Source organism: Schistocerca gregaria, chromosome 3 (assembly GCF_023897955.1).
Source record: "Schistocerca gregaria isolate iqSchGreg1 chromosome 3, iqSchGreg1.2, whole genome shotgun sequence".
Lineage (NCBI taxonomy): Eukaryota > Metazoa > Arthropoda > Insecta > Orthoptera > Acrididae > Schistocerca > Schistocerca gregaria.
Genome location: NC_064922.1, coordinates 363,378,514 through 363,500,409, shown reverse-complemented (window position 1 = coordinate 363,500,409; position 121,896 = coordinate 363,378,514). Strand labels below are relative to the sequence as shown.

At 39.3% G+C, this 121,896-nt stretch overlaps 1 protein-coding gene across 2 annotated transcripts; it reads left to right on the top strand.

Annotated features, from left to right (window-relative positions):
• Positions 1 to 1,681: 1,681 nt before the first annotated feature.
• Positions 1,682 to 67,286, top strand: LOC126354092 (CCR4-NOT transcription complex subunit 9). 2 transcript variants are annotated; one of them, XM_050003477.1, is made up of 7 exons: positions 1,682 to 1,829; positions 3,133 to 3,257; positions 20,864 to 21,179; positions 21,282 to 21,377; positions 63,869 to 64,063; positions 64,247 to 64,338; positions 65,434 to 67,286. In XM_050003477.1, exons 1-7 carry the CDS (start codon positions 1,827 to 1,829, stop codon positions 65,618 to 65,620), a joined length of 1,014 nt encoding a protein of 337 aa, XP_049859434.1. In that variant the 5' UTR covers positions 1,682 to 1,826; the 3' UTR covers positions 65,621 to 67,286. The 2 variants fall into 2 exon arrangements, with proteins under 2 accessions (XP_049859434.1, XP_049859435.1); XM_050003478.1 differs by lacking the exon at positions 21,282 to 21,377 and having other exon boundaries at positions 1,697 to 1,829.
• The last annotated feature ends 54,610 nt before the right edge of the window (positions 67,287 to 121,896 follow it).

Genomic DNA, 121,896 nt, shown 5'->3' with positions numbered 1-121,896 from the left:
TAATTCTAGTCACTTTCATTATGTAATATGCTAGAAGTGGTTCGATTTTGAGTATCTGTTAGATTTATTTGCTGCTCAGCTTGGCCACTTTGCGTTTTGTTGTTTTTGCTGCAAATGTCTTCATGAGTTTCTCATTTTTGTTTTACTAGTGTTCGAGCAATTTCCTATGAAACACACTTTTCATTCAAGAGTTTTGTGTAATTATTAATACAAATATTTGAAAGCACTTTAATACATTTCTTGATTATTGTCTTTAAAGGAATGCCACATTTGCTTACATCACTGAGGTTACTAATGGCATTTTCACACAATTCAGTTCCTAAGGCAAGTACTGCATCGCTTTGATTATCAAGTTTGAGAAAATCTGATTCATGTGTACTGCTAATCAGAAATTAAAAAAATTATATATATTACAACGCAAGGAAATCATTATAGAAGAAAGACTCATCAGTACCCACGATTCAGTTGGTTGAAATAGGAAATGAGATCTTTAGTTTCACACTGCAATAAAATTTCATCCTCTGTCCGTAACATTTCTTCACAACCTGAACATTTTCCACCTTTTCGCAGCTTTTCAAGCACTGTTTTGCTGGTGTAGCTAGCAATACAAACCGAGACTTTCAAATCTTCATCCATCATGGGAACGTTTGCTAATTCGTCTAGAGCAGGTTCTAATTTATCTAAATTTTCATTCATTTGGTGTTTTATGCTGTAATTTGCTTTTGCTGCAAAATCATTTAATGTAAATTCACCATGTTCACTAGATCTGAGCTTTAGTAGACTTCTTACTTTGAGTTTCCTCTCAGATTCCAAGATTTGCTCGACTGAAACATTGCATGTGCAGACGCTTAGTCTTCTATAAGCTTGAAATTTTGCTTTCAAAGCATCAGGGTGTAATTTTGCTGTAAGAATGTAGAACCAGTTGTAAGTGTTAAAATGTATCTGCATAACTGAACTGTTGTTGCAAGTCTGTGAGAGAAAGCAGTAGTGTTTCATTGGTTGATTTTCAATGAGTAGTAGATGTCACGATAGTTTTCAAGTTTTCAAGAAACAGAAGTTCAGAGTCAGTAGGTCCAGTGGTTGGGCTAGAATTATCATCTGATGTGTATTTGCCTTTCGTGGGATGCTGTATATTAGAAGCTGTCCACTATTTAATGATTAATTTGAAAAACTGAATAGTGCCATCAGAAATCTCAATCCCCCGACTTTATTGTGCCTAGTTGGTCTGGTAGCAGTGGTAGAGCGCGGAGGGATACAAGACCTGGCTCCCTTCACTACCATAAATAACTGTTAAGAATAACAGATATTTAAATGTAACATTCACAGAAATCACTGATATCGGAAAATCGCAGTTTAGCCCGTCACTACTTGTAACGCTTACCTGAAATGGAATGAAATCTATTGGTTGTCCTGTGCGATTTATATTTCTGTGGCACACAAATGAGTAATATGAATTAAAAAATTGAACTGACGTGTATTTAATATTTTTGGTCATCGTTTTTCACCTATATCTGCTTAAACTACATAGAGAATTACATTTTATGCATGAAATATGTTGAAATCCCATTTTCAAGTGTGTTATTCGTAAAATTCTATGTCGCAAACTTCTATATCTGCCGATGTCGGCCCATCAACTTATGACACTTCTATAGGGTTTATGTACGCTATGAAGCTAGTATCTATGGTCGAAGCTATGAAGTGAACCAGGACACTTCACGTAGTAATATCTCTGACATTGTGATTTGTGTACCGGCTGAAAGTTCATGACATACGGTGATTTGTTTAGTGTAGGTGTAAAGCGTCTGTTGTGTGAAGCAGTTTCATAAATGGTATGTTTACCTCTAATTGACGAACTGCCTCAAGATTTCCTGTCCAATATTAAGATATTCGTATTTCATTTTGTGGTCCTGGTTTGGGTGTTTTTAAAGTATGCCTGTGTTCTCGTTTCTGTTACATTACGCACATCAAACACAGTTTTATCTAATAATAAACACTTGGTTCCTCTGTAATAAATTACGTCGGCGGTGGTGATAGGATGGTAAAGACGGAATACATCTAATACTGAAAAATTAGACGTCTATAGCGCGCAAGGTTACATATTAGCGGTAGTGCAATTTTAAATGAAACAGTGCACAGCGGCGTTTAGAAATTTCTATGAGATAGTAAAAGAGATAAGTTGAAGGACTTATATACAACTAAAGGTTCCGGTGGAATTCTTCATAGGTACAGACAACGTATTTATCATGGTTACGTATCCATGTCATATAGCTGCAGGAAACGTTTTCTTTTGAGACTCTGGTTTGGCATATTCCGGAAGGATATTAGTATACTTGTGTGAATTTTCTACATGTGCTGCATATAACTCTGCTTTGTAAAATAGTAACTGTTTTTACGTTGTGAGAAAGCTGCTCAGCTACGTGTTGGTTGTAACACTGTAACTCTTATGCGAGGTAAATGACTGAAAAATGAACTTTGCATTGGCTGAAACATTCTATTCCTTTATTGTGTGCAGTGATTGTTTTGTAGACCTCTGCTGCATTGTTCACTTGGTACCAGTATCAGCCTGACCTTAGGTAGTTTTCAAAAGTCACATCCCTTTGGTTCTCACCCTCAGTATTTTACTTAATCTACGTACACTCCTTCTGTGACTCAAGTGGTTTAACTCATAAGGTTCATCGTTTTGTGTTTTTAAATTGAATTACTGTTACCAGATGTGATTTGTTAGAAAGAGACTAACTTTTCAAAATTTGATCAATTTTTGTAGTGATATCGAGTAGAGCACAATGTGTTACAAAGTGTCTGATATCTACACAGTCTCATTTTCCGAATAAATATTGCTTTTCATTGACCTTGCAATATATTTTCGAAAGAGGTTTTCATTATTGTTTTATAAGTGTGTTCTCGTATACTGCTGAACAGATATGTAACACAAAACTTGAGATCAGAGACAGATTAGTGAAGATTGACATGTTCATTGTTTCTAATTGTGCTTACCCTACACTATAAAATAAGAGTTGTTTGTTGTTATGTATTAATGTATGTACCTGTCAGTTAAATTTATGTCATAGTGCACAATGCAACTCACTTTTTGTGATACTTCTGTAGGCCTAATTTTGTTTCTTTTAACTTCAGGTTCAGATGAGCTCACAGCAGAGTCCAGCTACACTTCAGAGTGGTGTTGACAGAGAGAAAATTTACCAATGGATTGTAGAGCTTTCAAATCCAGAACTGAGGGAAAATGCTCTATTGGAACTGAGGTACTTTATTTACAGATATTTAATTTGTAAATATGTTAATGCATCTGTATTATCATAGTCATATTTATTGTGAATAGGCCCTATTTATGTTTGGATGGCGTAATTTAGCATATATTTCAGTTTATAGAGGAACTGGGCTGATTATGTGTATTTTATCCATAATTCATTAATGACAATAAAAAATGAAGATGAGGTAATGCAGATGACTTAACTGTATGATTAAGAACATGTTGCTCCATGGAGGTTGCTGTGAACGAATGTGGTACAAATACTTCTAAAAGTTGTGGTGACTTGCAAATAGGCATGTTAATATTGTTGGATACAAGTGTTACCTAGTCATCCAAAGTATTTATATATTGTTTTGTACAGATGTGAACATTCTGCATGAAACATGAGTTTGATATGGACAAGCTATCAAATTGTGACTTAATCCTTTCTTTTGGCTTTGCCAGTTCCCCAGCACAAGAGTGAAATGGAAATATTGCGGAAGCCCATTTCAGTTGCTGCAGGTTATACAGAATGAAATGTAAAGGGGGTCATGTAACACAGCTGATGCTTTAATAATTAGTTCAGTATTACTGGTAGTATCGTTCCTCCCTTGACAAGACCAAGTCAGATTAGGAGGTACACAGTGCTTGATTTTTATTTATTTAATTAATTTTTTTTGTATGTTCCTAGTCAGTGTAGCCCAAGTGTTATGAAGTACATGCTACTCAGCAAATAGTAGTGACATTTTGATATGAAGTTCTGTGTCAATAAAACATACAGCCACTTCAGTGATAAAATTTTAAGATGACCACTGTTGAGTAACCTGTAAGCAAAGCAAAGTTCAGCAGCTTCATGAATGATGAGACCAGATGAGGTGGAAACTATCAGGTCAGAATTTCATTTTAAAGCCTAGTGTAGTGCTTAGTTAGATGATAGAAGCTACACAGTCATTGTGTAAGACTTTCTCACTGAAAAGCGTTATAGCTTAAATTTTTTAAATGATAGTTGAAGGGAGATCAAGGTGATGTGTGTGTAGTGTTCACAAATAAGAGATCACTTTATGCAGAGGTAGAAAGGAATATTGGTGCACAAAGAGTTGGTAATACTCCAAATTTGTAATGTACAGGCCAGAGTAGTTGCCAAATGATGTGCCACAGTTGTTAACCCCATCTGTCCATAATGAATAAGATTTGCCGCGGTTCTTGTTAAACAAAGGTATAGTCTGATTAAAAATTCTTGGTAGTTGGGACTTTGTGTTTTGAAGCTTGGTTTCTCCAGTAAGAGCATTTAGTGTCACATGTGAACTCTCTGCTTTTGCCTACGCACCACAAAAGCTAATTTGCAGTTTTCAAGCAGTGCCATGAGAAACATGCATTCTGCCATGAATGTCACATAACAAGTACAGGGTGTTTCGCAAGAGGATCAGTGAGGCGAGGAAGGCTTCAATCACCACTGGTGCTTTGGCTTGTTCCTCGGACACTAACAGGAGGCATATAAGATTTAGCTGCTCACAGAGGTACACAAACGCTTAACTGAAAACTTAAAAATGCTGGTAGTGCATAGACTGACCAATTCCCACATTGTTGCACAACTTTCGTACTTCGACTGACTTGCTGACTTTCCAAGATGGAGATTTTGATCGTGAAAGGTCCTTTTTTTCTCGGTATGTCAACGTGCTCTCAAAGAACAATGAACACGGGTGTTCTGAAAATCCTCATTAGGTACATCAAGAATATGAAACAGGAGTGTGTGATGGTGACTTATGGTGTGCAATTAGTGCAACACCAGGTGCTGGACCGATCTTTTACACCTAACAACTTCTTTGTGAACAATTTACTGCAACCATTTTCTCAGAGAATGACAATTAACAAAAAGAACTGTGGTGGTTGACTGCATTACAGTGTAAAAGCACACACCACCAATGCGTGTATGGCAGTATTATGAGATGTTTTTGATTGTAGGAACTTCCCTAGTAACACAGTACTGCGAGATGTTTCCGATGAAAAGAAATAACTGCATAATATTATCATACTTGCATTTGTGATGTGTCCCTTCTTACATTGTCCTCCATGAAATATCCATAGGTCTTTTGTTAACTGTTCATTCTCTAAAGAAATTGTTGCAAGATATTGTTAAGTTGTAGTTAGGTGCAAAAAGATCGATCCAGTAACTGATGTTACACTAACTGCACACAATGTCATTATCATATGACCCTGTTTCACTCTCTTGATGTAACTAATGAGGATTTTCAGAATGCCAGCATTCATTATTCTTAGACAGCATGTGTCCGAGAAATGGGTCAAAGTGTCACTGGCGATCAGATCCTGTCTCCACATTATTGGTTCTTTCTCAATGCCAGACACAACTCTCTCTAAACTTCTTTTCCTGATCTCCTTTGTCATTTTAGTGCAGAATGAGTATATTTTCGCATTAGGCCTCTAAACCTAATTTCCATCTTATTTCTTGATTGGACCTAATATTTTTTCTAGGATAGTTCTATCTTCTGCAAATCTCATGATGCTCTTTTTCACTTGGATAAAAGGACTGTTTCTGATCCATTGAGTATTTTTGGTTTTACAACTGTATAATTATGCCTTAATTTTACATTTTCAGAAAAACATTTTGTATTGAGTAGATTTTTCATTTTTGTTTAAACTCTTCATTTTTCCAGTCCTGATTTTAATTACTGCTTTTTCACTTTTTGTGTTTATATTTTCACTCAGATATTTAAAGTTTACAGTTTTCTTGGTGTTGCTGTACTTGATTTTTAAAATTCTTGGTTAGCTGCTTTCCATTGGTCATGTATTCTGTTTTCTTAAGATATTTATAGACCTGACTTGTTGGCTGTTTCTTTCATTGATCTACCAAACATTATGTCGTTATTAACTTTTTGTTTCTCCTCGTCTGTTTTCTATTCTCTTAACTTTTTCCATAACAGTTGTCACAAAGTGCCTTCTATGTGACTCCTGATAAAATTTGGAAGGGGCTAGTTGTTCCAAGAAATTTAACTTCAGGTACTTTGTTTGTAAGAGTTTGTGTAGTTATTTCCAGAGTTTCCATATCTACCGCAAACTCCTTCAGGGTTTTGAGGAGGGAGTCTCTGTCTCTTGTATCGTATGCCTTTTTAAAATCAGCAGATATTAGCATTATTTTTATTATTATTTGGTATTTTAAAACACTAGAGAATTTGTTTAAGTTTTAGAATTTGCACTGGACAGGATCTGTTTCTCCTAAATCCACCGAGATATTCTCCAGTTTGTTAAATCTTATTATAGATTTAATATGTGTAGAAGAGCTTTTTAGAAGATTTTTTATTTTAAGGGCAATAATGAAGTTCCTTTGTAATTATTGATATTTGTTTTGTCCCCTTTTCATGAAGTGGGACAGTTAATGTAAACTTTCCAATCCCTAGATCTTACGCAGCATTTCTTTCATAATTGTGATACCTAGCACTCCACCAGCTATAAGAATTGTTGCTGTGAGGCCATATTCGTGTTGGGACTTAGTTGGATTTTAATTGTTTGATATAACTTTTAATCATATCAATGTTGGGTGGTTTTGAATTTTTGTTTGGAATATTATCATTGCGTTCCATTTGCTTGGTCGGTTTTCCACAATTCAATAGCTTTTCAAAGCACATGGTCCAGCCACATTAATGTGACCATCTTTTTTCGGCACCAGTACACTGAAACTGCTCACAGACGGCTAGTTGCAGCATATAAAGTGTGTGGCACTTCAGTGTAACATCAATGAGCAATAACCACGTGCTGACTGCTGGTGGCAGCACTAGCAGTGGAGGGTATATAATGTGTGTCGGGGGACAAAGAAACCAGTTCAGTTGTTGTAATTCGGAAACACAGTGCTTTATCTGACATTTGAAAGTGCAGGATCATTGGCTTTTGGGCAAATCATGGAAGAATTTCTGAAATGGCTGTGTTTGTAAAATGTTTGTGTACCACTTTGGCTGAAGTATACTGTGCATGGCAAAATGACGCTATCCAAAACCAGCACCAGGCAACAGTGGTGCACTGTGAACCACATATGATGGGGCTGAATGACAGCTGTGGAGACATGTACAGGCAACTGTTGAACAACTGACAACCCAGATGAATCAAGGGGCTACCAACATTGTTTGCGTATGGGCCTCCACGCAGATGCCTGGTTCATGCACAAATGCTGACTGCTGTTCATTGGTGAAGAAGGCTGGACGTGGCATGACAATACCACAATTAGCCATCCACTGAGTGGTAACAGGTGGGCTTTTCAGGTGAATCACATTTTATGCCCAGACACCCTGCAACCATAATTGGAAGCCTCCAGGCTGGAGGAGGGAGTGATATGATCTGGGGAATGTTTTCGTGGCATTACCTGGGCCATCTCACCTGTACACGCAGTTGGTCTTTCCTCAGCATGATTGCATCTACCAGCAGAGTAACACAGCGTGTCACACAGCTTGTAGTGTAGGTGCATGGTTCAAAAAGCACCAGGAGTACTTTACCGAAGTCTCCCAGCCACCAAACTCCCTGAATTTAAACCCAGTCAAGAATCTGTGGGACCACCTTGATTGGGCTATTCACACCATGGATTCCCAAGTAAGAAATCTAGTGCAACTGTCCATAGCACTGGAGTCAAATGGCTCCAAATCCCTGTCAGTATCTTCCAGAACCTCACAGGCTCTCTTCTCGCACATTTTGCAGCAGTTTGTACTGCAAATGATAATTATGCTGGATTTCTGACAGTTACGTTAATGTGACTAGACATTGTATGCTTCATTGCTAGGTGTGTGTTTTCCAGTTTCTTTCCTAGACTATAATAATTGTGGAATGTATCTAGACATAGAGTTCTTGAATGTTTTGCAATGGGCTATTGTATTAAATTTTTGAAGTGTTCTTCTAAACTTTAAAGTTGGTACTATTCAAAGCAAACTAATAATTTCATCTGCTCGCTGCTTCTCAAGGTGATAGGTTTTCCAATTACTGCTTGTTTTTCAGCAACACCAGTTGTTCCAAACTTTCATTTTTGTGTAAGTTCTTCTTCACATTTATTACTCCACCAAATTTTCTTTCTTGGTTTATTCTCTGGTGCTATTTTGAATCAGTGTGTTTAATTGTATATGTAAAGTTGTTGGCATTAGTATTAAGATCCTTAAGCATCTTTTGAGTGTTGGATTCCTTTTCCTTTGAAGTTTTGTTATTCCCTTAGTTGTATTTGTTTGTGTCATAATTTTATGCTTTGCAATAAGTCTCCTCCTATTCCTCTCCTGAATCTAATATCCTTGATTTCATGAAAATTATATCTAGTGACGATGGCATGACAGATTTGAAACTCTCCCAAGCTGAGGTTTGGTTACGTCCCTGTTTTTGCAGGTGGGCCTGTTTTTTTTTTTTTTTTTTTTTTTTTTTTTTTTTTTTTCTTAAGTTAGTAGTCATGAATATAAGATCAACTGATTTGTGTATATCTATTGATCATGAGTCATCTGTGTTCTCTTATAAGGTGGATAGATCCCAATAATGTTTCAGAATGATTTCTCCTTACCACTTACACTATTGATGTCCCACCTCATGACTGTTATGTTGTTCTTGTGATCTTCCAACTGTGTGTTTTCCAGGTCTTTCCAGAAGCTTTCTACTTTGTTTCAGTTTTTCTTGTTGTCTTCATTTTTTGGTGCAAGGTGGTAAAAAGTTCTGAGATTTGAGTTAATGTAGTGAATATTATTTTCACTAATAGTGGTTACATTCCTACAGTTCTAAATAGAGAAACACCAGCAGACTTGGAAACATATGCACTTTCTTTTTTGAGAAATTGCTAATTGTGTTATGTTGTGCAGGGACTTTGATATTAAGTTTCTTACATTGCACAGAGAAGTAAGAATAAGAGTAACCATTTTCACCTTTTAGTTCTCTTTCTGTTGTGAATTTTCCCACAGCAATACAGGAAAGTGGAAGTACCATGGTGGGTAATGTTTGAATATGCAATTTTAATCTCTTGTTAGTGGATAGGTTCATAATGAAAGTTACCAGTGGGTTATAAGATGAGGAGAAACCACCAGGAGCGTTTGATGGTACCATTTGCAATAGACTCAGTCATATGGGTCAGAAAGGTTCATCTGCATGCATTCTCTCTCATGATATTTTTGTCTTGAAGTCTCCAATGTTTTATTTGCCTGCTTATCCAGCTCAGCACTGTAAGTGACTTCGTGTCAAACATGCAGTTCCTATCCAGTTTTTCTTTGTTGCAAGAATGTAATGGAGGCAGAACTTATAAATAGCGCATCACTTTTGTGTACTGTCTGGTATGGAGTTTTGTGAAGTACAATAAGTACAAACTATAAAACACTTCCTTAGTGGGGATGCAGTGAGAGTAAGAAGTAAGCTCCAGCTGAGTACATTGACTGAAACAGGAGTAATTCAATCAGAGAAAGTTGCTCCTTCCTCATGAAGTGTTGCCAATATACCTGTGTGTTATACCAAGCACCCATTAAAGTAGTGAATGCAAAGATAATTAATAATTAAATATTTCATGTATTCAAAATTGATAGTGCGTTATTGATGTACAGTAATATTTATTGATACAAATGACAATCAGTTAATGAAAATGATATGTTCACTGATGGCTACTAGAGTTCTACTGACTATAGTATTGTATTAACTACTAAGGGTGGTAGTGGCTGAATATGAAACATAGCAGTGGGAAGTATTTCACTTTGTACGGCTTCTGATTTAGGGAGCCGAGTTTGTAAGAAATAGTTCGCAAATAGTGTATTATCTAGTTATTGAGTCTTGCGTCAGTTTTGTGATGAAAGATAGTGGAATTCAGCGAATGAGTTCACTGTAGAAATTGGAGAAGTGAACTGTAGTTGAAAAATAGTTTCGTTTCTTGAACATATTGTATATTAGAGAAAAGGGTGATTGAATTTTATCTTAAAATTGTTTCTCTCTTTATTTTTAGAACTTATAAGGGAATTAAAAGTATGGCGATGTCCCATAAAACTTCTGTTTCTCCTCTATAGATGTCCATGACTAGCTTTTATACAGTTGGTGACATGAGTATTCTCTGGGTTAGACTGTGATCTAAGGTATAATTTTGTGCCTGGCATTTCACCTCCTACTGCAGGAAACATCCTTAGAGTAGATGTAGTTAATAGACTCATTATCACAGCTATTGGAAACTGCCAGACCATTCATTCAGAACCATACAATGGTCATTTTATGACGTCATCTGAGATTTGCCAAAGATCACAGAATTAAGCTGACTTGTGTTAGAAAGTTTTCATATTAGACAAGATGATGCACTTAGCTTTATTTAGCCTTGGGGCCCACAACTCTGATGTCAATCCTGCTTTTCTTAATTCTCATTGACTTCTCTGTACTCAGTCAGTATATAGTTATGAATAGACAGTTTGACAGATTTGGACAGCTGAAGAACTTAACACTGGAGGATCGACTAACTCCACGTCCATAAACTTTGAGGATTTCTTCTGCAATAGGAGATGAAGTGTTAGTCATAAAACGATATTTCACAAATATCGGGCTGAGGTTAGCAAGATAGGTCTGCCAATAAAAGTATGTATGGAAAGGTATCAAGCCATAGAGAGATACCACAGTGAAGGTACTGTGTGTCCTACCATTTGGTTTCTCAGAAACACCAGACTTCTGTTACTTACCCCAACCCTCTCCCTTTTAACTACTGGACTATTATTTCTGATTATCTTGTTCTTCTTAACTAGTGGGCCCTTCTCTGAATACCAGAAACGACCTTTTTTTGGTCTTTTCACCCATACCATACTCTTTTATCATTTCAATGACATAGCACTTATTTATTAGTGTATGTGTGTGTTCATTCTCTGTAAGTTTAACTTGGCTGTGGATATGACTTATGGGTTAAAAATATTCTATTATATTTCTCTCTATGATGCATTTCAACTTCTATGGCAACTTCCTTTTTTATCTGCTTCTGTCCACTGTTTTCAGAAAATTGCTGCCATTGGAAATTGATATTTAGGAGATACTTAGAACAGTGTGTCACAGGGTGATATTGTGTATAACATCTCAATTAATGTACTTTCTGTTATTTTACCTGCGCCTAAAGCTTGGGGCCAGTTTGTGAATAGTCCGTATGCAGCTTATTATAAATCCCTTTACTTGAATTTTGGTTTAGCGACAAAGTGAAGATCAGAACAAAAATTCAGAAGATCAGAACAAAAATTCAGATCATGATTTAAAAAGATATTTAATGTTTTCTGTTAGATAAGTATTTTGTAGATTGAGACATGATTTATGTATGAAAAATCCGCAGATTCACAATATAAAATTGCTTCTGGAGGATTTGGCATGAGCCTTGTGCCACCTCAGGATCTATATGTGACCAGTACTTGGTATGAGATGCACATCAACTCCACTAGAAGTCCATGTTGTTGCCATAATCTTATTTTGCACTGCTATCATTCTGAATTGTGACTGGTTGATATTTTCCAATGATCTTCACTTATGTGATTCTTTCCAGTCTGGTTCACTTGCAAGATAAGAAACTGCAAAGATTGTCAACTTAACAGTATTAAGATTATACTCTCAATTGCATACTTGATATTTCTGAATGCTGCCAGGTCATGTTCATTGTTTTATCAGATCACCCCAAAGCCTTCACATGGTTATACAGTACAGTCTTTGTATTGATGGAACTAAGAGTGCTCTTTTGCAGTCTGGTTGCAGCAGTGCAACAATCCACTCTGACCAGCTGCGGAGATGTTCACAGCAATTACAATTGCTTGGATTAAGACATAATGAGTTATTAAATAGAACAAAGTAGTCAGGGAATGTTTCTGGATTCTGCCACTTATTTACTAACTGAACAAAATTTTCAGAGCTCATCAGGAGGGTATGGGGCAAATATAACAGGCTGCCAGTGGCTTTGGAATGAGGAAGTGGCAGAGTGGTTATCACACCTGAAGACATTGAAGAAATGTTTTTTGTAGATTACCAGCAATATCAGCCTGGATAGAGCTTATTACTGCTACATGAGTTTCAATTGACTTAAAATGAAAACTAGAGTCGTCAAAACATTGACTATGTCAAAGTGTCTGTGGTGCAACTCGTGGAGAGTGAATAATTTTTTAGCTCTAATTTCATATAGATTTGTGAGATCATAGTTAGTTCATAGTTATACAAGCTACAGTCATTGAGGCCATCTTACATAAAAAAGTCAGAGATTCTAACCATAAATTGAGTACAGTGATGACAGACATCCTTGTATCAACCCTCTGTGAAGACTGATAAGAATCTCTTGTCTTCTGGGAGACAAAATGGTATGTCATCTGTCCCACATTTGCTGTTATCCCTTGTCATTGATCAGACACATGTGCACCAGACATCCACAACATGCCTTTGACTAAAAAGTTCATTTCAAGTCCACAACAGGCATTTAGTGTGGATGAAATTTTTTTTTTAGTCATTTTTGCTATAGATTTAGTACTTTCAGACTGTGTTCTGAAACATGGTATTGTAAGTGACTGCACTAAAGTTCTAGTGTACCCTAGCCTCATGTAATTTGTAAGTTTATATACAGTTTCATAGTGTAGGGTACTCTGAACCGTGAATATCCATTCCCTGTTTTCTTTTAGCAACAGAGTAAAAGATTAGTTCATGTCTCCACATGCATTCACCCAAATGCTCCTATCTCATCTTTGTGCCATCATAATGGATTTTCTTTATACAGTTCTGTAAAATGTAAACATGTTTAAGTAACGATTACCCTAACAAAGTCTGGCCTGAAAATAGTTTTTGTCTATTGTCATTACCATAATTTTTCTACCTTATTGGAGTGTGTAGGACACTATATACCTTATTCAATATTGGTAATTTGTCATTTGCAATTAAATGATGTTACTGTGAGTTTGGTTGGTACGTTAACACATCATTTCACCTCTGATTCTAATTTTGTTGTGTGAAAATATTTACTACATATTGCATTTACTTAAGAGTTAGTTTCAAGATACCAAGATACTCTTTGTCATCTGCGTTCTGTTGTGTTGATGTGCACACTCAAATATCATACATAATTTGTTGCACTTCACTTGCAAATAACACATTAACAAACACAATGTTAATGTTGTTGTGTGTGTGTGTGTGTGTGTGTGTGTGTGTGTGTGTGTGTGTGTGTGTGTGTGTGTGTGCGCGTGTGCGCGTGCGTGCATGTGTTTGTCTCTGTCATCTTTCCTGTACAGTTTTTTAATCTGTAAAATGGTGTGCTATTGCATTGTGTAGTGTCATTCACAATCTACTTCCCATTTACTGATGCCTTCTGTATGTGGAAGATTTCTTCTATTGTACTTGATAGTATAGGCTGTGTCTGGATATTTATATTTCTAAATTTCTCTTTGTTTTTGTTGGTTGATGCTTGTGTGCTGTTAAGTGTTAAGCAAATATGCTTATTTATTTATTTACAAGTCAAGTTCCATAGGACCAAATTGAGGAGCAAATCTCTGAGGTCATGGATCATGTCAGTACATGAAATTACAACATAAAAGTAATAACAGATAAAAATAAAATGTTTATGAACCCGAAAAAAGTCAGTTCATAAGTTTAAGTAAAACAGTTGACAATACAACAAGAATCAGCTTAATTTTTCAAGGAACTTTTAGATAGAATAGGATTGGGCCATGAGGAAAGAATTCAGTTTTGATTTGAAAGCACGTGGATTACTGCTAAGATTTTTTAATTTGAGCAGTAGCTTATTCAAAATGGATGCAGAAGTTTACTGCACACCTTTCTGTTCAAGAGTTAGGGAAGTCTGATCCAATTACAGGTTTGATTTCTGCCAAGTATTAACAGAGTGAAAGCTGCTTATTCTTGGGAATAAGCTAATACTGTTAGTAAGAAATGACAGTAAGGAATATATATTGAGAGGCCAATGTCAAAATACCCAGACTCATGGACGGAGGTTGGCAAGAGGTTCATGAACTTAAAGCACTTATTGCCCGAACTGGCAATATAATACCATACAACATAAGCCAATGAAAGTGAGCGAAGTAGACTAATTTTCATGTTGAACGATCACTCACTTCACGTATTGTTCAAATAGTAAAAATGGCAGCATTAAGTCTTTGAACAAGATACTGAACGTTGGCTTCCCCCGACAGTTTAGTATCTATCTGAACACTTAGATACTTGAACTGTTCAGTTTCACTAATCAATGCCCATTCTTTGAAATTAAAACATCAGGTTTTGTTGGATGGGAGCTGTTACTTTTTAGAGCTCCAAGTTATTCTGAATATCTGTTTTAAAGTTCCTGCAGGTTTCTCCTATGTATGCTGACTGGCAGGAGTTGCATGTAAGTTTGCACATATTTGATCTGTTGAATTTATCTGTAGGTGTTTCATGTGTTCTGAGTCTCTTCTGTGTGGCATTGTCTGTTCTGTATCCTATTTGAAGTCCTTGTTTCTTTAAAATGTTGCCTGTTCTGTGAATTATTTTACTGTAGTAAATGAGTGAGTGTGAGTGTGTGATTCTGTTCGTTTATGATGTGTTGTGTTTGTCATTAATCGGAAGGTTGCTTGGTTGTGTGTAAGTGGATGGTTTGATGGATTGTGAATGGTGGTGCTCATGTTGCAGGTTTCCTGAATGTTACAAAAATCGTGTGTATTTTTTATTTGTTGTATAGTGAGATACAATTGTATCAGTTTGTAACTTAATATTTTCTTTAAGTTGTTCATGAATATCTTTGCCAAGTGGCCAGTACTTCATTCTGGGTTCTATTGTGACAGTACCATATTATACCTGGCTGATGAACCATGTACACATATAAAACAGCAACACCATTAAACAGACACTTTACATGTAAAAATTCACATTAGAAACAGTCAAAACACTAAATTTTCCGTATGTCATCACACAGAGAATAAACAAAATATTTGATTTCACACTATCAGGGACCCTATAATTAGTCACACCACCCACTTGCACATAAGCAAGCAAGCTTCAGGTTAAAGCTCCACTAACAGAACACTCATAAACAAACAATTTACATACAAGCTAAATATAATAAAACAGATAATAGTGGAGAATGGTTGTGATATCTATATGATAGCGAAACCAAAAACTATGTAAACAGACGAGGAATGAACAGGCGACGTTCATGTAAGATCTTGCACAGTGATACTGAAGAATGGAACACACGGACAGTAGTCATTCACAAGACACAACAGAGCATGAAACCACACACATACTAATATACTATATAATAAAGTAGTCCACAGAATAGGCAACATTTTAAAGAATCTGTGACTTCAAGTGGGACACAGAAGAGACGACACAACAGGGAAGAGACTTGGAACACAGAAAAACCCACACATAAATTCAACAGCTAAAGCATACATCAACTGACATGCGACTCTTGCCAGTCAGCATACATCAGACAAACATGCAGGAGCTTTAAAATAAGATATTCAGAACAATTCTGAGCTCTTAAAAGTAACTGCTCCCATAGCATATTTGCTGACCACTTAAGAGCAAATAACTATCACTCAAGGAAAATTGTGCTCAAGAGCACAGGTGCGCGCATCCCCCCCCCCCCCCCCCCCCCACACACACACACACACACACACAACACACACACACTCTTCAGCAGCAGCAAATGATTTTGTAAGACTAACTGTAAGTAATCACAGAATATAGTGTGAAATAGTTTTGCATATTTGTAAACTTACGAAAGTAACTCATTGTAAAATCATTTAACTGCTGATTACAGGCTACCATTATTGAATTATGTACAGGAGATCCTCCATAACCCAATAATAACCCCTAATAAGTTAATTACAAGAAGCAGAGAAAAGCTGCTTTTTAGGCTTACTTTGGTTACAATAATTATTACTTAAAACATTTTATATTTTCTTGAACTGACTAAAGAATACTCACTGAGGCAGGAAGATGGTGAAACATGTTTGAGTTTATATGAAAAACTATTGTTTGTGTAACAGACAACATGATATTGAGTAAATATTGTCTGCAAGTAGTACTACTGGAAGAGCTGCAAAACCAAGTGATGAATAGTTCCCATGATACCCAGGTGGGAGATAAGTAGACGGTGTAGTACTGTTGCACATTGTAATGAAAATATCGGTTTTCATAATTTGTGTAACAGAGTTGTATAAAATCATGCATCATTCAACAAAATACTGCCTCCCCTTATGAATTTCCTGTGCTTGTCTGTTGCATTTCCATATCAGTCTTACGAATGTGTTATGATCTGATGTCTGAATGGTTTTGTGTCTGCCGACATACGTTTGTGGTTTTTTGTCATCACTCTTATGAGCCCGCATCTCGTGGTCGTGCGGTAGCGTTCTCGCTTCCCACGCCCGGGTTCCCGGGTTCGATTCCCGGCGGGGTCAGGGATTTTCTCTGCCTCGTGATGGCTGGGTGTTGTGTGATGTCTTTAGGTTAGTTAGGTTTAAGTAGTTCTAAGTTCTAGGGGACTGATGGCCATAGCTGTTAAGTCCCATAGTGCTCAGAGCCACTCTTATGACTGGTTTCATGAGGTCTGCTGCAGTTTCCTTTCCTGCGATACCTTGATATCAGTGCAGCACCTACACAAAATCATCTATTGTTTCATGTTTGTATTTTAATTATTGTCTTCACTTAAGAATTTTGCCCTCGGCAGCACCCTGTAGTACCAGAGATGTCTTAACACGCGTTTTATCTTCATATAACCTTTTAAAACTATTATCTTTACAACATATTCCATTCCTTGACAGTTTTGTGAGAAGCTCCTAATTTCTTGCAGTACCAATCTAATTACGTTTCAGCATTGTTCCTTGACACCATGTGTAAAGATCTTTGATTCTCTTATTTTATTGTTTTTCCACTGCCAATGATTCACTTCTGTTCATTGCAGTGCTCAAGATAAACATTTGTAGAGTTTGGTCTTCTGACTTTTAGTGTACATCTTTCTCCTCCTCTTGTGATTATTGATCAGTATATTCATGATTACTTACTGAAAATTTATTTTAAAACACAAGAAGCCTTTCTTCTCTCTCAATCCCTTTGCTGCTCCTTTGTTCTCCTGTAATTAGTAATACTATACTGTTGTCATATTGTATTGCAATCCCCAGAGCTATTAATTTCATGCCCTTTGAATTCACAATTCTTATTGAGTTCCCTCATTTATTCTTATTTTGTTATTTTCTACTTGTGACATTAGCATGTATGCCTGAATTATAGCTGTTAGCATTATTTTGATTGTGATTAGGTGTAGAATAATCCTGTTGCCAAACTGTTCAGAGTAACTCATCCTGTCATACATGTCCTCTCAAAGTGAATTATTCTTCTTTTACATCATTTTTTACTGCTGTTGATATTACCCTACATTTGTCTTCTTCACTTCAATCATCTCTACAACACCAGGTTTCAGCATTTACATTTATTTTTGAGATTTAATTGTTTCCATATCATATTAAACATCTTACTTCCCATGTTCTAATGTAAAGAATGTTAACCTTTCATTGGTAATTATATTTTTCGCATTATCACCCCCCTTTGCCTCCCCCCCCCCCACCCCCCACCCATCTTGGCAGTCCCCTCCTGGACATCCAAGTGGGAGACTAATCTAGAATCTTTTACCAATTGAAACATCATTATAACACTTTTCAGTTACAGTCCATATTTCCTGTGGATACTTGTCATCTTTAATGAAATAGTTTTTGAAGCCTTCTGAATCTCCTGTCATTGATCACTGGAGTTCCTTCTGTCTTTGAGCAGTTTCCCACCCAAAGATTGTGAGGGTTTTTGAACTCTAATCCCGTTCTCAGCCCTCTTTTGGCGAGGCCATTGGCAGACATGAAGTATAATTTTTTTTCATTTGAAATGTAACCAGTGGCTGGCATTAAACTTGAAAACTAATATTCTCTGGTTCAGTAGTCAAAGATGCTATTCTTGATCTTATTTTTCATTTGATGACTATTCCAAAAGCCTGCAGCTGGGTAGGTCATGTGCCTTGTGTGTGGTATCGAAAACAGAAATACGCTTCTTTCCTGGACTCTTTTTCCCAGTGAATAAAAGTTTTCCATTTGCATTTCACGCTTTCCTTTCATGCAGTCTTTTTTATTTATGACAGTTTTTAGTGTTATTCCTTGCTTCTACAACAATGTGGGAGGCTCCAGAAGTTCACTACAAATAATGTAATGAACATCAAGTAAATTTTTTTTGCCTGTGTGATACTTGTGGAGGCACAGTAATTAATTTGACCCCATAGATTAGCTTTCAACAGTGCACCCCTGAATATGAAGGGAGATACAAGAACTGAAAAAGGAGTGTTCCTTGTTGTGGCTCCTCGTGACATATTTCAGTCTCTTTTTTTTCTGCTATATAAACTACAGAATCAAGAAAGTTATTAACTTGATAATGTAATTGTACATTACTAAGGCATTGGAGATCAGGACACTAAAATTGTTGCATAACAGCTGCAGGACACACAGAATAAACTGCCTTCAAGTTTTAAACCGTTGTTACTTTGTGTAAAAGGTGAAGCTCATTTTTTGGAAAGGAATCATGTTATAGAGAATTTTGAGTATGTCTTTTTTTATTTTGTTTAAGGTATAACATATTTTCTGTTTGCGAAAGTTGGCAATTTATGTTGAACATGAGTGTCCTAATGAAAAATTGTATAAATGTGCTGCTAGGGTCCATGGTGGCTTAACCACAACTGGTTTCTTTCACAGTGAGAAACCCGGCATCCACATCGTCACAAGTGCCACGCACAGTAACTGTGCAACAGCAGCCACTTGTGGGTTTCTTTGCTACAGGTTTCCAAGTCTGATGATAGATTTAAGTGTCAGAGGCCAAAGCTAGAAGAGGTCTTGTAGGATCATCAGCTTACGTTTACTTCAAGCTACTTGAATTTTAATATGTTACATTAATTTACTGTTATCATGAGGAAAACTATACTGCCGGCCATATGTTGTCGCTAATGATGTAATAATACAGTAATGAGCTATTCCAGTCCCAGCACTTGTCACTCCTTGGTGGCACATAAAATAAATTTGCTGGGCCATGTGGGTGCATAAAGCTTATTAAAGCAGCCTTCTGCTCAGCAGAGGTTTCACTAATATTTCCAATGTACTGGTATTTTTCATAAATATGCACACAGTGTATTGTCCTGGCTGGAGGTCCTGATGCCAATATATCTCCTTCTCTAATTCTAAATGTTAATGATATTAGTGGTCACACGGTACTTCAATGGGCTACAGTGAATGTAACTCACACTTCTACTGAAAATATGGGCATCAACTGTAGCGCACTGGATTTTCAGTGATATTTACTATAAGCCAATGATTTTGCTTTGTATGATGATATTTTGGATATTGGTTAATTATGTAGTGCTGTGCGCTGCGAAAACACTCTTCAGAGGTCTAGAAAGATATTATCTACATGTTCACAAGGCAGTACTATTTGTAGGTTATCATGTATGGTGAAAAGCAATCAGTTTTAACATACATGGTGTTTCCTGAACATGTTAGTTCTTTAAAAGAGAACTCTTTTCCTTGAGAAATATCAGTCTGTCAGTGTTATGGATATTCACTTGGATCGCGTGTCATATAAACATTAGAAACATGGAACTGGAGTTAATGAACACACTATAGAATTGCCTTTAGTGTTCTTTTTTTCCTCTGTTGATATCTTGTCCTTTATCTGATTAATTATTTATGATGGGGAATGTGTATGCTCGTCATATAGTGATTTTTTTCTGTATAAATGACTGTTTCTGTCAAAAATTCATCTGTGGTTTAGAATAAATTGTTAAGGAGAAATCTCTTTCAATCTACAATTGAAAAAACTACGGCTGACTCAAGCATGTTATTTCAATGTTTAGACTGTCTAAGTGTTTTATGGTCACTTGTTTCACATCTCTATCTGCAGAATGGCAATGGCCAACAATTATCACTTGAGTAACAGTTTCAGAATATAGATTATGTGCATTGTGTATGTTGTGAGTAGAATCTGCCCTTTCATATTGGTTGTTATTCCATCCCATATTTTCCATTGTTTAATCTTGTAATGTAAATCTATCTTTCGGAGAATTTTGATTTAGTTTGGAGACAGTTTCGAGGAACATGTAAGTCATATTGGTTGCCCCAATATTTTTGGAGTACCCATTCTGTCTTAAGTTGGGCTATTCTCCTGCTAAGTAAGAACAGATAGACCCAAAACTTTGAGATGCAGTGATTGGCTTTGAGAAAGCTTACTGGTGCTATTAAGATTTTACTTTTGTGCAGATAACATTTTAAGTGTGTTGCTATCATTAAATCTGAAAAAACAAACGCACAAGCACATGCAGAGAGAGAGAGAGAGAGAGAGAGAGAGAGAGAGAGAGAGAGAGAGAGAGAGAGAGTGTCCAACGTTAAATTTTTGCTTTTGGTGCAACTTACATGCTATCATTTTGTTAATGGAGCATTTTTTCTTAGACTACATAATGCTAGCACAATTTATATTTTATTTTTTGTGTACTGTCTTGAGTTTATAGACCCACACTTCTGTTTAAGTCTTTGTAGTATTCTTTTCTTTAATTTTTCAGTATTGTCAAATTACTTCGTATATAAGAATGTCTTATGAGGGTACGTTGTTTTGTTACAGCAAAAAACGTGAAGTTGTACCAGATCTGGCTCCTATGCTTTGGCATTCATTTGGCACAATTGCTGCCCTTCTCCAGGAAATTGTGAATATCTATCCCGCAATTAACCCTGCATCACTTACAGCCCACCAGTCCAACAGGGTTTGCAATGCACTAGCCTTGCTGCAATGTGTTGCATCTCACCCAGAAACCCGCTCAGCATTCCTTTCAGCACATGTTCCTCTTTTCCTGTATCCGTTTTTACACACTGTGAGCAAGACGAGGCCATTTGAGTACTTACGTCTCACTTCACTTGGTGTCATTGGAGCTCTTGTCAAGGTATGTATGCATATGCATATTAAATTTTCAAATCTTACCTTGCAGAAATGTGAAGTGACTCATAGTGTATTACTGTCACTCTTAACAAATCCCATGCAATAGTCCGTTGCAGGAATTACCGAACAACACCATAAACAGTTCCACGCCGTCAACCTCAGTACGGGAGTCAGTCAGGAGGATTTCCGGAAAATGCAAAAGGTGCCCAAAAAGAGCTGCCCTCAAAAGCTTATGTCTCTTGGCTACAAGATGTACCAAAGATAATAGCAGCATGTTTTGCTGCTGTCAACAACTACACTAGCCAGGATCAAGCAGTTCAGAGGAGGATGTTCTTAAAGAGAAGTGCTAATGGGATGTTTGTTCAGACTGCTCTGAACAGTAAAACTTCCCCTTCTGCATTTAAGAAATGGAATCTCTTCTGTTTGCTGTTAGCAGTACTACACTGGGTTCAAATGGTATATTGCATGGCATATTGGGATCTTCATGTGAAATCCAAGGGAAGCTTCAGATCGTTTAAATGAAATTCTTGTATTCCCATCTTAGGGTGTCTAGGGTTCATCTGCACAATTCAACAGAAAAGATTGCACATCTTCACATAGTTAATAAAATGTTGTGCTCATCATTGTGGCAAATAAAAATTGAGCAACAAGTGATAACCTTGGCACCTTATTTGAGGTGTAGTTGAGCTAGCTGTAAAGGAACTACACCCAAGTATTCAATCATCTTCTTGGATATATGTATTTCACATGAACATTCATTAGTTTTAGTTTTCTGTACATATTAACATATTTGGAGGGAATAATTTCTGCAAGTACTTTCAAAGGGCTAATTGTGTACATTCTCTTTATGTTTGCTCATTTATGTGATATGACAGCTTGTTAATAGTTTGAGAGAGTCAGTTTTATGCTTATGCCTATCAATTCAGTGAAGATTATTGGGTGTTCGCTATGGCTCTGTGGTCACACGAGTGAGCACCCAATAGGCCTGGAATCAATTTTCAGTTAGTTTTGGGATTTTTATGTAATTTATTGGTTCTTTCACCTCTGACAAAGATTTATTTGTGTGAAACAAGCGAAGTTGCACAGATGTCCAGGACTTCACATTACACTACACATGCCTGTAGAACTGGCTGAGTAAGTCAGTTTAGAAGTTGAAGGAAGACAATGGCATACCACCTGTAATAGGATCATGCCCAATAAAGCATTGTGCTGTTTACACCAACCTTCACATGGTAAACAGCTTTAGAGACCACATAGGATACGGTGGCCGATGCACAGCGACCAATTTTTGTCCAAAAGTGCCAGGCGAGTTCATTCTTTTGTTCAGAAGGGGAGGCCGACAAGTGTTTGCCACCTTTCGGCCAGCAGGCAATAACAAAAGTGAGGCACATGCCCTGCAATCTTTCTCAAACAGTTTTACAGAAACTATTGGTATAATTATTTCATTTTTGCTGTACTTACAGCTTTGTGTGTCAGATTCCTTATGATGTGCCCATTATTTAATTAATGGTCATAGTTATTGTGATATTTATGTGGTAGTAAGACGCAGTGCAAAATTCAGAAAAGTTTACAATGAATTACTGTGATTTTACTTTTGGTGCTTATTACATAATATGTTGCTGCATATGAAATTTAGCTGACACATTGAATTTTTCTTTAGACTTTGGTAGAAGTGTTTGTCACCAATCCCGAGAAAACTGATCTGATGCAGCACACTCTATTATCACGCCATGCTAGCTATAAAGCGAGAGTGAAATATTCACAACATTTCTCATATTTCGTCGACAGTTTCAGATATTGAAATGCTATTTGGCAATTGATAGCACAAAGAGAGGGGGGGGGGGGGGGGGGGTATTTTGCCACATCGTCAGCTGTATTATTTCACTAACTACAGGCTTGTTTGATGAAAGGATTTAATTTTTAAGCTGGTGAAACAAGAAATGCTATGGGTTTTGGAACAGAAGTGAAGATGTTACATATTTTTTGTACTGAGGATGTGCTTTTTCATGACCTTTTGACCTTGCTTTTCCTTAGTTCCTCTCTTAACAAACTTAATAAACCACTGTTTCAGAATTCTGTTGAAATTGTTTACACAACATGTTTATGAAATGAGACTGCACAAAATGTGCTGTGTTCTGGCAAAAGAAGCAAATTTAACATGGCAACCAGAGAAATGGATAGGTTTTACTCAAAATTTGCCACTCATGACTTCTCTGAAAGTTACAAATGATTAACAAGCCAAGTTGAAATAAATTCCTGCATTTTCGGCCAAATGCTTTTTAGATACTAACCATAACAAAGGTGACATCTTTTTGGATGGTCACCAAGCAAGTGTGGGCATGGAGGGACTCCATTTAATATTTACAAAAGATGTGGATGTAGGCTTTAGTTTAGAATGGCACTTCTCCACTGCTCCACATTTCCGCTAAAATGCTTGCCCGTAACTCCCACTACTACTGCTCTCCCCACATGTGCCCTGCTGTCTGGGCATCTACCAGCCAAGGTTTCTACATGGACTCTATCTTTACTGATGCATTCAAATCAATATTTAAATCATCCAACTTGCTTGCTTGTCATTTATGAATTAAGGGTACATTATTGTTTTAGTTAATACTCTCAAAATATACAGTATTGAAAGATCAGAATGTATGTGAATGAGACAACTATCTATAAATCTGATATTAGATGTTACATACTCTCTGTGTAGTGGACTTGCTTAATGATATATTTTGTGCCAAGCTTGTGAAAGAAATCTTTTTGAAACAGTCTCTTTAGACCTGACACCACCCTTTCTCAGAAATGGTCATTTGTGATCACAGTGGTGTCCTTTGATCAGAAGTTTCAATTAGAAAGAAAATTTTAATTTTGTGAAAAGTTGAGTGAACTTATGGAATGATTGGTTTTGTGTGCCGGCACTAACATTTTAATCATGAACATTTCTTTATTTCTCATAGATCTTATATAACTGAAGTAAGGATTAAAATACTTCAGTACATTTGGTGATCTTACATCTTGTGCCACATACTGTTAAAAGATTGTCTGTATAACAGTCACTGAAATTGAACAATGTTCCCAGGTTAAATTTCTGCTAATATGCATTTAGAGAGAGAGATGTGGTTTATTTATTATTTCGCTTTTAAGTCATTCAAAAGAATTGATAGGCTGTCTGAAAGTGGCCAAATTTGCTGTCCCCTTATTCCCTTTTCTGGAAAAAATTGCTTTTGTGGTGGAAAAAAGTAGCTATTGTGGTATTGTCTAAAAATGAAAAATTGATCATTAGTAGTTCATGAAAGTGCATGAATTGTTACTTACTGTTAATAAAATCTTAATCTTAGTGCACATATTATGGCTGTAAAGACAATAGTACAACATAGTGTATAAAAAAAAATTGTATAGTTTGGCAGTTTCATGTGGTAGGTGGCACATCGTATTTGTTTTATGATTGTAGCAATTGACTAACATGCAAATTGTGTTAAGAAAGGCACATTTTAAAGGCAAGTTTTCGTTTGTAGAGAGAGATAGAAAGCACTTGGGTTTGGATTGCAATTATGCCCATTTGAGTTTCTCCTTAATGAGAATGTATGTGAATTTTGGTGATACCATTAATTTGCAGGTTCATATGTCAATGTCCATGCTGTCAGTACTAACAGTGTTGTGTATGAAAGTGCTCACATCATAGTTACATATGTTCAGTGCAAACCACCTGCTCTGTGACAGTACAACCACTGATAAGGTAATGAAGCACCAATATGCCGCAGTTTTAGGATGCTGTTGTTGTTTCACCATTTGCACAAGCTCAATAAGACAGTATTACTTAATCGTGTGCAACAGAACTTTGTGGCAGTTCAATGGTGATTCATATGCAGAAGGTACATCAACATTACTTACCCTTTATCATAGTCAGATGACCTTTACAGGTGAAATCAACTGATTAAGCCCACTCAGCATATGACCAGCAAGGTCACTGCTCATAAGATAACACATCATAGCAACACAGCTACTCTAATTCATTGTGTGTACTATTTTGCCACATGGGACTTAGATTTTTGTTCACAACTTTTGTTGCAAGATAATAAATATTGTTTAGAGTACATAGAAACCTTGAAGCACCTTGTGCAAGTCTGGGGTGGGGATTCAGATAACCAGTATCTGAGGATATGGTGCAAGGGTTTAATCATATAGAATGGGCAAAATGAAATTGGCCCGAATAATATTCACGAGATCAATGCATAATCAACTCTTAGTAATGAACAGGAGAACTGTCAATCACAGAAAATGCTGGAAACTATGACAGATCCAGGAATCGGTTGCTGTTACTTGCCTGTGCCATGTGGCATGCAAATCTTCTGCATTTTCTGCCCTCACCATTTCATTGTGTTTGGGTGACTGTAAGGAGCAAACATTTTCAATGACAAATTGAATGCAACACAAAATGGTGCTCATGGTAAAACAGCATATGTTCACTGTCAAGTGTAATTCCTGGGAAACACGCGGAACTGATTGCACAAGAGCTTGACTGGAACTGTTTTAGCAAAACTTCCAGCGAAGTCTGTAGTGCAAAAGTTAATGGCAAAATGATGTGAAACGGGCTCTGTAGCAAATTAAAACAAAATGGTGAACTATTCAAAAAGTCTGAACACTGGAAAATACGAGGGTGGTTTGAAAAGTTATCGGTACGGAAAAAAGTACTTAAATCACAGACTTTTTTTTTTTCTTCTTCAATATAGTATACTTGTAGATTAATGCACTTAGTCCAACGATGTTAGTGCCTTGATCCCATCTCAAAAATGAGTTTCCTCCACTTCTGCAAAATAGTTGTCAACTGTTGCTATCAGTTCTTCGTTTGAAGTGAATCTTCATGCACAATGAAAAATGTTCAGTTTTGGAAGAGATCAAAATCTAAACGGAGCCATATGAGGTGAACAAAAGGGTGTAGCCATAATTCATACCTTAGTTCGTGTAATTTTGTCCTGGCGACAGCACATGTAGGGTGCTCATTGTCTTGATGGAAGATGACTTTCTCCTTGCTAAACCTAGCCTTTCTTTGTGTACCTGTTGTTGCAATTTGTCCTGGAGGTTAGCATAGTATTATCCAGTAATTGTTTGCCAAGTGGGGAGATACTCTGCAAATAATCCCCTTTGCATCCCAGAACACTGTTGCCATGGCCTTTCCCACTGAAGGAATTGTCTTTGCTTTCTTTGGTGGTGGAGAATCAGTGTGTCCCCACTGGTTTGACTGTTGTTTTGTCTCTGGGGTATAGTAGTGCACCCGAGTTTCATCTGTGGTCACAGACTGGTGAAAAAAATTTTGTTCGTTTCTCCTAAAACTGGCAAAACATTGTTCTGATATGTCCATTCTAATGCATTTTTGATCCAGCGTCAAGAGTCGCAGCATCCATCTTGCAGATAATTTTTTCATTTCTAATTCTTAAGTTAAAATGTGCTATACCCTTTCAGATGATATCTGGCAAGCATGAGAAATTCCATGCACTTTCAATTGGTGATACTCCATGACCATTTTTACACTTTTGCAATGGTTTCTGGAGAAGTGACACATCTTGGCCGACCACTTATCTAAGCTGTCCTGACCAAATTTAAATTCAGTTGTCCACTTGGCAACAGTAGAATATGAAGGAGCAGAGTCCCCCAGTATATTCTGGAAATTGGCATGGATGTCCCTTGCTTTCATACCTTCCTTTACAAAGTACTTAATAACTGCTCAAATCTCGAAATTCCCCCCCCCCCCCCCTTTTCCATCTTCACAAATCACTAGGTGGGAACAACAACAAAGCCACATCTCTCTCCCAAGACCACTGACATGATATGTATTTACAGACAACAGTCCAATGAATATCATGCGAACAACTCATTGCACTAGCACTGACCTCTCGTTGTGATTGCGAGAACTTTTCAAACCACCCTTGTATTTCTAGATTGAAGGAAAACCTAGAACAAAATCTGGTGAAATGTCAACATCATTTATCTTTGTAGTAGTAAATTTAGAGATAATTTTGTCGAAAGATTTCCAAACAGGACCTGCATCTGTATCCTTACAGATTTTCTTTCTTGCCAAAATTAAAGCATACTGAGAAACTATCATGTTGAGTTTTGCCAGTGGTTTGAGTGAAGTGAAATCTGACTTTCGGATCCTCAGTTTTTCATTTCTTCAGATAAGACGTGACTCATTCTGTCATGGTATGTGAACTAATAGAAAATGTGCCATTATGCCATCAGAAAATACCTGTCAGTGCTTTGAAGAGTTGTTGCATAATTTAGAAATTGGCGTTTGGTGCTCAGTGTCTAGTGTCTACAGTGTAAGATGATTTTTTTCATCACATTGTTAATGCCTACCAGTATGTGTGGAAACAGTTCAATCCGTATGTCAATCAACTCATAGAAGATGAGATAGTTCTAGTGAGATGAAGCAACAAAACACTGCCTAGATAACCTAGTCAAGAGTGCATCACATGTTCAATGAAAAGAGGACAGTGAGCAGAGACAGTGCAATCTCAGGGCCACCTTGATTGCCTGATCTGTGTGATTTTGTCGTATACACCGAATTGAAGGATCAGGTGTACTCGAATAACCCTCACACGCTGGAAGAGAAACAGCAGAACATTGAAAAAGTGATTGCTGTTATTCCTCCCAGAGCTGCTATACACGTCTCAAATGTAGCACAGTGCTGCATCCACATCAGTGGTGGCCATTTCCAACATCTTTTGCGACAAGGATCAGTCAGGTGTCAGTGCTTGTTGTAAATGTTTTCAGGTCAGTTTTATTTTGCCCATTGTGTATATCGTGCATAAGGATCATGAAAGTAGTATTGGGATGTGTACTTAGGCATATAGATAGTAATTTTTTCCTCACTCTGTACGCAAATTGGAATAGGATTGGTCATTACTAATATTAGTATAACATACCTTCAGCCATGTTACATAATGTAGCTTTCAGAAGATTTATATATATGTAATGACTGCTTGTTGCCAGTGCTCAGCACCGTACGAATGACTTTGACTAACAATAGCAATATTTTTTTCCGTACACAAGCATGCACATCTTCACTTGTGGACAGTATTGCATTTTTTAGGTATTTGGTATTCAGTTTCAGCTTCTTCAGTTTTGACACAGAGTTTTTGAATGCTTCTCGTTCATGTGTAGTAACTGGTGTTTTGCTGTTTACACACCATTAATACAATCTCTGTTTCTGCAACTTCTTCCATATAGTTTTAATGGTTTCTAACTTCTTCAACCTGTGTTGCTTCCACTGTAATTTTAATGGTGTTAGACTTCTTGCTTCCTTTAAAAGTAATTATGAAATTCTGAAGGTTAAATATTATTTTTTGGATGGTGTTGAGGTTATGAGTAGGTCATTTCTTGGTAAAGTGATTTATTTCGACACTAATCTTTGAAATAATGTTTACATATTTTCTAAATTTTATTTTTAATATTTATGTTTATTTTTTATACCAGTGTGGCTATCTCATTAGATTTTGTACTTAATTTATTATTTTCAATTCCTTCTCGTGCATCTTCAGCCTCTGAAAGTGTTATTTTCTATATTTAAAATTGTTGTATTTCCTTGCTTCCAGTCATTTTGTGCTGCTACAATTCTGTTTTGATTAAGGTTCTGTATTAGTTCCTCATTCCACAACAAAGTCCTCTGCACTGCCACTCTTTGTTGAATTACAGAGTCTTGTTGCATTCTTGCCTTAAATGTTAAAAGATCAATTTACTTATCAGCCAAGAAGTAGTGCTTTTTTTCTTTTTTCTTTGTGGGTTACTCAGTTAAGTAATAAAAATAAATTTTTATGTGCCATTTATCTTCCAGCTTCAAGTCTTCATCTGTGTATAAATGGATCCAAAATTTGAAAATAAATTCTTGGCAGAAGTAGATACAAAAAACTTTGCTCCTCTGCTGTGAACACAGTAAGAAAACTGCTCTTACTACTGGGATACTGTGATAAAAAGTTTCCTCACTCCATATTTTACTGTTTCAGTTATGGGCTTAGTCTGCTGCTACATCACATAGATATGTGAAGTTGTTCATGAAGGACATGCACATCAATGCTACATCTTCCATTTGACTTTGTCAGAATCTTAAAACCCACATCCTTTAGAATTAAAGTTATGATAGACAAGAAGAATCTTTCACATCTAAACTATTCTCTGAAATCCTAGATGAAACTTTCAGATACTTCAGCGAGGAAACAGTGAAAGAACGTGTGGTAAATGAAGATTTTTGCATCACACACATTTGGCTGATCAGTCGTTAAGTTCCTCTCTAGTGCAGATAAACCAACATCACAGTGAATGGAAAATTTTATCAGAGAAAACTTGAAGGTAGATCTGAAAACTTACATACGGTAAGAGTAAAATAATATATAATCAGAAAAGTGAAGAAAAAATTGTTCAAACAAACAATACATTTATAGAACCAGTTGAATTTTTTATTTAGGACAGCTGAAGACAGTGAATGGATAGACAACAGAAGATATAAATAGATGAGTAAAAATTGTCTTGGGTACTTTTTGTAATTGTAAAGCCAGAAAACCTGAAAAGGAAAATGCAGACAATCGGTCTAGTTATAGAGTGGGTCCATGACGTGAAAGCAGAAGAAATTCCCCCCCCCCCCCCCCTCCACACGAGTGTAGATTCATATCAACAGCAGCAGAAAATGGTGTAAAGTAAGTATGATTTATTATTAATAAGAAGGCAGAGAATGAGTCACAGTGAACATTTCAGTGATTGGAATATATTTTCATCAGAACCAACAATAAATTAGTGTCAACAGTAGTTCAGGTACACTCAGGTACACATGTGGGGGGGGGAGATATGATGATAGCTATAGTTCTAGTTTCAAAACACTATAGAAAGAGAACCACTGCTCAGAAAGATGCCCAATTTGGACAACAAATTATTGACACTGGGATAAAAGTCTTTGAACAAAAAGAAATTTAACAAAAATTTCATTAGCAGCATTTGTAAACATCTTAACATAAATGGGGTTGCCTACAAATGACAAATGAATTGCAATACAACAGCTTTGATTTAAGTTGCCCATTGCACCATGCATGATGTTCAGTGCACATGGCTGCACAAGTTCAGCAGCCAACAGTTGTGACAATTGTTTAGGTAAGCCCATCCACCAAGGTGAGTTGTGCGATATTGGAAGAGAGACATTGGTTTTTAACTGTGCTGAATTGAAAAACCACGTAGTAGAAATCCGTCAGTTTTTAATGATCCTGAGGCCAAATACCACATATAAAGTAAAATGGCATCAAATTTTAATTGTCCTCATGCCCAAAACCACATAAAAAGCAGAGTGACATCTGTTTCTGTCGTGAGACTGGCGCGAGATACGTTCAGTATACTATTGTTACACAACAGTTCGGATTGTCTTGAGGAGGGGGGGGGGGGAGGGTCACGTTCAGAATGTGGTATGTGTTGTTTGCTTTCAACTCGGCTACATTCGTAGTTGAAGCACTGTACACATAATCTTTCAGATAATCCCACAGCAAGACATCACATGGATTAAGATCAGATGATCTAGATGGCCAGGCTGTAGGGAAATGGTGGCTGATATTTCTAGCAATGCTGAAATTCGTGTGCAGCAGCTGATTCACTGGGGCTGCGTAATGTGTGGAGGAGTGCCATCTTGCATAAAAATGGTCCTACCCTTGCATCCACACTGTTGAAAGGTTGCAATGACTGCACAAAAGACTCTCATAGTGTTTGCCGATGACTGTACAAGTAACAGAACCCCTTCTCAAAAAAAAAAAAAAAAAAAAAAAAAAAAAAGAAAGCCTAGCCCTACGATAAACAGTGCTGTCAACCCACACTAAACAGTCATCTTTGCAGGAAAAAGTGATACTGGCTGATGTACATGTGGATATTCTGTTGCCCATATTCTGCATGTCCACATGTCCTTGCAGATGGAAATGAGCCTCATCTGTCCTCAGAACATTCATTGGCCATTCATTATCCACTTCCATGCGAGCAAGAAATTACAAAGTGAATGTTCATCTTGCTGCCGGGGTAGCAGGAAGCAACTCCTGAACATGGGTGATTTTGTAGGGATAACAATGGGAGATGTTTCACAGGATTTTATGCACTATGCTCGTAGGTGTGTCCAACGTGCAGGCAGTTCCATGTGCTCTGTATGTTTGCACACCACCACTGGACCCCTCCTGCAATGCTGTGGCCACATCTTCGATAGACATTGGATCATCTGCTTTCCTCCCTCTGCCATATTGCACTTCAAAAGAACCTGTCTTTTCAAATTTTGTAGTCAGTTTCTCCAAGTGTTCAGAATTTCCGCAGGGCTAGTGGCGTGCAGTCACTGTTCTCGTGAAAGAACTTTACCAGCAGCGCATGAAACTTGATTGAGACAGTCATATTGGGCATCCCAAACTGAGGAAGACCCATGTGCCACATGTCTGTTGGTGTTCACATCCGGATGCTTACAGTGCCATCTATTGGTCATATCTTGGTCAAATTTTCTTTGGTCCATGACGTTTCACCCTGTGTCAATAATGTGCTGTTCAATTTTGACATCATTCTTGGCATTGGTTCTCTTTCTACAGTGTTTTGGAACTGGAACTTTAATTATAGACACCCTGTGTATGTGGATATCGTGGGTAATTTGAATGCTATGATATAGAAGTAAATAGAAGAAATAGTTCTGGAAGCATATGGGCTCACTAATAGCAATGAGAGGGGAGAAAGACTAATTGAGTTTTACAGTAAATTTCAGATAGTAAAAGTTAATGAATTGGTCAGAGATCAAGAGTTGGAGGTATACTTGGAAAAGTTAGTAACAGTCACACAAATGAGTTAAAAGGGTTTACTTGTCTTTGTGAGTAGTTGAATAAGGAAGTCTCCAACACTGCATGCGATATAACACAACAAAAGGCCCCCAATGGCTAGGTGCAAATATCATAGGAATACTTCACAGTACATAGCAAATGGAATTTACAACAACTGTCTGCTCGCTTCTAAGAGTTCACTAGACGAGGTCCCCTGCTTAAGTCAGCCCTGGACAATGATCTATAACCAAGTCGGCGAGAGCTATTCTTCCATCTTCCGAGTAGGCTTCTGTCCGTTGTTGTCCGGTCATTAGCAGATTGCACTCGGGCTGCAGATGGCCGAAGCGAAGTCAATATCTTCATACTCAACGCTCTCGTGGCACTGGTGGAATGCACTCAAGTGGTGAGTCTCTATGGTACTGGCACCAGCTCGCATCTTTGCGCCAGTGGTACTTTTGTGGTGCCTATGTCTTGTTCGGACGACACAGCACAGAATTGCTAGAAGTTCAAACCACTCCATGTTAATTGGCTCAGGCATGTCTAGTTTGCTGTCCCATTGTGTGTCCACATTCCGTTTCCGTACCTTTGCAGGAATTTATGAACACCTGATCATTTTAAAAAAAAGTTGTGAGTGATTGACAAGAATTTATTAACCTTTGTACATCATATGTATCACCATTGATATCTCCTTGATTTGTGTACGCCAGCACAGTATTTAAGATGTGCGCTGAGCATGAGGGAGTCTTTAACATTGGAGAAGTGCAGCTACACTGTTCGGGCCACTATCAGCAACAAACATGGTTCGCACAGTGTTGAAAAAAAGAACAACTGTGATATCTTTATCAGTTTATGTTCAGTATTTTCTTAATATTTTTTTAAAAATATCACTCTTGAAATATCTGGTGCACAATATACAATTCTCAAGTTTTCCTTCTTCACCATTAATGTAATGGGCAGTTATTGCCAAGTAATTTGTTTTGTGATATGAATCATCCTATACCCTCCTCCATATTGGAAACATTCTTCACCTCTAGAAACAGCTTCTCATAGATGATTTGTGGTTTCCTTCAAAATTCTTGAAGTGCTGGTTGGATTAAGTAGTAATTTCTTAGCACACTCTGCACTGTACTTGGCCCTCACATAAAAAACAAACTGCTCTGTCTTGAGAAATCGATCTCCATCCATCTGAAGATAAAATGTCTGCTGACAAGAAGACAAGCTTTTTGGTAAAACTATCTTAAAATTCAGTGGGACTTCAAGAACTTTTATGTTTTTATTAGTATTTAAGAAAGTAATTACACTACTTTGTCCAGCCTCACATGCATGTTTCAACAAATTTGAAGTCCCAGTTTTGCGTCAATTGTAAGAACACATTTTTCTACCCACAAAACAAACCACTACATCTTCGATTTTCTCATTGCCATCAAATACATAAGCAAATTTCTTCCAAATCAGTGATTTCAAATGGGCTTCTGGCAGTAATGTTATTTCACCTTACATGAAATGATGTCCGTGGTACTCATTTTGTTAATGCAACCTCGCTAATGTTTATTCGTACACATTTTTTACATGTTCACTCAGCCTGTACAAAGTGTTGACTGAAGGCAGCAGAAACTTGAAAGCTTGCACTTGTCTGGTAGCCAGTGGCCAGGGTTGTAATCCAGAATGAGTTTCAAGGATCGGGTGAAAGACAAAGTTGTGGCAATGTGTATAGTCATAGGTGCAGGTCCCTTGGGTGCAGCTGAAGTGACTGTTGCTAGAAGGTAAAGGTGGGATCAGACTTCTGCTTTACCTGGGCCCACAGATTTCAAGTTTTCAGCTAACATCACAACAGAAGAGCAGTAATAATTCAAGCAGTAACGACAGGTACCACAATTTGACAAACACTTATAACAAAATTTATACTGTTCTTTAAAACTACAAAACAGTTCTTGCTGTGGACATTTGCAGATAACCCATGGATAACGGCAACAGTGCACACTTTTATCCACAAAGTAACAATTACTGCAGATATCTGCATCTACACAGGCCTCTGGATATAAGATATAGGGCGTCGAGTATTTGGATCTCAATTTAGTCTGGAAAACTTCAGATCAGAGCGGCAGAAGACATAGATAACATTCCTTCGGGACTTTTAAAACCGTTGGGAAAAAAATGGCAACCAACAACTTTCCAAGTTGATTTGTGGAATCTATGTGACTGTAGATACAGTTCTGGAAATATGTCATCCCCACACTACAGTTGGTAGCAAGGGAAGATAAGTGCAAAAACTACCATACAATCAGCTGTACACTCTTGTGTGAAAGTTTCTGTATGAACGATATACAGAGGAATGAACAAGAAAATTGAAGGTATTTTTGATTTAGATTAATTTGGATATAGGAAATGCAAAGGCACCAGAGAGGCAGTTCTGACGTACTTGTTAATTGAAGCAAAACTTGACAAAAATGTAGACACATTCATAGGATTTGTGGATCTAGAAAAAGCATTTGATAATGTAAAATGGTGCAAAATGTTTGAAATTCTCAGGAAAATTGGTGTAAGCATCTGAAGCCAGGCGATATACAACACAGTGCATACAAAAACCAAAAGAGAACGGTGAGGGTGGAGGATAAAGAATGAACTCCAATTGAAAGGGTGTAAGGTAGGGACTCAGTTTTTTGTCCCTACTGTTCAATCTATAGATTGTAGTAGTAGTAATGGAAATAGAAGAAAGTTTCAGAAGTGGGATTGAAATACAGAGTGAAAGGATATCAGTGATAAGATTTGCTGATGTGATGTGATGTGAAAGTGAGGAAGAATTACAGAATCTACTGATTGGAATGACCTGTTTATATAATATGGATTTACATAAAACTAAGGAAAAAAGTGATAAGGTTGAGCAGAAATGAGATTAGTAATGAAATTAACCTCAATATTGGTTGACTATGAAGTAGATGAAGTGAAAGAATTCTGCTTTCTTGGAAACCAAATGATACGGCAGATGAAGCAAGGATGACATACAAAGGAGGCTATCAGAGGTGAAGAGGACTTCGTTGAACAAAAGAAGGTTACTATTTTAGTCATCATGATTAATTTGAGTAAAACAATTCTGGATGTGTAGTTGTGGAGCAAAGCACCATATGGATGTGAATTGTGTACTGTCAGAAAACAGAAAAAGAAGAGAATCAAAGTGTTTGGGATGTAAGTGTTACAGAAAATTGGTAAAAGGAGATTTTTCAGACTCAGTGAGGAAAGGAGCGTATGGAAAATGTTAACATGAAGAAGGGACAGAATGATAGAACAAGTGTTATGACATCAAGGAATAACCTCAAGATACTTCGGAGAACTGTAGAGGGTAAAAACTGTTGGGTGAGTTGCATCAAACATATGGTAGTGAAAGAAGATGAAGGAATGTTTACCAAAATATTGGTTGTTTATCATCACGATAATATAAGAGAAATAAGGGCTCGCATGGAAAAATTTTAAGTGCTCGTTTTTCCCGCGTGCCGTTCGAGAGTGGAACAGTAGAGAGACAGCATGAAGGTGGTTCATTGAACCCTGTGCCAGGCACTTGATTGTGATTAGCAGAGTAATCACATAGATGTAAATGTAGATGTGCCACCAAGGTGGCTTCCTGTTGTTTGTACTCCTTGCACATTGTGGCTCAGTGATGGTGTGGAGCCACCAAGTTGAAAGCTAATCACCATTGTCTCTATTGAAATTATATTTGTTCTTGGAGATTTCAACTATTCAGACTTTCCTTCTGTAAATTTTACATTTTTTGGGGTAGCACAAGTACAATATCGGAATGTATATTGTGGTTGCAGTACTACTGGTGTTGTGTCTCACAGATTTCACCCCTTGTTTTATACAAGTGTGGTGCCCATGCTTTTTAATCTGTTCTTTCAGTGTCCTCTTGATCTCACCTGTATGTTCTTTCCAGATTGCTTGGTGAATGGGGCAGCTACAGCTGTAGGAAACCTTTTGAATAATAAATAAATGCAACAGACAATGTGAGAAGATTTATTGGTCTATGGGTTCACTACTAGTTTTGTGACTGTAGAGTTAGATCCTGAAGTGCCAAACAGTTAACTTAAACAAGACACACAAACTTCTGTTGTCTTATGTAGGTTGAACAATACAGGGTGATCCAGAAGTGATGGTCAGTATTCAGGGATATGACAGGAATAATCATTCGAAACAAAGTAGTCAAGTAAACACAGGTTCTAAAATGTGTACATAAAGAGCTATGAGCAAATCTTTATCTTTCATATTATGAAACAAATCTCTTCTACTGCAAGTTCTTTGCTTTTCATATTTTGGGAAGTGATAGTATGGACCAAAACAAGAAGGAAAAAAAGTCCAGTAAACATGTGCTCTAAAAGGCATACCTTAAGACTTATGGGCATTTGTTCATTTTCTCTACTTTCAAACACAATTCTTCTAATGAACAAGTGCTCATAACTTTCAAGGTATCCATTTTACAGCACATGTTTACTGGACTTATTTTTCCTTATTTTGGTCCATACTACACCACTTCCCAAAATATGGAAAGCAAAGAGCTTGCAGTAGGAGAGATTTGTTACAGAGTATAACTTTCGAGTGTACTGTGACGTTGGACAAGCAATTTTGATAGTTTTTCTAAGAAAATTTGAAGTATCATCTGTTGGTTCCTCCATTGGAGACTTTTTAGAAACACCCTTTGAAATAAATCTCACTTTGTTTTTATCCTTATAAAAAGTCTTTCTGAATGGACTGTTTCATCATTCATCCCCTCCTTGAACTTCACCATTTGTTGATTGCAAATGGTGAGTGCCCTTGAAAATTGCATCTTACTTCTCATTTGTGACTTTTTTATCCGTATGCCGGCCCTCTGACATCTTTTGTAACCAGGTACTCCAGCCTTCCATGATAATGTAGTGCCCTTCGTCATAGTGCATTGCCATCCCACTAAAACAACAATGTTAGCTTTCTGCCTTCACAGCGTCCCACAATTTACAATTTCATGCTTAGTTAAAATTGAAGTATCTCGTGATCTACCACTCTGATCATGATGCTGTTTTCAGCAAACTTACTCTAATAAAATCCTTCATACATATACCTATGATCGCAAATGATATTGCTGTCCTTCATTATTTTCATTTATTAACTTCTTCACTAGGAGTGTGATGAGCGTACACAGTGCTATTTCTCAGATTCCCACAGTGTAAACCAGAGTGAGTCCTATATTTTCTACTGGCTGAAAAATTTAGTCTCAATACAATTTTTCGAAAGGATTTTATTTAGGCATTTACTCTACTAATTAATGGTAATCTTTGAGTGGGATGGAGGTTACTAATTACCTTTTTTTGACAATGTTAATATAATTTTGTTTTTAGGTCCTATCAATGAAAAAGCGATCATAGCTGTTGGCCATCAATGTTTCTTTTAAGAAATTCAGATTTGATTCCAAGCTGTAATTGTCACTGCTGTGGAAGGCACGTCAGGAAAGTTCGCTGAGCACTGCTATTTTTTGGGCTGGGTGGTGGTGCAAGTTGCTGTTTAAATACTATTTGAATCTGTAGACTTCCTTTACACTCTATTGTCTGAGAGTATTGTCAGGTCTTCTATAGATCAACACATCTAGGAATGAAAGATAGATTTCTCACTTTAGCTTCAAGATGATGATGATTTTGGGATTGTGTATACGAAAACATATTGATGGAGAATAGCATTGTTTGTATTTAGCTTCTAGCTGATTTTCAGCCCTTCGTACAAAATATTGAAATTGTTCATAGTAGACTGTTGCTTGACTTGGTTCTACTGTGTTGTTATAGGGATAATTGTTGCCAATCTTGCCACACTCCATTACATTCCTATTAGATCCATTCCACATCGGAGACCAAAGTTTGTAGCACTCAAATTAATTGTCGTTCTTCAGTTTCTTATTTTGGGTTTAAAAAAATCTATGGATGTACTGCTAGCTGTTGATGTGCGTAAAGGCATAATATTTTGATGATTGATTCTGTTGCTTTTATTACTGGAAGCACTGCTCCTGTTGCTGCTGTTTGTGGGAGTTCGTGATGATGGTGGCTGGATCAATCACCAAAATATTGTGCTATTTGCAGAATCAGAAGTATGCTTGTGGATTATTTTGTCCAGTCTTCTTCCCAGTGCAGACATATAACAGATGTTATCCACATTATCCCCTCCTGTTCCAAATTTTCTATAAAAATTCCAGCTTGGGGAAGTGAATAAGGGTGTGATTTTTGGTAGTGTTCAGCCAAGTGCAAGGACACCGAAAGTCTCCTGAAGAAGATCCCAGCAGAGCAGTCAGTGCATTGAATATTGAAACTGTTTGAAGAGGAATGTGATGTGGCCTAATCGCACAGAAGTTTTACCTTTATGACAACAACCATGAAAATCAGAAGATTAGTATGGTCCACCATTAGTGTTTATTTCCAGTTTTGATTAATAGATGAGGCATAAACTTCTAATTTTAAAACCATTCAGAATATGATGAGGCTCAGAGAACAGTGAATAGATGCAAATTGAGAATTACTTAGACAGACTGGAAAATGAATGAATAAGCAGCAGACAGGAGTGTAATTACGACTAATGTAAATGAAATGGAATCACTGACGAAAAAAAATAAGTATTCGGTCTTGAGTACTGACACATGTGACCATTGGTTCCATAAGTTTTAGTATTTCTTTCTGGATGTTTATAAAGTCAAGCCTGAGCATTCCTCACCGTAAGTGGTGGTGCAGTGTAGGATGCACAACGTTTTGTGATGCAAATGATATCAAAGCTACCTATTGAATGAATTTAGTGGTACAATCAGTGTATCCAGTCCAAACTTTTGAGAAAACTTTCCACAGAAGACCACTACCAGACTCCTTGAAGCTGTGTTGGGGAAAAAAATTCTTAGGTTCTTATTCAAACCAAGTGATAGGCTGAACAACTTATGGCTTGACAAGTATGACAATAGTATAGCCCAACAATCTGGCTTGATTTAAGCACAGTCAGCAGTATGTGCTGGATACATGTCAATATGCAGCACTTGAACGAGACTGGTCATGGCTTCACAGAAACTCTTAAAATTACAGCTGCAGGTGTTTTCTTAACATTAAAGTTTGCCTTTTTTTATGTATGCAACTACTCTTGATCTGGTGAGTTCGTATGAGTAGAAGCAGAGGATATTTTGAACATTTTATTCAAGTTAAGTATGTTGTGAACAATTGCTATGAACTGACAGCTCTAAATAGACAATATGCTCTTGTAAAATTTCACCAGACGACATAATAAAATACCTGTAGTATTTCTGATCATTTCTTTAACTGACACTCTTTGTGTGCCAGACAGATACCTGGAGATAGTCATTTGTTTCAGTACTGACAGTGACATCACAGTTGTATATCAGTATCTCATGTATATATTTTTTTTGCGAATGTAGTTGCGTGTTTATTAGTGGTTATGCTATTGAGTATAGTTTCTATTGCAGATAGTTGTTGTCGTCGTCGTCGTCGTCGTCTTCAGTCCTGAGACTGGTTTGATGCAGCTCTCCATGCTAATCTACACTGTGAAAGCTCCTTCATCTCCCAGTACCTATTGCAACATACATCCTTCTGAATCTGCTTAGTGTATTCATCTCTTGGTCTCCCTCTACGATTTTTACCCTCCACGCTGCGCTCTAATGCTAAATTAGTGATCCCTTGATGCCTCAGGACATGTCCCACCAACTGATCCCTTCATCTAGTCACGTTGTGCCACAAACTTCTTCTCCCCAATCCTATTCAATACCTCCTCATTAGTTACGTGATCTACCCACCTAATCTTAAACATTCTTCTGTAGCACCACATTTCGAAAGCTTCTATTCTCTTCTTGTCCAAACTATTTATTGTCCATGTTTCACTTCCATACATGGCTACACTCCATACAAATACTTTCAGAAATGATGTTAACAAATTTCTCTTCTTCAGAAACACTTTCCTTGCCATTGCTAGTCTACATTTTATAGCCTCTCTACTTCGACCATCATCAGTTAATTTGCTCCCCAAATAGCAACACTCCTATACTACTTGAAGTGTCTCATTTCCTAATATAATTCCCTCGGCATCACCTGACTTAATTCGACTACATTCCATTATTCTCGTTTTGCTTTTGTTGATGTTCATCTTATACCCTCCTTTCAAGACACTGTCCATTCCGTTCAACTGCTCTTCGAAGTGCTTTGCTGTCTCTGACAGAAGTACAATGTTATCGGCGAACCTCAAAGTTTTTATTTCTTCTCCCGAGGATTTTAATACCTACTCTGAACTTTTCTTTTGTTTCCTTTATTGCTTGCTCAATATACAGATTGAATAACATCGGGCAGACGCTACAACCCTGTCTCACACCCTTCCCAACCACTGCTTCCGTTTCATACCCCTCGACTCTTCGACTCTTATAACTGCCATCTGGTTTCTGTACAAATCGTAAATAGCCTTTCGCTCCCTATATTTTACCCCTGCCACCTTCAGGATTTGAAAGAGTATTCCAGTCAACATTGTCAAAAGCTTTCTCCAAGTCTACAAATGCTAGAAACGTAGGTTTGCCTTTTCTTAATCTTTCTTTTAAGGTAAGTCGTAAGGTCTGTATTGCCTCACGTGTTCCAACATTTCTACGGAGTCCAAACTGATCTTCCCCAAGGTCAGCTTCTACCAGTTTTTGCATTCATCTGTAAATATTTCGTGTTAGTATTTTGCAGCTGTTGTGACTTATGAATCTGATAGTTTGGTTGTTTTCGCATCTGTCAACACCTGCCTTCTTTGGGGTTGGAATTATTATATTCTTCTTGAAGTCTGAGGGTATTTCGCCTGTCTCGTACATCTTGCTCACCAGATGGTAGAGTTTTGTGAGGACTCGCTCTCCCAACGCCATCGGTAACTCTAATGGAATGTTGTCTACTCCCGGGGCCTTGTTTCGACTCAGGTCTTTCAGTGCTCTGTCAAACTCTTCACGCAGTATCGTATCTCCCATTTCATCTTCATCTACATCCTCTTACATTTCCATAATATTGTCCTCAAGTATATTGCCCTTGTACAGACCCTCTGTATACTCCTTCCACCTTTCTGCTTTCCCCTCTTTAGTTAGAGCTTCATTTAACAATCTTTAGCATTGTAAAGAGAAAAAAAAGTATGTGTCATTTTCGTGTTGTATGTTGGGAGGATGCACACACATACTTTTGGGTAACTACTAAACATGTTCATTAATATAGAACTGTATATACGCAGGGTGAGTAGTGAAATTATCGTATTTTACTTGGTGTAAGCATGTTGTGTGGCAGTCACCTACTCTGTACCATCTACATTGTCAGTAACGATTCTGGTGATTGCAGTGTTCAGTTGTGAAGAAGTCAGTGGAAAGAGTTCTCAGCTTTATTTCAAATGACTGGTTTATTTTTAAAAAATCACTTGTTATGTTATGTAATCCCTGTCTGTCATTGCACTTTTCTTTTCGGTTGCATCTCAACTGCTAATCTGGGAGGTCTTAAAATAGCTTCACTTTTGCTACCTTAGTCTTGTCAGTTGACTCCTATTTCCCAGCCACAAGTAATTAATTTAGATATGGAACTAGTTTGAAGTCAGAGGGTCCGTAATCTGGCAAGTAGGATTGATATACCACCAATTCATTGCGCAAATCCTTCTCTTTACCATTTAACAAAGAGTACCATCATGGACAGGTGAATTATCATCATGAAAGATAGTTCAATCCTTGTAGTCTCATGTTTTTCTATTCAGAAAACTAGCATAATGTCCTCCATTATACCTCAGCATTTCAATCAAGAAAAATAACCCATTATGTATGTGAGATAACACTGGTCGTAATCTATGCAGCAGTATTAAAATCCTAGTTGTTCACTGCTGAAGCATTCACAACAGAGTACCAGTGTTTTAAGCACTCCTGAAGATGAGTGAAACTCATGTAAAACTAGCTACAGAAAGCTGGTTAAAACCTGAAGAAGATAGCAGTGAGAGTTTAGGAGCAAATTTAACTGTATGTCGAAAGGATAGCCTGGTTGGAAATTAAGATGGTGTAGTTGTCGCACCAGAAAACACACTCAAATTCACAGACAGAAATTGAAGTAATGTGCACAATTGTGTGGGCGAGATTCAGTACCAGCAGTGGGCATAAAATGGTAACTTGAGCCTTCTGTTGACTTAGACCCGCCATCTAATGTATCCAAAGATGTTAGAGAAGATCTCTGTTCGCTTATAAGTTCCACAGTTATACTGCAATCATTATTGAAGACTTTTAAGCATCAAACAGTCGAATTGGAAAATTACAGTTTTGTTAGTGATGGGCGCAAGACATTTTGTGAACCATTAATAAATGCCTTCTCTGAAAACTATGTAGATTGATTGGAACCCCACTCATGGTGGAAATATGTTACATCTGTTGACAACAAATATACCTGACCCTGACCTCATTGACGATGTTCACATTGAAACTGGTGTCAGTGACAGTGAGGTAGCTCTAGCAACAATGATTAACTAAGTACAAACGATAACTAAAGCAAGTAGAAAGTTGCATGATTTCAGTAAATTAGATAAAAGAAGCAGTAGTGCCATATATCTATGAGGAACTTAAAACATTTAGCACAGGACAGGAGCACGCAGAGGAACTCTGGCTCAAGTTTAAAAGAATAGTTGATCAGGCAGTGGAGATACATATTTACTCACTAAAACAGTTCATCATAGGAGGGGGTCCTCCATTGTATAAAGTCTCTGTAAAGAAACTTACAAAGAAAGACTGACTACTGCATAATAGGCGTAAAAGCATAGGGCTACAGACAGAGAGATACTGAATGGAATGCATTTAACTGTCATGAGAGTAATGTGTGAAGGCTTTTTGCGATTTCTTTTGCAGAATATGACGGAATGATTTTTCACAGATCCAGATAGAGATTCTCGTCATATATGAATGCTGACAGTGGCAACAAAGTTAATGTCCAGTCACTCGAGAATGAAACAGGAACTGAAATCGATGTTAGCAAAGCAAAAGCAGGAATGTGTAACTTGGTTTTTCAAAGAGTCCTTTGCAAAGGAAAACGCGGGAGACTTCCCCCAATTTAATCTTCATTCAACTGAGAAGTTTAGTGAAATAAATTTGGTATCAGTGGTGTTCAGCAACAGCTGAAATCTTTAAAATTGAACAAAGCGCTAGGGGGAATGGAATCAGATTCTATACTGAATGTGCAGCTGCGTTAGCCCTTCTTTTAACTGTAATCCATAGTAGATCCTCTGAACAAAAAAACTTTGCCCAGTTTTGGAAAGAAGCACAGGTCACACCTATTTGCAAGAAGGGTAGTAGAAGTGATCCACAAAACTACTGTGCAATACTGATTTGTTGTAGAATCTTAGGACACATTCTGAGCTCAAACATAGTGAAATATCTCAGACGTCAATCATGTGAAACCCAGCTCTAAGCTTCCCCACGTGATGTACTGAAAGCTTTGGTTGAAGATAGGTAGACAGGGTATTTCTTGATTTCTGAAAGTCAGTTGAGTACCACATCTACACTTATTATTTAAAAAAATGTATGAGATCTCAAGCAAAATTTGTAATTTGATTGAGGATTTTTTCGTAGCAAGGACACAACATGTTGGATGGAGAGTCATCAATACATGTAGAAATAACTTTGGGTTTTCTGTAAGGAAGTGTGTCTGGAACTTCACTGTTCATGTCATACAGGGTCCAGCAAAAAGACTCCCTGTGTTTCAAAAGGTAGTTACTAACAAATTGTGAAAGATACAGAGAATAGACTTCTATTTGTGAACAAAACGTACTACACCATCTTACAGTAGCTGGTTTTAAAAATTACGTCCGGTAAGTGGCATCCTCCTTTGTTGATACATTAGCGAAGCCTTTCCCGGAAGATTCCGTAGTTATTCATGCCATTTCTGGTGGTATAGCAGTCACTGCCTGGGTGATTGCCTCCTTAAGAGCTTGTAGGAGTGTGGCACAGTGTTTTTACACTTCATCCTGTAACTGTCCCCAAAGAAAAAAAAAAATCACAACATAATAAATCGAGTAATCTTCGGGACCAGGCGATTTCTCCTCGTGAAGAGAGGGGCCATCCAGGAAACAACTATCTCAAAATTTCCAGAGAACCTTGAGAAATGTGAGCAGTGACTCCATCTTGTTAGAACCAAACTACTCCCTGTTCATGGTCCCCAACAAATGGATTTAACATAGGTCAAAGGAAGATGTTTATCATTGACAGTGGTCATTAATGTTACACCACGTTCTTTGAAAAAATGCGGATCCTACATCACTGGTGAATTTCCTGGTAGTTTTCAGCTGCCCAGTAGTGGAAGATTTGTTTGTTTAAATTACATGACAAGTGCCAGTGGGACTTTATCAGAAGAAATCAAAACAGCATCAGGGGGAATGTTTTAAAGAATTTCCTTCCACACAGGTCTGAAAGTTTCAGAATCTCTCTCACTTAATTCTTGAGTAACCAACATTTTGTGTGGGCATATGTGAAGATTTCTGTGAAGGATACTTCTTACACTCCTCTCAGCCTATTCCAGGACAGCTGCATGTTTAAGTGCTGAACGCTTTGGCGATTGCTGGATAGCCACTCTCACGTGCCACTTTTTCCGCCGTTGTTACAGCCCAAAGTCAGCCAATAGATTTTATTTTCAGTGCAGAAACTAATGCTCTAAAGATCAATACCCAAACTCGAATAGCTTTTTCTATTCAAGAACAAAATAAAGTTGGCAAAGGTCCAACCGAATGTGAAATGGTTACTAAGTAGTAATCGCAGAACCACATCACAAACTCCTCCACAACAAATGCGATGCTCATGCAGCAGTGCCATTGCACATGTGCACTGCTTTCGATAGATACCCGCTCCATGTTTGTATTCCCACCACAATTCACTGAGTGGCCTCTCGAAATATGGGAGGTTGTTTTGACAGACTCTGTACATTACTGACCTTTCAGACAATATTAATAGTAATATCAGACTTTTTGCAGATCATGCAGTTATCTGTAATGAAGTATTGTCTGAGAGAAGCTGTGTAAATGTCTAGTCAGATCTTAAGATTTCAAAGTGGTGCAAGGGTTAGCAATTAGGGTTAAATGTTCAGAAATTTAAAATTTTGCATTGCCAAAATAAATGGAAAAAAATGCCATGTTATGTGGTCATAATACCAGTGAGTCGCAATGGAATCTACCAGCTCTTACAAATATGTGGCTGTAATACTTCGTAGGGATATGAAATGGAACAATTACATAAGTTTAGTCATGGGTAAAGCAGTCGATAAAATTTGGTTTATCCGTAGAGTACTTCAGAAATGCAGTCACTCTACAAAGGAGATTGCGTACAAATCTTTCATGCAACCCATCCTAGAATACTACTCAAGTTTGTGTGACCCACGCGTAATAGGACTGACAGACATGTTAATCATAAACAAAGAAGGGCAGCACGAATGGTCACAGGTTTGTTCGACCTATGGGAGAGTATCACAGAGATGCTGAAAAAAGTGAACATGCAAACTCTTGAAGGTAGATGGAAACTGCCCAGAGCAAGTTTACTAACAAAATTAAGATCTGGCATTAAATGACAACTCTAGGAATGTACTAGAACCCCCTACATGAGGATCATGAGGACAAGATTAGATAGATTACAGCAGGCACATAGGCATTTAAACATTCATTCTTCCTGTGCTCTGTACATGAAGGGAACAGGGAATAAACCCTAATAACTGGTACAGTGGGATGTACCCTTCTGCCATACACAACAGAATGATTTGCAGAGTATAAACATAGGTGTAAATGGAAACTGACTCCACCTTTCTTGTGCAGTTTCCCAGGCCTCCACCACTACTTTGGTTGTCATTTCATTTTTGGCTGTCATTTTCACATTAGCATGTGGTCACTGTTGTATGGTTATAATGAAAGTGCAGTTACATTTGTCCAGTGTTGGCTGTAATTTTGTTATGGTTGTGAAACTTGATAGATATGCTAACGCGTTAATGCTGAATGGATTCATGATCGGGGGGGAAAAAAATATCTTCCAAGTTTAGCCACTTGGTGTAAATCCGGCACTGTATAGCATATCCTCGATGTCTCTGGTGCTCATGTTGAACAAATTGTGTAAGTGCCAGTTAATAATAAAATTTGTATTATGCATTTCTCACTTGTTTGACTGTTACTACTCTTGTGCTGATGATAATCTATTACGTGTGGAAACAGTTCTGTACATCTTTCTTTCATTTACAGTGCCAGATTTGCACCTGGTGGCCAAAATTGGAACTATACCCCCCCCCCCCCCCCAAGTGTAAATTAGCTCCACATAAATGCATTCAAATATGTACAAAGTTTCGCAGCCATTTGTTAATTACAACCCACTTTGGAACTCTTTAGAGTTGCTGTACTGTAATTATAACCACAAGGTATTAAAACAGTAGATATGCATCTTATTTAGAGCTTCCTTACAGTCAGTCCGTAAGTCAATCTTCCTGTAGATGTGCCAGTGGTGCAGATATTCCACACACCTTTAACACATTGACTGCAACAAAGGCAGTGGTGGCACAGCAGAGCTGCCTGGTGTGGCTAGCAGTGGCCAAATGGCAGTAACCTTGTAAATTACTGGGGATCATACAATGGCATATTGTGCAGTTTCTCTAGATTTTCATTTGCTGTTTGTTTTAGAATGTCCGTTGCATTTATCATCTGCAAGATGAGTTGTCATGTTTGAACCCCATTGGTTTATTGATGTAGAAAATTATGGAGTAGATGTTTCATAAACCTTCACCACCTTTGGATGAAATTCTGTTGTCTGTATACTGTCCAAAACTGAGATTTATGATGGCATGGGACCAGTATTCCTGTTTACTCATTTTGACATAACATATGCACCACAACTAATCTAAGAAGTTCATAAATAAACATTTCTACAAATAAGGGTGACACTATAATTACATTATTGTGCAGTATGTATAGATACAGTAATAGCAGAATTTAGTTGATAGCATTGCCATCTCTTTCCATGTCAGAGAACTTTGCACCTAGTAGTCATGTGATATTGACCGATCATTTCATTAATTTAAATTACCACAAATCTTGGTTTTCTGGTAGGTTTACAGTAATGGTATAATAAAAAGTCATTAATAAGAATGTGCTTAGAAGTATTGAAAAGCGGCTGATTAATTGTTTAATTTTATTTAATAGTGTTTTATTAAGTGGTCTGGTGACTGTATTTAACTGTTATGTTGACTGCTTTAATTGTGTGAAAATTATAGATGTGAAACTGCATGAAATTTTCTTCTTGTGGGACATTATGTGTGTGTCAGTCTTAGGTGCAGCTGCAAGATAAAAGTTTTGTCCAGGTATGTGGCAGATATAAAACTGTACTTTCCTATCATTGCACATTTATTGTGGCAGTACAGAAATCATTAAGCCTTATGAAAAAGTCTGTCATGTTTTGTTCTTAAAAAATAAGTTTATTCTGTCTATGACCATATAACACAGTTGTTAAAATCTGTTACCAATTTCAGTTGTCATAGCAACCATTTTTTCAGATCATATTATTGCCATGGGACTGTCCCAACAAATTATCACATAGTGCACGATTAAATAGACGTTATGTCAAAACTGTACTGCTCAGTTTTGGCATCTCATGTATGTGAACAAGCAATAATGTAATAGTATCTTGTTGTGACAGTAACAGAAGCTGAAGGCAGATGCCTAGACAACCAAAACTAATAATTCAGTGTAATAATTGTTTGATTTTGTCTGTTAAGTTAAACATTTTAAAATATTAAAAAAGGCAGGTAAGAAAAGTGTAATGAATATTTCTTTTTTTTTTTTTTTTTTTTTTTTTTTTTTTTTTTTACTTGTGTGCATGCAGATTTGTACCAAAGAGTATTATCAGATCCAGTGAAGTAATGTCAAGAAAGCTCACAAAATATGAAAGCGAAAAATGTTTCGAACACATATCTATATATACAAGAGGTACTTCTACTGTGCAAAACATGTATGTTGCAGTATACTACACTGACTGAAGTCATTAGACTGGCCATTTCTGCTGCAGATAACAAAGAAAAAGAGAAAGACAAATGTTTTTAAAGTAGCTGTAGGCTAGTAAAAATTTAGTAATATCTATTTTCTCCTCTATTTTTCACCCAAGATGTGTTGCCTATGATACCAAAAAACTTCTTGAAGCTGCCCAGACTACTGAATTGCTAAATGTTTGTAATTAAAAATAATTGTAAGATAATATGCATTATATCTATAAGGCACATCTCATTTACTTACATTGAACAAAGATATGTGTTAGGCATGGTTCTCACTGAGGTGATACAATATGTGATATGTGATGCAACCCGAGATATGATGCAGAAGCAGCCCACATTAGCAGAGTGCATAGAAACCTAGTAGAAGCCACTTACCTTGTTCATTCTGATACGTGTATCTGTCATGTCACCTTGCGCAATGCTGAGTGCTCATTCCTTCGCACAACTTAGTGTTCCACGAAGTGGAATCTATGTGGTCTCCTTTGTGGAATTTGTGGTACGTTGGGAGAGCTCGCGAGAAACCACAGCTGAAGTATGTTGGATATTTGTAGCACTGCATGGGTACGCCAAGTACTTCCTTTCGTTTTTCAATATTTTGACCTATAAATAGTAAGGTACAGCAACATCCTCTTTAGAAGAGCTCATGATTAGCAACTGAAACAAGAACATGATTCATACTGCCTTGTTCCTTGTCGTACAGTGAGTTGTGTTTGAAATCACATTGTGTATCACATCCCACTGGGAATGAGTGTTGCACCAATAAGCATTATGCCTTATGATCTATATAACAATAGCAATATATCATGTCACACATTGTGCAGTCTCTGTGAACTTGGTATGTACTGTATTGTGGTGGTTCTGTGGAATAGTGTTAGATTAGATAGAACTGTGTTATATCCAGGAAATAATTTTTGATACAGTTGTTTTGTTTACCTTACTATGTCTAGAGTTATTTAAATCCACACAAAAGTCATCAGTGTTGTTGTTGTGGTTGTGGTCTTCAGTCCTGAGACTGGTTTGATGCAGCTCTCCATGCTACTCTATCCTGTGCAAGCTTCATAATCTCCCAGTACCTACTGCAACCTACATCCTTCTGAATCTGCTTAGTGTATTCATCTCTTGGTCTCCCTCTACGATTTTTACCCTCCACGCTGCCCTCCAATACTAAATTGGTGATCACTCGATGTCTCAGAACATGTCCTACCAACCGATCCCTTCTTCTAGTCAAGTTGTGCCACAAGCCCCAGTTCTCCCCAATTCTATTCAATACCTCGTCATTAGTTATGTGATCAACCCATCTAATCTTCAGCATTCTTCTGCAGCACCACATTTTGAAAGCTTTTATTCCATTCTTGTCTAAGCTATTTAACATCCACGTTTCACTTCCACATATGGCTACACTCCATACAAGTACTTCGAGAAACGATTTCCTGACACTTAAATCAAGACTCGATGTTAACAAATTTCTCTTCTTTAGAAACACTTTCCTTGCCATTGCCAGTCTACATTTTATATCTTCTCTACTTCGACCATCATCAGTTACTTTGCTCCCTAAATAGCAACACTCCTTTAATACTTGAACTATCTCATTTCCTAATATAATTCCCTCAGCATCACCCAACTTAATTCGACTACATTCCATTATCGTTGTTTTGCTTTTGTAGATGTTCATCTTATACCCTCCTTTCAAGACACTGTCCATTTCGTTCAACTGCTCTTCCAAGTCCTTTGCTGTCTCTAAAAGAATTACAGTGTCATTGGCGAATCTCAAAGTTTTTATTTCTTAATACCTACTCCGAACTTTTCTTTTGTTTCCTGTATTACTTGCTCAATATACAGATTGAATAACATCGGGGAGAGACTACAACCCTGTCTCACTCCTTTCCCAACCACTGCTTCCCTATCATGCCCCTCGACTCTTATAACTGCCATCTGGTTTCTGTACAAATCGTAAATAGCCTTTCGCTCCCTGTATTTTACCCCTGCCACCTTCAGAATTTGAAAGAGAGTATTCCAGTCAGCATTCTCAAAAACTTTCTCCAAGTCTACATATGCTAGAAATGTAGGTTTGCCTTTCCTTAATCTTTCTTCTAAGATAAGTCGTAGGGTCAGTATTGCCTCACGTGTTCCAACATTTCTACGGAGTCCAAACTGATTTCCCCGAGGTCAGCTTCTACCAGTTTTTGCATTCGTCTGTAAATAATTCGCATTAGTATTTTGCAACTGTTGTGACTTATTAAACTGATAGTTTGGTAATTTTCACATCTGTCAATACCTGCTTTCTTTGGGGTTGGAATTATTATATTCTTCTTGAAGTCTGAGGGTATTTCTCCTGTCTCATACATCTTGCTCACCAGATGGTAGAGTTTTGTCACGACCGGCTCTCCCAAGGCTGTCAGTAGTTCTAATGGAATGTTGTCTACTCCAGGTCCTTGTTTCGACTCAGGTCTTTCAATGCTCTGTCAAACTCTTCACGCAAAATCATATCTCCTATTTCATCTTCATCTACATCCTCTTCCATTTCCATAATATTGTCCTCAAGTACATCGCCCTTATATAGGCCCTCTATATACTCCTTTCACCTTTCTGCTTTCCCTTCTTTGCTTAGAACTGGGTTTCCATCAAAGCTCTTTATATTCATACACGTGGTTCTCTTCTCTCCAAAGGTCTCTCTAATTTTCCTGTAGGCAGTATCTATCTTACTCCTAGTGAGATAAGCTTCTACATCCTTAAATTTGTTCTCTAGCCATCCCTGCTTAGCCATTTTGCACTTCCTGTCGATCTCCTTTTTGAGACGTTTGTATTCCTTTTTGCCTGCTTCATTTACTTCATTTTTATATTTTCTCCTTTCAGCAATTAAATTCAATATTTCTTTTCTTACCCAACGGTCTTTTTATCTATTTGATCCTCTGTTGCCTTCACTATTTCATCCCTCAAAGCTACCCATTCTTCTTCTACTGTAGTCATCAGTATTAAACTATAAAAATAACAAATGTATTTATTCATGATGTATACACCCCAGGATAACTGGGAAATCCTGGAAAAACCTGGGAACTTTATTATCCAGTAAAAAAATTGGAAAAACTTTAGATTTCCTTAGAATTCTGGGAATTTTTCATTGTTTTAGTTACGAGTTAAATTTGTGTAATTTTGATGGTACGAACTAATACATACTTAAGTTACATAGAGTATTACTTTGACCTGCCACTGCGGAATAATACTGTAGCAATAAAACATAAACAAGAGAAAAACACCAACATAAAACTTAAGTTGCAAGGAAAATGTGCCATTTACAACAACAAAACACAGTGCACACACAAATGTTTGCCAGTGGCAAAATTTGTCAAAGGCCTTAGGGCGAAGATTGGCAATGCTTCTTAACAAAAAACTTCTTTGGATGAGCATGGCATAAGAACTGTCAAAATTCCTAACAGGTCATGGGAAGATGTTGCGAATGGTGGTTTGAGAAGTATTACTTTAAAAGTAAATTTCCTTTCACACAAGATGAATTATGTTACATGTGAAAATATTTGGTAAGTCTCAAATCACAGTGTGTTTGACTTGCATTCAAAACTTAACACTTTGAGGACCAGCTACGTAGAAAAGTTTTGAGACTGGAAGACCAGACATCTATGCTATCATTTAAAATGTCACTGGCAAATAAATATACATTTTCGAGAATTTTCAGAAGCTTCCATTATCCTTTGCATAATCCATGAGCAGTTTGTAACAAATTTGCATTTGTGTTAGTTACTGTAGCAGATTTAGTAACTGACATATTGTGTTACATCTAGTTTTCCCTTAAAGAGGAGTATCCCTATGTATTATCTGCATTTATTGTGAATTAATTCTGTTTTTTAGTTTGCTGACAACAATAATTAACATAAAACTGCTTCAGGAAACTAGAAACTTTTGCCACAGGTTTTTGTGTTCCCTCAATAGACATCTCATTTTGTGTATTTTCTTCAATTCTTATAGGGAATTAGCAACTTTTTAGCTCAACAGACTAAAATATGATCAGCAGGCTTACTTCAAAGTTAATTTGTTCACTGCCTTGTAATACATTGCACTAGCCAAAATGCTGCTTCACTGTGAATGCTATTCTCAAACTTGGCATTAGTTGGTTAACATTTGTAAACAGCTAGAAATTGCCCTGACTATTGTCAGACAATTGGCAGCTGTTTTGACTCTGTGTGTTGGAGGAGCTCTGAGAGTAGTGTACCCGTGATACTTGTACCAAAGGTGCCTCAACTGCTTACCTGCTTTGTGGATCCTGTCTCCCCTGCAGAAAGTAAGGGATCTGTCACTACTCATCCACTTGTCTGCAGGTGGCGTGTCAATGGCAGACCTAGGCATCCTGTACCAGGTGGAGGCGACCAGGGAGGACTCGGTGTTCTACCAGTTCCCCTAACCAAAATGTTTGAGGTGCTGTCTTTCACTGAAACTGAACCATTGGGACTCACTTCATCTGTTCTGGGAAACCTGTTTTATGTGGTGTCAGGAGGAGGCACATACAAGAATGGTAGGGGTCTATCAATTGTTGGCAGTTCAAACGTACGGTGAATGGCGATACTCCTTACGGAAATGGCAGCAAGGGACAGGGAAGGAGACCAGGTGTACTCATTGTGTATGCCTGGGGGCCTCATTCAACATGAGGCTATTCTGGCAGCCCTTGAGGGAAGAGGCTGCAACAACTCCAGATTGTGGTGCACATTGAAACAAATGATGCCTGTTGTCTGAGCTCTGAGGTCATTCGTGAGTTATTCCAGCATCTGGTGGAGAAGGTTGAGAAAACCAGCCTTGCATGTGGAGTTTCAATGAAACTTTCAATTTGCAGCATTATATCAAGAACTGATTGTGGCCCTTTGGTTCTGAGTCAAGTGGAATGACTGAACCAGAGACTTCGAAGGTTCTGTGACAAGCTAGGTTGTGACTTTCTGGACTTGCACCATATGTTTGAGGACTGTAGGGTCCCTCTAAATAGGTCAGGTGTGTACTACACATCAGAGGCTGCTACTCAGTTAGTGGACTGTGTATGGGGTGCACACAAGGGTTTTTTAGATGAGGCGACTCTCCATTCAGTCCAGATAGTGATAGCTGTAGGAAACCCAGCAGTATCAGTGTAATGTAGGAAAAAATGTCCCCCCCCCCCCACACGCACACACACAGAGGTGAGAGTATTAAAATTCTAATGGTGAACTGTTGAAGCATTTGCAGCAAAGGGGCACAGTTTGAAGTGCTCATGAAAATCTGTGAAGCTCACATAATGCTAGGTACAGGAAGCTGGTTGGGACTTGAAATCATCAGTAGTGATATTTTTTGGGAAAGTTTAAGCCTATATCAAAAGGATAGGCAAATGGGAAATGGAGGTGATGTATTTGTCACAGTAGACAAGTAATTCAAATCCACTAAGACAGAAATTGAAGCTATGCGTGAGATTTTTTGGGCAATACTCAGTATTAGGGGTGGTAATAAAATGACTGGATCCTTCTACCTCCTGCCAGATGCATCTCCTGATCTAACTGGAAACTTCAGAGAAAACCTCGGTTCACTTGTAAGTAAGTTCCCCAATCAAACTGTAATCATCATTGGAGACGTTAATCGTCCAGCAATCGATTGGGAAAATTATAATTCTGTTAGTGGTAAGCATGAAAAGATACCCTGCAAAATTTTACTAAATGTCTTCCCTGAAAACTATGTAGAACACATACCAAGCAAGGTGGCTCAGTGATTAGCACACTGGATTCGCATTTGGGAGGACGACAGTTCAAACCCGTGTCCGGCCATCCTGATTTTGGTTTTCCATGATTTCTCTATGTTGCTTCAGGGGCAGGGCCAACATCCTTCCCCTTCCTTCCCTAATTACATGGGCTGATGACCTTGCTGTTTGATCCCCACCAAACAACCAACCAACCTAGGATGGATAGTTAGGAACCCCACTTATGATGGAAATATATTGGACCTAATGGCAACATATAGATCTGGCCTCATCGAGGATGTCCACATCGAAACAGTTATCAGTGAACATGATGTAGTTATGGCAGCAATGATTAGCAAAGTACAAAGGACAACTAAAACAAGCAGAAAGATATATATGTACATTAAACTGGATAAAAAATCAGTAGTGTCATATCTCATTGAACGTGAAGCTCCCAGCACAGGGCAGTAGCATGTAGAGCAACTCTGGCTCAAGTTTAAAAGAATATTTGACCATGCACTTCATAGATGTACCCAGTAAAACAGTTCATAGTGGAAGGGAACCCACATGGTATACAGTCACTGTAAAGAAACTTCTAAAGAAACAGAGACCACTGAATAACAGGTTTAAAATAAAGAGTAGTGCTATAGATAGATGCTGAATGAAACACGCGTTGCTGTTAAGAGGGCAGTGTGTCATACCTTCAGTGATCATCGTAGCAGAATATTCTCAAGTGATCTATCACAGAACCCTAAGAAATGTTGGTCCTACATAAAGACTGTTAGAGGCAGCAAAGCTACTGCCCAGTCCCTAGTGAATGAGATAGGAACTGAAATTGAGGATGAACTGAAATTGAGGATGGCAAAGCAGAAGCAGAAATGCTTAACTCTGTTTTCAAGTGTTCCTTTAAAATGGAAAACCCAGGCGAATTGGATCCCATTTAACTCTCATACCTCTGAAAAGATGAATGAAATAAGTACTAGCGTCAGTGGTGCTGAGAAACAGCTGAAATCATTAAAATTGAACAAAGCTTCAGGACCTGATGGAATCCCTGTCAGATTATATACTGAATTTGTGGCTGAGTTAGCCCGTCTTCTAACTATAAGGTATTGTAGATCCCCCCCCTCAAAATACTGTGGCCAGTTCTTGGAAAAAGGCCAGGTCACAACTGTCTACAAGAAAGGTAGTTGAAGTGATCCACAGATCTACTGTGCCATATCCTTGACATAAGTTTGTTGTAGGATTGTAGAACATATTCTGAACTCAAACATAATGAAGTATCTTGAACAGAATAACCTCTCAATGCCAACCAGCATGGATTTAGAAAACATCAATTATGTGAAACCCAACTTTGCTTTTCTCACATGAAATACTGAAAGCTTTGGATCATGGCAACCAGATAGGTGCAGTATTTCTTGATTTCCGAAAAGCATTTGACTTGGTAATGTGCTTACATTTATTGTTAAAAGTACAATCATATCGGGTGTCAAGTGAAATTTGTGACTGGATTGAGGACTTTTTGTTATGGAGGACACAGCAAGTTACCTTGGATGGAGTGTCATCAGATGTAGAAGTAACTTCAAGTATGCCCCAGGGAAGTGTTTTGGGACCCTTGCTGTTCTTGGTGTATATTAATGACCTTGAAGAAAGTATTACTAATAAAATCAGATTTTTTTTGCAGATGATGTAATTATCTATAATGAAGTACTATGTGATAGAAGATGTATAAATATCCAGCTAGATCTTGACAAGATTTCAATGTTGTGGTGCAGAGATTGGCAACTTGCCAGAAATTAAAAATTTTACACTTCACAAAGCAAAAAAAAAAACAACATAGTATCCTTTGACTGTAATATAAATGAGTCACAGTTGGAATATGCCAACTTGTACAAATACCTGGGTGTAACACTTAGTAGGGATATGAAATGGAATGATCACATAGGTCATATCGTGGGTAAAGCAGGCTGTTGACTTAAGTTTACTGGTAGATTACTGAGGAAGTGCAATCAGTCTACGAAGGAGATTGCTTACAAATTACTCGTGTGACCTTTTCTAGAATATTGCTCAAGTGTGTGTGATCCATACCAGATAGAATTAACAAGGGATATTGAATGTGTACAGAGAGAAGCAGCACGAATGGTTACAGGTGTGGTTGAGGTAACATGATGTGAGCTATGATTGGCTGAGAAAAGTGCATCACAACTCGATTTCAGTGCTTCCGAAACGAACGTATTTATACTTTGTTATTACAAAGATATGCAGTGTATATGTTGCTGTACACCAAAGATCTTTCCGAAACACGTTTTTTTTTTCTGGATAGTGTTTCCTAATGAGCAGGGAAGCTCCGCACCAGTGAATAAAACTTTTACCATTCAAAGGATTGATAAGTTTTAACATTCTGAGGGAAAATATACTGTCTCATAACGCAAAGTGTATTTTCACCTGGGAAGAAGTGTATTAAAAGCAGGAAATCCAGGATTTTTTTTTTCCTTGTCTTCGTACACACTCTGTTATTGTAAGACGTGGACTTCAAAATTTCATTAGTATTCTAAAGAAATTTCATAATTTGATGTGTCATATTGATATTCACATGGAATTTTCAGCGTAGTAAAACAGGATTTTGTTTCAAATTGTCTGAAGGAAATATTTAAAATATATGAAGTCCTAGAGCAACTTTCACCAATTTGTAGAGAGCCTCGTTTCCTGTCGTTGTCACTGACTGAAGTTTTTTTGTTATGTCTTTTGTTTTCATGTATGCACATCTGCTATACCTGACACACACTGCTTGTTCTTCATGGTCTGATATTTGCATATCCTTCCAATTTTACCTCTCCTCTGTATTTTCCTATTTGAATGTTAAATATCCTGAACACTTTACAAAATTTGCTTTTAATCTTCTGCTTAAAATTTCCAATATAAATTTTCAGAAATTTTCGTTGCAGTCTTTTCCCTGCATGTCTTCATTTTATTCATTCTGTCCTGTAATTTTCTTACATTCTTTCGTAACACATTTAAAATGCTCCACGATTTTTACGCTGTCAATGCCTCACTTCCATGCAAAAATGTGGACACAGTTTCTGCGAAACACTTCCTCAGTTCCATATCAGTGTGTGATACCAGTTAAGCTTTGTCTGTGAAAGATGTGTTTACTAGCATCTGTATTTCTGATGTCTCCCTCACTTTGGTTGTTTTGTGTAATATTACGGAAATGTGATGTCAAGTGACAATTTGTGCTAGACTGGGACTCAAATTCAGATTTCCTGCTTCCAACTAGCAGTTGCATTAGGTTGTCTGAGTACTTTTACTGGCCTGATTTAGAGTTTCAATATTTTTTCACTTGTGAGAACCTGTGGTTACATCAGTGATTGTGGAAGTTTCGGTCAAGTCAGGTTGACTAATTGTTGAGGCAACTTCTCATGCTAAGCAGGAAATCTCGTTTCCTGTCTTGGTCTGGCACAAATTGTCAGTTGTCACTATATATCTGAACTGTTTGCACTACATTGTTGCTGTGCATTTACTTCATTTCTCATATATTGTGTAATATTGTTTGCTAGGAGACAGAAGTCTTTAAATTCTACTGCTGTCTTGTTGAATTTGGATATTTAGCAAATTTGTCATCTCCTTTGTAGTACTTATTACCTTCAACTTGGTGTAAAATTTGAGTTAGATATAAACAAAGTACGGAATGGACAGTGTCGTGAAAGGAGGGTATAAGATGAGCATCAACAAAAGCAAAACAAGGATAATGGAATGTAGTTGAATTAAGTCAGGTGATGCTGAGGGAATTAGATTAGGAAATGAGACACTTAAAGTAGTAAAGGAGTTTTGCTATTTGGGGAGCAAAATAACTGATGATGGTCGAAGTAGAGAAGATATAAAATGTAGACTGGCAATGGCAAGGAAAGGGTTTCTGAAGGATAGAAATTTGTTAACACAGAGTATAGATTTAAGTGTCAGGAAGTAGTTTCTGAAAGTATTTGTATGGAGTGTAGCCATGTATGGAAGTGAAACATGGACAATAAATAGTTTAGACAAGAAGAGAATAGAAGCTTTCGAAATGTGGTGCTACAGAAGAATGCCGAAGATTAGATGGGTAGATCACATAACTAATGACAAGGTATACAATAGAATTGGGGAGAACAGGGGCTTGTAGCACAACTTGACTAGAAGAAGTGATCGGTTGGTAGGACATGTTCTGAGACATCGAGGGATCACCAATTGTGGAGGGAGACCAAGAGATGAATGCACTAAGCAGATTCAGAAGGATGTAGGTTGCAGTAGGTACAGGGAGATGAAGAAGCTTGCACAGGATAGAGTAACATGGAGAGCTGCATCAAACCAGTCTCAGGACTGAATACGAAAACAACAACAACAACATAAACAAAGTTATAATCTGTACTTTCTAGTGCACTCACCTCCCTGGCTCTGAATCTGTATAAGTTGGAAGACTTCAGGCTATTGGTGTTATAAATGTCTTGTTACTGTCAATCTCAGTGAGTAAATATGTAACACTTTCTGCGATAACACAGTAGTATCCACAGCTGAATGCCTTGTTTCATTTAACATTTGTACCTATCCGCGTTGTAATGAGTGGCAAATTAGTTTCTTGTCTTTCTCAGGCATTATTATTATTATTATTATTATTATTATTATTATTATTATTATCATCATTATTAAGGCATTTTGGGTTAGTAGTTTCGTTACTCACACTGAGGGGTAGAAACTCAAGAAAAACTGCAAAGGCATAGGTATTGTGGCTACTTTGTTGAAGGAAGGTGGAATCTGCACCTTGCATATAATTTCTCTCTTCATCACGGACGGTGTGTTGTATGGTACGTTCTCCTTGGCTACTTTAGAAACAACTCTATTAACACTCTAGAAATTGTTCTGAGACTGAAGATTTGCTGTTCATTCCATTCATCAGTTATTCAAATTCTTCATTATTTTCTGTTAAGAAAGTTCATTGTATTTGATTCTCTTATGTGTGTCTCTTCTTCTTGCATTTATACTATCAATATATTTTTTCTAAATTCTCATCTCTGCTTCTTCAACGTAAAAGTTTACGAATATTGTTGATATATTGCTCATTACTTCTTAACATGATTGTGTCTTGATTTTCTGCTTTTGTTACCACTTCTCCCCCTCTCCAAACCTGATTTTTGTGGATATAGTTTCAGCACATTGCCCCTTTATTTTCAAGATTTCTATCATTATAACCCAGAGATGTTATCTAACTCCACAAACATACCATAATTTGTAAGTTGATTGTGAGCACGATGGAGTTTACTAACTAGCAACTTATTGTAGCCATAATGTTCTCCACTGCAGTCTAGATTAAATGCAAAAAAATAACTGCACCTAAATTATAAGAACTGCCATTGCTCCTGTACTTTGCCCCTGTTCCATACATAGCTGAAAATATGGGTATTATAGTGAAATTTCATTGGACAACATGTGTAAATAACAGAACAATCATTGTTTTTATAAATAATTTTTTACCTATAAACTAAGCAGAGTACCATAACTATCTAGCGCACACGCACACACAGATTCCCAATGAAGTGGTAGAAACAATGATCCCCAAATGAGTGCTCATTTTGGTTGGTGAATTATTGTAGAATGAAATATCTGATCACTGGAATAACACAAGGGGTTAGTGGCCACAATACATTCAAGAACAGCCCCATCTACTGTTAATATCAGATTGCAACGGCTAAAATTCACAATCATTCAGAAGGAAGTTCATGATGGTAGACTTCTAAGCTCTGTGTCATCTAGTGTTCTCAAGTGTACGGGTGCGAACATTTAGAAAATGTTCATAAATCCTGTAACTGAGTCCAGTATCCACCTGGCTGGATGTGGCAAACAGCGTAAAAACCACATCCAGGCTTCCAGAACACAAGCTCTCATCGTTAATCCACAGGATGGATTCCATCTTAGGTCACGCTGGATCCTCGATCCAGAAGCAGTTTGCAAATGGGCAGTTTGGTAGGGTGCTGAAACTGCTTCACTGCCTATTTATATTTGAACTGCAGTTCTTTCATGTCCCTTTTAATCAAACATCTTTGTCATCCTTAGTTTCATATTTTGTATTTTTTCGTGTTTTGTATGTATTGTATGCTGCAATTGAAGCATCTAGTTTGTTTCCATTTCTCAAGAATTTGCTTGGTTTGTAAAAGCCATACAAGTTTATACCACATTTGCTTTTAAAGTACTTTCATTTTTTAGAAAGCAGTGTTGTTAATTTTATATCTTGCTTCAGTATGTTTCCAGTGTTTTCCTTCCTGTTGCACTTAACAGTGAAGTTGTGTAAGATGCCAATTTAGTTAGAGGGTAGTAGCTTATGATTTCATTAGTTTTGAAGATAAATACTGGTCTTGTAACTAGGTTATGGGTTCCCCATTTTCACATTGCAAACATCAGTTTTAGTAATTTGTATTTCCCATTTTTATTTTTATTTACAGCTCTGTAATTCCTAGAACATAGCAGTTTTTGAAGTATTCAATTAACCAATGTCCAGTTTCATCCAGGCCTTATCAGAATTGTGTTACACTGAAACTGATTTTAGTTTTAGTGTTTTTGCTGTGGAGGAAGCAACAGTAAAATTATGTTAGTCCTATTTGTAACGGATTCCACACAGGATTGAATCAATGCCGTCAACACATGAGAGATAATTCCCATCCACAAACTTAATTACTACAGAGAGATCCATTTGAGAAACAAGAGTGAATGATATGTAGCTGAGAGTAGGTGTACTAGAAGTTGATATTTACATGGGAAATCTTAATTCTTGCAAACTATAGATTTTGGAAGTACTATTAGCCAAGGAAATGAACTTAGGATGTGTCCAGGGTGACAAAACCATTGTGCTTTTTGCCTGAGAAACAGTTGGGGGGGGGGGGGGGGGGAGAACTCTGCAGTATTCATAATAGTGTAATGCCGTCACAGTCTCTATGCTAGTGTCCTGCATAGCATGACTTGTCTTTTCTGGTGCATTTTAAAACTGAATTCCATAGATGGAATAATTATTCCTAGAATTTCCTTGCCTGCATTGAAGTTCAGTTCTGTGTTACAAAAACTGTGAAACTTTTGCGAAGTTCATAATACTGCAGAAATTGCTGCCAAATAATACTGTTTTTCCTGTGTCAATAGAATATTTATGTATTTACTGTGCTACTAGAAAGCCCACTCTGCTCATCATCATTCTCTCATTGATGTAACTTGCACACACTTGATACAACCTCATCATTTTTCTTGTTACACTTTCCATCAGCACAGTCATTCTTTTCACGTCATTGTCAGTAAATTTAATGGTATTAACAGCACGCTTTCACAGCTGCTAGTGAAGATATTTTCTGCCGATGTTCCCTGCTTGGATTGCAAGACAACAGTGTGTACTGTCTTTCACTGGAGCTTGGCTACAGCTAACCACCTGAATGATTTAGTTTCTGTTACAGCCGAGTTTGCTTTCTGATGCTTTCTTAAGTAATACACAGTGGTTATAATTAAAGTACAGCTACTCGCAGAGGTCCAGTGTGAGCTGTAATTATCATATGACAGCAAAACTTGGTAGATATGCTAATGTGTTAATATGGAACCAATTTATGCTGGAAAACAAATTAGTTCCAGTTGCGGCTACCAGGTGCACATCTGGTGCTGCACACTGTTGTTACGATGATATGACATCTACACTGTCATTTGAAAAGCAATAATGTGAGTGAATAGGATGGTAATCGAGAAGAGAGACAGAATGCTGTCTTTTGTGAAGGGCATCAATTCCAGTGCTCTATTGAGAGACTGTTGTCAACTAAAAGATATGAGGAGGGGCCCACTGTCAGTAAATGTTTTAAAGAAGAAGATAATGAAATTTGAAAACACAGGTGAGCTTGGTGTGGCACCTAGAAGAGGAAGTCATCCCATGCCGGTGGAAGTTATTGACGAGGTTGTTATTGCTGTAACTAGCCATGGAACATGTGGCACAGGTAGTGGTAGTGCTTGTGCAGTGTCACAAGAATTGCCCATCCCATGAGCAACAGTATGGAAAATGTTGCACCCTGCCTTATACTGGTACCTGTAAAAAATTCAGAAGGTGTAGTAACTGAAACTTCATGATGCATAGCAATGCTCTGAATTTGCTCTTCGGCTTCTGGCACGGATTGAAGTTGATGACAAGTGGCTAAGCAATATTCTATAGGGTGACAAGGCACATTTTTACATTGCAGGGTGCAGCGAATACACAGGACTACTGAATTTGGGGTATTATTAAACACCATGTTGGGCACAACGAGCTATTGCAGTTTCTGTATGTGACTGTGTTATGTGGATTCTCATCCACCTGTATTCTCTATTCATTATTTGAAGAGAATACACACAGAGGGCATGTCAAGTGTAAAGTGGTGTCTGCATGTTAGCAAGACCTCCATGTACGGCATGTGAATCTTGCTTTGGAAGAGCATAACTGTGTGGAAACCCCAGTTTCCATGCAAGACAGGGCAGCCTCTTGTGTCACTTGCCCAGTAAAAGATCTGCTTAATAATGTGCCCTTGGATGAACCTGTTACCTCCAGAGGTTTTCCAGACACAAGGCCTGAAAGATCAACTGATCCGAGTCCATGTGACTTTTAGCTCTGGGGGAGATCTGAGGGAACATGTTTACCAAGGACACATTCAGTCTACCGAATCTGAAGGCCACTATAAGGAATCACATTCCTCTGATTCCAACAGAACTGCCGCAAGCAACTGTTGATCATATTGTTTAATGGATACAACACTTTGTTGATATCTCAAGTGCTCATATTGAACATGCTGTGTAAATAGCGGTCAGTAGTAAAATTAGCATTATGCCTTTCTCATGTGTTTGTCCTTTTCTACTCACATCCTGTTCAGAGTCCAATAAATATGAAAACATTTTTATACATCTTTCTTACATTCACAGTTCCAGATTTACACCTGGTGGCAAAAATAACTAATTTTTTCCCCAGCATTAATAGCATCTCTCTCTCTCTCTCTCTCTCTCTCTCTCTCTCTCTCTCTCTCTCTCTCTCTCTCTCTCTCTCTCTGTGTGTGTGTGTGTGTGTGTGTGTGTGTGTGTGTGTGTGTGTGTGTGTGTGTGTGTCCCCTTATAGTCAAATAACGTTAAATATGCCAAGAAATCCAGTTGCAACCTTGTAAAATGATTTAATTAGTGAAAGAACATAAAAGAAATTGTATTTAGATTGCTGGATTCAAAGACTTTTCTGAACATGTAAAGTTAATGGCAGCAGTGAATATTTGAACATATAAGTGGAGATTTATTCATGTATAATGAAATTTTCAGGAGTTAGCAAATTGTTATAGACATATATACAAATAGAAACTCAAATTGAGTCCTCAACAGAATCACAGCTGTCTTCCTTGGGTAATAAATGTGAAAGTGTGTCTGAATCAGTAGTGCAGGTATAGTAAATTGTAAGTACATAGGCTTGATATATATTTTCTTCAGCAGGGAGCAAATGAATTCTGAATTGCCACAGAAATAATGTATTCCAGTTTTTGGAAAGAGTTTGATGTCCTTAATAAGAAGGTTTGAATGAGGGTACCTTGAAGGGCAGAGAGAAACATAGAAGTAAAGGAATTAAACAAAAAGGCAAAGTGAAAGTATAAGGAACATACAGAATGTTACTGAGTCACTTAAAGAGTGTTGGTGCAGGTTGGATATCCTTCATTCTCATATGGAGCTGGAGTTACATTTGCACTTGTGACTACATTGCAACACTAGATTAATTAGACCAATGAAGGGTGATTGGAAAGAGATTAACTTCAAAATTTTGATCATTCATTTCAAATATAACTTATCAGCTAGTTTTCACACACATTGTGACAGTCACAGCTTCCTTGAAATAAGCACAATTTTCTGTGCTTATTATCTATAAGTTAGCTGTAAAATGCATCTGATAGCTGCCAGGCAGTGTGGAACATGTACTAGACAAATCAGTGCACAAAAAATTGTGCTGTACCAATCAGAATATTTCAATGTTCTTGTCATATAAGATTGTAAAATTTTTTGCGTAACTTTGCCATTCAATGTTATGTGTTGAAAGAATCTTGTGTGCTTAACATAAAATCTAGATCTTTAGACACAAAATGCAGATTATCATATTTTTATGGTGATATTTTCGCAGACTGATGAACAAGAGGTCATTACATTCCTTCTGACAACTGAGATAATCCCACTATGTCTGCGAATAATGGAAAGTGGATCAGAACTATCAAAGACTGTGGCTACCTTCATATTACAGAAGATACTTCTTGATGACAGTGGCCTCTCGTACATTTGTCAAACGTATGACAGGTTCTCACATGTTGCTATGATCCTTGTAAGTGTCTTAATAGCTGTATGCTGAGTTATATTTCACCTGACTCATTTAAATTAATCAGTTGTTACTGTTTTTGTAATAATTTCACCCACCAGAAATTCTGTTTGTGTAACATTGCTTATTGGTGTATTACATGTTGAATCTTAAATTTTCTATTTTATACCTGTGGAAATTATATTTTAGGGAAAAATGGTATTGTCTCTGGCAAAAGATCCTTCAGCAAGGCTGCTTAAACATGTTGTGAGATGCTACCTCCGCCTCTCTGACAACCCTAGGTAAGTTCTAAATAAGATAATGCTAGTGCCACTATTATACGTGTATTGCTTTGAAACATTAAAATTATTTTTAATTTTCTCATTATAAAGATTATAAGGTAATTTGTGCAGTCGTTTTACTTTCAATAAATGACTGTTAACTGTGAGGTGTGGAACGTGTTCAGTTGTCAGTAACTTAACCATGAGAAAATAGAGGTTCCCATTGAGGCAGATCAGCAGCTTAGTTGCCCAGTTATTTGAGTGTCCTAATTACTTGATCCAGTTGAAGACCATTAGTGCATTACTCCTTTCTTTGTTACAGTCAGTATAGGAACTGGAATCAGTTGCTGGCTGGTGTGGCCATGCGGTTCTAGGCGCTTCAGTCTGGAACCACGTGACCGCTACGGTCGCAGGTTCTAATCCTGCCTCGGGCATGGATGTGTGTGATGTCCTTAGGTTAGTTAGGTTTAAGTAGTTCTAAGTTCTAGGGGACTGATGATCACAGGTGTTAAGTCCCATAGTGCTCGAAGCCATTTGAACCATATTTTTTGAATCAGTTTTTATTATTGTGTAGAGATTGAGTACCTTAATGTCGACAGAACTCTGAGTTTTTTTTTTGTCATTCACTTCACTATTCCGGAAGTAAAGTTTGGAGTGAATTAGAGAAACAGTGATTTCTTCATTCAGGATGATCAAATGGACATTGGAAGCTCACTCCTAGTAAATAAGAGTAGAGTATTGTAACCATTACATGACAGTGTTGGGTGATGTGGGAGTAATGTAAAGACTTTTAAAGCCTTACGGAAGTTGTTGGTATCTATAGGAATGTCTGGATAGGAATGGAATAAATCAAAGATGACTTACAAAGGTGTTTAAATAATTCACAAAAAATGTAGCTTTAACTGCAGAAGTACAGTATTCATTGTTATGTCCTCTATTCTGAAAAAGTAATCGCAGTTTAAAATATGATGTAAAGTATATAAGTTGAATAGATGTGTGTTTCAAACTGCTGCATTCTGTTGTAGACCTTTTGTCTTTACTTTCAATATGGTTTTTCTAGGTGCTATTTTGAATGTACTGTGTTACAACTGTGCATTAATGTAAGCTGTGTTACAGGGCAAGAGAGGCACTACGACAATGTCTGCCTGATCAGTTGAGGGACACCACATTCTCAAATTGCCTACAGGATGACAAGTCAACAAAACACTGGTTGACACAACTGCTGAAAAATCTTGAAGCAGGACCTGTCACTATTGTTGGCGCAAATACTAATGTTGGTATATCACCCCTTGCCCCACAGTGAATTGAACTGTTTGTCTATGTTGTTGATATTTTGTTTTTGTCTGTAGCAGTTTATTCATGACACCACAGAGGGATAGACTGATTTTATTCACAGGTGTTTCCAATTTACTTAATCTTGCAAAGAAACTGGGTGACTAATTGAAGAAATTTCAATTTTCAATGGTGGCTAAGTCAGTACCTAAAATGCCCTTTATCTGGGATAATTTTATCTTTGTTGTATATATTATCTGAAATTGTATCAGAAATATTCTGTGAATTCAGAAATGGAAAAACTATGTGAGAGTTAGTTCTGGATATTGTTATGCAATATGATGCATGGAAAGTAGTTGAAGCGTATCTCTTTACGTAAAAGTAGTACGTGTTCATTATTAGAGAGGAGTACATGTAAACTTTTCATGGCATAACTTAAGTTATAAAAGAACAGTTAAATGATTTATGTGTAAAGTATGAGAATGTGCTTGACAAGTCATACATTTCTGGAATTGGCAGTCCTCATGTTGAGATGGCCTGGAACAAATAGTAGCTGTTGTTCACATGATACATTCAAATGTAAGACCACTGAAGTGATGACTATGGTGTGTACTGTGTTGTGTATTGTAAGGAAATATTTTATATGTAGAGTTTACTGCTCTGATATGCCTATAAAATAAATCAGTTTTAAGACTTAAAGAGTGTGCAGATAACTCAAATTTGAGTTAGCACTTAATTACTCTTCCATATTAATTATAACTTTTCAGTCATTTTCTTCATCTAATTTACTCTTGTCTTGATGTACATTGATTATTATGTTTTGTGGTAGAATGTCATTAATATTGACCTGAATGGTCACTTTTTGGGGCCTTGTATTATTTTTACATTTATCTTATTTATTTTGAAGCAGAGATAAATCTAATTTGTGTACATATAAGCCAAAGAAAGCTCGTTACTTTTCAGGAAAGAAATAATAATGTACAGTAGAGAATGATATAAAATATTAACATAATTAATGTTAATATTTAAAAATCAATATTTAAGACTGGTAAATGTCCTTCATTATTGATGAAGAGCAGACATGCAACTTTCTCATTCACAATATCATTATTTATCATCATTAACCCAGAATGAAATTGATTTGTAAATGGTATAGGCTAATTGTAAGTCTTTTTAAATATCTCATAATTAATGTAATTGCATTATTTTATTTTGCTCTGAGAAGTGTGTTTTACAGTTGTAGTTGCACAGAAAAACTTTTTAATGTTGAAGGAATTCACAAATTATCTGAGAATACTATATGTATTACTGTTAATATAGTTTTTTTATGATATTGATTTATATACCCTTGATGGAATTGTGTCCTGCTGGCAGGCTAAATTATGTAACTTCTGTCACACACTTCCTAAAGGTGAGAAAACTGCCCAAGAGAATATAGAAGAATGTACTGAGTACAACTTGCACTATACAAAGGCTACGAGGTAGCAACATCTGGAAAACTATTTGTAGTTCACTATTTTTATTTACTTTTGTTACTTTGTTCTTTTTGTTAATGCAGTCTGATACACAGTTTGTAACATCTTAAATTGTACCTGATCATTGGTGTTATATTTGTTTTATAACACTTGAAATTTATAGATTGTACAGCATATTTGTTAAAAAAAATGTTTCTGAAATAAATTTTCTTATAAAGTTGATGGTAGCTTGATACCTCTGAATAAAGGTATAATCCATTGCCTCAAAATTTTGTGCATGCTTACTACCAGTGGTATGCTTTTCTGTCACAAATATTGCAGTTCAATGTCTCGTCTGAATGTGGGCAAACATGGGATACTTTTCTTAGAAAAGGTGTAAAAATGAGTTAGTGGGGATCTTGATGTAATCACCTGGATTGTTAGTATATTACAATTCACTTAAAACAAAATGGGACCTTAAAAAAACTGTGTTGACCAGATAGATGGCTGTTGAGGCAAAGCAGCTGTGAGTGAGGAATCTGTTGAGTCACTTTCCACACTCAAAGGTTATTGTTGCCTGCAGAAGGCTTTGTTTGGATGAGTATTTACTTCCCTAACTTCTCATGGGACCAAAAATGCTCATGACTAAACCAAAAATCCTCCTGTTTGTTTGAACATCCAGAGAACTCTACAGGCTATTTATCCAGAGCAGTCTGCATTGGCTGCAAAAAATTTCACTTTCTTGTGTGTTGCCACTAAATGGGAGGAAGGAAAAGTTTCAACAAGATATCCCTCCTCCCCCTGTATGTACAAAATGCATTAGAAGTGATTACTACAAATTTGAAGCCCATGGATGGAATGCTTATAATAGAAACATTGATAGCTAAATAACCAGATCAGCTACTGTAATTAAGTTAACACTCAGTTGTCGTTGAATGACAATACACTTAATAACACTTATAGCCGCCTAGGCATGAAAACCTCATTGATATGCGTTCCACACTCCAGTGGGACATCATTGTATTAGTAATTTATGTGGAGGAATTAAAACAGATGGCACAAGAGAGACCCATGTGTTTGCTTCCAAGAGATATCTCTGAGAAACTAGATCCCCCGTCTTTAAGGGTTACAGTCGCCTTAGGAAGAATAATGAATTAGGAACAGGTGTGCAACTATAGAGAAGTGAAGTTTGTTTAATGAGAACATCACAGCCTTTCAGGCGCAAGGGCTAAAATCTTTCATAAATATGAGAGAGTAAAACGATACCCTGGAAACAAACAGTTTGCATACTCAATCAACTGTTTTATTAAACACCCCCATAACTGGGAACCTAATAGGAGTACTCAAGAAGAGGCAGGAGAAGCACAATTAATTTATGTTGTGCCAGTGAGACATGGTGCAGTGCATTCACTCTGTTCACCTTCAATGTCAACCAGGATCAGATTTTTGTCTCTACAAAGTGCTTGTTGAGGTGAGTAATTGAGAATAAAATTCCATCATAAGTCAAGTTTATAGCTGACTGTTCTATGTGGGAGTGGGATTCATCATTAACTGCAGAATGTGCTACACCTCAAGGCCACGACAAAATTTGTTATAGCAAGTTGCAGAATCTCAGTGTGACTTAAAAGTGAATCCTTCTTAAACCTTTTAACTTAATATGGGAAACTGGATGATTTCCTGACACATTCCCCTTAACTCTGGGAGGATTCAGATACACTCAAGTAGCTGTTGCATATAACAGTCTCTGTCTACCCTTAAGATTATTGCTGATTACAGCTTCCTGAAATACCATGGAGTTATTCCCAGAAAACACATTCCCTGTCCCTTCTTCTGGTCAGTATATCCCACACATTTCTTTCATAACTGATATTGTGGAGAACCTACTCATTTATTGTCTTATCAGTCCAATTAATTTTCAGTGGCATTCTGTAACACCACATACTAAATACTTCGAATATATTCTTTTCTAGCTTCCCCACAGTTCGTCACTCACTTTCATACGGACACAGTCTCAGAAAGTTCTCTCAAATTGAAGCCTTTGTTGGCAAGGAGTAGATGTCTTATGGCAAGCACAGCTCTCTTCACCTGTTGCAATCTGATGCTCATGTCCTATTTGCTTGAATCAGACTTGTGTTCTAGTGTGGGAGGAGGTTAAGCACAGGTGTTGAATCTAGATTCAGTGTTGCTCTTATTATACAGAATGTCATGTAAAATGATTTAGCAAATAGGTAGGTACAGGAACAAATGATTTTATTTTTTGCCAATTACAGTATTATATTTGTTGCCCAATGCAGGGTTATTTTCAGCCAGTTTTAGTTATCTTCGGATGTATTTCTTTTCAATTAAACTCTATTTTGGTCTTACCACACAGTTTTTTAAAAAAAATATGAACTCGTATCTATCAATTATATTACATTTCTTGATGTCCCACATTTCACTTGGTTCCAGTATTGAAAAAAAAAGACAAAAAACTGTACTTCAACACTTTTAAAACTAACCAATAAAAGGGTAAATAATTATGCATTCAAAGATTGTTGAAAGTTTTTTTAAAAGAAAGCATTCTCGTAATATCAAATTTCTATTCATAGACAATATGCTTGCTGTCAACACTTTAGTAGAGGGGTATCTCATTTATCTTTACCGCCCAGACATCACTTTTTATCCAGAAGCAAAATAAAAATAGTATCTAGAAAATGTTTAGTAACAGGAAGACATTAAACAACACGATTTCCTTTCTTGTAACTTTGTTCATTGCAAAGATATCAACAACAGTGCATCTTTCTTAAATAGCACTTTGTATCTTTTATTTGATAATTCGCTTCCTTTCTTCAAAATTTATATAAAAATTATCACAGTGTGCCATTTATATAAAAATAATTTAATGAAAAGTGAGAGAAAATACTCACTCTGCCTTGGCCAACTTCTTCAATTTTCAGTTGACTGTCTAGTCTTTCAGCAAGTGGATACCAGCTACAGATGACAGGACCCTAAGAACTGAGTTTAAAGAAAGTTTGAGTGTATTGTATTTTGACCATTTCCTTAGAGCTTCTAATCTTCCAGAACTAAAATTGGGGAACTCGGATATAATGAGTAAGTGGAGTATCCAGACATCACTGTAGACCAAAAGATTATGCGGCTGACATACCTGCATCCACCTCTGCACTGAAGCTGGTTAGCCTCCACTTCACATTAAACAGTAACTACTCATAGTCTGACAAGAATAAAAACTATATTCTGCACTCCAAACACCTGGATTTTATACTGTTGCTTGACTTTCCATGTAGTGACTTTCCCGTAATTGTCCATGAGCAATGAGGCCACATTTCAGAAATTTTGAAAAATATGTTTTATGCTAAGGGTAGAGTTAATCAGGGACTTGGCTTCTTAAAGGGTCCAGAATTAAAAAATTGACTATCTGTTCAAAAAAGAAGCCATTCCAAGTGTAAGTCACTATGGGATTGAGTGAAGTCATCAGGTGGCACAGTGCTTAAAACTGTCACTCCTGCCCCTCTACAAGTGTCAAGAATCTGAATTGTTTCTGCTCAAAGGATTTAGAACACATATTTCAACTCCTTGAATACCAATTGTATTTAAAAAATTAATGTATGCATATCTTAATTATAAAGAGAATGTTTCTGGCATTTCACATTTCGTTTTTCAAAGGGGGAGGGTTAGGACTTACTGGATTACTCATAAATACCTTCAGGGTTTCAGAAGACAATTGTGCAAAACGTACAAGACGCACTGAAAACACACACACATCAGTGAACAGAGCATCTTTCCAAGTTTGTAGCTTTCACTACAGGTGTTCAATATGGGCTTCATTTGTGATGTGTCAAGTGCAAGTTGTTTACATGATGTGTCCATGAAAGCTTGAAGGCAATTTGCTTTGTGAATCTGGTAATTGGGTTGCCTGCCTGCAGGTGCGAACTAATTTGATGTGACAAAATGGAGACAAGGGTTGACAATGAAATGTGAGGACAGCACAACCTAAACGTGCAATCTGTAGTTATAGGCATTCTGCTAACTGTTAGCAGGCTTCCCTTTACTGGTGGAACATTGACACATAGCAGTAATATGCAACAAATTACAGTTGGTTCTGTGATAACCTATTGTGGGACACACAAAAGGTCTGTTCAAAAACTTCCAGAACATTCGTAATTTTGCACCAATGGTGTGTTGGAGCAAAATGTGGTTGGCATCTGTGTACACCCCCATGCTTAATGTGCAGCTGGTGGAAGCTTCATTGTTGTATATTGTTCAGTGCAGTACTGAGTAGAACGTTGTGTCGCACAGTTTGCGAATATCGAGATGGCGGAGTTGGAGTAGAGGAGCAACAATCTTCATTGAATTTTGTATGAAACTCAAGAAAATGCTTACAGAGATACACCAAATGATGTAGGAAGCCTATAGTGATGAGTGCTTAAGCCATACTTGATGTTATGAATGGTTCACTCAGTTTAAAAACGGTCAGATGGAAGCTAAGGATGACCTTAGTTCAGGATGTCCCTCGACGTCTACCGATGATGCTGATGTCAGGAAAACAAAAAAAATAGTGTGTACCTATTGAAGACTGACTGTCCGAGAGATTGTAGAAAAATGTAATGTTTCAGTTGGATCATGCCATGAAATCCTGACACAGCCTCTTGGAATGCATCGAGTTGCTATCAAGTTCGTTCTATGGATCATGAGTCAAGACCAGAAAGATCTTTGCTTTGCAATCCTTGAAGAGCTTTTGGATTGAACAAATGAGAATGAGATGTTCCTTACTAGAATCATAACTTATGATGAGATGTAGGTCTACAGTTATGATGTCTTCATAATGGATTGGGAAAGGTTCTGTAAGACAAAAAAACTCATCAGGTCAGGTCAAATGTCAAAGCCATGCTGATAGTTTTCTTTGACTTTGAAGGATTAGTTCATCATGAATTTGTGTCACAGTCACAAACTGTTAATCGATGGTATTATCAGGATATGTTGCGAGGCCTGCTAGAAAATGTGAGAAGGAAATGGCCTGAAATGTGGTAAGATAATTCATGGCTCTTGCATAATGACAACGCACCTGCATATTCATCCCTTGGTGTGTGACTGTTGTGCAGAAACCAAAATGACTATGCTGCCTCATCTTCCATACTCTTTAGACCTGGTCCCTACAGACTTTTTTATTATTTCTGAAGTTGAAAACCCCATTGAAAGGATGAAGATCTGCAACAATAGATGAGATAAAATAAAATTTGCAGATGGAGCTTCATGCAGTCCAGCAAAGGGTGTACCAAGACTGCTTCCAGAAGCGGAAATGGCAATGGGAGTGGTGTATCAATCGTGGAGGAGGATACCAAGCACAATAAGAGAAAGATAAACATAGAAAAAATCTGAGGACAAACTTTCGGAATTTTGAATAGACCTAGTAAATCCTGGTAATATTCAATGGGCTAAAATATCTTTGTGTGATGAAGCTACTTTTAAAAAATAAAACAAACATACTTTAAACCCAGACTGTAGAGATTCTGTAGGTTGTGTTACTTTGTGGAGCCATCTGAATCTTCAGTGTTATCTCAGAATGCTCTGTTCTCGAACAGTGAATTCTGTGACAGCTTAACTACAGGTAATGTGATGCTCATCTTTCATATACGATCTGTGGTCTGATCTTTTAGTTCTTTTATGTAGCAGCAACTTATTCTTTATTTTTCTTGCACTGGAATGTCAGAAATGTGTGTTCCTCTCACAACCAGCCGTCAGTATTCTCCACCAGTGTGCAGCATAACCTAATATTCTAAAAAGAAACGCCTGATAGAGCATGTAAAGTAATCCAACACCAAGAGTGACGAAGCCTCTGGCTATTATACATGACATAGTTCTGGATGTGCTGTAGTTGTTGACTGAATGTAAACGTGGACTGACAGTTCTGAAAACCCTTCACGTCGGTAGATGTCAACTTGTCCAGGTTTTTTCATGCCTCTGCATATCACATTTGAGCTGCTTCTGGATTGATCTCAGCCACCTGCTTGACTCCATCTAGAATGCACATAGTGTACATTGTGTTTGTCTATTGTAATAGTATTTCCCTTAGTGTTTCTGGCTTTCAAACTATCTGTATCTTGGTTTTAACAGGAGACATGTTTGATATTTTATCCTTACTTCCTGTTTGACTGTGAGCTAAAGTTCACATTATAGTGAAAAGCATAGAGCTACTCACAATATTTAAATTAAGTATGCTACAACATAGCTTTGCAGCTTACTTTTGAAAACTGGTGATAATTCTCTGATAATTTTCAGTTTTACACAGAACTTCTTGCAAACAGAACCTGTACAGGCTTTTGTTAAGAACATATTTATAGAATAAAAATGCCCTTCAGTTGCTAGTAATTTTGTTAATTTATTCTGTGACTGATTTTGAAGCTTAAAGCTTCTTCTATAGGTGCCACCAAATAATTATGAAAACATGAATGTATGGTGGGCAGTCCAGTCAGTCATTGGGGATCACACCCACGTCAAACAAACATGAGAGTGTAAGACCAACAATCACAGAGACTGCCTGGACAGCATGACATGGATGTGTGTGTTGTGCTGACCAGGAGGGTGCTGCAGTTGCTGGTCCTACACTCCTATGCGTTTTCTTTATTTTATTTTATTTGCACATCAAGTCCCGTGGGACCAAATTGAGGAACAAATCGCCAAGGTCGTAGAACATTCAGTACATAAAATTACAACATAAAAGTAATAACAGATAAAAATAAAATCTGTATGAACCCAAAAAAAGTCATCCACAATACAACAAGAATCAGCTTAATTTTTCAAGGAACTTCTCGACAGAATAGGAGTGATCAATGAGGAAACGCTTCAGTTATGATCTGAAAGCATGTGGATTACTGCTAAGATTTTTGAATTTGAACAGCAGCTTATTGAAAATGGATGCAGCACTATACTACACACCTTTCTGCAAAAAAGTTAACGAAGTCCGAAAATGCAGGTTTGATTTCTGCCTCGTATTAACTGAGTGAAAGCCACTCGTTCCTATGAATAAGCTAATATTGTTAACAAGAAATGACAATAAGGAATATATATATTGAGAGGCCAATGTCAAAATATCCAGATTCATGAACAGGGATTGACGAGAGGTTCATGAACTTACATCACTTATTGCCCAAACCACCCATTTCTGAGCAAAAAATACCCTTTTACAATGGGAAGAGTTACCCAAAAATATACCATATGACGTAAGCAAATGAAAATAAGCAAAGTAGACTAATTTTCATGTCGAATGATCACTCACTTCAGATACTGTTTGAGTAGTGAAAATGTCAGCATTAAGTATTTGAACGAGATCCTGAACATGGGCTTTCCATGACAGTTTACCTTTTATCTGAACACCTAGAAATTTGAACTGTTCACTTTCACTAATCATATGCCCATTCTGTGAAATTAAAACGTCAGGTTTTGTTGAACTGTGTGTTAGAAACTGTAAAAACTGAGTCTTACTGTGATTTAGTATAAGTTTATTTTCGACAAGCCATGAACGCATATCATAAACTGCACTATTTGAAACTGGGCCAATGTTGCACACAACATGCTTTACTACCACCTAGAGTCATCAGCAAACAAAAATATTTTAGAATTGCCCATAATACTAGAGGGCATATCATTTATACAAATGAGAAGCAGGAGTGGACCCAACACTGATCCCTGGGGCACCCTCCACTTGACTGTACCCCTCCCAGACCCCGCATCACAGCCATTTTCAACATTGTGAAAGTAAGAGGTGAACCAATTGTGAGCTACTTCCTGTATTCTGTAATGGTGCAACTTCTGGAGCAATATTCTGTGATCAACATAATCAAATGCCTTAGTTAAATCAAAAAATATGCCTAGCATTTGAACCCTTTGTTTAACCTATCCAGTACCTCAGAGAGAAAAGAGAATATAGCATTTTCAGTTGTTAATCGACTTGTAAAGCTGAATTGTACATATGATAACAAATCATGTCATATAAAATGATCAATTATCCTTACATACACAGCCTTTTCAATAACTTTAGCAAATAATGAAGACATAGAAATAGGTCTAAAACTGTCTACATTATACTTTTCTCCCTTTTTATAGAGTGGCTTGATGTGGATGTTATCCCCAATGACTGACTGATCCAACTGCCACACACTCATGTTTTAATAATTATTTTGTGGCACCTGAAGACGCAACTTTAAGCTTTGAAACTGGTCATGGAATAAATTAAGAAAATTACTAGCAACTACAGCAGATTTTTATTCCATAAATACGTTCCTTAATTGCGGATGTTCACCTGATCAAATATATTGTATTAAGAAAGTGTTATCTTAAGTGGATTTTGTATCGAGTGTTCTGAGAGTGAATGCTACAATGCAGTTTCATTGAGGTTGTATTATTAATCAGAAATTCCAAAAAGGCCTATATGCACAGGAAAGGCAGAGCCAGAATTCAGAGGTGCTTGAACAATATCTGAATGATGTTCACTGAACTCGGAGATTGTCTAGCTGTTTTGTTCTGGACTAAGAATGTTGTCTGAGTTGCACAGTTGCCACAAAATGTGTCATAGGAAATACCATAATAGACAGGAAACAAGCTTTCATTTTTCAATGTCAGTGACAACAGAGATACTTATATTCAATTTCTGCATAAGATTTTGAATTGGATACAGAAAGTCTGTCTATTTTCATCCTAAGAATTAAAAACATTCAACTTTATTGATAATTTGAGTAGGCCATGATGAAAACATTCCATTTTTATGAGAGTCTCATGTCAAAAACTGTGTACACTTTGTTTGCTGTGAAGTATTAACCATGATCTGCTGTTATCCACTAACCTATTATCTGAATCATTTACATTACATTCTGTGTACTTAACATGAACACTTCTGTCAACTGCGCCACAATAAATCCATTAGTATCAAACATAGGCCTTAATTTGAGTGAGTGTTTTCAGATAATCTATGTCTGGATTACAGCATCGTTTAAAAGTGGATCATGAGCTGTGGGAAAAATGAAAGAGACAAGAATTGAAACATGTGAGATATGGTGTTACAGAAATGTGCTAAAAATTAACTGGACTTACAAGGCAGGAAATGATGTGGTTTTCTGCAGAATCAGCAATGAAAGAACATTAGAAGGGACCAGTCAGGACATATGATTATTACTTCCATGGTACTTCAGAGAGGGTAAAAAGTACAGTACAAGACAGAGACTGGAATATATAGAGCAAATCAGTCAAGAGAATGCTAGCTAAGAAAGGAGCTATTTTTGAGCTCCCCCCAAGTCCACAATAATCCAACTTAGACAAAATTTTTCCCTGGTCCACACAACCGTTTTTCCCCCCTCTTATAATCAAAAAAGATACCTCCTTCCATTGTTCACTTAGCTCTGGAGGCACCTGCTGATACTCTCTTCCTTAATCCAAACTGCCTGTCTGCCAAATTACATTAAATGTGGTGAATATTAAGGGGTATGACAGGAATGATCATTCAAAACAAAAAAGTCAAGTAAACATGGGCTCCAAAATGCATACCTTAAAAGCTATGAGCAATTCTTGATCTTTGATGCTGTGAAACAAATCTAGTCTACTGCAAGCTCCTCGCTTTCCATATTTTGGGAAGTGGTGGTATGGAGCAAAACAAGAAAAAATGCCCAGTAAACCTTAAGAGTTATGAGTACTTGTTCATTCGAAGAGTTGTTTCAAAATAGTGGAGATGAACATATGCTTATAACTTTTAAGATATGCTTTTTAGAGCACATGTTCACTGGAAATTTTTTCTTGTTGTGGTGCATAGTACCACTTCCCAAAATATGGAAAGCAAAGAGCTTGCAGTAGAAGAGTTCTGTTTCACAGTGTTGAATATCATGAATTGCTCATAGCTCATTAGGTATGCATTTTAGAGCCCATGTTTACTTGACATTTTTGTTTAGAATGATCATTCCTGTCATATCTCTGAATATTCAGCGTCACTTCTGCAACATCCTGTATATTGCTTTCTCAAAGATATTTGAAAACACTGTTGGCTAGGAAATTGATCTACAATTTTCAATATTATCCCTTTTTCCCATTTTTTCCCATTCTGGTTTTTCTAATGACCATTTTAATATGTATGGAAACAGAGGAGACTTAACATATTGATCATCAGCCTACCACTTAATTATCATATCTTAGACAGGTAGCTAAGCAATTCTCCTAATCTTGATGATGAATTTAAAGTGGGATGGACATTGTAGAGGCTGTCTGACCTTAAGATCTTGTACAGGTAGTCTTGTGAGAAAGAAAAACCACAGTTAGGTCACAACAACATAGTTGTTGGTCCATCTTTAGCTTCTTATGCCAGTCTATTACTAAGATGAGTTGTCAAAAGAGTAAAGAAATAAATACAATCATCAAAAATTACAGTGGTAGTTGATGTGAGCACTCACTCAAATATCCATCCACACATTCACAACTTGCACACACATGGCCCATTTTCTCCAGGCCCTGAGGTGTCACCCCAGGAGGTGAGTGAGTGAGTGTTTGTGAGAGAGCAATTATGCTTTTCAGTGTGACTCCTATATGTGGTGAGTAGCAATCTATCCTGGGCATAGTGTTAGTATTTGTGACCAGATTTTCTGTTCTTTGACACTACAGTTTTGCATTTTGTGATGTGCATTGTTTTATATACCAAGAATTCAAAGCAAGTTCTTTGCTCCACTTTGAAATCCTACCAAATTCTGACTAAATATTTGTGCAGCCTGCTTTCACACAGTATTTTGTTCGAGATAATGACATTATCTGCAAAAAGTCTGAGGTTATTATTAATATTGTCTGCCAGCTCATTAATATACAACATTAGCAGCAAGAGTACCAATAAACTTTCCTGGTGCACTCCTGTAACATGTTGATTACTTAGTGATGGATGTTTCACCATCAAGCCAGGCACGGCACACAGCGATAGCTGACCACCTGGCAGTCAACATGTCAATTACTTCATTTATCAATGGATCTCCACCCAAGATTTGTTTTTGCTTTTGGGATGTGCCCATACAGCCATCTCAGAAATGGAATGTCGGTTTTGACAATATAAATGTGAGGATAGTATAACACCCCGTCCCAGGGCAGAGAAAATCTCTGACCCGGTTGGGAATCAAACCTGGGCCACTTCGGTTAGCAATGCACTGTGCTGACCATGCAACTGCTGAAGTGGATGGCAATATAAGATAACATGCTGCATCCTCCAAACTGAGAATTCCTCTATCCAGTATAAAATTTCGTTTTAATCTCGATATGGTGATATCTTTGTTAATAAAAATAAATTTTTAATGTAATTACCTAGATCCACAGCTTTCAATATGTTCATGAGAAAAGCATGAGCTGAGATTTGCATGATCAATGTTTTCAAAGTACATGCTGGTTGGCATAGAGTAGGTCATTCTGTTTGAAATATATCATTATGTTTGAGCTCAGAATAAGTTTTATGATTCTCCAACTGATGGATGTCAGTGATGTGGAATGATAATTTAGATCACTTCCACTAACTTCTTGTGATACCTGTGGTTTCCACTGGACATAGTGTTTAGTTCATGGGATCTACAGCATATTACGATTAAATGAGAGGCTATCTCAACCACATATTCTGCATAGAATATAACACAGATTTCATTAAGCCCTGAGGCTTCATTACTATTATTTCAATTTTAGCTACTACTTAATGAGCGACGGTGCTTGTTAAATGATTCATCATGTCAACTTGAAGGTCTTCTTACAGCTCTTATCAGCTTTCAATACAAATTATGCCCTTTCTCAAAAATTAGCTAACACAAAACTCAACAACATTTGTAACTGCGTTAATTTCTCATAGCTATGTTTACTTTTCAGTAAATAAGACTGTATATATTAACCAATGAATAATATGAGAAGGAAAGCTGCTACTCACCATATAGCGGAGATGCTGAGTCGCAGATAGGCACAATAAAAAGACTCTCACAACTATAGCTTTCGGCCATTAAGGCAACTTTTCTCCTCATAATATTGTGACATTCCATCCTCAGTTTTCCATTGTTTAATCATGAATATTTTTTCTTCATACATTCACAGTCTTAACTTGATTTATTAACTTTGATTACTTATATAAATACAGCATGTGTAATGGACTGTATATCTTCTGTCGACAGTGGCAAACAGAGAAATAACTAAACTTTAACTGAACACACAGCATGATACAATATTATAATTTAATTTTTTCTTATTGTTACAATTACAGACACTGCAAAGTTCATCTAATCTATTTGAATATGGTAAGTATAGAGGTCCTTGGTACTGAATAGCAGGATCTTCTAGCATTGACTGTCTTTTAGGTTGTGTGATAATGGCTGACTCAATGTATATAACTTTTACTGGGAAGAAGTTGCTGCTAGAATGTTGTATCACTCATGTGCTCTACATGAAACAAAAAGTAAAGAGTCATCAATTACTGGTCGCAAATAATGGAACACACAAAATCTTAATTTTGTGCATGTTACAGCACCTTAATATGTAAACTGGTATGTATTACTTCGTCTTCTTTGCTGTGTTCATTCAAGTGGGAACAACAGTGGTGTGAAAGTCTGACTACAGGCAATAGAATAGATGAGTATTCTGCTATACGGATGACATTCTACTATTCCCCACTTCAGTAGAACAGCAACTTGAACAGCTGTACAACTTTTCCACTCCCTTCAATAAAAGGGTGTGCCACTTCAGATGCATGTCAGCTTCTATTGTGCCAGACAGAATTTGATTTTATGTAGCAAAAGGTAAGCTGTGACCTTACATACCAGAACATCACCATGAGGGGTTGGTTTGGGTTGTTTGGGGAAGGAGACCAGACAGCGAGGTCACCGGTCCATCTCTATGAGATTTTCAATGCATTGCATAACCTAGCCCATCCAGAAATCTGAGCCAAGTTAGCCTTTTACAAAGCAGTGTGACCCAGAGCACAAAATAACTGTCACACATGGACAAGTGCGTACCTGATACGCCAGCATAACAGATCACTAGGCATGTCCTTATGCTGATCACTCACCTTCTAATGCCATCAGCAAGGATCTTGCATATACATGTGGTCACCATTCTCCTTGGGTCAATGCTATTTACTCACAAGCATTGATTGTTTTGCCAGGTGGCCAGAAGTCTCCACAATCCCTGCCAAATCTACTGAATGGGTTGGGAATGTTAGGGCATTTATGGTTCTCCAGGTCTGGTGTGCCACAAAACATAGTCAGAGACTGTGAGAGGCAATATGAAAGCTAATGAACTTTTCCACGAACTTTACTACTGTGCAGCTACAATCACCTCTGCACCACAAGCTACAATACCCCCAACAGGATGGTAGACTGGTTGCACCATATTCTCAAAACTGCCCTAATACATAGCCACTCATCATGGTCTGAGGTACTGCCTCTGGTCGTACTTGGATTGAGAAAGACTGAAGGAAGACATACAGTGCTCTCCTGCACAATTGTTGTACAGTAAGCAGCTGCATGTTCTAGAAGAAATAATCATGTGCACTTCTTTACAGCAGGCAGTGCCTGATATATATGCACAGTTCACACAATATTGCAATGGAATGAGAAACATCCAGACTAGCAACCTTCTCAGAAATGGCCACTGGGGGGTGTTTGCACAAAGATCTGCAGGAAACTTCAGACATGTGGCTCAGGGATGATGCAGTGCCACCACTGTACTCTGGACCCTACAGTGTAATCTCAAAAGGAAAAATTATTTTAAAATTGAAAGGAATGATAAACGGGAGACAGTTTCAATATGATGGTGCATTCAATACTCAGTGCAGAACATCATACTCCAACATTGAGGCTGACACTTCTACAGACAGTTTTGCCCAGCTCTTGGCACTAATGGAGGATGCCAAAGTGACACCTACAGAACAGGTGCTGCCCATACCTGCACCAAACAGCTTCATGAGAATTGGGAGACAAGCCCAGTGCCAGTTCCCACTGTGTTTAAAAAGAAGGGGAGGTGCTCATGTGGCTTCATCAGTGATCGACTTCAGTGATATTGGGCACAATGAGTGAGCAAGCTAATTGTTAACTATAATGAACAGTCTATAATGCTTGGGGGTCAGGTGTTAGATTGTATGGTAGTTGAGACCAGGATGTCTTGGATTACCATCCTAGGATGTGGGTGAACTGTAGCTTGGTGAGTGGCTGCCTGTCTGAAGCATGCTAGACATTAGTGAAAAATGTTAAAGAAACAAACATTTATTGTTCAACAACACACAGATGATGTGATGGTACCCCAGATTGCCTGTGGCAGGAAGATAGAAGCACTGTATGCGCTACCAGGGATATGCCAATGCAAGTACGTTGTCTGCGTGAACACTGCTTTGATGATAGGAGTGGCATAAGGCTCCTGAAGAGGCAAGATAGCTGCAGGCATCAGTTATTCTGCCAGTGGCATCCAACGCCATGCAAGCAGTGTCAAAATTATCATGTTTGACATTGCTGGACGTGCCCTCATATGCGAGAGGTGAGAACACATAACCCGCTCAGGAACATTCTCGAACATGATCATTTTGGTGGTCTAAGTGTTATGCTGTGGGGCAGCATGATTTTGTATGAACATATTTATCTCCAAATCTTTGATCATGGTGCACTTAACTCAGCATTATTGTGATACCATACTCCTTCCCCATGAGTGTCTTTTAAGGGGTGTATTCAGTGCTAACATCATTTTTATGCATGACCTTATTGATCAGCACTGGCAGAGGAGCTCTTGGAATGAGAGGATATTCAGCAAATGGACTGGCCTGTCCTTTCACCTGACTTAAATCCTATCAAGCCTATGTGGGATGCATTGTGAAGGTCCACATACACCGATGACCATCTAACAGTGTCAACCACGTTGATGGAGGAATGAAATGCCCTACCACAAGAACTCCACACCAGTCTTGTTGCCAACATGGATGCACACTGCAGAGCAAGCACTGCTGTCTGTGATGATCACATATCCTATTGAGAACCTTGTACTGTCCAAGGGGCCATTGTGTAGAGACTTAAGTGTAATTATTGTCTTTGAATAAAAGTGTCATTTATATTTGTCTGGTTGGGTATTTCTTTCAGTCACCTTCTTTACTGTACTGCAGTTGTTCTTTTTGTGTACTTGTACCATCTGTGTTTCACTGAGATATGTTATTTGGCAGTGACACATCAAGTGAAAGATACTTTGATTCTTAAGTTTTGCTCACCAGTGTATTATGTCAAGGCAAAAACACTCCTCTCTCTTTCAAAAAATCCACCTCGGATTTTGCTCAAGGTGTCTCTGGAAACTTATTTCCATACATACACAACTTGACAATTATACACAGTGCTCTTCATTTTTCCCTTACTCTGGCCTAGCTTGACTCAGGTGGTTCATCAGTTATGCTCTTAATCCTAAATCAGTGCTTTCTCCATTCTGTCCACACAACTCATATCCCCAAGAAACATATATTCTCCTAGTCATTACTTACATACTAGGTAAATCATGTTTTCACCACACAGTTCACAACACTGTATAATTCACAATTTTACTCACTCCTCCTCACTTATCAGGTAGTCTGCTGTTTTAATAGTCCGGGATACCACAATGGTTAGCTCCTGGACTCGCATTTGGGAGGGTGATGGTTCAGACTTGCATCTGGCTATCCTGAGTTAGGTTCCCCATGATTTTCCTAAATTGCATAAGGCAAATGGTCCCTTTGAACAGGCACAGTCACTTCCCTTCTCCATCTTTCCTTAATCCAAGCTTGTGCTCTGTCTCCTCCTGTAACGCCCAGTTACCTAATAATAATAAAAAAAAAAAAATAAAAAATAAAAATAAAATAAAAAAACTTGCTTATTATCCAGTTATCTGGTACCTGATGCACCAGCAGTTTGGGCTGATGTACAGGTTTGCACTTATGGTAGATGTATATTACACAAAATGCAATCAAAACCAATACAGCAATAGAAACTGTTACACTTACACTCATAATATCGTGACATCACTTCTCGTGATATTGCTGTATGTGTTGAAAGCAGTTATTCCAGTTACAGTAGCCAAGAGATGGAACGTCACACTCGCTTTGGCCCAGATCATACCACTGATTAATATTTTGATATCCTGCAATTCAATCATCATCTTGCTCTTCAACTTTCATTGCGCATAACAATTTACCATCAACACTTCCAGACAAAAAAGAGCAAACCTAGCGCACAACCCCATTCTAAAAACTATGGTGCCCTTACCTTTGACATTCAGCTGCTGAGTTGATTACCTGATGTAAGCGCTGTCTCAACTTCTTGTATGAAATTCATAACCCTGATATTTTCCTTGTACTTCTGCTAACACTTTCCATTTTTCTGCTGTGTTACACAACCCCACAAATGTTGCCTGCAATATTTGTACCTCATTTCTCACTTCCCACATATTATAGGTTAGACTTAATGTCCACTAATAACTAGTTAGTATGATATCTGTTTTTATTTAAAATAAAACTCACGTTTCAAGTGGCTGGTTTTGTAACATGCCCAATACTTCTTCCCTAAAGATGTTTCGAATCACCGGAATTGTGACATCATGGATGCTCCTGGAGAAAAACCACTTCATCATCCCAAAAACATTTAATAAACTGCATTGTATCATTTTACAAAAGTGATCTATGCAGATAAGCACTTTGTGTACACTGTCCCACATTTCCTGTTGCTCAGGTGCTCTTGTATCTGCTTTTTTCAGCTTGTGCACACATTGAATAATATTTTTGCAAATTTCTTTACTAAGCCCCATTTTACTCAAGTTTTTTGTGATGAGAGACCAACACTGCTGTGTACTTTAGAGTTATACACTCACGTGACTTACAGGAGATATACATCCAAAATGTTTTCATGGTTGTCTACATAAAATCTCAACATTTTGACAATCTTATAATGAACACTTTCTGTTCTTTCATCATATTGAGCATGGAAAGTTCTGTTCTTTCATTAGTTTGAGTGTAGAAAGAAGTAGTAATAAGCTTCCAAAAATTGCCAAACTTTAACAGCTAATTGTTCACCATGGCCTGAGCCTCCGCACTTGCTTGCAATCTGTGACTGCAGTCACTGTGTTATTTTGCAGCAATATAAGTGAAGAATGTTGGTAAGATGAATATTTGTAAACTCTACTGTGTTTAGTCAAAAGAAGCAGATTATAACATGGCACAAGAGAAGTTACATATTCTCAAAATTCTTGCATGCTTCATGACATGTCTCCTCAACTGCCTTCTTTGTATGGCCGACAACTCAATGCTAATCCTGCTGTGCAACATTTGCAATGGCTTCTTTCATCAACTTTTCTTCAACCTCACCAAGAGTAAATTTCTTGCCACTTACTTTTCACCTAGGCTTATATATTTTCAGTTGGATGTAAATGAGCATGATACAGAGGAAGCTTGATTAAACTAGGCCCTTTAGCTTTAGACATTTCATCGACTGGGTAGTGTGGAATTTCTGGCTTGTACAAAAGTTTCAGTAGCTCTGCCTTACACAAGCCAGGTTGAGATTTATCCAGTGAACATTTCTTTGTACCCAGAGCAAAATATCCCCGTTCCTCTGTGCATTATTGGAGCTTTATCCATCAAAATGGAGTGGTATGATGCGTTTTACATTATTATTGTTGAATTTGGAGGCATATTTTTCACCAGAACATTATCTTCACTGCTGGTGAACATGTTCTTGGACAACCAATTTCTTTGTGACTCTCATGAATAGACATTTGTTCTAACTCAGCACATTCTCAATATGTCCACCATTTCATTTGCTAACTTCCTTCAAACAAACACTGATGTTAGTGATTACCCTATTGTACATGTTTTCCGTAATTTTACTACAAGCTTGAAGAATAAGTCTTCTGAGCTCCATTAAGTCGCATGGACTTTTCGGGAAAATTTTTTCCTTTAATGTACCCCCAAAGAAAAAAGTCACATGGATTGAGGTCTGGACTATTGGGGGGCCAATTTTGTCTGTCACTGAAGCGACCTGGAAACCTGAGTGAAATGATCCACATGTCAAAATGCTCATGTAAAAACTCCAACACAGTGTTTGCAATATGTAGCCTTGCTCCATCTTTCATGAACCACTGTGTGTTGAAGGCAAGGCAATAGCAAGAAGCTGTGGAATGAAGCTATTGTGAAGTATGCTCTAATAACGCTTGCTGTTCACAGTTTTTTCAAAGAAAAAGGGTCCAATAAGTCCGTGACTGGAAATTGCTGGCCACACTGTAATCCTCGGAGCATAATGTGTCGCTCATGAAGCACTTGTGGGTTTTCAGTGGCCCAAAAGCGGGCATTTTGTTTGTTAACCACACTGTCTAAATGAAAATGCCGCTTGTCTGAAAACCAAATCTTGCTCAGAGTTTCTTCCCTATCCTCCACCCACTGAGCAAACAGTAATCTCTGCTGCTTGTGTTCTTCAGTGAGCTTATGTGCACAGGTCATCTTGTATGGGTACATATGGAGGTCTTTTTTAAGAATGCATTGAATGGAGCATGTGGATATTCCCAGTTGCACTGCTGCCTTTCTACACGATTTCTCGGGACTTCTCTGTACAGAAACTCGTACAGCTTCAATATTCTCTGGCGAACACACAGGCTTAGGCCGATGTCGCTTCACTCCCAGTACTGTTCCCTCCTGTACAAATTTATCTTGCAACCTGTGGGTGGTCTTCTTGCAAGGGACCCATCATGTATTAAACCGTTGTAGAAAACGCCTCTGAGTCACAACAAGGTTTTCGTTTCATGAAAAAGTAATACAACTGCCGATCATTGCTGTGTCGTCAGTCTTCTATTGTCAGCCATTGCTGCTTACTAGTCTCCTAGCGGCAGTATCGTGAATTACACTTCATTTCGTAGCTCATTTGTTTTTCCAAGCTCTGCTGGTAAGGCTGTAGAGATCTCAGCAGTATATCTAATGTGCGTCGTAAATTGTGAAAGAAACAATTGGTAATAAATTTCGTTCGACACCCTGTATTTTGCAGTAGCATAACCACAAATGAAAAAAAAATTAAAATGACATATGTAATGAATCTTTTTCAAACTTAATTTTGACTGCAGTTGTCAGAAACATAACTCTTAGTCAGTGACTAAAAATAGGACAGAAACAAAAGAGCACAGAATTTGATTCAAATCTTGTTAACTCAGTTATGTTTAATAATATGACAGTTACTTATTTAAACTGTCAAAACATGAGTTGAATCAGAGAGCTTGTACCTTATCCGAATACACATAAAGTTTGACACAAAGACATGATTGATTTGGCTATTAAAAACATAAATTCTGTTGCAGACAAAAGGAAAAAACTACAGGGTAAAGCAAATGCAAAGAAATTATATATTGGCCAAAATCTTCTCATTGAAGCTCATCCATTGTCACATAAGAAGAAACACTGGCGTCACAAATTCTTTTTGATTTACAATGGACCTTACAGAATCCAATGTATACCACATGATAATTGTGTTGAAGTTGAAACTCTGTGTACTAGGAAGAGTAAAGGATTACACCACATTTCACATGTAAAACTGTTTCTTGAGATATAATCTGCTTTTTAACTTAGTCTTTGCCATAAAATTTTTGACTTCACGTTACTAGTATGCTTTGTAACACTTAGAAACTGTTAACATGCAACAATGTTTTGAAGTCAACTATACAGGCAAGAACCTAGGGAAATTATTTAGACAGTAATTACGAATGCCTTTTTTTAGTGAACAGACGACACAGTGTTATTGTGTGTACATTCTCCCTTGTTCGTTGCACGATTACGTAACGACTATAAGGCCTACCTACTTAGAACATATACCGGTACTGCTAATGAGATTTTAATGCAACATTTTGGTTTATTTGAAAATACATTCTGGATTTAAAGTACTTCCTGAGAGATACCAGATGACACAGTGGTTAGTTTATTTGACAGCTACACGATTATATCACGACGCTACTAATGAGTGACACAATTTATATTATTGCTTTTGCGCTGTATCTGTTTCATATCTGCACAGTTTTTCTGAATTCTTCTGGAAAGTAAAACATGTTTTAGTAGTAACTTTGTGGTATAGCTACAATGAGACAGCCTCTTCCGTAGCACAACAGTACATTACAGTACTTTCTCCATCATGGCAGTAATCGTAATAACTACAACATCTATACGCAAAGCATTTCACTTTTGTTTATGACAAGGTAAGTACATTGATTTCTGCAGAACTTTGCTTATGGAGGATGATAACTACGACACTTCCACAGAATTATCTTACAGCAAGACGCACAGTGTAGCGCTACAGGACACGCATTTGAGTGATTAATTTTTGTACTTAAAACATTTATTTTTAAAGATTTTTGAATTACAAAGATATAAAGAAAGTTTTCCTTGGCACATTTCATTCCATTGCTGTAATCTGTAACATTTGAGGGTATAATTACATCTATCCTCAGGGGGTACACACCTACTTTGTGCACTAAGTCTGGGGCAAGCGCTAGGAGCCCTAGCTAATATGGTATTTGCTTATACAACTTTACACATTGGTACCATATTTCTCTAACACAGAATTACACAGCTATCTGATCTTTTATCTGAGAGAGACAAACATTTTTTTTTACTACGTCAGTAACACATGTTTATGCAATTACACAGTTGGATAACTTCACACTTATGAAATTGTATTTTGTCTGTGCTTTGTGAACTGTTCATATTTTCCGTAACCACTGTGATACTATGAGAGCTTTGAATGATGTATTTGGTATGGGATCATGATTTTTAAAGTACGTTTGAGGTAGATGACACTACTGTAATGAGCAGAGAATTTTTTGTAGGTTTTGAAATTATTGCAGAAAGCTATGACATTTTTGAGATTTGATTGAGGTGTTATGATGTTATTATTATGACGGCGATATTTATTATGCTGTTGAGATATGTTTATGATCAATAAGCTGATGCTACATGAGTAATTTGATTATGCTAATTATTTATTATGATGAAATATTGAAGAAGTGTTGATGAATACATATATATGCAATAAGGTAAGGAATAATGAGTAGTGACTCTGATTTGTGAAAAAGGATGTTGGAAACAAAGAATCGTACTTTAAGAGTTATAAAACGTGTGTACGTGCGTGAATGTATCACAACACTGCTATTCATGAGATTTCGTTTCTACACATTTCTACTGTAATTCTTTGACCTGTGAAATTTTATTAGTATCAAACTGTCACTGTAGCGGAGACCACTGTCGTAAATGTCTCGGTGAGGAAGGCAAGTGACCTTGAAGTAATGTGTTGTGGGCGCCCAGCAGCCCCAGTGGCCTGGAGAAAAAGCTATTAGGTGGGGGAAAAAAAGAGGCCATTACGTCACTACTGACATTCCTTTGTAGAAAGCATCGCAAATACGACACACTCAAACTTGAAAACATATGATTACAGTTTGGAGTTTGTACTTTCTGATATTTACTGAAATGCCCAATGAAATGAAGAGAAACATTTTTTGACTAATGTCTTTCTAGTTGAAAGATATTTTACTGCCTTAGGAGATGCCATATGGATAGTGAATGACATTTCATGCCTTGGTTTATGTATATATTTTCCTATTTTGTTTAATATCTAGTTTCTAGTTGCACTGCAGCATAGGTTAAAATAAAAATTAATTGATGTACCAATATCACTATTTTATGCCTACAGATCCATTAAATAATAATTTCATGATCCACTTTCTTAAAAAAGGGAGCACAAATAGACATTTCCCTTCCCAGGTTGCATACATATTTTTTTCAACAATTTGGTTACTTGTTTTGTAGAGTAAGTTTTTGTGATGCATCACTCTAGCGTTAAGATCTGACATAGGTGTTAGACATTTCCTATCTTTACTGTAATTTTTTTCTGCTTGAGCTTTATCACGTTTAGGTATAAGTAATTGCATTTGCTGCTGCCATTTTCCAGGCATAGTTCTACTGAATATTACATTGTGTTAAGCCAGTTTTACTACTGATTTATTTTTCTTATTGCTGCACATTGGCTCATATTAGTTGTAATGTTGTATTTTTTTCGTTAATTTAGATATTCTGATGCTTGCTTTGCCAATTTGCATTTTTTTGTCATTGCTGTTTGTGTTAATTGTTTTGTGCTGCTGCATTGCCTCGTCCCTTAGTATATATATCTGAGCTCAGTAGATTTAAGTTAGCTTAAGATGGGGTAGGCTATATAAGAGAGTGAGTTGTGATGAATTGGAAGAAATGCATCGAGAAGTTATATGAAAAAGATTTGGGCCAAAATGAGTATTGTACAATGAGAAATAATTATTTTGAAAGAGGATATGAAAAAAAACAGTAGGGTTTAGGGACAACAGGTGTAGATGGAACTTTTTGGGAATAATGATGAACGAAGGGAGATCTCTAAGAAGTAAAGAAAGTTTTGTTTGCAAATCAAATACTGTAAATACTGCAGTAACACAAACCCTGTCCTTTCCTTTTGGTTATTCCGCTATGTGTTTGTGTACCCTTGTGTATTTGTGTTCGCCCTGTCTGTAAGTGTTTATCTGATAAGAGTTATGTTGTAGAATTTATCTAATAATATGTTATTTACTTTGTAAAGATGTTTAGACATCATTTATTCTGTTCTGTTTTAACGCTCATCATGTGTGAACTTAATCTTTCAAAAGCTCTTCTCACTTTTTAAATTTTATTTACTAATGTCAAAATTCCTGTAACACTGATGTATATGTTTATTTCTATTCTTTTGTGAAGCCTGTATTACTACAAATGTTATCTGTACTATTATCTTCTTTAATGATGTATTCTGTATCTTTATAATTGTATTCTTATGCCATAAATTTGTAATTGTATAGACATCAGTTCTTCAAATTAAGTTTTTTTCGCTGCACCAATTTCTGTTGGTCATAGTGCATGCACAATATGTGAGAAAAAAAGGACTGTTAGTGTTTGCACGTGTGTTGATAATTCGGCAAGGGACTGGTTAACAGCATTCCTGGTTTTAAGGACATTTCAAAAATTTTATTTGTGATTGCACAAGTGGTGGTTCAAGGGCTTGCTATATTATTCACAAGACTCTTCGATGGTGATTGTGCACCCGCACAGTCACAATGGATGGCTGCTAGCTATCTCTACAAGGACTGCAGTGGGTCTGCACCTTTGATAGCCCACCAATGCCATAATCTCAACCAGGACTACAGTGGGTCTACTCTGTGATGACCTACCTACCAATATTCTTCAAAACTTCGACTGACTCTGGTGTGGGCTTGCTGTGTTGTGACCCATTACCTGTCTGAATGTCAAGAGTTAGTACTGTCTTTCTGTTGGAAGGACAACACTACTTCTTCAAGACTCATGGAAATCCACTACTTCCGTGTGCATTTTCTTTTACTGCTCAGACTTTGAAAAAAGAAAAAAAATCTGCAATTACTACTGTGATGAATGATCAGGACTGTCTTTATGGACTGTTGGACTGTGAGAAAATTTTAGCTTTTGACCAAAATTGTATCGATAAATTTGTGCATTTGATATATTTGTTAGCGTTAATATAATTTTTTTTAACAAATATGCATTGGCCAATGCCCAAAAGAATTTATAAATTTTTTTATGGGGAAATATAAGTAGTCTGTTTTGATTTTTATGTTGGTAATGCCATGTAGCGCTCTGTATGAAAATCACTGACTGTGCTGTGTGCAGTCTGTGGCTGGTTTGCATTGTTGGAATATTTGCTATTTTAGTGTTGGGCAGTTGGATGTGAACAGTGTGTGGTGTTGCGCAGTTGGAGGGCAGTATTGGCGCTCACTGTATTGCAATAGTTCCGAGTAACGAAGATTTTTGTGAGGTAAGTGATTCATGAAAGTTATAAGTTGTTGTTAGTCAGGGCCATTCTTTTGTAGGGATTACTGAAAGTCAGATTTGGTTGCGCTAAAAATATTGTGTGTCAGTTTAGTGATGATCAGAATAAGTAAAGAGAGAAATGTCTGAGTACGTTCAGTTTTGCTCATCTGCTTGAAAATCAAATAACGTAAGAGGTTTATCAGCACAGTCATTTATAATTTTTCGAAGGGGACGTTTCGTATTAAGTTAGTTATGTCATTTATCACGTTCTTCCTTGCTGCCTCCACAAGGAGCGAAGATATCAGCAATATAAAGCCTCCAGCATACCACCTTAGCGGTCCCCTCCAAGTACTCCTTAAAAAACTCATACTCGAAATGAGACATAAAAATATTCGGTAAAACGCAAGCTGGTGAGGGGGCGTGGGCAGCCTTTGAACACGCAGCGAAATGACACAGTGGATAGCACAATGGACTCAGGTGCACAATGGACTCTGGTTCAGGAAGACAAAAATTCAAATCCGTGTTCGACCGTCCAGAAATAAGAAACTTCCTGGCAGATTAAAACTGTATGCCTTAGGTTAGTTAGGTTTAAGTAGTTCTAAGTTCTAGGGGACTGATGACCATAGATGTTAAGTCTCGTAGTGCTCAGAGCCATTTGAACCAAAACTGTGTGCCGGACCGAGACTCGAACTCGGGACCTTTGCCTTTCGCGGGCAAGTGCTCTACGAACTCTTTTTTGTTTTTAATCTCATTTTATTCGCTTTTGTTCGTTGTATCTGCTCGATGAGGACGTAGTAAGTCATCCGATGAAGTTCGTTGATGATCGATTAACTCAGTTTTTTTTTATTGCAGAGGGTACGTAACCCTCTGACCGAACACGCTGAGTTATCGTGCCGGCATACCATCTGAGCCACCCAAGCACGACTCACGCTCCGTCCTCACAGCTGTACTTCTGCCAGTACCTCGTCTCCTACCTTCCAAACTTAACAGAAGCTCTCCTGCGAACACAGCTTTAATCTGCCAGGAAGTTTCATATCAGCGCACACTCCGCTGCAGAGTGAATATCTCAGTCCAGAATTAAGTTTCTCATGATTTCAATAAAGAGCTCCTGGCACATGCCAGGGTATTTTTTTTGAAAAGGCATGGCCGATTTGCTTCCCTAACATTAAAAGTGATTAACACAGAATAATGAAGGCACACTTTATTGTTTTCAAATTACAATTCCATAATTAGCTACATTGGAAATGTAGCCCATTAGCTGACAGGCTCAGATCTTTGATTTACGGATTGGGGCAGCCTTCTTTACATGAAGAGCAGTGATTAAGTTTTAATCATCACCGCGAGGAAATGATGTTAAATAAGAAATTTTCTCTATATTTCAAGGTTAAGCACGGTGACGTGACCAAGTGGCACTGCACCAGTTTTCATCCACTGACAGGTTCAAATGGCTCTAAGCACTATGGGACTTAACTGCTGAGGTCATCATTCCCCTAGAACTTAGAACTACTTAAACCTAACGACGTCACACACATCCACGCCCGAGGCAGGATTCGAACCTGCGACTGTAGCGGTCGCGCGGTTCCAGACTGTAGCGCCTAGAACCGCTCGGCCACCCCGGCCGGCTCCAATGACAGGAATTCACGTTACCGCTCGGTTTCTCGGCGGTCAGTTATGATCCAGGCTCCACACCGGTTATTGGAATTCTGTCAGCCATCCTAGAGTCTATGGAGGAAGAGGAGGAGATTAATGTTTAACGCTCCGTCGACAGAATCCTAAGGAAATGCAATCCGAAAACAAAGGAACTAGGTTACAGTACGCTTGTTCGCATACTGCTTGATACTGCTCAGCAGTGTGGGATCCGTGCCAGATAGGGTTGAAGGAAGAGATAGAGAAGATCCAACGGAGAGCAGCGCGCTTCGTTACAGGATAATTTAGTAATCGCGAAAGCGTTACGGAAATGATAGACAAACTCCAATGGAAGACTCTGCAGGAGAGACGCTCAGTAGCTCGGTAGGGCTTTTGTTGAAGTTTCGAGAACATACCTTCACCGAAGAGTCAAGCAGTATATTGCTCTCTCCTACGTATATCTCGCGAAGAGACCATGACGATAAAATCAGAGAGATTAGAGCCCACACAGAAGCATACCGACAATCCTTCTTTCCACGAACAATACGAGAGTGGAATAGAAGGGAGAACCGATAGACGTACTCAGGGCACCCACCGCCACACACCGTCAGGTGGCTTGCGGAGTATGGATGTAGATGTAGATGTAGACAATGAGGTCAACGGAGCACAAGCTCGGATTAGGGAAGGATGGGGGAAAAAAATCTGCCGTGTCCTTTCAAAGGAACCACCCCGGCATTTGCCCGTACCGATATAGGGAAATTACGGAAAACTTATATCTGGATGGCTGGACGCGTGTTTGAACCGTCGTCCTCCCGAATTCGAGTCCAGTGTGCTAACCACTGCGCCAACTAGCTCGGTTTCAGTTGACTATATGTCTATGACTCAATGTCTACCGCAGCTGTTGCTCATGCTGCAGTGTCGTCTCGTTCTCGTCAAGTGCACCGTACAACAAAGGACTTCCGTCAGTCACGCTCTAGAGCGCCGCTTTGCTGGACCTGCCTGTTGACTGCCCAGAGAGCTTAGACCATCATGGGACTGTATCGCTCACTGCTTCACAGGAACTGCATCTTGACTGTCCACGAGCTCACAGCCTCAGAGGACCATGTCGCTACTCCTAATGTTTAAAGTCCCGTCTACGCCGAGGTCATTAGCCTCATAGGACCAAGTTATCTTACTGCTCATTAGTTTAATACCCACGAAACACCGCCTCTTGGGGCTGGGCTGTTACTCTTCTTCGTCACCACTACTTTCGTGGGCTTTGTCATTGTGAGAACGTTCTGGGCAACATCAACGACTGACAGTTCAGTTTGTAATCGAGTGGACATTTATCCACAGAAACGGTGTTGAGTTCTGCGTATTTACCACTTCAACATCAAATTCACTTAATTTCAGAGCGCACTGCGTCAACGTGCTTGAGAGATCCTTTTGTCCTAATAGCCACTTCTGCGCAGTGTGGTCTGTCACAACCTTAATACGCAAGCAGTCGTTACTACTACGTCTGTACTTCAATTCTGGCTGGTGGCACCACTCGGTAATAAACAGAAGAAAACCATCGATTCTTTGGGATATAATATAACCTTTTGTGTCACATATGAAACTTATTTCTTGTGGCATGATACGTCTCGAAACCGATTAACTCATTTACATCAAGAATGGCAATTTTAGAGTCTTGCCTCCTCCTTCCTGAATAAATTTCTGTGGGCGCTCAATGTTGGTGGAGGCCTTGATTGCACAAGTGTGCATTTTAGCTGTTCGGAAAATGTTCTATATCGAAAATCATCTCGTTGTCGTTCTGGAAATGCCTGCCCTATCTTTCTTGATCCTAAGAAAGAGGAACAAGTTGCTGGGTGCCACATCAGGAGAATATGGTGGCGAGACAAAAGTTGTTAACGCAAAGAAGTTGCATGTGTCACTGCGTCCTTTCCTTAATGAGCTGCCTTGACCACTTCATGGAGCAGAAACAAACCCAGAGCAGTTTCTCATTACGCTTCGTTTTCACAGCCTCCTAACGGAATTTAGATATTATGCTCTTGTGAAGGTTTGCCACTTACTATCAAAATCTGTTAGCACCGGACCAGTGATGTTTGGATCTTAGCCTTTTTCAGCAATACAGAGTCCAAATATTTCCCCTGCTGCTCCATACTCTCTATGTCGTGCTTAGGCAGCTAAGAAAGTCATCTGGATTGGCCTGACACAGTTGAAACATTTTCACTGCACTCTCATTCCACTAAGCTTTTTAAGTGGGTGTAAGCAGTTGTAGAACAATGGAACGGTGCCTTCGTCATATTCAAAACGTCGTGTAAGATCTTGAAAACTGATTCATGACGTATTTCCACTTTTCTCACTATCATCTCGTCTGTGACACTCCAGCGTTTGTGTACTGTGACCTCCACTTCTCATGCGATTCCCGGTGATTTGGCAGGGAGATGGTCTTTGTCATTCACATTCGTCTGATCGTAATCGAAGAACCTGCGGTACATAATCACTATTTCATGTGAGACTGCATTGTTTGCGTGTCCTTCTGAAAAACCAGCATCATTATTGCAACATTGTTCCCCTTAAAATGAAGAAATACTCCATTTTATCAAGGGACTGGGCCATTTTGTTTTACGATATTGTGGCATAGGGATTTCATTGTGTAGCAGGACTGGGGACATGCCCGAAAGAACAAACATCGTATAACAATAGATATGTGCCTGACGGCAAATAATAATGTCTTCAGTGTGGATGCACACTACGTCTGACCTCTTTCTGGAATCAGGTGAAACGGAGAGTAGTGAGGGTAATGGACGGTGGACTCCACGTTTATGGTCTGTGACAAGTTGAAAATGTGGGCTGGATGGGAGACATGCTCGGATAGGCGAAGCGCTTAAGGCAACTGTTTACGTAAAGCAGGAAATCTAGATTCAATAACCGGCCCGCCACAAATTTTCACTTGTCGCCTTTCGATATATTTCAATACCCGATTGTGAATGAGCTCTGAGTCCTCTTACGCCATGTGAATATATTGCTGCTGAATCAAAAATGGTGTCACCGTAGATATGATAATGATAGTTTAGGTGTACATGCCGACGTCGCAAGCCGAAGATGAAAAGATGCAGAAAGTATTTGAGGTTATTGAACGGGTAATTCAGTAAGTTAAGGGAGATAAAAATCCAGTAGTTATGGAGGGTTGAAACGCGGTTGTAGGGAAGGAATAAAAGAAAGGGCTGCAGGAGAATATGGGCTTGGTAGTAGCGATGAGAGAGGAGAGAGACTAATTGAGTTCTGCAATAAATTTCAGCTAGTGACAACGAATACTCCAGTCAAGAATCTCAAGAGGAGGTAGTATACTTGGAAAATGCACGAAGATACAGTTAGATACATCATGGTCGAGCAGAGATTCCTGAGCTGTGCGCCATTGAGTTAGTAGACTCACCTGTCTGGCGCCACTGGCTCAGATATAGTATCGGCCCCATTGCCAATATCTATGAGGACGAGTTGAAGTCATTGTGTTGTGTCCTTAGAAGGTCTTTGCTTGCCGATATATTTACGGGTTTCGCTGGCCCGAGAGGGAGGCACGAAGTTTGAGGATTGGCGGTAGCGTCGCGACAAGAGGCGGTCACGAGGTCCCAGCGGCAGAAGCGACGAGCTGCGCAAGGAGGGCATGTCCAGAGCGAAGATACCGGAGTACTTCACCGGGGTCAGCATCGACTACAAGCAGCAGGTCGACATCCCGTCCGTTGGTTGGCAACATTCGTGTCGAACGACCGCTCGTGGCCTGGCTGCCCTCTTCTACCTGGCTTTCATCGGTACCACCCAGTAACTGCAGTGATGCACCGTGAATCCATGGAGCTGCTTGCTGACGAAAGGGAGTAACATTCTGTAATCCTCGTAGGGATGTCATTGTCTGCCTGCCCTCAGTATTATTTTCTGGTTTGTACCCGACCCTAAGAGTTTTACTTGGTCGGCCCTTTGGTCGTAAATAAAGGCGATTTTATTGTACTAAGACACTACATGTTGTCTGAAAATTTGTCCCTCTATTGTATTGCCTTACATTTCTGGTTTGTACCCGATCACTAAAGTTCTAATTAATCAGATCTTGGTCGTAAATGCAGCCGGAACAATTGTACTAATGCATAGGTTGCCGCTAAACAAAAGAAGGACCTTGTGGTTAATTTTGTTGTTAACCAGTTCAATTTTCTGATTTAGTTACATTTCTCGGTCATTAGTTATAATCTGAACAACCTTTTGTGCTAAGCTGTTCGTTTTCGTGTTTGAAAGCCGAAGTCATTATTGATGTATTTTAGCTGGATTTTGTGTTTCCGTCGAGAGAGTTTTCTTGTAATAAGTGTTCACAAGTAACATTTTAAGAAGTTCCATCAGAGCGGTCTTAATAACTGAAAATCAGTTTAACCTTGAAAATGAAACTTCCTGGCAGAATAAAACTGTGTGCTGGACCGAGACTCGAATTCGGGACCTTTGCCTTTCGCGGGTAAGTGCTCCACCAACTTTTTCTTTTTTTTCGGTGTTCGTCGTTGCGTTTGGTCTTGGCGGACGTCACATGACAACCGTTCAAGTCGATCGTTGATTCCTTTACTCAGTTTTTTTTTTATTACAGAGGGCCACCGCCTCTCTGACCGAACGCGCTGAGCTACCGTGCCGGCTCCAACTGAGCTACCCATGCACGACTCACGCCCCGTCCTCACAGCTTTACTTCTGCAGTACCTCGTCTCCTACCTTCCAAACTTTACAGAAGTTCTCCTGCAAACCGTGCCGTACTGGCACTCCTGAAACAAAGGATATTGCGGAGACATGGCTTAGCCACAGCCTGGGGGATGTTTCCAGAATGAGATTTTCACTCTGCAGCGCACTGTGCGCTGATATGTAACTTCCTTGAAGATTAAAATTGTGTGCCGGACCCCCAGACTGTGGCTAAGTCATGTCTCCGCAATGTCCTTTCTTTCAGGAGTGCTAGTTCTGCACGGTTCGCAGGAGAGCTTCTGTAAATTTTGGAAGGTAGGAGACGGGTTACTGGCAGAAGTAAAGCTGTGAGGACGGGGCGTGAGTCGTGCTTGGGTAGCTCAGTTGGTAGAGCACTTGCCCGCGAAAGGCAAAGGTCCCGAATTCGAGTCTCGGTCCGGCACACAGTTTTAATCTGCCAAGAAGTTTCATATCAGCGCACATTCCACTGCAGAGTGAAAATATCATTCTGGTAACCTTGTAAATATTAACAGACAACTGTCACCAGGGCTTTAGTCATTTGTCAGAAGGGACGGGTTGGGGTCCAGTAGCACCTTGGTTGCCGATTGAAATTAAGAGGTTAGTTGCTTTGGAGTTGGCCTTGTCATTGTCATATTGTTTGCTAAACTGTTTAACCTTTAAGCCCAGGTGCACATCTTAGCCCCGAACCTTTCGAACTTATAGCTTTCAAATTAAAGTAATTTCTTTTGAGTGACTGAATCAATCTTGTGATCAATGGTGCTTATATAGTTTTCATGTGTTGCAGTCGGGCCAACGGTCTTGCCGCAGTGGTAACACCGGTTACCACAGATCACCGAAGTTAAGCGCTGTCGGGCTGGGCTAGCACTTGGATGGGTGACCGTCCGGTCTGCCGAGAGCTGTTGGCAAGCGGGGTGCACTCAGCCCTTGTGAGGCAAACTGAGTAGCTACTTGATTGAGTAGTAGCGTCTCCGGTCTGGGAAACTGACATACGGCCGGAAGAGCGGTGTGCTGACCACATGTCCCTCCATATCCACATCCTGTGACGCCTGTGGGCTGAGGATGACACGGCGGCTGGTCGGTACCGTTGGAACTTCATGGCCTGTTCGGGAAGAGGGAGAGAGAGAGAGAGAGAGAGAGAGAGAGAGAAGGGCAGTTAATAAGACACACTGTATGCAGCGCGTTAGTAAACACCGCTGTATTACCCGCTAACTGGCAGGCTGCAGGTCTGGCCGTCTTGTAATTATTGTCATATTGTTTGCTGCCTTGTAATACAGCACTTCAGATTTTTTTTGAAAAGATTAAAAGCTTATTCAACTTTAGGTTTGAGGCCAAAAGAATTTTGTAACTTTGTTCATTTTGTTAAAGATTGCAATGATACGTTGTACTTACTGAAATTAAGGAAAACGCGGAAGGGAGGACCCACCAATATGACTTCCTTTTCACACAAACTGTTTATTTAACAATAAAATGGCTTCAAATGGCTCTGAGCACTGTGGGACTTAACTTCTGAGGTCATCAGTCCCCTAGAACTTAGAACTACTTAAACCTAACTAACTCAAGGACATCACACACATCCATGCCCGAGGCAGGATTCGAACCTGCGACTGTAGAGGTCGCGGTGTTCCAGACTGTAGCGTCTAGAACCGCATGGCCACACCAGCCAGCAACTGATTCCAGTTCCTATACTGACTGTAACAAAGAAAGCAGTAATGCTCGGCCACTTTGGCCAGCATTTAACAATATATAAACTATATTTTACAGATAATCGAAGCATTTAACCACAATATTTCTTTAGTTCAATTGTTCCGGCTGTATTTACGACCAAGATCTGATTAATTAGAACGTTAATGATCTGGTAGAAACCTGAAAGGAAAGGCAATATAATAGCGGGATAAATTTTCAAAAGATAACTAACGTCTTAATACAATACTAATGCCTATATTTACGACCAAAGATCAGCCCGAGTAAAACTCTGAGGGTTGGGTACAAACCCGAAAATAACGAGTGCATGTACACAATGACACAAATCACCACGAGGATTACAGAATGTTACTCCCTTTTATCAGCAAGCAGTTCCATGGATTCACGGTGCGTCGCTGCCGCCACTGAGTGGTACCGATGAAAGCCAGGTAGAAGAGGGCAGCCAGGCCACGAGCGGTCGTCCGACACGGATGTTGCCAACCAACCGACGGGATGTCGACCTGCTGCTTGTAGTCGATGATGACCCCGGTGAAGTACTCCGGTATCTTCGCTCTGGACATGTCCTCCTTGCGCAGCTCGCTGCTTCTACCGCTTGGACCTCGTGACCACCTCTTGTCGCGACGCTACCGCCAATCCTCAAACTTCGTGCCTCCCTCTCGGGCCAGCGAAACCCGTAAATATATCGGCAAGCAAAGACCTTCTAAGGACACAACACAATGACTTCAACTCGTCCTCATAGATATTGGCAATGGGGCCGCAGAGGGGATAGTCGATACTATATCTGAGCCAGTGGCGCCAGACAGGTGAGTCTACTAACTCAATGGCGCACAGCTCAGGAATCTCTGCTCGACCATGATGTATCTAACTGTATCTTCGTGCATTTTCCAAGTATACTACCTCCTCTTGTGATTCTTGACTGAAGTATTCGTTGTCACTAGCTGAAATTTATTGCAGAAAATTAGTCTCTCTCCTCTCTCATCCCTACTACCAAGCCCATATTCTCCTGCAGCCCTCTCTTTTATTCCTTCCCTACAACCGCGTTCCAACCCTCCATAACTACTGGATTTTTATCTCCCTTAACTTACTGAATTACCCGTTCAATAACCTCACATACTTTCTGCATCTCTTCGACATGTACACCTAAACTGTCATTATTATAGCTATGGTGACACCATTTTTGATTCAGCAGCAATATATTCACATGGCGTAAGAGGACTCAGAGCTCATTCACAATCGGGTATTGAAATATATCGAAAGGCGACAAGTGAAAATACTCGCAATTTCACCAGATTCCAGAAGGAGTTCAGACGCCAGACAGTCTACTAACTCAATGGCGCCACGGCCCAATTCCGAAATCAGATACTGGACTGTATAGCGTGCTCAGGATCGGATATAGCCTCTGATCAGAATTTAGTAATGATGAAAGTAGGCTGAAGTCTAAGAGAACAGTTCGGAAAAATCAGTACGCAAAGAAGTCGGATGCGGAAGCACTAAGGAATGAAGTGACATGTTTAAAGTTCTATGAGGCTATAGACACTGAGATAATGAATAGCTCGGCAGGGAGTTCTATGGAAGAGGAAGCGACAGCACTAAAAAGGGACAGTCACAGAAGATGGTAATAAAAACATAGGTATGGGGAAGGTAACTGTGACGAATCTCTGGGTAACAGAGGAAATACTTCAACTGATTGACGAAAGAAGCAAGTACAGAAATGTTCAGGGAAGGACACTATTACAGCAATAAACCTCAGATAGGATTGAAATAAATGGGAAATGCAGGACAGCACGGCGAAATGGACGCAGCGAAGACGTGAAGAGACAGAAAAAGAAATGATCGTTGTAAGAACTTACTGAGCGTATAGAAAAGTCAAAACAACCTTCGGTCAAATTAAAAGCGGGTTCGTAACTGTGGTGTCACCTCCAGACACCACACTTGCTAGGTGGTAGCCTTTAAATCGGCCGCGGTCCGTTAGTATACGTCGGACCGGTGTGTCTCCACTATCAGTGATTGCAGACCGAGCGCCGCCACTCTGCAGGTCTAGAGGGACTCCCTAGCACTCGCCCCAGCTGTACAGCCGGCTTTGCTAGCTATGGTTCACCGACTACATACGCTCTCATTTGCAGAGACGACAGTTTAGCATATCCTTCAGCTACGTCATTTGCTAGCAAGGCGCCATTTTCTTCAAGAATGTATTCGGAACAGATAATATTGTGAATCATGTACGGTCAAGAGCGACGTTCACCATTAATGGATTAAAGTTAAGTATCAAACTAATTACGTCCGCTTTCTGAATTCTAATTCCTTGTCATGTTCCAGGTCTCACGTCAGTATAGTTCTTTACTCCTCACGCCAGCCTGCGTGAGCTAAAACGCGTGCATTTCGGCCTCCTCTAGTAACACGGTGTTGGCTCTTCTGTCAACACTACAGTAATATTAAAAGTTAAATGAGAATTCGACCGTTACAAGCAAAGGAGAGGGCGTAAAGGCGGAGTATATTGAAGGCCTTTTTGATGGGGGAGAATTTGACTGATGACCTGATAGATGGTGGTGGTTAGTGTTTAACGTCCCGTCGACAACGAGGTCATTAGAGACGGAGCGCAAGCTCGGGTTAGGGAAGGATTGGGAAGGAAATCGGCCGTGCCCTTTCAAAGGAACCATCCCGGCATTTGCCTGAAACGATTTAGGGAAATCACGGAAAACCTAAATCAGGATGGCCGGAGACGGGATTGAACCGTCGTCCTCCCGAATGCGAGTTCAGTGTGCTAACCACTGCGCCACCTCGCTCGGTGACCTGATAGAAGAAGAAATGACAGTCGATATGGAAGGCAGAAGAGCCAACACCGTGTTACTAATGGAGGCCGAAATGCACGCGTTTTAGCTCACGCAGGCTGGCGTGAGGATGGAAGAACTATACTGACGTGAGGTCTGGAACATGACAAGGAATTAGAATTGAGGAAGAGGACGTAATTAGTTTGATACTTAACTTTAATCCATTAATGATGAACGTCGCTGTTGACGGTACATGATTCACAATATCAATATCAATAGTAACTGAATATGGCGCCTTGCTAGGTCGTAGCAAATGACGTAGCTGAAGGCTATGCTAAACTGTCGTCTCTGCAAATGAGAGTGTATGTAGCCAGTGAACCATCGCTAGCAAAGTCGGCAGTACAACTGGGCGAGTGCTAGGAAGTCTCTCTAGACCTGCCGTGTGCGGCGCTCGGTCTGAAATCACTGATAGTGGCGACACGCGGGTCCGATGTTTACTAACGGACCGCGGCCGATTTAAAGGCTACCACCTAGCAAGTGTGCTGTCTGGCGGTGACACCACAATTGGTGTTAGAGGTTAAAAAGAACTTTGGAAGACTTGAGATCAAGTAATGCAGGAGGAATGGATATCATATCATCAGAATTGACAGAAACATGGGAGGAAATGGTAACCAAACGATTATTCAAGTTGATGTGTAAATCTATGAGACTGGCGACGTACCATCAGGCTTTTCGAAAAATATCGTGCTTGCAATTAGGAAGTAGGAAGGATAGGTAAATAAAAAAACTTCCTCACAATCAACTTAACACCTCATGCAAACAAGTTTATGACAAGCATAATATAATATAAGGAACAGAATGGAGTATGTGTTAGAAGACGATCACTTTGGGTTTAGGAAAGATAAAGGCACAAGAGAGACAGTTCTAACGTATGGTTTGATAACGGAAGCAAGGATTCAGAAAAATCAAGACAGCTCATAGCGTTTGGCGACCTAGAAAAAGCGTTAGACAGTGTAAAATGGTGCAAGATGTTCGAAATTCTGAGAAAGGTTAAGCTTAGAGAAAGACGGGTAATACACAATATGTACAAGAACCAAGAGGGAACAGTAAGAACGAAGTATGCTCGGATTAAAAAGGGTGTAAGATAGCGACGCATTCTTTCGTCCCTACTGCTCACTCTCTGCATAGAAGAAGCAATGACGGAAATAAAAGAAAGATTCAAGAATTGGATTAAATGTCAGAGTGAAAGGATATCACTGATAAGACAATGCTATCCTCAGTAAAGGCGAAGAAGAATTACGGGATCTGCTGAGTGAAAAAACACTCTCTTGAGTTCAGAAGATGGATAGTGAGTAAGCCAGGGGTATCAGAAATGAGAATATCGAGAAGCTTAACATCGAAATTCTTAATCACGAAGTAGACGAAGTTAAGGAATTCTGATTCCTTGGAAGCAAAATAACCCATGGAGAACGAAGCAAGGAGGGGGAAAAAAAACCTGACTAGTACAGACAAAGAGGGCGTTTCTAGCCAGCAGGTCCCGCTAAAGCGAATTCTGATGCTAGTCAGTTAAAATTTCAATATCTACCGGCCAAGGGGTCGGATTACGATGCGGTTTGATGTAGTCAGTCTATAGATTTACACTCCTGGAAATGGAGAAAAGAACACATTGACACCGGTGTGTCAGACCCACCTACTTGCTCCAGACACTGCGAGAGGGCTGTACAAGCAATGATCACACGCACGGCACAGCGGACACACCAGGAACCGCGGTGTTGGCCGTCGAATGGCGCTAGCTGCGCAGCATTTGTGCACCGTCGCCGTCAGTGTCAGCCAGTTTGCTGTGGCATATGGAGCTCCATCGCAGTTTTTAACACTGGTAGCATACCGCGACAGCGTGGACGTGAACCGTATGTGCAGCTGACGGACTTTGAGCGAGGGCGTATAGTGGGCATGCGGGAGGCCGGGTGGATGTACCGCCGAATTGCTCAACACGTGGGGCGTGAGGTCTCCACAGTACATCGATGTTGTCGCCAGTGGTCGGCGGAAGGTGCACGTGCCCGTCGACCTGGGACCGGACCGCAGCGACGCACGGATGCACGCCAAGACCGTAGGATTCTACGCAGTGCCGTAGGGGACCGCACCGCCACTTCCCAGCAAATTAGGGACACTGTTGCTCCTGGGGTATCGGCGAGGACCATTCGCAACCGCCTCCATGAAGCTGGGCTACGGTCCCGCGCACCGTTAGGCCGTCTTCCGCTCCCGCCCCAACATCGTGCAGCCCGCCTCCAGTGGTGTCGCGACAGGCTTGAATGGAGGGACGAATGGAGACGTGTCGTCTTCAGCGATGAGAGTCGCTTCTGCCTTGGTGCCAATGATGGTCGTATGCGTGTTTGGCGCCGTGCAGGTGAGCGCCATAATCAGGACTGTATACGACCGAGGCACACAGGGCCAACACCCGGCATCATGGTGTGGGGAGCGATCTCCTACACTGGCCGTACACCTCTGGTGATCGTCGAGGGGACACTGAATAGTGCACGGTACATCCAAACCGTCATCGAACCCATCGTTCTACCATTCCTAGACCGGCAAGGGAACTTGCTGTTCAACAGGACAATGCACGTCCGCATGTATCCCGTGGCACCCAACGTGCTCTAGAAGGTGTAAGTCAACTACCCTGGCCAGCAATATCTCCGGATCTGTCCCCCATTGAGCATGTTTGGGACTGGATGAAGCGTCGTCTCACGCGGTCTGCACGTCCAGCACAAACGCTGGTCCAACTGAGGCGCCAGGTGGAAATGGCATGGCAAGCCGTTCCAGAGGACTACATCCAGCATCTCTACGATCGTCTCCATGGGAGAATAGCAGCCTGCATTGCTGCGAAAGGTGGATATACACTGTACTAGTGCCGACATTGTGCATGCTCTGTTGCCTGTGTCTATGTGCCTGTGGTTCTGTCAGTGTGATCATGTGATGTATCTGACCCCAGGAATGTGTCAATTAAGTTTCCCCTTCCTGGGACAATGAATTCACGGTGTTCTTATTTCAATTTCCAGGAGTGTAGATGTGGATAAGGGGAGGGCAGGGGGAGGAGGAATTAAACATAATACTATTACTTACCAGAAAGCATAGATTCCTTACAACGAAATTCTCGGAAAACATTCTTGACAACTTTCAAATTTACGTCGATGGATTTGTGGTTCACCATGTACAATGTAACAATATGTGATACGTATTTCTGCATCTTAGTGACTAACATTAACGAAAGAAAGAGAAGCGGATGTGCCGTTACTAGCACAGAATGAGAGAGACTTACGTGTGGCGTTTTGTGATTTGTGTGGCAGGAGGGCTGCCCTGCCCCGCTCGCCTTGTTTGCCGATGCAGCGAACAACTGAATAGAGGGATCTGGTCCTGATGACATTTTTGATGGATATAGATTCCGCTGCCGGGAACAGCCAGGAGAGGGAGGGAGGCGAGGATGGAGGGATGTTCCATCGAATACCTTCGATTTGTTTTGCGGAACGTAAGAGCGGGGAGCTCGCAGTATCGTCTGTGGCTGTTTGTCCTGTGCAACAGCACGGAATGCTGCAGCAACTGTAGTCGCATTAAATTCTGATACATCTTCAGATGATGTGCAAGGAGGTTGATGACTTGTGTTTTTTAATACGCTCGTAGAACAATGTTTTTCAAAATTACCGTACGGAGACTGAATGGTTCGAATGAATCTAGTTCGAAGTATATATAGAAACACAGTACAGGCAAAACGTGATTAGTAATAACTCTGCAGGCATTTTTGACCGTTGTCAGTGATAACAAAATTCTCTGGACGATCACTCCGTGTCACATTACTCTTCAGACTCTTCTTCAAAACTCGCCGTTTCGACCTCTCTGTTGGGTTTACTTCCGGAGTCATCTCGTCTTCTGCGTCTCCAGCTGGCTGAACTCTGTAGGAAAGCTGTACCACGTTCACTTACAAAAGGATATTTTTCCACAAGCGGAGCTTGTTGTGACCAGACGAGACTTCTTTCGTCTGACCATAACCGAGTTCTTTGATTGCTCAGTGATGTGACACATGAAATATTAGTTCACTTCATTACATTAATGAATAAAAGATTTACTTAACATTGCTGTACTAAAATACGCAAAAGTTCAATAGAAACTTTAACTGTTACTGTCCTACATGATGATGTTGAGTCCTGTAGCTGAGGTCTCGAACTGGGCACTATATTGACCTCAGCGTGAGGGCGCTGCTATACTGAGAAGGAGGTGTGGTGTCCTGCAGTGTCTTTCATTGGCTGGCGCTTCTTAAGTTTTGTTGGACTACCTGGCGACGGTACGAATTTTAACGTATTTGTATTTTCAGCACACTTCCTCTCGTAGCATGTAGGTTGTTGCACACAGTGGCCCCACTCCGCAAAGAACTCTCCGGAAAACAGCCAGCTAATCTGTTTCCTGGTAAAAGAAGCCTCTATTTTGTCAAATTATTTAAGTGGTGCTCCGATATGCCAATAATGTCAGAGTCAACATCTATAAGCAGTTCACTAACTTTATCCCTAATACCTCTTCTATTTTGATGAAATGTGCTAATTCCATCTCTACTTAGATACCTGACCTCTTCTGAAGGTGATTCCTTTTTTAGAGGCACTTCCTTTAAACAGGGATACCTGTCAGCTGACTTCAATCTAAAAAATCTGCAGCTCGAACGCAAACTAGTACCAATTATGACTGTGTAATATACCTTCATTACCCCTGACGAGTCAGTAACCCTGTTGACAGAGAAGCGATACATGTCTGCATACCTCCAAGGCGTTGTCTGCCGGACTTCGGCCGCCAGCGAGTGTCAAATCGCAGCCGATAGATGGTGGGGCAAGCGCAATCAGAGGTCCTCCGCCCTGCAGATCTACTTCCCTCTTCTGAGCCATGTGCACGAGTTTTTTTCTTTTTCCTTATTGTTCTTTCATCCCTTCCTCCTCCCGTGTGTGTGTGTGTGGGGGGGGGGGAGGGGGGTTGGGGGAGGGTTGGCTGAGAGCGTTACAAACGACCTGCTCTTCAGGCAGTAGAATTTGTCTCAATCTTAGAGGCTAAAGAAAGGAAACACACGTACTATGAATTTAAAATTATTTTAAATGGTGATGTTAATGGGAGAAAATAAGTAGTATAGTATAAAAACAGTGATAAAAATGTGGATAGGTAGAACAGTTAAAAACACTTCAGAAATATCCGAAGAACACTTAACATTTGAAAACACACTTGGAAAGCTCTGAATACGAGAGAAGATACACTGACCATTAAAACAGGCCACTGTACACTTTCACTAAAACTGGAAGGGACATGCCCTGGGATGGCAGATTGAAGATGAAAATGACGGTGGGTGTGGTGGGAGATAGACTAGCGTTATTGATGTGGACTGGTAAAAGGTGGTGACGAGACAATGGAAGAGGTGTGGTGTAAGGACAGGATGAGGAGGGAGCCTTTGTGGGGAGGGGGTGTGGATGGAGTAAATTGGATTCGGAATTCGTAGGACGAGTGTACGTCAAGGCGCGTTTTGTTGTCTGGGAGAGGGTTGATGTTTCTTTGGGAGATGACTTGAAGTGTGTGCAGATGGAGAGGGGTGGTGGGTGCTCGAAGGTATATCCAGAAGTATACCTCGACACACTGGCTATTTATAGTGGCGCAGCTCCACTCATCGGCAGTTCTGTGCCGACGCTCTGGGCCAACTCATGTGCTGGCTAGCACTAGCCCTTCAGTCAGAGCTTGATTGGAACCACCTGAGAGGGACTTCGGACCTTCCCAACGCCGCCATTCAGAGGTACCTTCAGCCAGCTGGTGCTGAGTACACTCTCCTTTCTTCCGGTGGAAAACTTCTTTGGATTATTCTTTACGTCCCTTTACCTTCATTAACTTTGCTGGTTTTTAGGCAAACGCCTCATAGATTTGTGTGAGACTGGAATTAAGTTTATAAGAAGAAGTTTTTTTGTTTAGCTAATATCCTGTTGTGTTCTAGTAAGCCTTTCTCTTGTTGATTTGGAACATGTTGTTTCTTAGGCCTATGTGAGATAAGGCATCACGTGTAAGCTTCTCTATGTATGGAGCTACTACTGTCACCAAATTTAAGCCTCTGACACCACTTATTTTGGCCTCTATGATTGTCAGGATGGCGTGGTGCAGATTGTGGCGGTGAGAGTCCTAAGACACTAGCAAGTCATTGTAATAGAATACAGATTTATTAATATTGGACACATAGTTGTGTTATTTCATGTTTGCTAATTGCTAAGCGAACAGAAGGGTGCAAGCCAAGCCAATATGCGCTAATGCCTACGCACTTTGCAGTCTTAGCTGCTATAGTGATGGGGCTGCACATCTAGTTGACAGCTACATCACCGAAGGTTTCTGAACAGAAACACTGCAGCGAGGCTGGCAGTTTACCAGGGCGCTCTCGTTGAAATCGAAGATACTGCTCCTGAAAGGCACCCTACAGCTCTGTACCGTGGGAGTTTTGGCAGCCCATCGGGCGTTATCAGCTAGGCGTCCAGGGGACCTGGTGGTACGAGGTATCCAAGGCGTCTCTTTAGTGAAGGTGAAGACGAGGCGACATCAGCCTGTGGTATCCAAGTTCATCAGGCCAAGCTTGCTGTTACATTGTAGATCGAAGTCCTCTAGGTGGACAGCAGATAGAGCATGACAGCTCTTACATTGGGCCTAGTTAGCTGAAAACTAAGTTGGATTTTGGAAGTCAAACTATTTGTATCAGTCGGTCTATGTCAATGACGTTGTCATGAGCGTGAATGACCGAACGTGGCCTAATCTTCTAAATGCGTCACTGCTCTGCATCATGTTACTGCGACTCAACTATTCTCTTCAAGCTTCTAGTATGGTTATTTCTGTAGCTTGGCAATTCAGCTCTGTTGGTGTGTGGCAGTTAACTAGGTTTTGTGCCCATGCTGCATTAAGTACCAGCTGTTGTTGCTTGTTGTCATTCCAGAGTAGGTACTGGGTCCAATTCCGGCACTGGGGGTGGCCAGGGAAAACCCTAAACAATTTTTAAGCCTGCCCGGAATATCACACACGCTTGGCTCCTAGTTCGCATGTGAAACCAGCCTTTCTAGAGCCAATAACTAACTCAGGAGCAATGGAATTAGATTAGGTATACTAGCAGCTTGTAGGACCAACTTGGACCCAGCCCCTCCTCCCCCTTTTACTGTGTGCTGTGTGCCATCCTATCGCCTGCCTTATGTGAATTACAGAAACCATGGAAAATCCAAATCTGGATAGCCCATTGAATACTGGTACTTGCAATGTACGTCAGTGTATATATTCCCGACATACTGCTGCTCGGAGCAGCGACCAACGCACTCTTGAGTGCGAGGTCGCAAAGTGGCCAATGACGTTAACGGCATTCGACACCCGACGTTTTGTCTACTGTGCAACCACAATATTGGCTGCTAAAAGCGACATGGGGCGGGACTGGAGATATCCAATGGGGAGCACAGCATGAGGTTACGGAGCGTAGTTGAACTGCTTAGTCGAGGAGTAACTCACAACAGCGCTACAATGCTTGTGGTGTTGATACAAAGCAGAGCAATGGCAACTATACACAAAGCAAACATTGCATTATATCCATAACAACAGTTGCCGAAGTTGACATTTCGTCAGAAAGCAACCCAATAAATGTCGAAAAGTGAGGAAGGAAGTGACAGATGAAATATTAAAGTTTCTGCAAGGTGCGTCAGAGGAATGTGTGGTGTGGTACACTACTGGCCATTAAAATTACTACACCACGAAGATGACGTGCTACAGACGCGAAATTTAATCGACAGGAAGAAGACGCTGTGATATGCAAACGATTAGCTTTTCAGAGCATTCACACAAGGTTGGCGCCAGTGGCGACACCTACAACGTGCTGACATGAGGAAAGTTTCCAATCGATTTCTCATACACAAACAACAGTTCACCGGCGTTGCCTGGTGAAACGTTGTTGTGATGTTTCGTTTAAGGAGGAGAAATGCGTAGCATCACGTTTCCGACTTTGATAAAGGTCGGATTGTAGCCTATCGCAATGATCCATTGACTGTTAGAAGAATATGGAATCGGTGGGTTCAGGAGGGTAATACTGAACGCCGTGCTGGATCCCAACGGCCTCGTATCACTAGCAGTCGAGATGACAGGCATCTTATTCGCATGGCTGTAACGGATGGTGCAGCCACGTCTCGATCCCTGAGTCAACAGAAGGGGACGTTTGCAAGATTACAACCATCTGCACGAACAGTTCGACGATGTTTGCAGCAGCATGGACTATCAGCTCGGAGACCATGGCTGCGGTTACCCTTGATGCTGCATCACAGACAGGTTCGCCTGCGATGGTGTACTCAACGACGAACCTGGGTGCACGAATGGCAAAACGTCATTTTTTTCGGATGAATCCAGTTTCTGTTTACTGCATCATAATGGTCGCATCCGTGTTTGGCGACATCGCGGTGAACGCACATTGGATGCGTGTGTTCGTCATCACCTTACTGGCGTATCACCCGGGGTGATGGTATGGGGTGCCATTGGTTACACGTCTCGGTCACCTCTTGTTCGCATTGACGGAACTTTGACCAGTGGACGCTACATTTCAGATGTGTTACGACCCGTGGCTCTACCCTTCATTCGATCCCTGCGAAACCTTACATTTCAGCAGGATAATGCACGACCGCATGTTGCAGGTCCTGTACGGGTCTTTCTGGAGACAGAACATGTTCGACTGCTGCCCTGGCCAGCACATTTTCCAGATCTCTCATCAATTGAAAACGTCTGGTCAATGGTGGCCAAGCAACTGGCTCGTCACTACTCTTGATGAACTGTGGTATCGTGTTGAAGCTGCATGGGCAGCCATCCAAGCTCTGTTTGACTCAATTCCCAGGCGTATCAAGGCCGTTATTACGGCCAGTGGTGGTTTTTCTGGGTTTTGATTTCTCAGGATCTATGCACCCAAATTGCGTGAAAATGTAATCACTTGTCACTTCTAGTATAATATATTTGTCCAATGAATACCCATTTATCATCTGCATTTCTCTTTGGTGTAGCAATTTCAATGGCCAGAAGTGTATATGCTCGACTGCGTGAACAATGTATATGACGATACATTATTAACAAGTGAAAGTGATACTGAAACAGGTGTCGAGTCATGCAGTTCATCATCTTTGTCGGACAGGGAGTCTCAAATCCCGACTCTAGTGAAACGTAATAAAGGACAATCGTTGTCCAAGGAGCGGGTACTAAACATAATTACATGGAAGATCATTCGCAGCATCGTAAAAAAAAATTATGAACAGATTTCGAATAAATCTACAGCAATATGACCGTGTTATACACAAGAAAAACTACGAATATTAAAGGGAAGACAAGGCGCACTTGTTACAGAGACTGGCGCTAGCGCGTTTCGCGTATGCTCAAAACAGTTTACAGTATGTGCATTATAGTGCCCTGCTTCGTTATGCACATCAAACTGCGCGCAATATACATTGCAGGAAAGCAGTGCAGGCTGCATATCTTCAAACAGTGCTACAGAATTGGAAGACGTAAGAAGACAAAATTTTAAGCAAAGTTACAATTTGACGACGTACAGCGATCTGCAGAATCGGTCCGATAATTTGTATGTAAAATAAACGAACTTTTCCCATCGTTCAGCAAGGAATTTGTTTCAACTCCGACCAATTCGGATTTGAAGAAGAAATGCGTATGAAATGAACCCTGGGAATCTGAAATACCAAAAGAGTTGTATAACGATCAAGTAACGTCAATGCCTTAACACATTCGTATACAATTATGCTCACTGTTAATCTGGATGGTAAATTAGTTGGAAAGTTATTTATTGTGTTGCGAGGCTCAAAAAATGGCTCTCAGCACTATGCGACTTAACTTCTGAGGTCATCAGTCACCTAGAACTTAGAACTAATTAAACCTAACTAACCTAAGGACATCACACACATCCATGCCCGAGGGAGGATTCGAACCTGCGACCGTAGCGGTCGCTCGGTTCCAGACTGCAGCGCCTAGAACCGTACGGCCACTCAGGCCGACAGTTGCGAGGCGTTGGAGGCGCTGTGCCCCCTACAAGTTTTTCTTGTGTGCGTGGTCTTGCAAGGGTAGTAGGGAATATTTATGTCACAGTAATCAATAGTGGGAAAATGGGCGTAAGAGAACTACCGTTGTGGTATGAACACAGATTTTGGCCCACCGTTGGTCAAAATAGCCCATTCAAACAATTCTTCCTGAATTAATAATTGCAAGAAGTTATTTAGAATTTTTTCAGTCTCTGCGAAGCGAGCAGCGGTGATCGTTGACTGGCAACAACTGGCAGCCATTACCCGGCGTATTTAAGTTTACTTTTTTGTATAACATATCACCACAGCCGGAACAGAAGGAATCATTTCAAGTTTTTCAATTAACTAAAGTAGTGCAAAGCTTCACTAATTTTATTTCGTCAAAAAATGCATACTTTCAAAGGTGCGATTTATTCTAGGTCAGTGAACTTAGTCTGCATTACATTTCGCCGGAAGCATTTGAAATAATATGTAGGAAGCCTGGCGCTCATTTGAAACATAATTTATTATTTATCTTTGGCCCCCTGCAAATATATATATATATATATATATATATATATATATATATATATATATATATATATATATATATATATAATCTCTTTGTTGTGTTTCGCTTAATAATAATGATAATTAATAGCCACAGAAAGGAAGGGAATATATATGAGGTAACTTAAGAGGCGAAAGCTGGTCGAATAAGAGAACTTCCCGTTAAATACTGCCGCTAACACAAATATTCTTCTAAAATTTGAAATATTGCGGTTTTTCACCATATTTATGGCTTGGCACTGGTAACTAAACGGCCCTATAGCGTGGTTAGACAATGCTTTCCCTCTTTTGACTGGGTCACAGAATCGGAAAATGTAGCTTAAATTTATTGATTGCCGTTCACTTGTGAGATATTTTTATTGTTTTTGTCTTACAAGAAGAGATGAAATAGATGAAAAAATTAAAAAAAAAATTGCTTAAGAGCCTCTCTTTTTGGCCTAGCTTTGGTGCTGTGTGCATATTGCCTCTTTTCAATAACCAACAATGCTTACATAATGTGACTGGACACCCTTTGTCGTCTTGTACATCAGTGAAAAAACATAGTGAAAGCACTCACCTTGCCCAAGTCTTACATCACCACAATGTGACAGGAAGAAGTACAGATGTTATTGCAAGACTGCAAGTGGCATGTAGCACTGCAGTTGTTCATACGACGCAACTGATCGTCCACAAGTCTTTGACATGTTCTTTTCCAAGTGTCCCAGAAAACCACATGGAAATTTTTTAAAAGTATTGCCATGCTCTTTCCTCTTGTTATTCAGTACTTACTCACACTCAATCTCTACAAAAAGTTCTCTTATCTGTGGACCTATAAACACATCTGTCCTCACTTTTTCGAAATAAGTGAACGCAGAACTATTTACATCCAAGACTTTTGCAAAGTTGCTGACAAGGCAAAACATTATATTTTTAAATCAATCACAGATCCGTGATTGTTTTGTCTCCATTATTTTAAAAGGAGAACATTATGTATGGTCCGCAACTGATAAACATTTTTTGTGGAAACAGCAGTTTCACAACTACACTGTATTGGTTTTATTTATTTATGTTTCTTTCTGACCGACCGTTCTCGAGCGTTCATTCTTGTAATCAGCCAAGCTGATGAATCCAGGTTCCGGCTTGGCTATTTGGCTTATTACAAGAATGAGTGCTAGAGACTGGAGCTGCGGCTATGAAACTGGTCACAGAGGAATATGTACACAGGATGCCCATTAACTCCTGTTATCATGTAAGAGAATCATAGCATGGAAACTATTAGGGACAGGGCATCGTGGTTTATTGTAAAACAGATCTCAGAGTTTTCTTCTGTTACGCTAGGATTTCAGGGTATACCCCACTCGTCGCTTGTGGAACATCAAGGCGATACTCGAGTTCTGCCCACGTGCGGCTCTACATTGCTTCATCAACAGCTCTGATTGCTTCATTGACCCGTGCACAACGGGTAGTATTGTCATTGACTGGAGACGTGTAGATTTAACTCCACAAAAAGAAGTCTGTTGGCATGACATCAGGAGAGCTCGGAGACCATGCGATGGGACCATCACGAACCATCCACCTTTCACGAACTGTTTTGTAAGGTGGGCATGTCATTCTGGTTTTGTCAGTCATCGATGTGCTTATGAGAGAGAGAGAGAGAGAGAGACAGAGACAGACAGACAGCAGACAGAGAGAGAGAGAGAGAGAGAGAGAGAGAGAGAGAGAGAGAAAGCTATGTTACCGTTAAACGATCTTTAGTCTTGTTTTGGCACAGTCTCTGGCTCTGCACAATCTGATACATTTTGATTGAATTGTGGTGGATGATGGACGTATTTAATACCGTTGTGTTTAATTGCGCATCTGTTAAAGAAAGAGCGATTTATTGTAAAGAACAGCAAGGATGAATATGATGTATACATGGTGTTTCAAAAGTGATGCTCAATAATACAGACCAAAAGGGACTAAAAAGCTCCGCTAAACATGGGTCCGCAAATAAACCGTTGTCGAGTCACAACACATTTTCTGTTGTGGTACTTCAGTGTCTAGAAGCATATGGCATCCCTAAACGTTAAAGTAGGTGTTCTAAATATTGTCCATGCATCTGAATGCAACATTGAACTCGCCTCTGAAAAGAATTGCGAATCCTCTCAGACAGTGCTGGGGAATTCTGTAAATGCTGGAAGGCTATTTCAGTCCGTAAGCGTAGCATCTCGAGAGAGTAGACCAGGCTTTTGACATAACCCCACATACAGAAATCCACGGGATAAAAATCTGGAGACCTTGGAGGCCATGATAGAGGCCCTCCTCTACCTATCCAAGGTTGATCATACGTCTGAGTTAGAAGCCGGTGCACTCTTAAATGAAAATACACTCCTGGAAATTGAAATAAGAACACCGTGAATTCATTGTCCAAGGAAGGGGAAACTTTATTGACACATTCCTGGGGTCAGATACATCACATGATCACACTGACAGAACCACAGGCACATAACACAGGCAACAGAGCATGCACAATGTCGGCACTAGTACAGTGTATATCCACCTTTCGCAGCAATGCAGGCTGCTGTTCTCCCATGGAGACGATCGTAGAGATGCTGGATGTAGTCCTGTGGAACGGCTTGCCATGCCATTTCCACCTAGCGTCTCAGTTGGACCAGCGTTCGTGCTGGACGTGCAGACCGCGTGAGACGACGCTTCATCGAGTCCCAAACATGCTCAATGGGAGACAGATCCGGAGATATTGCTGGCCAGGGTAGTTGACTTACACCTTCTAGAGCACGTTGGGTGGCACGGGATACATGCGGACGTGCATTGTCCTGTTGGAACAGCAAGTTCCCTTACCGGTCTAGGAATGGTAGAACGATGGGTTCGATGACGGTCTGGATGTACCGTGCACTATTCACTGTCTCCTCGACGATCACCAGAGGTATACGGCCAGTGCAGGAGATCGCTCCCCACACCATGATGCCGCGTGTTGGCCCTGTGTGCCTCGGTCGTATGCAGTCCTGATTGTGGCGCTCACCTGCACGGCGCCAAACACGCATACGATCATCATTGGCACCAAGGCAGAAGCGACTCTCATCGCTGAAGACGACACGTCTCCATTCGTCCCTCCATTCACGCCTGTCGCGACACCACTGGAGGCGGGCTGCACGATGTTGGGGCGTGAGCGGAAGACGGCCTAACGGTGTGCGGGACCGTAGCCCAGCTTCATGGAGACGGTTGCGAATGGTCCTCGCCGATACCCCAGGACCAACAGTGTCCCTAATTTGCTGGGAAGTGGCGGTGCGGTCCCCTGCGCCACTGAGTAGGATCCTACGGTCTTGGCGTGCATCCGTGCGTCGCTGCGGTCCGGTCCCAGGTCGACGGGCACGTGCACCTTCCGCCGACCACTGGCGACAACATCGATGTACTGTGGAGACCTCACGCCCCACGTGTTGAGCAATTCGGCAGTATGTCCACCCGGCCTCCCGCATGCCCACTATACGCCCTCGCTCTAAGTCCGTCAACTGCACATACGGTTCACGTCCACGCTGTCGCGGCATGCTACCAGTGTTAAAGACTGCGATGGAGCTCCGTATGCCACGGCAAACTGGGTGACACTGACGGCGGCGGTGCACAAATGCTGCGCAGCTAGCGCCATTCGACGGCCAACACCGCGGTTCCTGGTGTGTCCGCTGTGCCGTGCGTGTGATCATTGCTTGTACAGCCCTCTCGCAGTGTCCGGAGCAAGTATGGTGGGTCTGACACACCGGTGTCAATGTGTTCTTTTTTCCATTTCCAGGTGTGTATGTTGGAGCAACGTCATGCATGAAGAACATGTTCTGGCTTTGGTTCAGTGAAAAACATCATGTACACCTGGAAGTACAGTCCGTAGACCTGGAAGTACAGTCCGCAGAAGCCTCTTGTACTCCTGTCCGGTTAGTCTCTGTTGTAGGGAGTGTGGTCCAGTTATGCGGTGTCGGAGCAATACAGCCCAGACATTGAACGAATAACGCTGCTAATGTCGTGATACGTGTGTTGAGTTAGGAGTGACGTCGGCTCAAATGTAACAGTTATAGTAGTTAGAAATTCCGTCATGGGTAAATCTAGCCACATCCGTGAACAGAATACTGTCTACAAACAGGGGATACGGGGTACACTGTTGTTGCACCCATTGGCAGAAATTCTCTCAAGGAGGGAAGTCTGCATTGCTGAGGACTTTCTGGAGATGATATGGATAGAGTACTTGCTGGTGTAAAATACGCCACACACAGCTAAGACTAAAGACACGCTGCTGGGTAGTAGTCCTTCTCGTTGAAGTACTCGGACGTTCGTGTACAATGCGTAACACCCTTTCACTAATATCGACTGTTATGGATCTGGGTCGATCTTCTCGTACGTGGTGTGCGAAACCCCCGGTTTCTCCAAGGCGCTGATGTAACGGGCTAAAGTAGGCCTGTCGGGCTGCCTGCTGAGAGGAAAAGCTTCTTCATATAATCGTGCAGCCTCCAGGGCACTACCATTCGCTTTGCCATACATGAAGTGCTCGCTTCTCTTCATTCGTGTAACCTCTGTCCCTGGTGCCTTCACATTCGTAACTGATTGTGAGGCCGGTATTGCACATTGCACCGAGGGGGAAAGGGAAGTATTCGTGCATGAGTGAACAAACAGACAGTAGATAGTCGCTCCCAAACCCTGATATATCAACGTAAATATCACGGTATCTAGGGGCGTTTCCAATTGGTTCCAAACACGAATTAATGCGATATCTCGGCAACGGTTGATTTGCGGACCTATGTGTATTGTAGCTTTTTAACTACTTTCGGCCTGCACTTTCCATGTGTGAATCGTTGAGCATCACTTTTGAAACAACCTATACATTAAAAAGCGAAGAGGATATAAATTTTGCCGGCCACAGTGGCCGAGCGGTTCTAGGCGCTCAGTCCGGGACCGCGCGATTGCTACGGTCGCAGGCTCGAATCCTGCCCCAGGCATGGATGTGTGTGATGTCCTTAGGTTAGTTAGGTTTAATTGGTTCTAAGTTCTAGGGGATTGATGACTTCAGATGTTAAGTCACATAGTGTTCAGAGCCATTTGAACCAATATAATTTTTGAATAATTATTATTATTTCTGAGGAGAAGAAGTTTGAGGTAAGATTACAGCAGTGCGCAGCTAATTTTTTTTAGAATAACTGTTGCCAGCTAGTTAACTTCCTCAGAGCTGAGAGAAAGACCGCACCACTTCCCTGAGTCATGTGTTAACGTACCAACTGATTAAGCTATTTGGTTTTTCTAGAAATTCTCGTTAACATTGTATCCTTTCCGAATCATTGCTCACTTTGTTAAGTATAGTATTGCTCAGTCAAATGTTATGTGTGAAGATCAAGCGAAATTTTTAGCTCTGTCCTTTTGAATACATACTACATTCTAAAATCGTTGTCTTGGAATATCGTTTGATAGGAATAGTTTCTCACCCATCCCACTGTTTAAAGGTGGTTTATCATTACGCATTGCCACACTGCACCATGTGATATGCAACGGTTTCAATACTGCTTGGAAATTTTATTAAAAAAATTAGTCGCTGCCTGCTTGCTCTTTGCTGTTGTGCTTTCGAGAAGTCAGCAACACTGTTGTCAAGACGCGAAGTAAGTGGAAATTTTGATTAGGACCAGATAGTTGTTTCACTTCAGTTGTACATTTAACATAAGAGGCAAGTTGCATTCAGACCAGCTACAGCTAAATTGAAATTAGGTTCTGTTTACTCAAAGGTTAGCATACGAGTTTAAGTTGGGTAACAGTTTGTGGGCACATAGATTTTCTTATAGAGTGGGAGGTAAATTGGAGCTAAATTTTATACAGAAACGTATAGTGTGGGGCTTACAGTTTTAGCACACTCCGCACATTCAAACTCCAATGTGGAGGTGCATCATCATGCACACCTCTTGAAAAAGGTGACGGACTCCTGTAGCTCTTCGAACTGTGATAGTAGCAGCTATTTGAGCTTGCCAGGGTAAACATTTTCCATTATGGTTTTCCCTGCAAAGAGACATTAGGTTCCCGGCAATCTCGAATGTGTTCATGTGTGTTGTGGGGGTATCCGGAGAACAAAATCCTAAAGCTGTGACGATTCAAACGTCCAGAAATGTGGAACATTGCTTCATCTGAAAATAGGCACTACATCGTGAGCATGTATGGAGGCCAGAATGGGACACACAGGTGCATACCGCAGAGGACGATCGTTTGGTGGGTATATTTCTACCATATGCATTTTGTATTCAGAGAGACGTAACCGCTTTTGTAGCGCTTTGTGGGCAGTTGCTCTTCCTTCCTGCATTTCGCGTGATGTACAACGAATTGACTTCTGGAGTCTGCACTGAAACGCAACTTGCACTCTGTGAAAACGTGCTTGAGACAGAGAGGAGCGTCCACAACGAGGAAGGTATCTGACACTGCCTGTCCTTTACAGTTTTTGAACCACATCATTATACTTATTTTTGCCAGTGGTATCCTCCAGTGCTGGTATCGTAATTCCTCAGTACTCAAATCTCACAGATTTGTATTCTGAATGCCAGATGGCACACTCGGCCTTCTATGGTCTGTCGCCCTGTCCAGGCCAAATCTGCAACAAAGGACCAGGCAAAAAAATTGAGAGAGCTGCCAAACGTTTTACAGCAAACCAAGTTATGATTTTTTTTAAAATGATAGCAGAGCTTAATAATAGACATCCTGTGAGCAAAAAGACATAAAATTAGCTATGTAATTCCTACTTTCAGAAAAAATGGAGATCCCATATTACGGTATAAAACTTCTGGTTTATCTCCATGAAGGCTGGTTATGGGGTGAACCATACAGAAATAAGTAATTAATGTAATGCGTAATACAGTGTTGGCTTTTGCGGTCAGTGTCTGCATAGTGAAAACTTCCAAGCTGAGAAGCCGTGATAACTAGTAAACAGTTTTATATGCCTATCCAGCCTCTGAGCTCGGAGGTCTTAATTGAAGGGGAATGTGTATGGCAGCATATGTTGTATTTTTTTGTCCTGGTCCTGTACCTTAGAGCCGAAAGACAATAGATATGCACCTTTTTTTTTAACAGAAGGCGTGACTGAGTACTTCATTTAAGTAAATATCACGTTTTCATAAATATAATAGAAGTTATCTGAATTAGCAAGACTTTTAAGTGACATTGGCTTTCTTGTTTGTCAGTAGTAGATTGCCTGAGGGAAGTAAATCACAACAGTTTTCATTTTTGAATCGCCAAAACAAATTCACTTTATGGCGATAATTCTTAGGAACGGAAGATAACAATGTTGGTGCTGTAATGGACACGTGATGATACTGTTGTTGTTGTGATCTTCAGTCCTGAGACTGGTTTGATGCAGCTCTCCATGCTACTCTATCCTGTGCAAGCTTCTTCATCTCCCAGTACCTACTACAACTTACATGTTTCTGTATCCGTTTAGTGTATTCATCTCTTGGTCTCCCTCTACGATTTTTACCCTCCACGCCGCCCTCCAATACTAAACTGGTGATCCCTGGAAGCCTCAGAACATGTCCTACCAAACGATCCCTTCTTTTGGTCAAGTTGTGCCACAAACTTCTCTTCTCCCCAATCCTATTCAATATTTCCTCATTAGTTATGTGATCTACCCATCTAATCTTCAGCATTCTTCTGTAGCACCACATTTCGAAAGCTTCTATTCTCTTCTTGTCCAAACTATTTATCGTCCGTGTTTCACTTCCATACATGGCTACACTCCATACAAATACTTTCAGAAACGACTTCCTGACACTTAAATAAATACTCGATCTTAACAAATTTCTCTTCTTCAGAAACCCTTTCCTTTCCATTGCCAGTCTACATTGTATATCCTCTCTACTTCGAGCATCATCAGTTATTTTGCTCCCCAAGTAGCAAAACTCCTTTAATACTCTAAGCGTCTCATTTACTAATTTAATACCCTCAGCATCACCCGACTTAATTCGACTACATTCCATTATCCTTGTTTTGCTTTTATTGATGTTCATCTTATATCCTCTTTTCAAGACACTATCCATTCTGTTCAACTGCTCTTACAAGTCCTTTGCTGTCTCTGACAAAATTACAATGTCGTCGGCGAACCTGAGAGTTTTTATTTCTTCTCCACGGATTTTAATACCTAATCCGAATTTTTCTTTTGTTTCCTTTACTGCTTGCTCAATATTCAGATTGAACAACATAGGGGAGACGCTACAACCCTGTCTCACTCCCTTCCCAACCACTGCTTCCCTTTCATGTCCCTCGACTCTTATAACTGGTTTCCGTACAAATTGCAAATAGCTCTTCGCTCCCTCTATTTTACCCCTGCCACCTTCAGAATTTGAAAGAGAGTATTCCAGTCAACATTGTCAAAAGCTTTCTCTAAGTCTACAAATGCTAGGAACGTAGGTTTGTCTTTCCTTAATCTAGCTTCTAAGATAAGTCGTAGGGTCAGTATTGCCTCACGTGTATCAATATTTCTACGGAATCCAAACTGGTCTTCCCCAAGGTCGGCTTCTACTAGTTTTTCCATTCGTCTGTAAAGAATTCGCGTTAGTATTTTGCAGCTGTGACTTATTAAACTGATAGTTCGGTAATTTTCACATCTGTCAACACCTACTTTCATTGAGATTGGAATTATTATATTCTTCCTGAAGACTGAGGGTATTTCGCCTGTCTCATACATCTTGCTCACCAGATGGAAGAGTTTTGTCAGGACTGGCTCTCCCAAGGCTGTCAGTAGTTCTAATGGAATGTTGTCTACTCTCGGAGCTTTGTTGCGACTCAGGTCTTTCAGTGCTCTGTCAAACTCTGCACGCAGTATCATATCTCCCATTTCATCTTCATCTACATCCTCTTCCATTTCCATAATATTGTCCTCAAGAACATCGCCCTTGTATAGACCCTCTATATACTCCTTCCACCTTTCTGCTTTCCCTTCTTTGCTTAGAAGTAGGTTTCTATCTGAGCTCCTGATATTCATACAAGTGGCTCTCTTTTCTCCAAAGGTCTCTTTAATATTCCTGTAGGCAGTATCTATCTTACACCTAGTGAGATAAGCCTCTACATCCTTACATTTGTCCTCTAGCCATCCCTGCTTAGCCATTTTGCACTTCCAGTCGATCTCATTTTTGAGACGTTTATATTCCTTTTTGCCTGCTTCATTTAATGCATTGTTATATTTTCTCCTTTTATCAATTAAATTCAATATTTCTTCTGTTACCCAAGGATTTCTACTAGCCCTCGTCTTTTTACCTACTTGCTCCTCTGCTGCCTTCACCACTTCATCCCTCAAAGCTACCCATTCTTCTTCTACTGTATTTCTTTCCCCCATTCCTGTCAATTGTTCCCTTATGCTCTCCCTGAAACTCTGTACATCCTCTGGTTCTTTCAGTTTATCCAGGTCTCATCTTCTTAAATTCCCGCCTTTTTGCAGTTTCTTCAGTTTTAATCTACAGTTCATAACCAACAGATTGTGGTCAGACTCCACATCTGCCTCTGGAAATGTCTTACAATTTAAAACCTGGTTCCTAAATCTCTGTCTTACCATTATATAATCTATCTTAAACCTGTCAATATCTCCAGGCTTCTTCCATGCATACAATCTT

Bases quoted from the DNA above. Each gene is read 5' to 3' on its own strand.
- LOC126354092 (XM_050003477.1), top strand. The intron at 3,258-20,863 runs GTACTTTATTTA...GTTTTGTTACAG, and splicing joins AATGCTCTATTGGAACTGAG to CAAAAAACGTGAAGTTGTAC. The intron at 21,378-63,868 runs GTGCCCAAAAAG...ATATTTTCGCAG, and splicing joins ATTTCCGGAAAATGCAAAAG to ACTGATGAACAAGAGGTCAT.